Source organism: Sciurus vulgaris, assembly GCF_902686455.1.
Source record: "Sciurus vulgaris genome assembly, chromosome: 2".
Lineage (NCBI taxonomy): Eukaryota > Metazoa > Chordata > Mammalia > Rodentia > Sciuridae > Sciurus > Sciurus vulgaris.
The window spans coordinates 52738595-52882773 of record NC_136462.1 but is presented as its reverse complement, the minus strand read 5'-3'; the positions used below and the strand labels follow the sequence as shown (position 1 = coordinate 52882773).

Below are 144179 nucleotides of genomic sequence, written 5' to 3'. Positions count from 1 at the left end.
TGTACCAGGCATTTGTGTGAGGTGGTCCTTGCAATGTCACTAGTTATGTGAAAATATAAATATTGGAATTGACCAAATAAAATAAAGTTACAGCAGATGGACAGTATTTTTGCAATGCAACTTTGGACAGAAGATAAACTGAATCAAAATAACACAGAGAGGGGGCCCTATTGGTACTACACGGGTCTGTCTTGAAGAAGGTGCTGGGTGAGCAGGTGAACAGACTCCACCACATTGGGCATGGAATTCTCCTATGCAGTGCAAAGTGATAGGTCTCCTTGTACTGAGAAAGGGGATAAGGAAACAGCCAATGGGCATATTTCTCCTTAGCAAACCTGAGCTTAGTGGGTTTTTTAAATTTCCCCAATCTTCTCCTAAGCCAATTATCCAAATTCTTCCATGAAATAGTTACTTCATAAGTGAAGTACAACTCCTACTATAGGAGTTAACATGTTTTATCTCAATGTGTGTCTCCCTTCATAGGAGAGAAAACCAAATTCATAAACGTAAATTGTCCATGTCATTGTTGGCCTTGAAACTCAGGTTCAGCTGATTCCCAAACTCCAAAATATCAACTCTCAGATCAGAATAGGAGCCGAGGCTTCAGGATGGGGATTCAACAGATTCTGAATACTGTGAATCGTCAAGATATCTCATCTAAGCTATGAATTCATTTCAAATAACATCTTGATGAAGGAAAAAATATTGCAAAGCTCCTCAAATTCAATGTGTTTAATAAACTCACAACTTGACACTCCCAAGAAATTCTGTTCCTCCTACCCTCGCCTCTGTCAATGAATGGTAACCCACTCATCTAGTTCTGCCAGTCAAGGACATGGAAGTCATTCTGGACCTTTGCACTAACCCTGCCCCTCTTCCCCCATCAACACACATTCCACTCAGTCTACTGCTAAGTCAATTTTACCTTCAAGATATCTATTGGAAAGACACACTTCTATGTCTGTTGCTACCACTCCAAGCCATGACACAACACCTCCCTGGATTACTGTAGCACTGTCCCAACTTCTCTCCCAGCCCCTTGCATTCACATATTGTAGCCAGAGTATTCATTTTGATATGCAAACCTGATCAAGTCACATCCCCACCTCACAGCCCCTAAGATCAAATTAGGATGAAGGCCAAATCTTTAACATGGTCCCACGTGAACTGACCCTTACAGGCTCAATTCAAATTGTTCTCTTTGTGTCTTAGACCCTCATTTACCTTCCCTTCTGTCATAAGACTCTTACAGGAATGGGGAAGTCACCACAACATTGCTCTCCACTTTGAAGCAACTGGTAGTTCCTGTCCATCCTTCAAAGCTCAGATAAAATGTTGTACCCTCATAGAAGCATTCCCTAAATCCCCAAATTCACATACCCCCTTGTCACACATTCACATAGCATCCCATACCTTTCCTTTATGGCATTTATCATGGTTTCTATTTATACATAAACCTATGTGATTATTCAAGTCTCCCTTTCACTCAGTTGTAAACTCCTTGACAGCAGGGTCCGCTTCTGTATTCATTCCTGGATTAGGGAATACCAAAACAATTCCTGACATATAATAGGTGCTTAGTAAATATTTGTAGGTGACAGAAGAAAAGAAGGGAAGAAGGTAGGAGGGAAGAAACATGGTGAAAATGTAATATATATCCTAAGACTCAGGGCAGGCTTGGGACCTGGAGTGAAGTCAGCCAACCCAGCTGATAAGAGCAGGAAAAGATAAATGGTTATGAGGAAGGCTGACTACAGGTCTGTTCCATTCTCCCTGAAAATTCATTTCCTTGACCACCTTTGAGGCTGCCTTATGTAAACCAGAATCTCCCTGATGGGATTTCCTCTAGATTTGTCCTATTTTTATCTGAGGTAAAATCAGCAGGTAGGATCTGAAAAAAATATTAATAACTTGCATTGACGTAAAACTCTGACCACATTATATAAGCTTTCTCTGTCCAAGCAAGGTGACTACAAAGTTCTCATCAAGTTAGTGTTTGTTGTTTTTCCCCAGTGATCTGTCCTGCATTAGGATTTTCTGTGTTTGGGCACCACCAGATACAATGGTTTCACTACTGCTGTAGAATTTCTCCCTACGGTATTAACTGTCCTCTTCCCTATTTCCTTTGGAGTCTTCTGTGAGCTAAACTCATCAAGTTTCATCCTAACTCCCCAAGTTTCTTCCTAGTTTGTGCCTCTTCCTCTGCTGTGCTGTTGGCATCTGCTGTTGGGAGATGGTGGTGAGCTTAGATATGCTGACTTACATGCAGAGCATAACCAGCCGCCAGGACTGCCATGTCTGCACCACGTCAATCCTGCTTATGTGCTCAAAGGATTGTTACAGCAGGTTAGTCACAGTCCAAAAGCTGAAATCCTGTATTTGCAACAGACAGAAAGGAATGTCCTCATCACACTTTGGCATCAGCTGCCCCTGAGTGCTCTCTCCAGCCCACTTTAAAGGACCACTTGAAAAGCTATGCCAGTGGCTTCCCTGGCCAAGTAGAACCACATTTTAGACACTCAAAAAAGCCCACGCCACTGGCACAAAGAAAATCTGGGAAGCAAAGAACAAGAGGCTGCAATAATGCCGGCAGCTGGCACCCATGATCCTTCACTTATCTACTGATTGCAGAACAAATGAGGGCTTAAAAGAGAAGAATGCCTGCTGGAAAGCCTATTTGATCTACCCTTTAAAATGAAAATAAAGCCTCTTCACGTGGAGCAGACATTAAGCACATACCCCATAAGATTACAGCACCAAGCTCCCCATACCCATTAACACGACTTGGAGGTGGGTTACTGGAATTAACAGGCCACCTTCAAACTGAACTCCCAATTTAGAAGCAAAAGGGCATAACAGATGCCACAGTTAAAAAGAGTAAATTTTCTCCTGAACCAGAGACTTGAGTAATTTCATCAGAAAGAAACCTGGTGGGAGAACTCTCTGGTATGATTGGGATGGAAGCCCTGCTCAGCACTGGAGGTGAGGATGCCAGAATACAGAGACTGAGTAAATGTGTCCCCACTCTATGTCTAATTTGTGTTCTTGTGTTTGCTCCACATGGTTCCAAGGGTTAGGACTCATATGGAAGGGCAGAAGTTACAAAAGGACAGATCTGTGTTCAACATAAGCAGGAGCTGAATAGCAGGCTAAAAACAATGTGTGTCTTCTAGTGGCAATGAGTTCTCTGTCCATAGATGTCAAATAACTTCTCAGAGGCAAATGAGGAATCTCAAGGATTTTGCTCTGAACTGAATATTTGTGTCATCCCTCCCACCCTGCCCAGTTCATATGGTGAAAACCTGCTCCCTAAAGAAAAGGTATTGGGAGCCAGGGTCTTCAGTGGGTAATGAAGTTGAGATGATGTCATGAGAGTAGATCCTCCTTGATGAGATTAGTGCACTTGAAAGAAAAGAAAGGCCAGAGTTCCCTCTCTCTACCATGTGACAATACAGCAAGACAGTGCCATCTACAAGCCAGGTAGAGGGCCCTCATCAGCACACACCCATGCTGGCACCCTGGCCTCAAACTTCCCAGCCTCCAGACTGTGACAAATGAATGCATGTTGTTTGAGTGAGCTAGTCCACAACATTTTGTTATAGTAGCCTGAACTAAGATAGCTCCTCAGGTGACCAGCAGACTAAGACATAAATGTCACCTAGGAGCTTGAGGGTTGAAGTTGGGGGATGCCCTGGAGGTTTCAAATCAAGGCTAGACAACTCCATACTAAGTACTATAGAAGGGACTCAGACTTGGATAAATGATTAGACTATAACAGGAATTTTGACCCAGAGTTGCAAACCTCAATTATCTGTCATAATTTGTGAGTATGTACCCATGTACTTTTTTCTGAAGAGAGCTGATAGCTTTTATCTGATTCTAATCGTTTGCAATCCAGTGAGTTGGGTGTTCTGTCACTTGCAACCAAAAGAATTCTGACTAAAATAGCAGTTGGAAATGTAACATTAGAGTACGACAATAACTATTTAGACTCCCCATAAAATAAACCTCTACCAATTAATAGAACTTTTCCTATGAACACCTACATATGCACCTTTCTTCACAGACAGGTCCTTTTATCTGCTTTCTCCTAACTTGTATCTTTGCTTCCTCTTCCCTCTTCTGAAGTTCCTGCAAGATAACACAAATTCCCTTGAGGACTCATATTTCCATTTAAAACATGCTCTGAAATGCAATCAGCTCTTGAAATCATTTCACAGAAACCTTAACAAGACAAAGCAGCAAAGGGAATGTAAAATGTAATATGGCCACGGTTTTTGAACAGGGGTATTAAGGTATAATGAGGAAACAGACCTCCTTCCAGTTTCATTTATTCCAAGAAGCTGAAATCAGTGTGAAAGGTAATGTCACCTTTTTCACAGAAATAAATTATTTTTTTCATTGGGGGATAAAAAGAAAAACAGGCTTCAGACCCTAAACCATAATCTTCTGTTTGTAATTTGTAAATTGTAATTCAAATGGCAATTAGCAAGTGACCAGAAATCAAACCTTTATCTCAGAAGTCTTGAAGTCTATTTATAGCAGAAACCAAAATTATTGTAGGCACATAAACAACTCTTGGCTTGGTATGTTCAATGACCTCATGGGTATTCAGTAAGTCACTATTTAACACAGGTTTTTTTCAGTAATTATTTATACCATATGCAATATTATGGTGATGTCAGACACACAAAGCCACAGCTAATTTGAAATTAGGCAATCAATCAATCAATCAATCAAACTACTTGCCTAATAGGAAAAGTTTTTATTGTGAACAATTGAAATAACACAAAAGGCTTGGAACTGATATGTAGAATTCTGCATACTATTAAATTAAAAATAGGAAGAGGATTTATTTGATAAAGTGGCTGTAAAGACAAAAAGAAGTTTGAACAATATTTCTAAGACATCTTTAACCCAAACACAATAGTTCACGATAAAGTAAATATATGCAAACCACTATTTAAGAATTTGCCTCAGTTGGAGTATTATCCCCACCTAACCTATGTACTGTCATTCTAGGAGTTAACATAAATACATCATTTGAGTGGTTTCTCAGGTTTATCTAGAAGCCCTTATACAGAAGAAATAAAGAGTTCATTCATCCAAGTAAATTAAACTCAAATTTACACAAGTCTCTAAATTTCTTCAGTTCTACAGGTTTTCTCTTGTTCTCCACGTAGTTGCAGAACATATACCTCATAAAATTATCTCATGACCCTTTAACAGTTCAAAGGAATATGGGTCAGGCTCAACAGCTCAAAGATTTGGCAAATTGTGATATTAATTTTGCAATAGACTCCACTTTCCCCCATCTGGACTATTCTGAAGCATTCAAGTTGAATTGAAACCTATTTTGTCTTAAACTTTTTCCTGACAGCTTTTGGGGTACAGGACATTCTGATAAGAAGATCAACATGGACACAGTCCTCTCACAGCAACTCCAACTGTACTTCCATAAAGACATGTTGGGCTATATTGTTCTTGTGGCTGTGTTCTACCTACTTGAAGACTTGATGTCCTTTGAATCAGCTTAGTCAAAATATGATAACTGGAAATAATTACTTCGCATCTTTCAAAAGATGTTTAATTGTGGTCAGACTAAATACAAGAGCTTATGAAATATTAGACAAAAAAAGCAGATTTTTATATGGCTTGCAAATTTGTAGTCCCTAAAAAACTATAAAACTAACCATTTGTATTTTGATACAGCAATGGAAATGGGATTTTAGGAGAAAGGCAATGTAAATACATTCCCCAAATACTATAAGCATTTAAAACATAAAAATATACTAAAAACAAAAATCATATTTTATAAATATGCCTTCATAGCTAACATAAAATAGAATATGAGAAGGAATAAATTTGAAACCTAAAACACAGTTCATGTAAAAGTCTTTCATTTTTAAATGTATGTTTTCTTTGAGTAGCTTGGTCCATGTAATAACACTGAAAAGTGAAACCATTTTTCTGGGAAAGAGTAATAGCTAATTAAAGCTACCAATTTACACAGCTGGAGCATGAATTATTAGTGAGCTTAAGAGTTGGTAATAAGATAGTACAAGAGGCAGCTTAGCATTTTTTGGAAAATACCAAAAAAAAAAAAAAAAAAGGAAAATCAGGGGAAGGAAAACCAGTTCTCTCAAGGAAGAGAAACAAAGTCATCTTTATAAAATTGCATTTCAAATATTCATAAAGCAAGAAAACTAGAAACTCTTGGTAAAACTGATAACCAGCAATATAAAACTATTAATGAACACTATTGATGAGTTAACTCCTAGACTTTCTAATTACTCTGTCAGCACAATAGGTATCTATTTTTCTTTAAATTGGTGTGGTCCCCTACTCAATAAAAATGTATATTTGAAAGACTAATTTTCAAAGCATCATATAATGCTAAGCAGAAAGTGAACCAAAAATATTAAGGCTAGCTCTGAGTCATAATTATTAACCCCCAAATTCCCATTTGACATCCATTTAGAACACCAACACTTCCCCCAAAAGATATCTACCATTAGTACATGCCAAGCAGGGCAAGAGTATAGTTAAACAGAACAATTTGAAACCAATAGGGAAAAAACAGTTGTCTTTCATCGCTGTTCATCTTCCAGAAAGCTCTATTTGTATGGATTGGTCAGCAGTTCCCATTCATCAACTCAGCAGTGCAGAAGAAGCAAAATTCATCATCCAGGTTCTGACATCTACCCTGCTTCAAAGTATTCAACCATAGTGAGATTCTGTGGTTCCCTTGAAAAAAATGTGAATGTGAAAATTGGAATAACTATAGTTAGAAATTTCAAGCAGATAATTCACAAAGGTACAAGCAGGAAAAAAATAAAATAAAAGTCTAATTTGATTGCATTCCCACATTGTAATTCAGCCACTCTTCTTAAAGAATCTTGCTTGAGATCATTAGCTCAGTAAGTCAGTACTTAGTGTAACTCCATCTTTACCCCCACCACATACATTCTATGGGTGGTAAAATAAGGGATGTGCCTTCTGCACGTGTGTGTGTGTGTGTGTGTGTGTGTGTGTGTGTGTGTGTGTGTGTGTTTAACTTCTCTCCTGAGTAAAGGTCTTAAATTCCACAATATAAAGAATTAGAAAACTCAGGTATTCTTGAAAACCACAGCAATTGTTATCTGCCTATATGAAAGAAATAGTATGACTCAATTATAAATTATTTAACATTTATTTAGTGCCTATTATGCATCAGACACTGTGTTCACAGGAGACATAATAAATGAGCACAGAAACTCTAATCACAAGTGATTCTAAAACTTCACTTTGGTTGAGGGGTAACCTAATCACCAATGGACTTTCTTTCCAGGCCTGTCATTACTGGTGGGAGTCCTCACCTTTCCTTGCCTCTTCCATTTCTGTGCACAGGCAGTTAGAATAATTCAACATCAGAAAAAGGGAGGGAAGCAAAGTAGCAAGATTTCACAGATCACCAGCCATCATTTCTCCCTAGAAAAATCCTGTCTTGAACTTCATCCACTGGTGATAAATATTGTATTCAAGAAGGTCAGGTTAGCCTATGGTAAAACTCCCAAGATATAGGTTTGTTTTCAGAGCCATATGTATTTCTTTCAGCATCTCCTTTTATCTATAGAAGTGGTTGGTTCCATCCCAGAACATAGCACAGTATCTAACCCAGAAGAAGTGCTCAATGAATATGGGTGGCATCAGCTAATTTATTAACTAATTGACCGATTGTATTCCTGGACTCCTTGGCCACCATCAGCCAAGTTCTACACTGTCAATGCCAGTGCAACATGGTCCCTGTCCTTGAGAGCCCCATGATCTCTGCTGGAACAAAGGAAGAGGAGGTAATGGCTCCCACCCCTGGACCTGATCTTTATTTCTGCATATTTCCATTATGTCCCTCATTAGTACCAAATGAAACTGAAATAGATTTATTTCAAAACCATTCAAAAATACATCAAGAAGTCAATTCAAGTACAGTGAAAATAATTTTTTGTTTTTAAAATATATGCTAGTTACTAGAAACACACGACTAGGCTGGTTAGTCACACTGACTCTGGAAGCCCTGCTAGTTGTAACCTTGAACAAGTTGCATAATCAGTGTATGGCTTTTCTCATCTTTTAGAAGACAATAAGATACCTTTCTCAAAGAGTTGTTATGAGAGAGGAAAAAAAGAATTATTGTGAGGAAGAACAGTGCCTGGCACAAAATGAACACTAGATAAATAATAACTTCTGTAAATTTAAACTCAAGAAAACTAGACAGTAAGCAGGCAGGCTGTTGACCTCTTTGGGTTTTACAACATAATCACAAACCTGGGAATGAAAACAGGCACTGGCCTTTCAAACATGTGAGTCGAGACTTGATAGATGTGGTCTCAAATTAAAATGATAACAGAAGAATTCACATTTTTAAAGTGCTCAAACACTGTAAGGTAGTTTGATGATGATGATGAGTGATCAGAAGTATAAATTTAGATATCAACCATTAATATAGGAATTTTAAGAGGAAGTGTTGCTCTCAAAACCCTTAAAATGTATTGCAGAGTAAGTCAATCTTCACCCAGTTATGGCAATTAAGTATTAAAAAGCTTCCCTAGCAATTGGTAATAAGTTTTGCCTCATACACCTAAGCTGCCCTGATTTTACCTGCCCTCGATTCCCACTAGGAGTTCACAGAACTCCCCAAAGTCCAGCAGCAAAAGGCTAATCCTGGCACAGGCTCATCCAAGGGCTCCATGTCTTGATGAAGGGCCACAGCTGGTATGCCATATCAGCACACACCATTTGTTATGGCAATACACCAACGCCCAAACCTGTAGTTCCTCAAAATGAGATCTTATTTAGAAAGAGGACTTCTAAAGAGATGATGATATCAAATGAGTGCATTAGGCTGGGCCCTTATCTAATATGGCTGGTATCCTTATAAGAAGGGAAAATTTGGGTACAGAGACAAGTACACAGGGAGAACACTCTATGAAGGTGAAGGCAGAGATTGACATGATACATCTATAAACCAAAGAGTTCCAAGATTACCAGCAAACTATCAGCTAGGTAGGATGCATGGAACAGTTTCTTTCTCAGCCCTCAGAAGGAACCTACCCTGATGACACCTTGACCTTGGACATCTATCCTCCATGGCCACCAGAACTATGGGACAATAAATTTCTGTTCTCTAAGGCAGATGATTTGTGGTAATTTGTTATAGCAGCCATAGCAAACTAATACACTACCTCTAATTGTACCTTTCCATGAGGCAGTGTCTACCTCCTGTATTTTTCATAACATAAATATAGTTCCCTCAAATTTTAGGAAGATAAAATCAAGATTATTCTTCAGCCCTCTAATTCATTCTCATAATCCAATCGGGAGTCCAGAGCCTTTAAAAACTAGTGGGTATCTGAAAACCAAAGGCAAAAATAAAGAAACAATTCTGGATAACTATGGTACCTCAAAGCCTGGAACAGGTTAGATTTTCATGTTTCTGAAGGGAAGCTGGGTTTTCCTAACAAGGATGACTTTCAGCCCTGCTATTCTTCAACCCTGGTTAACAGCACATATTATACCTGAAAGGCATGACCAAGTTCCCTTGGAAACATATAAGGTTAAAATTATTTTGCCAGGCATGCTTGAAAAAGAATAATAAGACTACCTGCTTCTGAATATAAATTACATTTATACTCTTCATCTTCTTAAGACCTCCAGATGTAAATCAAGACACTTGTAGTAGAGATCCCAGGATACTATGAATTGATCTGGAATAGCTCACTTCAATTCTCTCCTTCTGATAGGCAACAAAGGAAAAATAGAGACCAAGAGTCAATCATGGGAGAGACCAAAACTAGACTCTTAACTGAAAATTTTCCACTAAACTACTCGATTCATTCAATTGTCACTAAATGGCAATTGTGTAATGAGGATACCAAGTCTGAGAGTAGTGAGAAGGGGTGAGGAATAGAGATATGGACTCCTAGAGAATAAAAGAGAGAATGTTAGTATGGTGTAACTTACAGTAACAACAGAAGGGAGTTAATACACAAAGGAGATGCCCTTTGAGCTAGACCTCTAAAAATAAGTCGCTGTTCACTAATTCATTGTGGAGGCTGGAAACGCCGAAAGGAAATCTGTTCCAACCAGAACAAAAAGAGAAAACTCCCTAAGCATGGAGAGTGGGGTGTCCCCAGCAGTTAATATCTGAAGAAGGACAGACCGGGCCTTGGATGTCAGAAGTTCAGGGCTTTATTTCCAAGCAGTGGGAGCTACCAAAGAGTTTAGACAGGACATGAACATTTGTGTGTTTCAGAAGGCTTACCTTGTTATGTTCGAAATAAACTAGACCTGGGATAGGCTGGACACAGGGAGCTTGTTAAAAGGTTATTTCAGGCGCTCAGGAAAAATAAAAGGTAGGAAATGATGAGTCATTACAGAGAACAGACGAACCTGGGTGGCCAGTTGAATGGAGAGAAGGAGAGAAAAGATGACTCTAGAGTTCAAAGGTTAAAAACCATCAGAGGCGACATTATTAACTGAGACAATAAAATCAGGAAGAGTTGTAATCCTTGGGGAACTTCCTGATTTTCCTTCATAGCTTCTTTCTGACATTAGCAGGATCATAAAGTTGTGTGGGATGGACATAAAATTCTGTGATAAAAAATAAAACCCTATCCATTAATTTAAGGTAAAGAAAAGAAACTTTTAGGTGTTCAGCATCAACAATATACACACTTCAAATACTTCCATGGGAAGCATCTGTATTTAACCTAATTGTAGCACAAATAATTTATTGAGCTTTGAAAGGCAATTCTCAAATAGGAGAAACTCCAAATATTTCTCCTTAGAGTATGTATTAGTAAAAGTATTAACAGGCCAAAACCAAATAACTGATTTTAATAATTCAAGATTAATATCTTAACACAAAGAAGTGCAATATAACTCCAAGTTGTATTTAGGCTGGGTGTGGATAGGTATTCATTCATTCAATGGGAGGACACATGAAGAGATTCAAAGATAAATATTATTCCCATTCTCAGAGAATCTATTCATGATTAGGGTAAAAAAAATACAGAATGTACATGAATTTGCATCCAATAGTACTTGTAAAAGTATATCAAGAGCTCTATAAGACCATATAGACTTTGAAACCATTCATTCTGCCTCCATTCATTTTCTGTTGTTAAAACAAAATGCTACAGACTGAAAGAAGTTTATTTTGGTTCATGGTTGTGGAGGCTAGAAAGTCCAAGGGCAAAGTGGCATCATCTGGCAAGGGCATCATAGCATGGCAGAAAATGAATGGGCAATAAGGCCTGTGCAGAAGAGACCATGTATGAGGCATACCCTGGCTCTATGACAATAGACTCTTGTGGTAACCAATCCTGAAATAGCAGCCTTAATCTCTCTTAACAACCTAATTACCTCTTAAAGGTGTAGGATAATAAATTTTTGTTGCTCTAAACCACTAAGTCAGTGGTGATTTGTTACAAAAGCATTAAGAAACTAGTATACCCTTCTGTGGCATACAATGTCATTCACACAGAAGGCCCTACCAGTCAAGTCATGCATCCCAGGGTTCCTTTTCTTCAGATAAACCATATATTTATTTTTGTACATTTCAATGTCTCTGTCCATGCAGGTTTATCTTTCTGTCTTCTCTACTCATCCTTTAAAATTCCACCTAAGCATCATCTCTTTTGAGAAACCTTCCTGGTCCTTGAGAGAGAGTCATTTGCCCCCAAGTGAGAAGTCCTTCAGGTCTCCTATGCCTAACTTGGCTTTGTTCTTAGCACAATCTACTATGTTGGCTGCTTTGTCTGCAACTTCTAGTAGACCAGGGGCTATTTTCAAGCAGACATTCTGTGCCAATTCACCTCTGCAGCCCCAGTATCTAACACAGTGCCTAAACTCACAAAGACAAACTGAGTACAAATAATAGTAAGAAGAAAAATAAGACTCAAAAGATCAAAAGAAAGCAAGGTTAAAAGGGGAGGAGGATGTGAAAATTTAATTTATTGTAGCTAAGTGGCAAAGGAACCACTGGAGGAAGGGGGCTTAAATGTGCAAGTGAAAAAGGGACACTAATTGTACCATCCTGGAAACAGAACAAATAAATGAGATTATTGGCAAGAGTAGAGGAACTATCTTTGTCAACAAGGATAGATGTCTTTAAGTAAGAAAAAAAAAGCAAAGAATTAGTGCACAGATATTAATTTGTTTAGAAAAATAATATGCAGAGGGTAAAAGGAAAAATGTATCCTTTCAGAGGGTTAAGACTTTATTTTAAGGTATTACATTTACTTGGTCCTGTCATATTACCTTTGGAAAGTTTTAGGATATCAGATTCTTTTTCAAAGTCAGAAATATATGGAAGTCAGATGCTTCCTTCCATGTAAGATAAATACCAGATTACCTCTAATCAATTCAAGTTCTGCTAACACAGCCCATAACCAATCACTGTCAGGCTGAGGTCAAAACCAGAGTTCCTACCCCTTGATCTCTAGATCACAATACCTCTACTGTAATCTCTTGAGTGTATTTTTCATGAGCAAACAGAAGTTTACTAGAAAATTCTGTCCCTACTAAAATTAGTGTTAAGGAGATGACATCAAAGTGCTGCATAAATAAATCTGAGAAGCCTTTACACAGCCCCCTGCCTCCAACAAGACCCATGAAAGGGGCACCACTGACACCGACTCACCAAGATATTGAGAGATTTGATGGAAATCGAAGAACTATTCCCTGAGCAGGCAGCACAGCTTCCCCCTGCAGGAAGCATGACCTGAATGAACAGCCTGGTGGAAAGGTTCCTCACTTCTGTCCCAGAGAGAGCTGTTCCATGACCTGCAGCAAATGCTGCTGCTAAGATGGCGGCTCTGGGTTCATCCAGAAATATTTGGTTGGTTTTCTCCAAAAATATTTACCAAAGGTTTGTTTTTTAGTCAAAGGAGGCTCATTCTTAAAACCTAATAAAAAGCCTGGCCAGCCTCCAGCCACAGGGCGAAGGAGCCAAGATTTTCAGTCCAGGTTTCTATTTGCCAGACAATACAACTCCCAATATGGCATTCTAACTTTTTTATGGAGAAACTCCTTACCAACTCACTTCACTCCCTAGTACCCCACTTAATTGGCAGTCACCATACTTGGCAGGCTTACCTATAAAGTTCACACCATTTCAGGCAGGTGCCATTTCTATGAACTTCTGTAAGAGGCTGTCTTGACTAACTCAATTTAAGAAAAAAAATACACAAAAGCAAAATGAAAGACCACATCTCACTCATTTATTCAATTGGTATTCTTTATACTCCTTTTATGCACAGAACAGGCCCCAGGCCTCCCAGAAAGGAAATCAAAGGTGTAAGGAAATTAACAACCACTATCCACTAGTGTCCAGACTCTATTGGTCCCTGGGTTGTCCATCATAATCAGTACAGATGTTTCCTGAATTGCTACTCTGTTCCTAGTGTTGTAGGGTTACAAAGTACCATACATGGCTCCTGCTCCCACAGAGTTTACACAGCTGAGCCAAAACATACAAAGGAAAGAAGGAGAAAAACAATAAGAGCCAAAGTAAAGAGCTTCTTCCAAGGAACGTAAGAGTTCATTAAAGGAAAGGGATATTTCAAGATCAGTGAAATCAAACAAGATACAGGAAGTCCAGAAGAGATGTCCTGGGCTGTTTTTCCTCTAGTATACTTAGGTTCGAGATCACATTAGAGGAAAAGGAAACACACAAGCAGAATGCTGAGCTGAGAGTTTGCATTGCATTTTGAAGGCTGCCCAGAACACATCCCATTTCAAGAAACTATGAAAGATATGCCCTTCAAACTAAAAATATCCTGGACAGGGGGTAAGGATATATGAAAACTATTCATGAGGCAATATTAATTTCCCTTAAAGGAGGGAAATACTGACATTATCAACACCCCTCATTCTATTATTTTAAAAACAGAAGTGTTTTGAACTTTTAATCCCTCTCTGTTCTCATAAAGAGAGAACATTCTCCCTCTTAATGAAAAAAATGCTATTTTTATTGGCTTTTACAAATTACATTATACATGAAAATGATGAGCCAAATAAGACATACAACTTGTACTGAACTAATCCAGTAAGAGAGACCAGAGATTAACCAAGGCACAAAACTCCATGCTTTGTGTTGTTCAAGTCTCCTTTTCATGATTTTATAAGACTTTATCATTTCTCAGAATATTACATAAGCTTCATAATTCACAAAATGTAAGCATCTCTGTCAAACCAACAGCAACTTCATTGCTTCATTTTCAGTAATATGCATCAAATTTGTATTTCCAACATTAAGAAATAGTTTGGGTAAAACAAATCAAGCATAAACATCTTAACAAAGAAAAGGGGAAAACAGGATTCATCACATCACATTGAAATGGTGTCTCCTGAGCTGAAAGAATTCCCAGCCTCAAATCATAGCACTTTACTAACTCATGAGAACCAAAGGCAGGGAAGGATCATTGAAGAAGTGAATAGGTCTGACATGCTATCAAAATAAGAACTACCCTTCTTCTTAGAGGTGCTGTTTTGCCCTTCACATTATTTTAGTGACCTTTTATTAATCTCCAAAAATGAGCTTTACCAATCTAGAAATAGCAAATGAGAAGTCCTCAAGGAAGATATTATATAAGGGGGAAAAAAATCTCATTTTTGACAATGATCTATTGGAAAAGCTAAATTATCTTATTCAGGATTTGATTCAAAATACTGAAAACAAATCTGTAAAGAAAAAGAAAAATGCCAGAAAAGAAAGCTTGGCACTTTCTTTCTGTTGAATAAGGAGAGTGCTTGGCAAGACTTGCTGTGTTTCTAAAAGAAAAGATCTGCATTGTTTAGCTAAAAGAGCTTTGTGTGTAGAAGGTGTTAAAAAATGCTTAGTAAAATAATTAATTTTGTAACTGTGAAATTTTATACTAAAAAATTGGCTAATCAGATGAGCTCTACCTATATAATAAAGATAGGTTTTTGTTTTCCAGCTTTATTGAGGTTTCGATGGACCAATTAAAATTGTATAAATTTAGGATGAACAATGTGATGTTTTGATATACATGCACATTATGTAATGATGACCACACTTTGGCTAATGAACATGTCACCCCACACACTTTTCTTTTTAGGAGTGGTAAGATGGAATTACTTTCCTCCGTCCTCCCCACCACCACCATCCATCCCCACTTTTTTTTTTTTTAATTTTTAATTTTAATTAAAAGTCATAAATGTACATAGGGCAATGTTGTTTGATTCATTTTGTTATTTTTTCCCTTCCCCCCTCCCACCCCTCTTTTCCCTCTATACATTCCTTTCTTCCTCATTCTTACCACCTTCCTTATCCCTAACCCTAAACCTAACCCTAACCCTAACACTAACCCCTCCTACCCCCCCCATGTCCTCATCCGCTTATCAGCGAGATCATTACCCATCCCCACTTTTAACCAGGTGTGCCAAGCAATCATCTTCCTCAGTAAATAGGACTGACACCTCATTATTCAATTACTTGCTATTGCTATTCTGCTAAAAACAAACACAAATTTTCCAACAAATATGGTGTTTGGCTTAGATTATTTTTCATGTTCTTCTACTTGGCAGAAACCTATGAAAAGCAGATGGAGAAATAGCGGTGATTAGAAACAAAAACAACACACTTATAGTCTTTTTATAAAATCTGAACAGTTCTGCATGCAAATATTTAATCTATCTTGGTAGACACAATGAATATTCAATAGGCACAGTTAAGAAAAAGACAAATTTGATATAGAAGAATATCAAGTGATATCTGTTACCCAACGAGCTATATGTTGAATACTGAAAATTCCCAGCCTCCAAGTAACATTTTTAGAAAATGAAGCTCATTGGGTCTTTTCAGGTTACACTTACACCTACGTTCCTCCTTGCTGGATCTCAAAGATAAAATTGAGGCTGTTATATTTTACAGAATTTCCCCATTTGCCTGGAAAGCAAAATAAGTGTCTGTTAAATTGTGATTTTTTTTCTGTTGAGCTACTATTATTTACTGAGACCCTCCTACAAAATTATATCTTCCTATAAATTGTTGAGAATAACAACTATCTCCTAGAATGTTTATCAAAGGCTCTTCTCGAGTCGCAAAATTCAGAACCATATCTTGTAAGAAAAATTTTAATCAAGAAGTTAGCTCATCACCATTACTACCATTATTATTTAAATGAGGCAAAGATTTTTTTAAACAGGCATATAAAATGATATTTGGTAACATAAATATCAAAAAAGTTAAGCATAGCTGCTTATTTCAGGAAAATTTCTGGATTTCTTGCTAATGAAATGTAATATTGTTTAATGGGGAGAGGGGTCCCTATAAACTCCAAGACTTAAGAAGAGAACAGTAGAGCCAAACACCTACTGAATTTATGTATTGAGAAACCCTAGACCACTCTATAGTAGGTAAAGCTTCAACTTTATTTTTGCTGATAGATAAAAATACCTGAAATTTATAAACTACATACACATATATACAGACTTATATATAATCAAGAACTGTGGAGGTTTTTGGGGTTTTACCTACTTGAAAACTAACAGGCTACCCTGCCATAGCTTCATGGATGTTGGCTGAAGAAAAGAAACTCACAGGTCAGAGATAATCATACTTTATTATTCACAGTAAAGCAAGCATGAGTTTCACATTTACATTGGTCCCTCTTGACCTCCATAGTCTGTGGGGACAGTGGATTTGCATCATAACGAAGGAACACAAAGCTAAAGGAAACCCAGTCTTTCACACTAGGCAATAAACAAGGCTATCAACTTTTACCTCAGAGGGAAATACTATCTTTATTATACTAGATGCTACAAAAATCTGTGTCTGTCTTCCAAGGCTATTCACTATTCAAACATCATTGAAAGGATCATCTTCAATAAAAGCCATCAGCACTTTTGCTCATACGAATGCAGAAATAAAAGGGACTTACGCAGAATTGTTTCCCAATATGTTAGTATTACGTATAACCCACATATTTGTATAATTTGTGATCTAGAAGTCCCACTTGCTTGGAAAGGCCCCATCTCTTTAAATGTTCCATTTTAACAGGACTTGGAAGTCCTATGTCTCTATTGTGAGAACGTCTTTCTTCCCCAGGCCAGTCTTCCTTAATAATTCTGAGAATCCCAGGGGCCTAGACAACACAAAAGCTAATCCTGTTTCCTCTCACATCTTCCCAGAATCTGGGACTCAATTTCATCCTATTAATGCTAAATGATTTTTTGCTCTCTTCTAGATACCAGGTGCTGTAGATTATCTTGGGTATTAGTTTTCTATTGCTGCTATAACACTTAGCAGTTAACCAGTATACATTTATCATCTTGTAATTTCTGTGGGTCAAAAGTCTGGGCACAAATAGTTCAAGTAGCTACTTGTCATCTCATAAGACCAAAATCAAACTGTCTGCAGGGTTGTATTCCATATTGTATGCTCTGGGAAAGAATTCACTTCAAGCTCATTCAAAATGTTGGCAGGACTACATTTCTCCTCATACTTTCCACATGGCTTTTCTGTCTTCAAGCCAGAAATGGTATATCAAGTCACTCTCACATATCAAATCTCTTCTCTGCCATTTTTAAGAGTCCACGTAATTACATTGAATTCATGTGCATAATCTAGGGTAATGTCTGTATTTTAAGGTCATTGGATTAGCACATTTGATTATATCTGCAAAGACCCTCTTGCAAGTAAGGTAACATACTTATAGTCCTAGGAATTAGGGCATGGGATATTCCTGGGAGTTTTAAATCTATTACGCCCTGCTACATGAAGTGATCCTTGGATCAGCAGCATCCATCAGAGAATTCGTTAGAAATGTAGAAGCTCACTCCACATACAGTGAATTAAAACTTGCATTTTAATAAGATCCTCAGATGATTTATACACACATCTAAGTCTCAAAAGCATGAACATCTATAGTGTAGAACATACAGCTAGGTAATGGTGCTACCTACCTCTGAGTAAGTTAGAGTCAAAACTTGGGTAGTCAGAAAATATCCCTCCATTTCTCTTGGTAATACCACATGTGAGAGAGTCAAAACCTAGAGAGACAGAGTTCATCTAGGGCTCACACTTTTGTCTTGGTCATTACTACCTGGTGTTAGTCTAGACATTGCCCAGGTAGCAAGTGTTCTCGAGCTACAGAAGGAGGCCATTCCTGAGGATTATAATCTTTCATTGCATACACATACAACTGGTTTTCTCAAGACATGTTTGTAGTAAGGTGAATTGGTTTTCTTTAAAAAAAAAAAAAAAAAAAAGCTTTACATTCTTAGTCTCACACCATACCAGAAAGTTTTCTTCCTCCTCAACCTCTAAGGACATGGTAGCAATCCCAGGGCACTAATCCAGAACTGCCTTTATATTGTAGTTTTTCCTTAGGAGTTGGCACCTTCTTAGAGCTTAGTTGGGACTTCTTCCATCATCAAAGATATTTTTAATAATTTGAATATCAAAAGAAATGTCCATAGTCCTTATGCAATTTTGCAAGACTAAATTTGATTCCACCAAATCTAGGACTCTGATTCATGCAACATCATCTTACTTACTATTGAATAATGGGAATAGAAACTGGAATTTAGAGTCAAGGCCCCATGTCACACTTAATTGGAATAAAAATTACTTCATGAAATAATAATATTATAATGCTACTAACTCTTTTAAACAGATGGATAGAAGATAATAAATAACACCATTAATTTGGCTATGCATAAATTTTACAAAGTATTTCCAAATCATTCCTAATGTGATCATCATACTAGCTATATAAGGTAAATAAGCAAATATATCATTATCCCCATTGCATGGATTAGAAAACTGAGATACAAATAAATTAGGCTATTTCTTTGCTTAAGGCAACTACTATGCATAGAGGCAGGACAAAAAGGGCCACAAATCTGAGATTCACATCACATAATTTATAGTGTATTCTCTGGTAAAGAAAAATATTTAATTTATGAAGTCAGATTTTTTAAATAATAGTTTCCCCAAGCAGAACATGTATGCCAAACTTCAATCTATAGTATAAGAGAAGAAGGGCTGTATTTATTAAAAGAGAAAAATATATTTAAGAAACAAAGCTAGGGTAGTGGCACACACCTATAATCCCAGGAGCTCAGGTGGCTGAAGCAGGAGTATTGCAGAATCAAAGCCAACCTCAGCAACTTAGTGAGGGCTCAGACCCTAAGCAACTTAGTGAGACCCTGTCTCAAAACAAAAAATAAAAAGGGCTGGGGATGTGTTCTGGTTAAGCACCCTTGGATGCAATCTCTATTACAAAAAAAAAAAAGAAAGAAAAAAGAATAATGTAGTTAACTTTCCATACATCCTAAATGCTAAAGAAATTCATATGTTTCCTTGCATAACATGAAATACTCTCCAGAGAATATGCATCTTTAAAATGTTCTGTGGTTTAAAATACATGGCAGTTAAGAAAAACTATTAGTCTGATACATTTCTGCTATAAGACATATAAAATTGTATTGTTGGTATAGATATGATCTGTAAAGTCAGTGAAATACCATTAACCTTTTAGTGAAAAGTGGTTGATATAGACAAATAAAGCAAAGTCTGAGCCTTTGTAGAAGAAATGCAGGCTTTATACACCCTATAAGGTAAATGTGATTTATTAACTATTAAAGCATATTAGATGCTTTGGGAAAAAACACCCTGTAAAGATACTTCAAAATGTCTCTAAAACAGTTCAAATTGTGTCTCACAAGATTCCTTAGCTTTACTCAACAATTACACATTGGAATAAGGGGAAAGCAAAGACTTCTAATGAAATAAAGAAAGTAAATCATTAATATCAGAGCTTTCTACAAATGGGCCACCAGCTGCTAAAAGTCATCCCATAAAATGTCATCTGGGCAGCCATCACTTATCCACACCTCACCGCCTTTCTGGGAGAACAGACATATTATCCTGTCTCTTCCCATCCTGACAGTGCTGTTTCACTCAGTTTTGTGTGGTTCAATTGGCAGGCAACATTTTTACTCAAAATTTAATTCCATGTCTCCAAATATAAGATAAAAGTTACCAAAATAATAATTACACCCTGCTATTTGAAATTGGCTTGTGTATGTCATGTAAAATGCTATTTCATGGTTGTGATGGACCTAAAAGATTACCTGGACTATCTTCAGGGAAGCGAGGAAATCTAAACTACTTCTGTCACCAATTATTTATTTTCACCTTGAATATTTCCAGGGAGATGTTCTCTAGAATCCTCAGCTAAGTACTAGTTACGATTTGTTGGTCAGATATAAAGTGACATGAACAGTACTAAGCTTTGAATTAGGTGGTTCATTTCTACCATCTCAAGCTTATAATAATCTTTGAAGGATAGATAGTCCACACTTTACAGATAAGAAAGCCAAACAACAAAAATCCAAGGCCACAGAGATAGGAAATGGCAGATCAGAATCCCACTGCACTGTGTCCTTCCAAAGTCTGGCTCTATAACCACAGCCTACATCCTCTTCTTCCAATAAATTCATTCTCTAAGAAACAGTTATAAAAATCACCATATGATATGCTGTTGGACTTTGTTAATCTGCACCTTCTAAATTCCAATTCACTTACTTCATCAGTTACATTGTTGTTTTTTCTTCATTTGCTATGTCAAACATTGTGTATAGACAGACCATTTATTGATTCATTTAATAAACATCTATCCCATGCCTACTGTGAGACCACCTCTCTTTGGTCAACAATGTGCCAAATCATTGATTCCATCCAGATTCAGGTAACTTTACTAAAAACAAAACTAGATTAGGTTCTGCTATATTTTTTTTATAAAGTAAAAGAATCATCTGAATGCACATTGTTTATCCCAGAACCTATTTGCTACAAGCAACCTCCCGCAAGCACACAGACCTCCCTTTCCACCTGGAGTAAACCATATGTTGATGTACTTTCCCAGCAGTTTTGCATTTTGCTTAAAAAAAAAAAAAAAAAGAGCGGAGAGAATGGAGTAAGAGCAGTTGAATAAGATTCTCTCCAAGCAGAGATAACCATTCATACACCAAACCACCTTCACAGGTACTAAGGAGCCAGGTGAGAGACCCTAGTGCCTGGGTTTCATCTAACAACAAGGCTGAAGAAGGCAGGAAGGAAGAGTTGCTCCTATAACCCCTCCCCTACTTCCAAATATTCCAGTATAGACAGAAGGAATTCAGTCCAGGCCTTCTACTTGAAACCCAGTACCAAGCTACCACAGTGAATCCCAGTGCTGGGCAGAGCCCCATGACCTTTTCCCAAGCCAATACCCACAGACAGAGCCTCTGCCACTGCATTAACCAGGCAACCAATGGACTACCTTCCACCATGCCTCGCCCTCCTTCAGGTGACAGAGATAGAAAGACACTGCCCACTGGGGACCAGGATAGCAAAAGCTACCATAAGACATTGCCATGGAACTCAAAACCAGCTGTTGCAGTTAAAACCAGAACCAGGCAGAAAAAAACAAAGGTTCCTATGTACCGAGGCCACAGGCCACAGAGATTCTAGACCTGCCTTGGCATCAGGCAAAGACCTGTGCCCCAGTGGGACAGACTTGAGTTTTGACCTGCAACACTGCCAGCTTTGCAGGGGCCTGGGGCACACCAGTGCTTCCCCATCCCCAGACTGTGCAGATGTCTGCAGCTGTGAGATTTGGGTCCAGTCCAGCTCAGCTACAGCCTTGGTAGCCACAGGTCTGTCTCCATCACTCATCCCCCAACCTTAGACAGCACAGCTATCAGTAGGCCAGTGCCAGCAGATAGAGCCTCTAGATCCATGTCCACGCCAGATGGAGAACTGCACCTTAGTAGGACAGACCTGTGTACCAATCAGAATCACTGCCAGATGTGGCATGGGCCTAGGTACACTCTTAAGACTGTGAAGGTCCTTGTGGCTGTGAGACTTGGGTAAAATCCAGTTTATTACTGAATTTGGTGGCCAAGGGACTGCCTTCATTAGTCCCACCCCAACCTCAGGCAGAACAGCATGCAACTCCATTCAGTTGGTGTAGGGCAAGGTAGTAAGCAGAGCACTCTGCCTTGGAAATCAGTGTCAGGCTGGTGAAACCTAACATAGGGGTTAACCTAATGATGACCCCCAACATCTGCAGGCCAGTGACCATGGACAGAACCTCTGGAATAGCTCCCAGGCAAAGACATATGCATCCAGTCTATTGGAATTGCATTCTAGCTGAGATCACCTGTGACTGTTCTGAAGCAATCTTGGACAATGAGTCCACCTCAGCAGGAGGAAACACATAGCAGTGTGGGTCATTGTCCTACCCCACTGCTGCACTAGTTTGGTAGACACTGGGCTCAGAGTGTGACACAGCATTGCACTATTGAAGGCCACAGGACTATGCACCCCATTCCTCCCCCAACTCCTCACAACACAACAACAATACAGAGAGAATAACTGCCTGCTTGAAGGGAAGAAAGGACGAGTGAGTACCCAGTCGTGGCTTAGAGACTGGGGTTGGTCCATCTATAGTCATTCTGCCAAAAGCTAAGAGATAGGATCCTGTAGTATCTAACCACAGGCCAGTGGTAGAGAACAAGTCATTTGGGCCTACTCCAGCCTCAGGGAGAGGCTAGTGGCAACCTTTTCTATCTTTTCTAGATACTCCCCCAGTTCATGCTGAACACAACACCTGGGCTAGGATTACCCTCTAGTGCTAAAACAGTGATAATACAACATTGAATGTGTAGCAAACCTGGACTTAGGGCACCATCTAGTGTATAAACTGCAGTAACTACAGGGCCATAGAATATAAGCAGCGTGTTTAGAATTTCTGGAATGGTAGACATAAACAAAGCCACATTACTAAGACTAGAATAAATGCCTAATTCTTCAATAGACAGATAACATCAAACACCAATTGTCAAGAACTTTCAGGGAACCATGACTTCACTTAACAGTCATAATAAAGCACCAAAGAGCAATTATAGTAACCTGTATGAGAAAACTCAGAAAATCTAAAACAGCTGTTTTAAAGAAACCCAAAGAATCTAAAGAAATAAAAATGATTCAATGACCTAACAAAGAAACTTAACAGGAAGATAAAAGCAATGTTAAAAAATCAAATGGAAATCCTTGAGCTGAAAAATACACTAAGGGAAATTTAAAACAATATAGAAGGCCATAGTAGCAGAACAGGTCAAAGAGAAGAAAGAATTCTTGAACTCAAAGACAGATTATTTGAAAATATACAGTCAGGGGAGAAAAAAATGAAGAGGTTGAAGAAAGCCCATGGGAAATTTGGAACAGTATCAAAAGAGGAAATATTTGGGTTATTGCTGTTCAAGAGGAACTTAAGAACACCAGACAAGCAGGAAGCTTATTTAAAGTAAAGACAGAAAACTCCCCAAACCTAAAGAAGGACACATAGATCAAGTGAGGGAAGGTCAAAGGTCACCATAACATTTAACTCAACCAAGCCTACCCCAAGACATTATAATCAAGCTCTTACAGGATACTCAGAAATCAAAGAAGAGAAGCAAATAACACATAAGATGCCCCAGTTTACCTGAGAGAAGACCTCTCAGCAGAAATGTTATTGGTTAAAAGAGATTGGCATGAGATGTTTATAGTACTGAAGGAAAAACACACTAGCAAAAAAAAAAAAAAAAAAACTATACCATTTCTATCTTTTAGAAATGAAGGAAAGATAAAGATATTCCTAGACAAACAAAAACTTAGAGAATATATTTCCACTAGACCATCCTATAACAAATACCAAAGGAAATTCTTCAAACCAGAAAAAAAAAAGGAACATTAATGAGTAGGGAAAAAACAGCAGGTATAATAGTAACTATACAGGCAAATTCAGAAAGCTCTGATACTGCAAACATGGTACGTAAGCCATTCATGTCTTTAGTAGATGATGATTTATAAAACAAAAAAAATTTAAAAGAATAAAAATAACATTCATATAAGAGAGACTATATAGAAAGACATAAAAAGGAAAATCTTTGAATTTTTTTCAAAAAGAAGGGAAGAATGGAATGCAAGGGTAATGTTTTTTAATTAGTGTAATTTCTCTCTCTCATTTCTATTCTTTGTGATCATGTTATGTAGCTATCATTTTAACATTGCTTGTTTTAATCAAAAGTTGATTTTTTTAGCCTATGGTTAACCACAAAGCAACCATCTATAATAGACAAACCAAAAATAATAAGCAAGGAATCAAAATACACTATTAGTGTAGTTTATTTAACTAGAAAAGAAGACTACAAGAAAGGGAAAAAGAAAGAAGGAACTACAACAAAATTATAAAACAAGTTACAAAATGATAATAAGACCTTCCTATCAACAATTACCTTGAATGTAAGTGGATTAAATTCATCAATTAAAAGATACATAGTTACTGAAGGGACTTAAAAATTTTTAAAAGACCTAACTGTATATTGCTTATAAGAAACTCACTTCACCTCTAAGTACACACATTAACTGAAAGTGACCAAATAAGATATTATAAGTAAATGGAATCCAGAAGAAAAACAGGAGTAGCCATACTTGCATTTATATCAGATAAAATGGACTTTAAATCAAAAGTAGGAAAAAAGAGACAAGGGAAATCATTCTTAAATAATAAATGAGTCAATTCAGCAAAAGGAAATAATAATTCTGAATATATATGCACCTAACCTCACAACACTCAAACATATACAGCAATTAAAGAGAGAGATAGACTTCCCCTCCAATAATAACTGGAAAGTTCAACACCCCCCTTTCAACAATGAGCAGATAATCCAGACAGAAAATCAACCAAAAAACAGGGTTAAATTATACCCTATATCAAATAGACCTAACCAACATCTACAGGACATTCCACAACTATAGCATAGGAGACATTCTACAGGATAGAGCGTATGGTAGCCAACAAAACAAGTCTCAACAATATTGTAAAAATTGAAATTATCTTGAATCTTTTCCAAACACAATGCAATAACTAGAAATCAATAATAAGAAAAAAAATTCAGAAACTATAAAGAAACATGGAAATTATACAAATAACTTGAACAACCAATGAATCAAGGAAGAAATCAAGAAGGAAATTTAAAAATTTCTCAGAACAAGTGAAAATGATGGCACAACATACCAAAACCTATAGCCAAAAGCAGTACTAAGAGGAAATTTCATAGCAATCAATGTCCACATTAAAAAGGTAGAAAGAACTCAACCTATTGCTGCATCTCAAGGAAAAACAAGAAGAAACTAAACCTAAAATTAGAATACCTGTGTTGAAATAATGAAATGGAGAGTAAAGAAATAAAGAGCTGGTTCTTTAAAGAGTGAAATAGACAAGCTCTTGGGTAACTAAGGAAGGAAGAGAGGGGACTGAAATAAAATCAGAGACGAAAAGGGAGAAATCACAAATAGCACCACAGAACTGCAGAGGATCATTTGAGATTATTATAAGCAATTTCACACCAATGAATTTGATAATCTTACAGAAAAATGAACAAATTTCTAGACTTATACACCTTCCCCAAACCGGAGCATGAAGAAATAGAAGGCCTGAACAAGCCAATGACAAGTAATTAGGTTGAACCAGTAACAAAAAGCCTCCCATTAAAGAGAAGTGCAAGACGAGATGACTTCACTGCTGAGTTCTATCAAACATTTAAAAAATGAATACCAATTCTTCTAAAGTTATTTCAAAAGAAAGAAGTGGAATTCTTCCAAACACATTCTACAAAACCAGATGAGGGCACGACTCTATCCTTGATAAACATAGATACAAAAATCTTCAACAAAATGCTAGCAATTCAAATCTAACAACACATTAAAAAGACTATTCACTAAACAGGAGGAAGACAGAGAAGAAGTGGATCAAAAGAAAGGCCAGAGGGGAAGGCATGAGGAAGTGTTGGGGAATAAAATCTACAAAATTATGCTATGTCCATGTACAAATATACCACAATGAATTCCACATACATATATAATTCTAATTCACTAATTACATTAATAATGACAATAGAAGGGAGATCAGTAGAGAAGAAGGAACACAAATTGAATAAAGGACACTCTTTTCAATAAATGGCTCTGGGAAATCGGATGCATACACATGCAGAAGAAAAAAGCTAGACCCCTGTCGCTCACCAGTTACAAACTTTAACTCTAGATAGATTAAAGACTTAAACACAAGACATGAAACTGAAATTTCTAGAGGAAAACGTAGGGGAAATGCTTCAGAAAATTGGAATGGGCAAGAATTTTTTGGACAAGACCCCAAAAGCACAAGAAACAAAAGCAAAAATAGACAATGGGACCACACCAAACTAAAAAGCTGCACAGTAAAAGAAATAAATAACAGAATGAAAAGACATCCTATGGAATGGGAGAAAATATTTGCAAATTACAAATCTGACAGTGGGTTCGTACCCAGAATGTATAAGGAACTCTTAAAAACACAATAGCAAAAAACCAAGGAACCCAATTTAAAAATGAACAATAGACCTAAAGACGTTGATCATGAAAAGACATTCAGATGACTAACTGGTATATGAAAAAATGCTCAACCTCATTAATCATCAGGGAAATTCAAATCAAAACTACAATATCACCTTACCCCAGAAAGAATGGCTATTATCAAAATGACTAAAGATAACAAGTGCTGGCAAGGATGTGGAGAAAAAGAAACCCTCATACACTGTTGGTGAGAATATAAATTAGCATAGTCATTATGGAAAACGGTATGAAATTTCCTCAAAAAAATTAAAATAGAAGTACCACATGATCCAGCAATGCCACTCCTGCAAATGTACCCAAAAGAAATAAATCAGTATGTTGAAGAAACATTTGCACTCCTATACTCATTCCAGTTTTAAGCAAAATAAACCAAAAAAATGGAAATAATCTAAGTGTCCATCAACTGATGAATGGATAAAGAAACTAGGGTACATATTTACTATGGAATCCTATTCAGCTATTAAAGAGATTGAAATCTTGTCATTTGTGATATGGATACAACTGGAGATAATTATGTTAAGTGGAAGAAGTCAGACAAAGAAATACAAATTGCACATGATCTCTCACTTGTAGAATCTAAAAAAATTAAAAATTAAAAAAAAATTGATCTCACACAAGTTGAGAGTGGAATGGTGGTTCCTAGGGGTGGATGAGGAAGAACTGATAGAAGGGTAGTAAGTTGCTTAGATGGAGTAAGAAGTTCTGGTGTGCTATTTCACAGGTGACTATAGAGAGCAATAATAAAATGTACATTTCAGAAAGCTAGAAGAACAGATTTTGAGTATTTTAACTATAAAAAATGATAAATGTTAGATGAAAAGATGTGTTTAACCTGGATTAAACACTACACAATGTATCAAAACATGTTACCCCATTAATATATACAATTTTTATGTACTCATGTATCAGTCAAAATAAATTAATTAAAAAAGAAGAGGAATGTACTCTCTTTTGAAAAAGCAAAAGAAGTCAAACAGGAAAAGGAGAAACTACAGAAAGAGGAATAGAGGGGTAGTTGAGATGGTTTTCTGTGACATCCCAAGATAAAAAGAAAGAATGTCAACAATTATAAATTTATACAGTGTTCAAGGTCACTGAGGTAAAAAAAGATTTTATAATCAAAGCTAGAAGGCTTTTGGGGACTATTGAGAGAGCATTTTCAATAAAATTTTGGATGGCCTCATTTCATAGGTAGACAGCAAGGTAATCAAAATCCTGGATTTTTGGAACATTCCCAATTAGGGATTCATTCTGCCCCATTATACACTGTGTGTTTTGATTTTCCACCCAGAACAGTGGTAACATTTAAAGATATGGAAACAATGCATGCAAAGATGTCCAGACGCTTGGTAATGAAGGGAAAGTGATCAGAAAGTACTTATAAGTGGAAGGAGAGGTGAGTCCTAAGCCCAGTTGTAAGCAATAGAGAAGTGACTAGCTAGTGAAGAAGGAGACTAAAGATTTGACCAACAAAAAGGAATTATTGATGGGACTAAGTTTCAGAGGAAGGCAGAAAAAGTTAGGATCAATAGCACAAATGGATGGAAAAAGGTGAAGGATTTTTTTTAAATAGCTGTAAGTAAAGGGCAGATGAAGATGGAGGCATTTTCAAGAAAAGAAAAGTGAGGAGTGGGGAATGCTGCTATAATATAAGGTCACTAAAATGTAAGCTGCAGTAGATCAGGATTATTTGATTACTCTGTTTGACTGGCTTTCAATAAATATCAGCAGAATGAATTCTGGGCACTCAGTCCTCCAGGTAAAGGAGCAAGCATTTGACCTTACAGAAGTAAGAGATAAGAAGCTGTCAAAGGTGACAGAGCCTTAAAGAAAGGGACCTGGCAAAGTCCTGTGACATCAAAATAAGATGCATAAGCAATCTATTCTTCCCTCCTTCAACTCTGTGCTCAAAAGTTACATTCTCCACATGGTCTTCCTGACCATTGCATCTAAAATCACACTCTTTGTCTACCTGCATTTACTGCTTATCACTGTCCCCTGCTTTATTATTTTTCTAAGTACTTCCCATTCTGCCCTGCTGTGTATTTTATTTATATTTCATTATCTGTATACTCCCACTATAATGTACATCAGGGCAGGAATATATTTTTCTCTTTGTTCACTACTTTCTCTAGTACCTAGAGTAAGGCTCTTTGAATGAATGGCTGCCTCTGTATGAGAGCTACCAAAGTTCAATACACTCCTCAACTGCAGTGAGTTATTTGGGGTGGAGGGAGAAGCAGAAGAAAAAAAGAAACAGGTGATAGAAGAGTTCTAGAGTGAATAGTGGCCAACATTCAAGGGAAAGAAGTTCTAGAATAACAATTAGTAGCAAGTAAGATCCTTAGGATCAGTGAGGAGAAATGAGGAAGCACAGGGTAATTATCAACATGTTGACAGTAGCCACAAATACCACCTCCCTCTTAAGGTGGCTGTGGCAGGGGGTGATGAGGTAGGGGACATCAAGCTACATAATCCATGAGAAAAACAGGATTGCCTGACATAGTTAAATGGTAATTGTTAATTGTTGTGAGGTTGTTTTTGTTTTTGTTTTTGTTTTTGTTTTTTTTCATTTTTCACATTGCTCTAGTTCAGAGTCACTAAGGGTAAAGCAACTTCATCTCTCCTAATTCCATATAACACTGGAATCAGGTCAGAGGGATGAGCCTAAGGTGAGAGGAAAACCCATCTCCTCAATGCTGGGGAGGTATCAAGTGCAGAAATACTTCTAACTGGAAAGTGTGGATTTGCCAGGCTTGTCAAGCTAATTAAATCATACCCATCTAACCTGTGCTGACTCACGCTATCATTATCATCATTATTCAGTGTCATAGTCAACATCTTCTTTATTCCAAGGAGTTATTAATGGTCTTTTAAACAGACCCCCTCTCTCCAGCCCATGCCTCCCACATATACACCAGCACACATGCACACCCCACTTTCTATTCGTATTTATATGTGATGTCAAATTATATGACTAAACCCAGACTAGATTCGCACTCTACAATGTGCCTGACTCATAGAAAGAGTGATGAAATGTCTCTGAGCCCTTTTGTATCACATCACTGCCGACATATTTGGATACCAGCCAACTCTCCCCCAAGACTATGTTCAACCTACTTAGGCTTTTTCTATGTCATGCTTATATTATTGAACCATTGGCCTATAATTGAAACTATGCCTTTCTTCATGTAGAATAACTTCATTTGGGGAGTAGGGTTTTAAACAGAATCATTTTTTCCAATTTGAAGGTAATTTAAAGTATCAAGACCTCTCTGTGTAAACTGGCTATAAGTACAGTGCATACATCAGCATCTCCACCATTCACTGAATTGTGAGAGTGAATGAATGGGAAAGGTGCAGCAGATGGACCTGCCAAGCATCACTAAAACTAAATCACTTGCCCAAGGTCTCATAACTTATAAACGGTGAAACCCAGGTTATTCTGACCCCAAAGCCAACATCACTGCTCAGGTTTAAGAGAGATGACTTCAGTGCCATTTTCCATTTCCGAGAAAGAGATTGCAGCATAATAAGCTCTCAAAAAAGGATTAAACACTCTTCCTTCAAGAAGCTAAGAGAAATCCTTTTCCAGGTTCATAAACAACATCTAACATCATTCAGTATTCTGTGTCCAAGTTTTGAAATATCTCATTTGTTAGTTTAAACAGATTTCTGCACTAGATATTTCTGACCAGGAGTTAATCCTCTTTAGGTAAGAATCATGTTTTCAACAAAATTTTAAGAATAAACACCAATAGATCTTGAAGCTATTTAATTCTGTTTTTGTACATGTCTTCAAGCTGTCTGTGTGTGATTTGAGTTTGAAAATAAGCTAGCTACTGCATGATTGTTATAGGTCATTCTCTCTCTCTCTCTCTCTCTCACACACACACACACACACACACACACACACACACAGACACACACACACAGAGTCATGTTTCTTCATTCCCCAGGTATGGCAAATCTTTATCTCCATAAATGAAACTGAATAGAAAAAGAGAAGGACATCTTGATGTGGAAACCACTTTTTGTCCTGAGTACTTTATCATAAAAATATAAAACTTGTCATCATCATTTATTAGCCATTGATAACATGCAGAATTCTAGGCATTGCAGGATATTATGAAAATATAATAATATAGTCTTCTATAAAAAGTAGAGAAAAAAGGAAATAAAAATATATATGAATAGATGTGTACTCTTCTGTTTGCTATCATTTAGTGTTGTTTGTCCCCCAAGGTCCATATGTTGGAAGCTTGGTCCCAAGACAGTGGTGTGCAGTGGTGGGCCTTTAAGAGGTAGAGCTTCATGAGAGGTCCTCAGGTCACTGGGGGCACACCCTTGGAAGCAATTGAGGGGCTCCAACTTTACTGTTTCATATTTTTCAAGATGTAATCTCCTCCACCCAAACATCATTATTTCCTATTTTTCAAGATGTCTTTTCCTCCCAAATGCTCTACTATTTGACACTATTCGCCAGGAGGTCTTCACCAGAATTGAGCCAATGCTGGTGATTTGCCCTGGAATCTCACTGTTATCCAACTAAATCTCTACTATTTATCAATTGACCTACCTCTGATGCTTTGTTTTAGTGAACTAAACACATTATCTGGGTAATTTTTATTTAATCTCATAGTTCACAGTTTTATTATTTGTGAGTAGCACATTCCCCTTATAGTAGTTATCTATTGCTGCATAACAAGTTCCCCCCAAATTTAGTGGCTGAAAACAACTAACATGTATTATCATAGCATTTTGTAGGTCAGGAGTACAGAGGCAGTATAGCTGGGCACTTCTAGCATAGGGTCTCACATGAGGTTACAAATAAAATGCTGGCAGGGACTATAGTTAGCTGACAGCTTCACTGGTGCTGGAGAATCCACTTCTAAGCTCATTGGTGTGTTCAGTAACAGAAGCCTCAGCTCTTCTTTGGCTATTGGCTGGAGGCCTCAGTCTTTTACCACCTGGGCCTCTCCACAGGGCTGCCCGAGTATCCTCAGGACATGGAAGGTAGTTTCCCCCAGGGTAAGTAAATAGGGAATGAGTGAATCACAGAAAGAGAATAAATAAATTCATAATGTCTTTTAAACCCACAGAGAGGGAAGTTAGGCTCCACATTTTGAAAGGAAGAGTAATAAAAATATGGGGGCATCTTTCCAAACTGCCATGTCCCCTAAACACTCATATTTTTCTGCCTTTTCCTCAGTCTTTTCCCAAACTCTTATAAATAATGAACTTACAGGATCAGCATTAACCATAGTTATATATAAATGTATTTATTTTAATATTCTCTGTGTTGGCTTCCATTCTGTACACATAAATCAATGCAATGAACAAAGTCCCTGCTGTTAAAAAGATAGTAGGGGGCTGGGGATATAGCTCAGTTGGTAGAGTGCTTGCCTTGCAAGCACAAGGCCCTGGGTTCAATCCCCAATGCCGCAAAAAAAAAAAAAGAAAAAAAATAGTAGGAGATTGGTGGTAAACAGATAAATACATAATATGGTTGTGATAAGTGCTAAATAAAAAATAAGATAAAACAGACTAAGAAGTTCAAATTATGAGTGCTTAAATACTATATATCAGCATATCACACATTATGTAGATATAATTCTCGGCCTTGATAATCCAAGTGACCTCAATATGCAAAAGCCATTATCTTTGCCCTTGACCATACATTTTCCTTTTTCATAACATTTATTCGGGATTCAGCAGCAAGACGTGCCTCTATGTCCTTTCTTCCAGCATTTCCAGGACTCCACTGTAAATGCCAAGTCTTTTAAAAACAGAAAAATAACAGAAATTCTCTCTCAGCTCTTCCTCAGGAAGCCTTTTCTTCTTTCTTTCATTTCTGGCTCTCCTCCATGAAGACTTGGCATGCAGTGCCTCTCCTTCTGGAAAGCCACAGGTGTACTGAAGCGAGAGTCTGCTGTCTTGTCTGCTCTCCACCTGAGCTACATCAATAACCAATCTTCCCTCCTCCACCAGGAACAGGAAACCCTTCTTTGTTGTGCTGGTAGTTGCCACAATTGTCCCATTATCAGTTTTATCTTTCTTGGCCCCACATCACAGGGTCCTAAAAGTTTACACCACCCAATCAGAACTCCAGCACCTCTTTCAGCAATGTACAATACAAACAAAGGCAAATCTCCCCAAACGCCCGATTATGTCATTGATCTTTACATCATGTAACTTAGAGGTGTTTTTTTGTCACCTTAGAGGCATTTGTTGTCACCTGTCTCTAGTGTTTACCACCATCTGTACTTCTAACAACTCATACTTGGTAAACCATGAGCTTAGAAAAGATTCAAATTTGGAGGAAACTAAAACTTGCAACTGCATATTTTAAATGTTGGACTACAATTGAAATTTTATTTCCAAATAAATTAGGTCATCGTCCTAAAAAGACCAAAACTTCTTGCCTATGTTTAATTTGCTTAGCTGTTTCTTTTTCCCCATTCCATCCATGCCATAGATGTTTATCTACCCAATAATAATACCCAAGTGATGGGGTGTTGATGTAGTATATTTAGAAAATCAATAGATCTCCCTTTAATCTGCCATATTACTCCAGATGGAAGCACACATTGGCATATCACATAAGCCTTCCTGGTTGCCTTCTGTTCACAGTGGCTGAGCCAGTGAGGAATATAAAAATTGGAACTTTCCACCAAAGGCAGACAATATAATTGAATTAAAGTGTTCCAAGTTTCCTGAATGGCATTGGGTTGTACTTTGCCATTTTACATTTTTCTGACTGGCCTGAATCTTCTATCCTAATGTCTTTATGTGAAAAAGGTACTCATTGCACATCTTCCAGTATGAAAACATGAAGATACGCTTCCTATGGGGTCATCAATTTTTGGTATTTCTCCAATTAAGTATATCCTAATCCTATTCTTATTGTGTTAGACTAGTTCTAAAGACTATTATGTTCCTTAAAATAATATTCTAAAGATGATAGAAATAAATTCATAAACATATGCCACCCACAATGTTCTAGTTTAATCACTAAAGAGAGGAAATTTAGTAATGAAATCACCACATTGTCTCCAAACACCTCTACCTAGTCCTCCTATCACAGGCTTTTATGATGACCTAAATGTACAGAGGGAGGGTGGGGGAGGAATTTGAGTGGGGCTCAATCTTTAAGGAGTACTACAACATTGCTAGAATAAATTGAAAATATTGTAGCAAGTTTCCACATACAGCTCCTTGTGTAATTAATGAAATGTAAATAGGCCTCACTCCTGTTGATATCATGTCTTAAGTGAAATTTCTTTTTTGATAAAATAATTTTTAAGAAAACAACTTCAAGCTGGGTACGGTGGTGCATACCTATAATCCCAGTGGCTCCAGAGATTGAGGCAGGAAGATCATGAGTTCAAAGCCAACCTTAGCAAAAGTGAGGTGCTAAGCAACTCAGTGAGACACTGTCTTTAAATAAATACAAAAAAATAGGCTGGGGATGTGGCTTAGTAGTCAAGTGTCCCTGAATTCAATCCCTGGCATCCCCCAAAAAAATAACTTCATATCAGTACCAATTGACCTCAACTGAGTACCTTTGCAAAATATCATATACAAGACTTCTGGTGAACCACAAGCCATGTCAGCAACCCTGAGACCTTCAAGCTGATAATTACTGCAGACCAATGCTTTCAATGAGCCAACACTCAGAAAACACTAAATGACATGGTATAGTTTCCTAAAAACCACATTACTTATTTTATCATCCAATTTTTAAATATTTTAATATGCCTTCCAATACATTTCCTGGTTTGGAAAATTACTCAGAAAAACCTGGAGGGTGGGAAAGAACTGCAGGAAAAAAATGGAAAAAAAAAAAAAAAAAAAAAAAAAAAACCTTCTGTCACTAAATCCAGAAATATACATCAGTTTTAAATTTTTCACTGATGGCAATATTGTGAAAATTATTAATGCTCTTTTTCTTCTGCCTTAGAATATAAAGCCAGCGCTTTAATTGGCATCTGACTGGGGGCAGTAAAGGACTTTTCACTGATAGAATGCAAAGAGAAAGAATGAGGTACCATGCAGCTTCTACTATGCAACAAAATCCTGCAGCAAGAAACAACCTCACATGTCAGACTGTCATTTTAAGCTCCAAGAGAACAGGTATGTTTTTTCATCTTATTCACTGCCGCATCTCCTGTGAACAAGTATGGTACATATTAGACATCCAAGAAATACTTAGTGAGTGAATGAAAGAATAAATGAATAAGAATTTTATAAATTCTTTTATCCCCTTCTTTAGCATAGCAGCAACCACTCCTGAGTGTCCAATTCAGCCTAGTTCTCAAACTTAAAGAATTCTCCCACAGGGCAGAAAGTACAACATTCTCTAATGATGAAGGCCTGTAGCTTGCTATTCTATCAAAGAAAGAGAATGATGCTGGAGGGCAACAGAGAGGTCCTACCATTGTCTTCCCCAAGAGCTTGTGGAAGGAGAAAAAAAGAGGAAGCAGGCCAACAGGAAGTGCATGCCCTGGTTTCTGTTCTTTAGAAAAATAAGGATAACACTAAAAACAGAAGAAACAACTTACATCATTTTCTGTTCAGAAAAGCATCGTCCCTTGTGTGGCCCTCAAGCCAACCTCGGGAGTTGCCACATTAATTTGTCAAGACAGTTTGGTCAGACAAAGAGAGATAGTGACTCTCCTGTGACACAGGTGAGACAACACAAGTAGATGAAGGACCAGTCAAGGAGATTGGCAGAAGGAGGCACTTTGGTGGAGGGCAGCAGAAGCACAAGGTCAGGTTCCAGCTGAATGAGGGTCAAAGCCAACTTCTGAATTGTAAGACTGCTAGTGAAAACACAGATCTTTCCAGGCAGGTTAGTTTTGCTGCACAACAGATGACCACAGATCTAGCAGCTTAAAGTACCACCCATTTTATATGTCACAGTTTCTGTGGTCAGGCATCCAGGCGCAGGTTAGCTGGGTGCTCTGCTCAGCGTCTCACAAGGCAGCCATCAAGGTGTTGGCAGGAGGCATTCCCACTGGGAGCCTTAAGAATCTGCTTCTGAGCTCAATAAAGTTACTAGCAGAATTAATTTTATTGCAGCGATAGGGATGAGTACCTTAAATTTTTTCCGACTGTTGGCTTGAGGTCAATTCTCTGCTTCTAGATACCCACCCCAATATCCCTTGCCACGTGGCTGTCCTCAACGTGACTGCTTACCCTTATCAGATCCACAAGAAGAATCTCTCCTGTTTAAAGTCTCTCATCTCTAGAAGGGTCAGGCCTCCTTTTAGTGCTTTCATCTGATTAAATCAGGACCACCAGAGTAATCTTCCTTTTGATTTATTCAAAACTGATCAGTTTTGGGTCTTGATTATATCAGCAAAAATCACTTCACCTTGACTTGTAAGGTGATTTAATCAGAAGCATGACCTCCTATTACCTTTGCCACATTCAACTGGTTAGAAGAAAATTCCAGGTCTCATTTCAACTCAAAGGGAGGGGATTATACAAAGGGGTGAACACTGAAATTATTAGGTCCCTTTACAGTCTGTTGCCCACATTGTGTTCTAACCAAAAAAAAAAAAAAAAAAGTGGGGTAAACAGCAACTGGGTAAAGACTGTATCATCATCCCAGAGACCATGGGAGCCATGTGACACCCCTCCACATCCAGACACAATTTCCAAAGGAGATTAAGGAAAGAGAAACAGACTCAAAGTCTGGGAGGTGGACCATTCTTACCTCTAGAGATTGAACTTTCCTAAACCACTTAATGCATGAGAGCAGAGTTTAAAAGCATCAAATAGAGTTAACAGTTAATCTTTTAACCCTTTTCTTAAAAGTTGGTTGGAGATCATGGGAGAGGTCAGATTAATCAGAGACAAAATAAAGGACACACATTTTTGCCCACACATCCCCAAGAGACAGGTAATGAAAAATCATTTCGCACATATTTTCATATAGATTTTATAACTAAATACCATAGAAAATAATTGATAATATCCCTTATAATTTAAAATTTAAAATAAGACGCTCTTAAATAAATATAAATCTTAAATAAATATAAAATATTGTATAATGTTCAGTATATAATATAAATAATAATTTATTTTGAACTTAAAGAACAAAGTATGTAACTTTTGCTAAGAGAAAAAGTTTTCCCTTTTCCTACCAAACAAAGTAAAGAATGCCCACTAAAACGGCTGTCCAAGTGGAAGCTGTTCAAGACATCTATGCACCTCAGTCTCATCTCACACAATGCTTATGACTACAGCTTACAACAAAAGTCCCTGTGAGTTGTTTGTTAGGATTTAGAATATATTTCCCCATGTTAACTACTATTTTAGTCATTCATTATATACTAGACATTATGCTTAGTGCTTTTTTATTTATAATCTCAGAAAATAATGGAAACATTATAAAGAAAATGTGATGCTCACTTTGTAAATGAGAGAACTAAGATGTTGGATAATGAGGTCACATAATGAGTAAGTGATCCTTCAATGACTTAAACTCTGATCTATGTGGTTCCAAAGGTCATGCTTGGAATCCCAATACTATACCTCTCAGACAGGTTTACAAAAGCTATTAAACCCAGAATGTAGCTGGACAATATATTGTAGCTGTACCTATAACTTTTAAAATGCTACAATGGGAAAATGGTTTCCAAGTTTCACTTTGGGGCAAAAGTCCTTCACCTCCTTCTACAGTCCTATAGGGGATAAGCACAAAGCCTCTCCCAGCACCTCATGGCTCCTACCTCCAGGACAGGAGACTCCTCTAGCTCCAAGTCTGTGCTGATTGTTGCCACCACAGGCTGAGGCAGGGCTAGCGATGGATGTATTCAGGACTCAGAGTAGGTGACCCTGGAGATCCATAGCTTCCTGCCACATGAAAACTCAAGTCACTTCTTCATCTGGGATAGTCCCTGTCACTCCCTTACTTTTCCTCCTCAGACGCCAAGGATTGATCTGTCTCCTTCCTTTCCACTACCACTATTTGTTGCTTCCAATCAAGGTTTTTCCCTGCTCTAACCTTCTGCAAAACATAAGCTAGTCTCTAGACTTCTGCATTTTAACCTTACCAGAGAAAGAGCAAATCAGAAGTTCTCCATTCATCCCACCCTTCCTATAAAACGTGGAAGTTCAAATTTGCATGTAATTTTCAGTGACCAGACTGAAAGATTCAGGTGAAAGGGAGGTGAATATAACCAGTTGCTATGACAACAGCGAGATAGAAAATGGCATAGCAATTCTTAGGACAAGCTTTTAAAATTACTTAAATTTGAATTATTACAAGAAACCATTCAAAGATACATATATAAAAATGACTGACCAATTGAAAGAATTAAGTATACCACACAAACAAACCACCTTGGATCAATCAGACAATTACAGATATATATACAATTCCAGTCCTCAAGAGATTATGAGAAAGTGATTACTCACCATTGGCACCTCCGTAAAGTTACCTGTCAATCAGTCTGATCCAGCTGCATTAGTGTAAAATGTTTCCATATCTACCACAGTGCTAAGAATTAAGTCAATCACAATTAAATTACATGACCAACAGCATAAAACAGAGTGCTGGCCTTTACCCCATGATGCTGTTGACTGTTTCCACTCCCTTAAAATTTTCTCTCCCTTGAATTATTAATGCTTCATTCATTTATAACCTTCCTTTCAGATTATTTCTCTCTTTTCTGGTTTTCCCAAGGTTTTATGGATGGTTACCTATTCCTCTTGTATCTAACCAAGTGTCCTCAGTCGTCACCTCTTGACTGACAACTCCCAAACCGTCTCCAGACATGCAGACCCTACATGACAACTGCATGAAGAAATCTCCACTGACACCTCCAGTGGGATATCAGAATCAGCCCTCCTGTATTCAGGATGAAGACGCCTGTTTCTCTTCCTGGAATCTCCAATGAGGTTAATGACACCAATATTTTCTAGAAATTCAGGCAAAAAAACTTTTTAGTCATTGTGTCCTTTTTCTCTCTCACATCCAGGCCCTAAGCCCTGTTGAGTCTACCTCTACAATAGCTGCAAAGTCTATCTGGTCCAGTACAATCAATACGGACCACACCAAGTCTGAACTGTCCACTGCCTCTCATATAAATGAAAGCAATGAGTACCCAGGGGCTCTTCTTGCTTTCACACCTTCCTTATTCCAGTGTTACCCGTTCAATCTTGATCCTAAGAATCACCTTGTTTTGTGTGTTTTAGTAGAGGTTTCTGTGCCTTGCCCTAGATCTACTAAATCATAGTCTACCGCAGGAGGGCTTGAGAACATCTATTTTTCTAATTATTCCCAGATGATTTCTGTAGTAGGACCAATATAGCCTATCCAGTGCTACCAGACGGACTTAATTCACAGCCATGAAAAACCAAAATTTTTCACGGTTCCCACTCCTGGTAAAATCAAGTCCAAATTCCTCACTTGACATTTAAAGGTGCTCCACCATCTAATCTATATGAATATCCTCCTGTCATCCTCCCCATTAATGCTTCTCGCATACCTTATGCCACAAATATACTGTCATTTCTAAAGATTTTCCTGAACTTGCCCACCCAAATGCTTTCATTCACATAGTACCCTTACTCTGGACTGCCATAGACTCATGTCTCAGTGTTCAAACCCCACCCATCCTTCAAAGCTCATCTGAGCTTCACTCGTGAGATTTTTCTTCAGCACCCTTATAGCAAGTAGATGTATCTATAGCTGTGCTTGTTAGACTGCTGTTTGTGTGTATCTGCCACCCCTCCATGACGTGAAAGCTCCCTCAGGAAGATGACTCTGCCATTACTCATCTTTGTATTCTCAGTGCTTCCAGTAAGTGGCACACAGTTGGTGCATAAAAATGTTCAGATGAAAAAGTAAGTGAAATCACAACAATAATGAAAACTGACTTTGGAACAAATGGGTCTGTCCATTATTATTCATGCCGCATTTTTCCACCTCCCTGGCATGACTCATATCATTACCCCTGCCTGAATGCCCTCCTCTGTCTCACCTTTACTAGTCAAGCTCTACACAGTCTTTAAGACAGTGACTCTCAAAATATAGGCCACCAGCCACTTGAATCAAAAGAATCTGGATCATTTGTCAAAATGCAGATTCCCAAGTTGTTCCCAGACCTGAATTGTAATCTTTGGGAGATTGAACCCAAGAATTTGCATTTCTGCCAGCACTCCCAAGTGATTCTTTTCCACAGGAATATGGAGGATATGTTTTTAAACTCTACTCCCCCGAGAAATCCAATAGTATGAGTCCTTACTAGGGACTGATGCTGCTGCTTTGAGACTTTAGTCACTTTTGTCTTATTTTTATTTCATTTTGTAAGCTATCAAATAATTATAATCAGTGTGAGCTTTGAGTACTTTGCAGCCTTATAAAGAAAAACTCACACAAGATACAGAACAAGAGTAAAGAATTTGACTCTCGAATCGGCCTGCCTCCATTCACATCCCCTCTCTAGAACTTAGGATCTTGGCCTAGTTGCTTAATCTCTCCACACCTCCACTTTCCCCTCTATAAAATGGAATCATAATGCTACTTACATTACAGACTATTTTGAGGACTACGTGAAACACTTCATAGGAAAGACAGAGTATTCTAAGAAATATTAGGCATAATTCATAGTTACTAATAATTCCAAAAAATGTCACATCATTTTAGTTGGACACATAAAACACAAAATGTAAAAAAGATTAACCATAAACTCTTCAGGGTTCTTTGGTTTTCTCATCTCCCTCATAGTACAGAGCTGCCCTGTACATGAAATAGCAGACCAAAAAAACAAAACAAAACAAAAAGTCCTATTAGACACATAGGAATGGGTTCCAAATTTAGAAGGATTCAATAGTGAACCATTGCACAAATCTTCAATAATCGGTGTCGTTCCAGGAAGCACAGTGTACCCTAGGGTTCTAGATCTAAAGTCCATGATGTAATTCCTGTCTAACCTATAACCAATGTCAAGAACTGAAATTCTACCTCTGTCTGAAGATTTTACTAGCTAATCCCAACATATGCTCTGTCATTGTCCCATCAGGGAAATATAATTTTTGATCTTGTAATTTCCACATGATGTATTTTGCCCAGTGCATCTTCTCAGAGGTCTAGACCCATCACCTCACCCAGTTCAATGCTTCCCTTCCCTCTCCTCACGTCAGCTATTATTCTACTGAAGAGAATGTTCAATGAGATAGGTGCTCTGATAGATGTAATTGATCTTTTTTGGACCTTTCATGCAACAGTTTGCTGAGGGTGATAACTCTTCCTTGTACACTTTTTGGAATTCATATGGAAAGATGAAAAAGATAAACAAATTCCAGTGTACTCTTAATTGGATCTTAAGTTTCCACTATTTCCTATAATCATTTCTCATTTTTTTTTTTTCCATTTAAAATGTGATTTCTGGATTGAGCTTCATTGTCCTGTCGTTTTTTTGGGTCATGGCTTATGCACTGGTTAAGATTCTCTGAGGACTAGAGTTTGTTGTATCATCTCTGAAGAATGCTACCCACAAGGCTCCATGTTTTAAAATTTAATTAAATAAAAATAAATAAAAGGCAACCAAAACCCAAGATGATGTTGTCATGTAATTCATTCACAAAGGCTATATTTTTTGCTTTTCTATACATCTGAAGGGCAAGATCTCTTTTCATAGAGCTTTTTTAAAAAATCTTTCTATTCCAACAATAGTTTTGAGATAAATTCATGTATAATAAAAGTCACCCTTGCACAGTGTACAAATCATTTTCTTACAGTTTTTTATTATATCATTCTAGTTATACATAGTAGTTGGGTTCATCTGACAAAATCATATATGCATGGAAATTGGTTCCAGTTCACAATCCCCTTTCTCCTCCCCACACCCCTGCCATTCTCCTTCCTCAACTCTACTAGACTTCCTTTCACTCATCTATTCATTTTTTATTTTTATTTTTTTGATTTTTTTTTATTTTTACAGACTGCATTTTGATTCATTGCACACAAATTGGGTACATCATTTCATTTCTATGACTGTGCATGATGTAGATTCATACCATTTGTGTAATCGTACATGTACATAGGGTAATGATGTCTGTTCACCATTTTTCATACCCCACCTCCCTCTCATTTCCCTCTACATAATCTAAAGTTCCTCCATTCTTCTCTCACCCTCAACCCCCTTACCCCCATTATATATTATCATCCATTTATTAGGGAAAACATTCGGCCTTTATCAAGAACACAAACAATAATAGATGTTGACGTTGATGTGGGGAAAAAGGCACACTTATACATTGCTGGTAGAGTTGCAAATTGGTGCAGCCACTCTGGAAAGCAGTGTGGAGAATCCTCAGAAAACTTGAAATGAACCAACCTTTCGACCCAGTTATCCCACTCCTCAGTTTATAGCCAAAGGACTTAAAATTAGCATACTACAGTAACACAGCCACATCAATGTTTATAGCAGCTCAATTCACAAAAGTTAGATTGTGGAACCAACCTAGATGCCTTTCAGCAGATGAATGGATAAATAAACTGTGATATATATGCACAATGGAATATTATTCTGCCACAAAGAAGAAGACTATTATGGCATTTGCAGATAAATGGATGGAATTGGAGAATATCATGCTAAGTGAAATAAGCCAATCCCAAAAAACCAAAGGCCGAATGTTTTCCTTGATAAGTGGATGATCATTGATTTTCGATTGTGTGTATACACCACAGTTTCTTCATCCATTCATTTATTGACGGGCATCTGGGTTGATTCCATAATTTAGCTATTGTGAATTGTGCCACTATAAACATTTAGATAGTTGTCATTCTGATATGCTGATTTTAGAACTTTTCAAAAAAGACCAAGGAGGGAGGTGGTTAGATCAAATGGTGATTATATTCCTAGATATTTTTAGGATTCTCCATACTGCTTTCCAGAGTGGTTATGCTAGCCTGCACTCCCGCCTGCAATGTATAAGTGCACCTTCCCCCGCACACCCACATCCTTGCTGACAATTATTATTCTTTGTATTCTTGATCTGTTCTGACTGGAGTGAGATGAAATCTTAGGGTAGTTTCGATCTGCATTTCTGTGATTGCTAAAGATGCTAAACATTTTTTTCAAACATTTGTTGGCCATTTGTGTTTCTCCTTTTAAGAAGTTTCTGTTTAGTTCTTGTGCCCATTTATTCATTAGGTTATCTGGTTTTTGTTTTTGTTTTTGTTTTTGTTTTTTTGGTGTTAAGATTTTTAGTTCATTATATATTTTGGATATTAATCCCCTATCAGAAGAGCAGACAGCAAATATTTTTCCCCACTCTGTAAGCTCTCTCTTCAAATTCTTTATCTTTGCTGTGCTGAAGCTTTTTAATTTGATGGCAACCCATTTATTGGTTCTTGGTTTAATTTCTTGCACTTTGGGTATCTTGTTAAGGAAGTCAGGGCTAGCACCAGCATTGTGGAATGTTGACCCTGTGTTTTCTTCTAGCAGTTGCAAGGTTTCTGGTTTAATTTTTAAGTCTGATTCATTTTGATTTAACTCTTGTGCAGAATGAGAGATAAGGATCTAGTTTCACTTTTTTTTATGTATAGTTATCCACTTTTCCCAGCTCCCTTTATTAAAGAGTCTGTCTTTTCTCAAAATATATTTTTGGCACCTTTGTCACATATCAGATGGCTATAAGCATGCGGGTTTGTCTCTGTGTCTTCTATTCTGTTCCATTGGTTTTCATGTCTGTTTTATGCGAATACCCTGCTAATTTTGTTACTATAGCTCTTTGATATGACTTCACATCAGGTATTATAATGCCTTCTGTTTCACTTTTCTTGCTTAGTGTTGCTATAGCTATTCTGGGTCTCATATTCTTCCAAATGAATTTAAAGATTTTTTTTTAAATTCTGTGAATAATGTCATTGGTATTTTGATGGGAATTGCATTGAATCTGTATATTGCTTTTTTTTTACATTATTGTGAATAGAATGATTTTTCTTATTTCCTCTTCAGTTGAATCGCCTTTGGAGTATGGGAAAGCTATTGACTATGGACGTTGATCTTGTATCCTGGTATTTTACTAAACTCATGTATAAGCTCTACAAGTCTTCTGGTAGAGTTTTTGAGTCTTCTAGATATAGGATCATGTCATTAACAGAGATATTTTGATGTCGAGGTAAGTTCCATCCATCCCTAGCTTCTCTAGCATTTTTAACATGAATGGGCACTAGATTTTATCAAAGCCTTTTTTTGCATCTATTGAGATGATCATGTGATTCTTGTCCTTAATTATGTTCAATTGGTGAATTATATTTATTGATTTGCATATGTTGAACCAACCTTGCAACTCTGGGATGATACTGACTTGATTATGGTGTTTTGTCTTCTTGACATGTGTTTAATGTAGTTTACTAATATTTTATTAAGAATTTTTGCATCTATGTTCATTAAGGATATTGGTCTGAAGTTTCATTTCCTTGATGTGTCTTTGTCTGTTTTTGGTATCAGGGTTATACTGGCTTCAAAGAATGAATTTGGGAGTGTTCCCTCACTTTAAATTTCATGGAATAATTTAAGAAAGATTTATGTTAGTTCTTTAAATGTCTGGTAGAACTCAGACAAGAATCAATCTGGTCTTGGACTTTTCTTTGTTGGAAGACTTTTAAATGCTGTTTCAATTCATTCCTTAATATTGGTCTGTTTAGGTTTTCTGTATCTTTCTGATTCAATTTGAGTGTGTCATGTGTGTCTAGGAATTTGTCAATGTCTTTAGATTTTCCAGTTTGATGTAGTATTAATTTTCAAAGTAGTTTTTAATAATCCTCTGTATTTCAGAAGTGTCTGTGGTGATATTTCCTTTTTCCTTTTTCATCTCCAATTTTGTTGATTTGGGTCTTATCTCTCATTCTTTTGATAAGTTCGTCTAAGAATTTATTGATCTTATTTACCTTTTCAAAGAATTATCTCTTCATGAATTGATCCTCTGTGGTTTTTATTTTCAATTTCATTGATTTCAGTTCTGACCTTGATTATTTCCTGTCTTCTATTAATTTTGAAATTAGTTTGTTCTTTTTCTAAGTCCTTGAGATGAAGCATAGGCTTATTATTTGGGATCTATTTTTTTTAATGAAGACACTCAATGCTATAAAATTTCATCTTAGAACAGTTTCCATACTGTCCCAGAGATTTTGGTATGCTGTACCTGTAGTCTCATTTGTTTCTAAGATTTTGAATTTTACTCTCATTTCTTCTTTAATCCAGTCTTCATTTAAAAGAGCATTTTCAATCTCAATGTATTTATATGGTTTTTATTACTTTTCTTACTGTTGATTTCTAGTTTAATCCCATTATGATCTGATAGGATACATGAGATTATATCAATTATTTTTGTATTTGCTAATATTTACATTGTGACCTAGAATATGGTCAATTTTGGAAAAATTTCCATGAGTTGCTAAGAAGGTTAATTCTGGCAGTGAAATATGTTGTTGATATGTTAGATTCATTGGATTTATAATTTTATTTAGGTTGGGAATATCATTATCGTTTTATGACCTGTTGGTGATAAGGGTGTGTTGAAATCACCCAGTATTATTGTGTAGGGGTCTATCTAAGATGTAATGTCAAGGAGTGTTTTTTTTTTTTTTTTTTTTAGTATAATTGGATGTACTAACATTTGGGCTGCAAATATTTATTATCATTATAGCTTCTTGTTGGATTATTTTCTTTACCAGAATGTAATGACCTTCTTTGTCTCTTCTGATTAATTTGCTTGAAATACACTTTGTCAGACCTGAGAATAGCTACTCCCACTTATTTTCAGATCCGTTGCATGGAATATTTTTTTCCATCCTTTAACCTTTGGTCTCTGAGTGTCTTTGCCTATGAGTGTTTTTGCCTCTCGTAAAAAGCATATCATTGGATCTTATTTTTTATCTATTCTATTATGTCTCTTATTTGGGGAGTCAAGACCATTAACATTCACTGTTGGTATGTATATGTGTTTGTGATTTACTGCCAAATCAATTTTTTGCTATATTTAATACTGTCTTGATTCTCGTTTAGTGGATTACTCCCCTATTGAGCTTGCTCTGAGAGCTTTGATTTGTTTCAGTGTTCCTTTGTGTGCAGTTTATCTTTGAGAATTCTTTGCAGTGCTGGCTTTGTGGTCAGAAATTCTTTTATTCTTTTCATGGAAAGTTTTTATGTCTCCCCTGAATTTGAAACTGAGCTTTGCTGGGTATACCAACCTTGGTTGGAAGTTGTTTTCTTTTTAGAGCTTGGAATATCCCATTTCAGACCCTTCCTGATTTTAGTGTCTGAATTGAAAAATCAGATTTGAGCCTTATTGGTTTGCCTTATAATGTGGCCTGATGTTTCTCTCTTTCCCCTTTCATTATTCTTTCATCACTTTCTATGTTAGGCATTTTGATTTTGATGTGTCTTGGAGAACTTCTCTTTTGATAAGGTCTTTTTGGAGTTCTGTATGCTTCCTGTATGTGATTGCCTATCTCATTTCTGATATGGGGAAAGTTTTCTATAATGTTCTTAATGCCTTTAACTTGTATCTCTATGTTCTTTTCTATCCCAGTGATTCTCAGGTTTTGTCTCTTGATATTGTCCCAGAGTTCTTGTATATTCAGATCATGTTTGGTCCTTTTTTATTCCTTTACTGTATTCTGTGTACTCAAGTTTATATACCCTATCTTCAAGGTCTTAAGTTCTATCTCCAAGGGCTGAAGTTCTATTTCCTATTCAGTCTGAACTGTTAGTGATGCTGTCGAGTGAATTTTTAATTTGATTGTGTCTTTTATTTCTAGGAGTTCTGATTGGTTTCTTTTCAATGTTTCTATTTCTTTATTAAAGTGGCCTTTCATTTTCTGTATTTGCTCTCTTAATTTATTCCTTAGATCTCCTTTTAGTTCATTAAATATTTTAATAATCAGTTTTTTATAATCATTCTCTAGGATGTCATCCATTTTCATATCAGTGGGATCCTTTGTTGGGGGACTGTGAATTGTGGGGGCTGGGGATGTTTGTCTGTTTTCTCATGTTTCTAGAGGCTATGAGTTTGTTCATCAGTTGAGATGGATTCCCCTTCCTCTTTTTCATGGTTCCTTTAATGTATAATTATCTTATTTGTTCTGGTATTTCTCACTGTTTTTGATGTATGAGTAGATGTCAAAGGGTGGGACCCGAGGTCCTATGATTATTCTTCCTTGTGTCTTGGTTGTTAATTTGGGGTTTTGTCTCCTCAATTCTTTGACTTTGAGTAATGTTAAGGCTTCGGTGGGGCTAGATTGTGTGTGGGGTTAGATTCACTGTTGCTTGGTTGAGATGTATTTCTCTGCAGTAGGATCTCTATTCTGTGATCTTGAAGTGTCCCAATCTCTTTCCAGTCCCTCTTAAAGGGAGGGAAGAGCCATGAAATGCACTAATGTCAGCAACAAATGTACAACCTTAAGATAAATGTCCAGTGTCTACTTTGACATCTATAACACTAATTGCCTCCTAAAGAGGAATGGTGGGGTCAGCATTTAACAACATTACCAAAATTAAAAAAAAAAAAAAAAAAAAGAAAACATGAACCAAATCAGACATTTGACATCAGGTGTCCATTATGTTGTCCATTATATTAATAATCACAACAACTTGCATGGGGCAGCAATTATATAAGTAATATAAGCTATATAATTCTTATTATTTAGTGAGATTACACTTTCTTAAGTAAAAGAAAATAGGGTAGGAAGAAAAGGGTTTGGAAAAGTAATCAGAGGAGAGGCAGGAGATAGCAGATGTGGCTCTAAAGAAGAGGGAATTTTAAAAATTAACTGAAAATAATGAAAAAAGAAAAGAGGAAGCAACAGGAAATTTTGGCTATTTCTGGGGAAGAGAGTGAAGAGGGAAGGTAGGAGGACCCAGAACCTACATATGAACAAACCAGCAAATTTAAGATCAAAACAACTTGAACATTTGTGTAATTATACCCCCACCTAAGTCTAATCAAGGCTAAATAATAAACAAGTGTGGTAGAGAGCTATTAGTGTGTAAAATTATATATTTTTCAAACCTATCCATGCAGTAAGAGCATATACCACAATACCTACACATGCACATACATACAAAAGCATGCATAATGAAAACAGTGAAAAATAATACAATGATATAATATTTGAAAAAAATTAAAATTTAAAAGGAGTTAAAATGGAAATATAGAGGGGGAAAGAAATAAGAAAAAATCTTAAGATAGCTTATTTCTGCTGCAGTGGACAAATCTGTTGGCAGGGATGGACTGGGATGGTGAGGATGCTGGCTCTGTATTTTTGACCATGGTCTTTGTGCTCCTGCCCTAGCTGCCAGCCAGGTGTAGTAGCTCTCAGCTTCCAATCTTCCGGTATTGGGTGGGTTAGACTGTGGAGTGCTGATGAATTGCTTAATCCTGTAGTAGGAGTGATACAGATTTCTAGATTGGAGTATCCAGTTGTTGGGGTTTGAACTTCTGAGTGTTGGTGGGTATTTGAGATTTGGTCCATGTCCTACATTGGTATGGAACAGCTGATCTCCACTGGACTTCTGGATCTCTGGGGCTTATGGTTAAATTCACTTTTAGGGCATTGAGACTAATACTTCACAAGTTTCACCTTCACCAGTATGAATGTGAACTACCAGGTAACCACCCCAGAATGCAGACATCATGCCTGTGTAGCCACAGTGAGCATCTTCACAAATAGCTCTCATAAGGTGCCAACAGTTATGGAAGTTTTCTCCCTTGGGATCCAGAGATTGAATGGTTCAGGTAAAATTTTCTTTGGGCTTCTTCAATCTTTCTGGTTCAGGCAACTTCTGAGAGTTTTTCCACCCACTTCTCGTAACTTCCTTAATGAGTTCCCAATCCCCCTTCTCTGTTTGCAGCTGCATAGGCTGGCAGGGACAACTTGCAGCACACACAGAATATTTTCCTCACCTACCCACATGTTTCCTTCCCACAAAGGGAGTTACATACCACACCACCAGAGGGTTTTCTGCATTGCACCCCTAGAGGGCTTTCCATCCCAGTGAAACAATTTGATCCCCATGGAATGCTTTAGATTTATTTTCACTAAGACGTTTCCCCTACCAATTCCGTGTTCATTAAAATCAACCTTCCTCTGTAAACAGAAGGTTTCCCCCAGCCAATTTTTCTTTATTTTTTAATTTGTTTTTATCCACTGACAACATGTCCTTTGTGTCTGCACTCCCTGCTACACTCTGCTGGTGGACAAAATTGGCATATCTCTACGGTATTATTTTTTTTTCTTTTCTTTTCTTTCTTTTTTTTTTTTTTTTTTTTTGCAGTGGTTTAGAGATTTATTTTGCAAACCATTAACCAATCCTTTTAATCACCTAATTAACCATGAATAAAATATTTAAAAAGTCAACAACTAGATGACCTAACATTAGAAAAAGAAGAAGAGATCAACGCCAAAAATAGTAGAAGACAGGAAATAATTAAAATCAGAGCTGAAATCAATGAAATTGAAACGAGAAACAATTCAAAAAATTGACAAAACAAAAAGTTGGTTCTTTAAAAAGTAAACAAAATTGATAAACCCTTAGTCACAATAACAAAGAGAAGGAGAGAAAAAACTCAAATTACTAGAATTCATGATAAAAAAGGAAAGATCACCATAGACACCACTGAAATAAATAACATAATTAGAAGCTACTTTGAAAATTTACACTCCAAAAAAATAGAAAATATCGAAGACATTGACAAATTTTTAGAGACATATGATCCTCCCAAACTGAATCAGGAAGATGTACACAATTTAAACAGATCAATTTTAAACACCAAAATAGAAGAAGCTATCAAAAGCCTACCAACCAAGAAAAGCCCAGGACCAGATGGATTCTCAGTCAAATTCTACAAGAACTTTAAAGAAGAATTAATACCAATACTCCTCAAAGTATTCCAGGAAACAGAAAAGGAGGGAACCCTTCCAAACTCATTCTCTGAAGCTAGTATCACTCTGATACCAACCCCAGACACAGACTCATCAAGGAAAGAAAACTTTAGACCAATATCCCTGATGAACATAGATGCAAAAATGCTTAACAAAATATTGGCAAATCACAGACAAAAACATATTAAAAAAGATAGTGCACTATGATCAAGTGGCGTTAATCCCAGAGATGCAAGGTTGGTTCAACATCGGGAAATCAATAAATGTAATTCATCACATCAATAGACTTAAAGTTAAGAATCACAAGATTATTTCAATAGATGCTGAGAAAACATTTGATAAAATACAGCACCCTTCATGCTTAAAACACTAGAAAAATAGGGATAGTAGGAACATACCTTGACATCATAAATGCTATCTATGCTAAGCCCACAGCCAACATCATTCTAAATAGAGAAAAACTGAAAGCATTCCCTCTAAAAACTGAAACAAGGCAGGGATGCCCTCTTTCACCACTTCTATTCAACATCGTCCTTGAAACTCTAGCCAGAGCAATTAGACAAACCAAAGAAATTAAAGGGATATGAATTGGAAAAGAAGAACTCAAACTATCCCTGTTCACTGATGATATGATTTTATATTTAGAGGAACCTAGAAATTCCACCAGAAAACTTTTAGAACTCATAAGTGAATTCAGTAAAGTAGCAGGTTACAAGATCAATGCTCATAAATCCAGTGCATTTTTATACATAAGTGATGAATCTTCAGAAAGAGAAATTAGGAAAACTACCCCATTCACAATAGCCTCAAAAAAAATAAAATACTTGGGAATCAATCTCACAAAAGAGGTGAAAGACCTCTACAATGAGAACTACAGAACACTAAAGAAAGAAATTAAAGAAAACCTTAGAAGATGGAAAGATCTCCCATGTTTTTGGATAGGCAGAGTTAACATTGTCAAAATGGCCATACTACCTAAAGTGCTATACAGATTCAATGCAATTCCAATTAAAATCCCAATGACATTCTTCATAGAAAGAGAGAAAGCAATCATGAATTTCATCTGGAAAAAAAAGAGACCTTGAGTAGCCTAAAAATTCCTGAGCAGAAAAAATGAAGCAGAAGGTATCACAATACCAGACCTTAAACTATACTACAGAGCAATAGTAACAAAAATGGCATGGTATTGGCATCAAAATAGACAGGCAGACCAATGGTACAGAATAGAAAACACAGAGAAAAACCCACATAAATACAGTTACCTCACACTAGACAAAGGAGCCAAAAACATACAATGGAGAAAAGAGAGCATATTCAACAAATGGTGCTGAGAAAACTGTAAATCCATATGCAGTAAATGAAATTAAACCTCTGTCTCTCACCTTGCACAAAACTCAACTCAAAATGGATCAACGACTTAGGAATTGGACCAGAGACACTGCACCAAATAGAAGACAAAGTAGGCCCAAATCTTCATCATTTTGGCTTAGGATCAGACTTCCTTAACAAAACTCCCAAAGCACAAGAAATCAAAGCAAGAATTAATAAATGGGATGCACTCAAACTAAAAAGCTTTTTCTCAGCAAAGGATATAATCAACAATGTGAAAAGGGAGCCTACACAGTGGGAGAAAATCTTTTCCACACACACTTCAGGTGGAGCACTAATCTCCGAAATTTATAAAGAACTTTCAAAACTTTACACCAAAAATACGAAGAACTCAATAAATAAGTGGGCCAAGGAACTGGACCGACACTTTACAGAAGCTATACAGGTGATTAATAAATATATGAAAAAGTGTTCAACATCTCTAGTAATTAGAGAAATGCAAATTAAAACAACTCTAAGATTTCATCTTACTCCAATTAGAATGGCTATTATCAAGAACACAAACAATAATAGATGTTAGCATGGATGTGGGGGAAAAGGCACACTTTTACATTGCTGATGGAGTTGCAAGTTGGTGCAGCCACTCTGGAAAGCAGTGTGGAGAATCCTCAGAAAACTTGGAATGGACCCACCTTTTGACCCAGTTATCCCACTCCTCAGTTTATACCCAAATGTATTATTTCTTATAATCAAGTTACGGACTTTCTGTAACTCTATGATTTTTTTTTACAAATCGGTATTAAATTTCAGTGAGATTCCTTAATTACTCACCTTGCTGAGGAGCAGTCTTCCCACTTTGTAAGCCTGGTGCTGAGGAGCTGCTGGGAAAAAGGAAAAGCTTCCTTTTTCCACTCTGCCATCTTCTCCAATCCAAGTCAATGTTTTTAATACATTCATAGAGTGGTGCAAAAATCACCACTAAGTAATTTTAGAATACTTTGATCACCCTAGAAAGAAAGTTTATACCAATTAACAGTCATGATGCATTCCTCACACCAAAGTCCAGAAACCACTAATCAAATTTCTGTGTATATGGATTTGCCTATTATAGAAAATTACTACGACTTAAAAATACACAATGTGACCCTTTATGACTAGTTTCTTTCACTTAGCATGTTCTTGAGGTTCACCCATGTTGTAGTATGAATCAGTAATTTCTTTTTTTTTTTAATATTTCATTGTATAGACATGTACTATCCATTTATTAGTGGATAGACATTTAGGTAGGTTCTACTTTTTGGCTATTATGAATAATGTTGCTATGAACATGGGTACACAAATTTTTGTTCTGGTTATATGCTTTCATTTTTCTTGCATATATGGTTAGGAATGGAAATGCTGGGTCATGCGGTAATTCTATACTTAACAATTGGAAGAACTACAAAAACTTTTGTCTAAATTAGGTTCAACACTTTAATTTCATCAACAATAAAGATTCTAATTTCTTCAAATCTTCACCAACACTTGTGGTTTTTGTTTGTTTGTTTGTTGTCTAACCATCCTCTGGAGATGAAAAGGTATCTCATCTTTGGAGAAACATCTCTTTGATCCTTGCATGTATTCTAATTGGATTGTCTTTTTAATGTTCAGCTGTAAGAGTTCCTTATATTTTCTGGGTATAAGTCCCTAATTGGATTAATTATTTGCAAATATTCTTTTCCAACTCTGCAAAACACTCTTTTCCAACTCTGCAGTTTATCTTTTTGCTTTCTTTATGGTTGTCCTTTGAAGCAAGAAAAAAAGAAAGAAAGAAAATTATTTTGATGAAGAACAATTTATTTATTTTTCTTTAATTATTTTTCATATCTAAGAAAACATTGCCCAACTCAGAGTTCTGATCATTTGCCCTTATGCTTTCTCCTAAGAGTTTATGCTTTTAGTGCTTACATTGAGGTCTATGATCCATTTTAATTTTTTCTACAGTATTATTAGGGTCCAGCCCCACTCTCATGCTTATGAAGACCAGTTGTTCCAAAACCACACATTAAAAAGATCATTCTTTACTCATTGAATGTTCTTAGCACAATTGTGAAAAATAAGTTCTCCCCATTAATAAAAGGTCAATTCCTGGACCCCTAATCCTATTTCATTTATCTATCTATCCCTGTGCCAGCATTACACTGCTTTGATATCTGTCGCTTAGTAATAAGCTTTTAAATAGGGAAGTGTGTCATCCAAAATTGCTCCTCTTTTTCATGATTATTTTGGCTATTGTGGGTGCCTTGCATTCCTGTATGGTGTTTAGAGATAGCTTGAGAACTTCTACAATAAAAGCAGCTAGATTTTGAAAGGGATTGTATTGAATCTGTAAGTCGATATGAGTACTGTTTCCATCATAACAAAATTAAATCTTCCTATCAGTGAACACAGGCTGTCATCCCATTTATTTAGGTCTTTACTTCCTTTTAATGATATTTTGTGGTTTTGTGTGTACCAGTCTCATACTTCCTTTGTTAAATTTGTTACTGGTATTTTATTTTCTTTTAGGTTATTGCTGATGAACTGGTTTTCTCAATTTTATTTTTGAGCTGTTCATTGCTAGTGAGTATAGCAGAAATATAGTTCACTTGTACATATTGTTCATGTATCCTGTAATCTTGTGGAACTCACTTTTTATTTTCAAAGTTTTAAGTTCACATTCCACAGGAATTTCTATGAAGGTTGAGTCAACTATGCCATCTGTCACTAGAGATAGTTTTTGTCTTTCTTTTCAAACTGAAATCTTTTGTTTATTTTACCTGCCTACTTGCCCTGATTAGAAACCCAGGTACAATGTGGAATAAAAGTGGGTGGAGATCCTTGAACTGTTCTCTCTCACCATTGACTATAACGTTATCTGTGAGTTGTTCATAGATTTCCTTAAACAAAGCCAAGGAAGGCACATCTGTTCTAGGTTTTTTTCAGTATTTTTAATCATAAAAGGGTGCTAGATTTCATCAAATGTATTGTCTGCATTTATTAGATGATATAGTAGTTTTGCCCCTTATTAATATCACATATGACTGATTGATTTTCATATGTCGAAAAGCTTTGCAATCCTGGAATAATTCCATTTTATCAGGGTATATTATCCTATTTTTTATGCTGGTGGATTTGGCTTGCTAATAGTTTATGGAGAATTTTTTCCAACTAAAATCATGATTTTGGGCTGGGGAGATAGCTCAGTTGGTAGAGTGCTTGCCTTACAAGCACAAGGCCCTGGGTTCAATCCCCAGCACCGCAAAAAAAAATAATAAATAAATAAATAAATAAAATAAAATAAAATCATGATTTTAGTGTCAGGGTAACACTGGCCTTAAAGATTGAGTTGAGAAGGAATCCTTCCTCTTCTATTTTCTGAAGTTTGCGAAAGATTGGTATTGATTCTTCTTTAACATTTGTATACTTCACCAGTAAAATCTTTGGGGACTTATTGAGGCATGTTTCATTACAAACTTATGGTCTATCCTGAAATACCTGATGCACTGGGGAAGAATTTGTGTTTTGCTGCTTTGGGCTGGGGAGTTGTGTGTGTCTTTTAGGTCTAGTTAGTTTGTGTCATTCAAGTCTTCAGGGACAATTTCTATTGATTGCTTTTTTCTGTGTATGATTCATAGTTTCCTATGCCTTATATGTCTCATAACTTTTGTTGAAAATTGAACCTTTTAGATTATATGTGGCAACTCTAGAGACATGATCCTTCCCCTCCCCAGGGTATGTTTGTGCTGTTTGTTGTTGCTGCTACTGTTTGTTTAGTAACTTTCCTGGACTAATTCTGTAAAGTCTGTGTTCTTTGTCAAGTCTCTGCTTGGCTAGCTCAGCAATCAACTGCTGATTGAACATTAATTTACTTGAGTTCCTTGAAGCAGTAAGTCTCCCAACTTTTCTGGAAGGGCTTTGTGTGTCTGTGGGGGCATGATTTAAACACTATGGCAATTTAACAATCTGCCTCAGCCTCACTTTCTGCTTGTGCAGAGCCTCAAGGTCATCCAGGGTGAGAGATCAGAATGTTCCCAGATCTCTCTCCAGTGCTTCACAACTCTGTACATCCACATAACCTTCTACAACTCCAGGAACCAGAGCTTTCCAAATCCCTCTATGTACATCTCATATCCCAGATTTGACTAATACGTTTTTTTCAACCTTTTGTACGCCACACTCATTATTATTGCCTTAAGCAGCTGGGCACTAAGCAATGCTACTATTATTTTTTATAGTTATACATAATAGTGGGGTTCATTTTGATATACTCATACATGCATGAAATATAATTTGCTCCATTATATTCCTACTACTTCCTCTTTCCCTTCCCTTTTTTTTTCTTTTATTCTACTGGTCTTCCCTCTATTTATTTATATTAATTGATGCATTATAATAAATATACCTAAAGGTCTCATTTTTTTGTTTTTGATAAACATCCAAGGGCCATAGTTTTTCTCACTAAAAGAGCTCTAAGTTAGGTCAAATACAGACAATACCTGTGAAACAGTCCTTCACAAGGAGCTGCCAAACAGGTCAAATAGTGACACTTCTCTGGGAATGACCTTTTCAGGGAAGATCAGATGTATTCTCCTTCTGTGTATGCTAAACACCTGGTTTCTCTAGCAATGAAGTGTGTAAGGGGGCTGGTTGTCAAGACTATTGCAGAGCTTGGGAAAGGGATGGAAGTCGGGCAAATTAAAATGCCACAAAGCTCACTGTTCTTATAGCGATTCAGTCATTTCTCTTAAATAAGTGCCCAATAGATCATTGCAAATCTTTGGTTAATTTTCAAAGTTCTTGTTATTTACAAGTTTTTCGAGTGCTCGTGTTACTATTATGGAAAAGAATGCTACTAAAAAGTCTTATTACACCATTCCCAAAGTGCTTCCCTCTAGAAGTCTTTTTAACACATGGTACTTGGAAGGACTTGTACCCTAAATATATAAAAAACTCTCACCACTCAATGATTTTTAAAATTGAATTTTTATAAGTGGGAAAAAATCAAATAGGAGATATGTGGAAGGCAAAAATAATACATGAAAAAAACATTCAACTTCTGTACTTATAAGAGAAATAAAAGTTTAAACCACACAACATATCAAGACACATCTACTAGAATAAATTTTTTAAAAAACCCTGACAATACCAAGTGCTAGTGAGGATGTAGAACAATTGAAACGCATATGCATTCAGTGATTGTACAAAATGGATCAAAATTTAGTGCAAACCAAAAGCTTCATAGTTTCTTTTTATAAATGCTGTTTAATAGTCAGATGAAGAAGTTTTCTTCTGCTGATAGTTTCTTATAAAGTTAAACATACCCTTTATCATACAGCCCAGCAATCTTATTCCTAAGTATTTATACAAGAAAAATAAAAACATATCTATACGAGGCCTGAATGTTATTGCTTATGACAACTTTATTCACAAACATCAAAAACCAGAAACAACCCATTGTTTATCATCTGATCAGTAAAATAGGAACAAATTTCTAATGCCAGCAGCAATACAGAAAATATTAAATGGATCACATCAATGAACCCAGACTCAAAAGGCTTCCATTTATGTGATATTCTGGAAGAAGCAGAACTATATAAAAAGAAAATAGATTAATAGTTGCCAAGATCTGGGGGATCAGGAGAGAGAATTGACTACAAAGAGGTCTGAGGGAACATTCAGGGGTGAAGGAAAGGTTCAGGAAGAAGTTGCCTGGCTATGTACATTTCTCCATGTTCACAGAGCCATAAAAAAAGTAATTTTTACTACTCTAAAAAAGTAATTTTTACTGTATGTGAATTACATTTACAACAAATTTAACCAAAAGTAAGAAAACTTTGCTCTATATATAATTTTTCTTGGTTAAATTAGTTTAATCTAAGACTACCTTTAGCAATTTTCTAATCACAATTTGTTTAGTAGACCAATCAGAGTTAAAATTATCCTTCCTGAGTTCTCTTCACACAAATATGTGAAAGAACTTGATAAGTAAAAACAAATATATTAATTTGACGATGTATCTAACTAAAAGAAGATTCAATTAGAGAAATAACAGCAGGATACAGTGGCACATGCCTGTAATCCCAGCAGCTTGCGAGGCTGAGGAAGGAGGATTGCCAAGTTCAAAGCCAGACTCAACACCTTAGTGAGGCTCTAAGCAACTTAGTGACACCCTGTCTCAAAATAAAAATAAAAAGACTGGGGTTGTAGCTCAGTGGCTTAGCACCTCTTGGTTCAATGCCCAGTACCAAACAAAATAAAAAAGGGAGAGAGAGAGAGAGAAATAACATAAATGTTGGTCAATAGTTGATTGGTTACATAAGTAATCATAAAACTGTATCATACAATTAGCCATTAAAATAATTATATAATTATAGGTCAATATTTACTAATATAACAAGGTATCTGTGGCTTTTTGTTAAGGTTAAAAACAAAGCAGTAGATAGTATCCTAGAACGAATGTTTTTGCATTAGAAGTGCCTGGGAAAATATCCCCCACAATGTAAATGCTGGATATCTCTTGGAGGGGTCATTGTAGGTAGTCTGTATTCTCTCTGTATCTTCCCCCTCCACCTTCATTCACTGAATTTGTAAGACTAGACATGGGCAGACTAAGACAACGCCTCATCTTAAGACCAGGTAGCCTGAGCTCTGGAGCTGTCTATACCTATCTTGTCCTGCAGCTCTCGGTTCAGGAAAACAGAAAGACCTATCCATGAAGGCCCATGGAGACAGGGTGATAAAAGAGCAGGGTGCTTCACTGAATCACACACAGATCTTCTGCACATTTTTTAACATCAAGATGGATGTGTCCCCAGCTCATATCCAAACTACAGGTACCTGAAGGACTCCTCTAATCTCATGTGGTTGGGACTGAGGGAAGATGTGAGCTTTCAGAAGCTTTGATGTAACCAGTCCCTCAGACTTTTCATCCAGAGTCTAAGAGTGTACCTGCTGATGAGGTTCTTTCAGGGTGACCTGCAAACTTGCAGCTCCATCTGTTATTGCTATGGCCTCTTTCTGTAACCTTTAGATAAAGCTCATTTGATTTACCCAAATGCAATCTGTGTCTGGTCATTCTGAATCTGCTATAATTGACATTTATTAATTCAGTCAATTTCCATTTGTTAAAAAAAGAAGAAAAAGTAAACCTATTTAGTGAATCTGTAATATCATTCATAACAAAATAAGAAGGAAAATCTTTTGGCTATAAGGTAGAAAGTCCACATTAAATTAAAATTGGCACTGCTCTTTGAGCTATGATTTCTGAGTTCTTTCAAAAGATATGCCTCAGGCTTATTACCTATCTGTTGAAGTGAATTATATTTTTCTATTGTAAAATTTACTAAGTTATACAAAGTTTGTTTAATAAAAAATAATTTTACTGTAAAGTACAATCTCTGGAGAAAACACTTTTTAAATAATATTCTTTCTAAGCCACCCTGAAGGTAAAGCATGATTTTAAAAGTAGATGTGGTAGACTGATTATAAAATAAACAACCCAAAAACTAATAAAAAGATCACATAAATCTGTTGAGAAACGGAAGGAACTACTTAATGGAAGTTACCTTTTTTTAGTGTCTGCTGACACACCAAGTATTGGGAGGAAAATTGAAAACACACAAACTTCCACATAAAAACACATACACCCAAACAAACACACAAAACCAAATTGCAGATGCCTACTCAATTACATTTCCTAGGGGGACTAAAGAGTAATCAGCTCGAACCAGATAAGTAAGAAGATAGGGCGTAAAACATGCCAAATTTATCTTGATCTCAGTTCCAGTACCTTTAGAAATGCAGTCATGATTATGCCTCATTTGCATATTATGACTCATATTCTGACTGTACACAAACCCTGGAAAACAGAGTGCTTACTTCAGCTTCAGAACATGCAGAGAAGGCAGCAAAGATATCTGATCCTTCTACCTGGACTTGGATTTGAAGAGTCTGCCTCAGTCAACAAGGCAATTCTGAAATTTTCTGTGCCTAGCCTTCATTCTACATACACTTGAGCAGGAACATGTCTTAAATTTTCAAAACGTGGTTTTACATATTTCACTGCTATGCCACCTGTCTTGCTTTTAAGATTGGAAAATACAGTCTTCCTTGTGATGGAGAACATTAAGGAGAGGCCTGTTGCCAGCAAGGAAGCTGCTGGGGAAGACCAGAAACACAAGGTTGAGCAGGATAAGCTAGCCAAAAGGTAAAAGTTAAGTGGCCCAGTACGCGGAAGCTGAGAGAATTATAATCATCCTGGCTTCAACGTAGTCAAGACTTCATAACATACATGTGATTTCTTCAATAGAAATAAGAATTGTGTATCTACTATCTTAATAACTTTAAGTAGATACAAAGGTTGAGACTCACCCTTGTAGTATTAATGTAAAAGAAACACAGAGGTGGTCTCCAATTTTTTTTTTTTTTTTTTTTTTTTTGGCATTTTATTTAAAGACAAGGTCTCCCTGAGTGGCTTAGGGCCTTGCTAAATTGCTGAGGCTGACTTTGAAATCATGATCCTCCTGCTTCTGCCTCCAGAGCTACTGGGATTACAGGTGTGCACCACCATGCCCAGCTCAAATTTTTAATCACACTCAACAAAATATGTGGAGCACTCATCCTGATATGTGTATCATTATTTATTAATAAATATATAAATCTAGTATTGTACTTAGATACTCTTATATAGCACAATATTTACTTTGAATGAGATTGATCATTAATAATTGTAGATTCATAGTTTGTTTTTTAAGTCTTCTTGATGATTTCATATTGTTTTGTGATTGTGACTGATAAAGGAGTATCAGCTTTGCAATTTCCTTGTAGTTCTTCGGCATTATTGGTTTATCTTGAAGCCAAAATTCTATAGTGGGTTCTTTTTAAACCACTTGTTAATTTTGTGAGGGTTGTGAATTAAATCTAGATTATAGGAGTTAGGTGTGTTGCTCAGTGGTAGAGCACTTTTCTAGCATACAGGAAGCCCTGAGTTCAATTTGCAGCATTGCAAAAAATAATAAATTTTAAAAATTTCATCAGAACTATAACTCCCAGACCTACTTATCCAGGTACACACAAACTAAAAATGTTGCAACACACAGAGGGAACATAAGCATAAGGGTGCTGAATTGTGGTGCCCCCACATCTCTCATCTCATCCATTTCTCAATATATAACATATGACATCTATACCAAGAAAAGATGCCAGTGCCCACCTACATGTTAAATATTAGTACAACATAATTTGCTTCTCGTATATAATGTATATGAAATACTAATATTGAGGGTTGTGTAAGGAAAAGGCAGTCACAAGATTACTTCAGATCAAAACAACAGAACAAGAACACCAAGTACATGAAAAACAACCTCCAAATGAGTTCAGTCCTAGAGTACATCATCCCATCTAATCTTTATACTTGCCAAAAGCAGTCCATAGAGAATACAGTAATGACCCATGATATTGTCCTCCATTACATCTCCCCATTTCTTATGTACATTTATTAATTACTATCCTTCCCAACTTATTTCATCCTCTTCTCAAAAAATGAATACTTAGAAAATCCATTTCTCAGCTAACAGAATCCCAGCTTAGTACACTTTGGGACACTCTCCAAGTTCACTCTAATAGACTCTGTCCAAGCTCTCCATTGGCCTATCCAATAGGTCCTTGGTCATCTGCTCTAGTACAAGGACCCTGTCCAAAGTAATCACCTATTACCATCTAAACTTAGATCCATCAAACTCCTCTGAATTGCCCCGTTCTTCTCATTCCCCCAATACTCTTCCGACAAGACATCTCAGGCAGGAAACCTCAATTTCTTAAACAAATTCAAAAAGACACAGAAAGCCACTCAGGCTTACCTTTGCTTCCCTTTCCAGTGCCCTAAGGGCATCACCACATGCCACTGGCCTCAGAAAGAATCATTTATTGTGCATCACTGTCTGCACACATTATGCAGGCAGAGCCCTGCCAGCGCCTGCAGTCATTAACTTGGAAACAGCTGAACCTTCGCTGCAGTCACCACCATTTCTTGTATGTGCTCTGAAACCTCCTTAAAGTCCCCACGGCTGCCGCACTTCAGTCAAGCCTTCTCAAAACTTCCTGCAAGCACTCCCACTTAAAATATATTATGGATAAATAAAACACGACCCCATCAAAAGGCATAATTGGCTCCTAACGAGCTTTTTAAATGTTTAATGGCTGAAAATAACAGCGTAAACAAATGTCGACATACACTAAACAAAATTTCTGCTTACTGCTTTTTTGTGTGTGAGAAACTCCCCCTCCCAAAAAAAAAAAAAAGTTGATTTTTAAAACACACCTGATATGGAATATGAAGTAATTAAGTGATGATTTTAATGTGTTGCTGTTTGGAAGAGACTTTCTGGAGCTTTATAAAACATCTCAGAGTAGTATGAAAACTGGAGCAAATCCATTTCCTATCCAGACTCCAGGAAGGTAAAGACTCCTCTCGCCAGTGAAGATCTGTAATTGCCTCTCTCTTAGTCCCTCAGCACAGAAGACTCTTGTTTTCCACAAAGAGAAAAAAGACCCCAGAGAGAAGGCAGACACAACACGCTGAACCTCAGCGAGCCGTTTTCATTAACAAGTGAAGTCGTTAGGGATCCCATGGCCTATTTGTGAGAAGCAAAAATCTTCCACATGAATCAATTAATAAGCAATTAATTCATGTTCAAGGAAAGTCAGGGACTTTAGGATAATTTCAGGTCCATAATATTAAGACTCTACAGACAGAGGTGAACAGGTGTATATTGTGGCCCAATACACAAGCAGTGGGACACAGGAAAGGGATATGAACAATGTGACAGAAACTGTCATTTTAACTGTACTGCTTTGGCTTATCATTACCACTTTATAAAAAAAAAAAAAAAAGGGAACAGGAAATTTATTTCAAAAACACTACCTAAACTTTACCATATCATTTGTAAATCTATGTAGTAAACACATTAGTTCAGTAGGATCTCTGCAAATGTTTAATCTATTGATTTAAAGAACCCCTCAGACATCGCCATCCTCAGAGTCTTGCAGGAGACAGGCCCTGACTACCAACTCTCAAAGCTGGGCAAGCCCAGCCAAGGAGAACTCTTCAGGAACACTGTTTGAACCAGGGAGATTTTGTCTGAATGTGCTACAACTTCCACTTCCAAAAACAACCTTCCGCAAAGTTAATTAGTAGCATTTTAAGAAGTCTTTTGACACTGACTTAAGGTGTTGGTAATATATGACAGAATTGTTATGTTTATACTCATCTTGGGGTGAAGATCTAAATGCTAATGAAATATGTGCTATCTCTGAACAGTGACTTCCTTCACCTCCAGGAAGTTACTGCCAAAAAAAAAACTTTGTTTTCAGATGTTATAAATTATATATTACATATCTTGATTTCAGTCAAACTGATGATGCTTCCTTGCTTCACTTGAAATGAAGACATCTTTTTAAATTTGATATCAGAGTCATTTTCTTTCAGAAGAAATAAAAATCAAGAAACAACCCTGACATTAATTCTCCATTAGTTACTGAAGGTCCTTATTTCTCTAAACCAAGACATCCCTGTCAGGGGAGCGAATCAATCTTACCTGCTAGGTCACAAAGACAGTTAGTCCAGGATTCTTAGGTGCAGAACTATAATCATTTCTGGAATTCTCTTCTCTAAGGCCATACTTAGACATCATTCTACCATCACAATCACAGGAATGCTAGAGTATCATTCATCCTGCCCATCCAAAATTCAATAAAAAGATTCAGAAAACAAAAACTTTCTCATTTTAAAAGAAAGGGGGGAGCCAGTCTGAACTCATGTAAACAGTAAGGCCACTCATGAAATTAGGCTTTATGTGAAACACATTTTTCATCTACACAAGTTGGCAGTGTATGCTCAACACCATGCCAAAATGTACACGAGACTATTTTCCATAACATACTCTGTTGAAGTGAGACACATGAGTACCAGAAATTATTCCCAAAGAAAGTTAAATTAGCAAGCCTTTTATAGCAATATATAGCAATTTTTTTTCTCTTTTTTTTTTTATTGTAAACAAATGGGATACATGTTGTTTCTCTGTTTGTACATGGCGTAAAGGCATACCATTTGTGTAATCATAAATTTACACACAGTAATGTTGTTTGATTCATTCTGTTATTTTTTCCCTTCCCCCCACCCCTCCCACCCCTCTTTACCCTCTATACAGTCCTTTCTTCCTCCATACTTGCCCCCCTCCCTAACCCTAACATTAACCCTTCCCTCCCCCCCATTATGTGTCATCCTCCACTTATTAGCGATATCATTCATCCCTTGGCTTTTTGAGATTGGCTTATCTCACTTAGCATGATATTCTCCAATTTCATCCATTTGCCTGCAAATGCCATAATTTTGTCATTCTTTATGGCTGAGTAATATTCCATTGTATATATATATATATATATACCACAGTTTCTTTATCCACTCATCAATTGAAGGGCATCTAGGTTGGTTCCATAGTCTGGCTATTGTGAATTGAGCAGCTATGAACATTGATGTGGCTGTATCTCTGTAGTATGCTGATTTTAAGTCCTTTGGGTATAGGCCAAGGAGTGGGATAGCTGGGTCAAATGGAGGGTCCATTCCAAGTTTTCTAAGGAATCGCCACACTGCTTTCCAGAGTGGCTGCACTAATTTGCAGCCCCACCAGCAATGTATGAGTGTACCTTTCTCCCCACATCCTCGCCAACACCTGTTGCTTGTATTTTTGATAATCGCCATTCTAATTGGGGTGAGATGGAATCTTAGGGTGGTTTTGATTTGCATTTCTCTTATTACTAGAGATGTTGAACATTTTTTCATATGTTTATTGATTGCTTGTACATCTTCTTCTGTGAAGTGTCTGTTCATTTCCTTAGCCCATTTGTCGATTGGATTATTTGTATTGTTGGTGTAGAGTTTTTTGAGTTCTTTATAGATTCTGGAGATTAGTGCTCTATCTGAAGTATGATTGGCAAAGATATTCTCCCACTCTGTAGGCTCTTTCTTCACATTACTGATAGTTTCCTTTGCTGAGAGAAAGATTTTAGTTTGAATCTATCCCAGTTATTGATTCTTCCTTTTATTTCTTGTGCTATGGGAGTCCTGTTGAGGAAGTCTGGTCCTAGGCCGACATGTTGAAGATCGGGACCTACTTTTTCTTCTATAATCTGCAGAGTCTCTGGTCTGATTCCAAGGTCCTTAATCCATTTTGAGTTGAGTTTTGTGCAGGGTGAGAGATATGGGTTTAGTTTCATTCTGTTGCATATGGATTTCCAATTCTCCCAGCACCATTTGTTGAAGAGGCTATCTTTTCTCCATTGCATATTTTTGGCGCCTTTGTCTAGTATTAGAAAATTGTATTTATTTGGGTTTGTGTCCGTGTCCTCTATTCTGTACCATTGATCTACCTGTCTATTTTGGTACCAGTACCATGCCGTTTTTGTTACTATTGCTTTGTAATAAAGTTGAAGTTCGGGTATTGCGATACTCCCTGCTTCATTTTTCCTGCGAAGGATTGCTTTAGCTATTCTGGGTTTCTTATTCTTCCAAATGAATTTCATGATTGCTTGCTCTATTTCTGTAAGGTACGTCATTGGGAGCAATTTTAAATATATTGTCAAATCTCTATTTTCCTCTGAAATAATTTTAGTCTGTTGATAATTCAGGGCTCTCTTTGTTGCAAGAGCAAAAGATAATTCAAACCAGGTTAAGTACCACAACTCATAAAATTCAGGATCATCTGATCAAACAGTTGGATATGCAGAAACTATACCATACCAGCTTGAACTCTTCTTTCATTGGGTCTGCCTGCCTATCTGTCTCTCTCTCTCTCTCTCTCTCTCTCTCTCTCTCTCTCTCTCTCTCTCTCTCTTTCCATCCTCTCCTTCCCTCCCTTCCTTTTTAATATTCTCTCACTTCCAGCAGTCCTTCCACACAGGGCATGTTCCAAACAGTAATCATGCTTTACATCTTATGCTTCCACCATCAGAGAGAGAGAGTTATCAACTCACCTTCCCAAGAAGGTCTATGTGGCCAAGGTCAGGTTTAGTTCAGAAGATTACGTCTAGTCAGGAATTTTGAAAGCACCTTACAGCCACCACATGAGTCTAGCCTAAGAAGAAAGGAAAGAGAGGTGACAAGAAGACTAAAAAAACATTTGTTAGGATCTCATTTCATTGTGGGTAAAGATCACAAAAGCTTTGAGAGATTCTTTTTCTCAATTTCATAATATTAAAAAAACTTTTATTTGCATCTACTATAACACAATATATTTTTAATTGTTTTATTTTAACTTCCTCAGCTGTGATTCCAACTCATTGACATCTCTTTGTCCTGAGTTGTATGGGTTTAATCTAATTAATGATTAACATTTTAAAATAGAGGTCATTATATTTTGACCTACTTGAAATCATAATTGCTGCTTTATTTGGGATATTAGAAAAATTGTTATTTCAAAGAGATAAAAAAGAATAAAACAAATATACTTCCAGAAACTGACATGTTTTATGCTTTTTAAATAAAGCAAAAGAAAAGCACAGTTAAAATACCTGGTTTTAAAAAAGTCAGTATCTTTCTATGGAATGTCATTATAAGGCAAAGTGGGTCAACAGATGCTCTAAAATCCCAGTCAACTAGCCCACAAATCAGTCGGTTCACATGCTTGCCCAAGTTCTTCTCTGTCTGATTTGCCCCTCACTCTCTTCTAAGACAGACCAAATATGCAAAGGAAAACCTCCACAACTGGAAGCTCCTGGTACCCTGTTCATGCCAATGATAATAACACTGAGATAATCCATTGGGACAAGTAAAATCTCTCTTTATTCACTTGTTAAATATACCCAAATTGGTTTTCTGTACCTTCAATTTTAGTAATTCCTTGCATACATTTCCACATATATTATATGGAATTGATTCTATATCACTAACAATAACTACATGATAGTAGAGACATTCTCCCCCACACTCAACTAACTCTTCATAGACCCTCCAAAAGGACACACACTTCAAAGCTTTAAAAGGTAAACATACACATGTGACTTCTAATATCTTGTCTTTGAACTAGTCATTTTAGAAGTTTGTAACAAGTCAGAAATTCTTACTTTCAATGAAGAAAATTCTCTTCTCTCTGAGGTCATTCTTATCTCCTAATGCTTTGGTTGAATGTCCTCACTTTAATTCCCATTGTGAAGTATTAAGAGGTGGGACCAGTTAGAACTTTAAGAGGTGATCAGTCATGAGGGCTCTGCTATCATGAACGAATTAATCTATTCATGCATTAGTGATTCATGGATTTATCTTGAGAGTGGGTCTGTTACCCAAGCCAGTTTGCCTCTGCCTGTAGTATGTGCCTCTCTAACCACGTAATATGCTGTGTTGTCTTGGAACCCTAGAATTCCAGTGAGAAGAACCTCACTAGAAACAGCCTCTCAACCTTGGACTCTGCAGCCTCCAGAACTGGGAACTGAATAAGTCTTTATTATTCACAAATAACCCAGTTTATAGTATGCAATTAATAATAGCAGCAGAAAATGGTTTGAAACAACTACCAACATCTCAACCCACAAAAAGTTGTATGGGCTTCCTCTCTGCCCAGTTCTGAAGCCAGAATTGGGAACAGGTAGTTAGTGTAGAAATAGGGGATCGGGTCAAATAGAGGAAATGGAGGCCATAAAATCATCTGCCTCTGGAAGTTGGAGACTGCCCCTGGAAGAATGAATGTCAAGGATCTCCGGAGCCCATTGATTACCAAATTTATCTGCCTTTATCAAGAACTGCAAGCCAGGGGCTGCTAATTAATGCCCCCTGGGCCCTTACCTGCCTGAATCACTCTGGCCCTCCCCCTGCCCATGGCTTTTCACTTAATGCAAAACCAGGCCTAGTCACGTAGGCAGGAAGGACAGATAAGGGGGGAGAGACTGGAGAACAAAAGAGAATTTAACCTATCAAAGATGTAGGGTGCGCTTACTTCTTGGGACTTTAGAACATCAGCCATGGCCCTCTTCTCCCTGCCGGGAGAAGTCTGTATTATTACCTTTAAATAAAACCTGCTTAATATGCTTGCCTTGGCGTGCTTCTCTAGTGTTCAATCTTCAACATTAGAAGGAGCAGAACTCGTCACCGGTAAACGGCGGTATCAGTTCTATGAAGCCCAGATCTGACAAGTATCACTAGACCCTGAAGTGTCTAAATTCCCCAGTGGCATTTATTTTCTTGAATCCCCAGTGACAGGTGGGATATGCAGTGAGGGGCTATAAGACCCTTCTTCAGTCTGTGACAGTTCAGATGGGTAGTGAGCCCAAGAAACCTGAATCTCTGTCCCATAAGTCACCTGGACACCACTCAGGAGACATGGACATGAGATTCCTCTGGAAAACAGCCCACCCAGTCAGAACAGTATCCACAAAGTTAAAAGTCACTCAAAGAGATTCTCATGAAAATTCAATGAGAGACCAAGAAGACCTGTAAAGTCTCTTTTGCATCATTTGAGACTCAGAAACCACACTAAGCATGATGATTACTGATGACCTTATGCTTACAATAGTCACGGAAGGGAAACAATTAGATTATCCCTGGATTTTGATCTCCCAAAGACTGAAAAAGCAGCCCTTGTAGTAAAGGGAACAAAAATGACTTTTTATGAACATGGTCAGAGTGAAAATTCCAGTATTAATGACAAGCCTAAACAGAGGTTGCTGGGCACAAACACAAAGCCAGATGAAACTCTGACACTTACAGTCTGATTTGCTTCTGTCATGCCAAGCAAAACCAGTCCAGGATGGTATGCAATGTCTAATGGTGTAATGAATCTAGTATAAATTCCTTGGACCATTTCTTTTTAAATTCATGAATGGTAGATAGCATCCATAGTGTTCAAACATATAAAATAACAAAACTTCAGTAACAAACAACTGGAAAATTGTGCTTTTTCCCTGCAATGTTCAAATTAAGTCAATTCACTGGACTGTCTCATTAAGAAAAAAAATATGTGGCAAATATGTTCAAAATAGATCACTAGCAGATGAAGCAAAAGCAAAAACAATAGGATCTGTTGAATAAATTTAAAGTATTTCTACAGAGATTTCACACTTTTAAGAGAAAATGAAACAGGTATTTCCAAATAACTTTTTAAAATCCAAACAATGGGGTGGGAGGCATTTGACGGGCAGTGTTTTTATCAGATGCCAAAACCATTACTACATGGTTTGTAGGAGAGGACATAGACTCAGAGGAGAAACTATTTCAAGGACAAACACCAACCCTTAGTTCTCACTTCCATACCAATTACATAGTTTTTAGACTTGTAAGTACAGAGATTCCTTGACAAGTGGGCACTATCACTGCACCAAGCGCAAAGTTTCCCCCCAGTCAGTGTTAAGGAGACTGCCAATTACAGGTCTTTCTCAAGCATCTCTGTGACCCCCAGAGAAAGTAACAACTGAGCAGAAAGGTGCAAGACAGAGAGATTGATGATCCTACAAGCCTTGTAGCTACATGCACTATAGAGAGAAAGGATGAGGTTACACTGTGACAATACAAAAGTTTTTAAATGAAGGTTTTTAATATTTCTCATTAATATTAGGAAACTTAAAAGCTTTGATGTTCAATTTCAGTTCAAAGTCATGCTCTACGAGAGCACTGACAACAAAAATATAATGCAAGCCACATATAAAATTTATACTTTCTAGAAGCCATGTTTAAAAAGATAAAAGGAAACAGGTGAAATTGATTTTAGTATTGCAGTTAACCCAATTAACCCAATATGTCCAACATATTATCATTTCAACATGAAGTAAATAGAAAAATTTATAATGAGATATTTTTGGGTTTCTTTTTTTCATACTAAGTCTGAAATCTTGTATTTTATACTTCCGGTACAGATCAGTTTGGACTAGTAATATTTCAAGTGCTCAGTGTCTACCATATTACACATTATAGCACCAAAGGGACCTCAAAAATATTTACTTAGTCATTCAACTAATATAAAACAAGTGCCTACTCTGTGCCACTGTGCAAGGCACTAAAAGTACTTTACTAAGCAGTGAAAAGAATTAATAGCATCTCTGCTGTAATAGAGTGTGGAGTTTGTCATTTTGATAGGAACACAGATATTAAGGAAATAATTATCTAAATGTTTATGACAAAGCATAATAAAGAAAATATATGCAATGCTGCAAGAATATACAACCCAGTCAACCTAACAGTAAGGGAGGAAGAGACCACAAAAGAAGGGACATTTATTCTGAGGTTGGCAGGATGAATAGAAGTTGTTCAAGCTTAGGAACTAGAAGAGGGGTGGGAACATGGAGAAAAGTAATTCAGGCACCCCTTGCAGACAGCATCCTGATAAGGACAAAGGACTGAAAGTTCCTAAGCTGAGAGCATATTATGCAAGGAGGAGAGTAGCCAAAAGATGAGATCAAAGAGATAGGCAGGAAGAATCCATCAAGAATTTGGACTTTTATCACAAAAGCAGAGGGCAGCTTGTAGAACATTATGGGGAGGTATGAAGTAACTGGATTGCATATTAAGAAGATAAATCTTGTTACTGAATGGAAAATGTATCTGAGATTATATTGAGTGAATGTTTAGAGACCAAATAGGAGATGACAGTAGTAGTTCAGAAGAAAGGTGGTGATTCTTTCCCACTATAGAGTCACAAAACAGAGTGACAGAGACACCTTCAATAAATATCTGGAGGTAGGCTACATAAGATATTGAGTCTACACCAATGACTCAGTTCAGTGTGAGCAGAAGGGGAGGAGTTGTCAAGGATGCCAGCCAAGTTTCTGACATCAGCAGCCAGGTAAATGGTGGAACCACTTGATGAGGAGATATAATGGAGAAGCAAGAAGAGTATGAATTCCACGTTGAACATGTTCATTTTGAGGTGACTGTCATACATCCAAGGAAGGTCATTTAGACAAAGACATGTCCCTGGAACTAAAAGAGAGGTTGGAGCTAAAATTTTAACTTCAGCGGCCATTAACAGAAGGAAATTTATCTGAAACTACAGGAACAGATGGAATCTCCTACGTCCAAATGTCAGGTGAAAAGAACAGAGAGAGGGCACAGGGCTGAGATTGAGAGTCTTCACTGTGAAAAGAATGATCTGTGAAGAACCATAATGTAGCTGAGAAGTGGCCAGGGAGTCAGGGACCAAAAATATAGACCAGTGATGAGGCAGGTACGTCAAGCAGAGTATTTTCTAATAAGAGAATATTAGTGAATGTGTTGAAAGCTCATAAAAAATTAAAGAAATTTAGAAACAAGATTGCAAACAGGACAACTCTGTAGAGCAGTTTCAATGGAATAGTAGCAGGTACTGAACCAGGAAGTGGAATAGCACATAAGGGCCATTCTGAAAATCTCATTATGGCAGGAAGGAAAAAATCAGAAAAGTAACCTCACCTCCATTCTCCACTCCCTGTTATCCTGCTTCTATCTGTCAATGTCTGACCCACCATAAAAATCAGCATTGACACACACACACAAATAATTGTAGCAAAAGGTAAGCAAATATAATACCCACAGAATGAATGGAGACTAAACACCACGAGGTGATTGAGGTGATTGTTGGTCATCAAAAGATGCTTCCTTTTTGAGGAAATCCCAAGAGAAAAAAAGAATAGTCACAGAGGTCAGGAGAGTTTCCTAAGACATCCTCCCATTATTAAGGAACTTCTAGTCCCCTCAATTGCCCTCATACTCTGCTCCTGGCTTGTAGCAATCTTTATTGTTCTCTGTCTTTCTACATTCAGAACCAATAGGTACAAAAACATCCATGGGCAGGCCAGTGAGATGCAGAAAATGGAGAAACAGAGATGTAATAAAACTGAATCACTAGGTTGAACCAAAGACCAACCCTGCCAATTCATTTCTAGTTTTTAAGATATTATGAGCAAAAAGATGCAGTTTTCAAGGGTTTCAAAGACCTCAAATGCCATTGTGGTGTGGGGGAAAGAAGCTAGATCTCAGACCTTTCTGGATTTAAATCTTGGTGTTCTTATTGATGCTTCTTCTTGAGCAAGTCACTTCTACAACCTAAGCCTTGGTTTCTTATTAAAAAATGAGAACATCTAATAATGTATCCCTTATAGTTTTGTGGTAGAAATTAAATAAGATAATGCTTAGGATGAAAAGTTCTCATTGGGCTATCTGGTATTTAATAAATTTTCACTTTCTCTCACAAGAGGCTTCTTATTCTTCTGACTCTTTGATCAATTAAATGTGCATTAAATGACATGAATAGGAGGTGTGTGCTAGCACTTAACACATCAGAAAAAAAATGTAAAAATTAGAAGAAATGCAGTAACCAAGCAAGTTAACATGTCAACACATTTTGAGTAAGAGTAATCCCAAAATCACCCTAGTGATTATTATCTGACAGATGAGTGAATGAAGCAGACAGCCCATGACACTATCATTCCAGTCTTCCCAAGAGAGGAGATATAATACCCTCCAGTCCAGTACCCTCCCAATATAGGAAGATTGTTTTGTCAATATCTTTCTTAACACAGGAAGAACCAAAGGGATTCTTCTACTTCTGCATGCCCCATTTTGTAAGCACAAGTTAAGTGACTAGTTGGGGGGAAAAAGGAATTAACATTATAGGAAACAATTTTTTATTTTTATTTGGTCTACTGATTCAGAGATTAGTAGGCCTGTATTCCACTTCTGTATCCATTATCCTAGATTTTGAGTTGCAGATCAGTTCTCTAAATCTCAGGGTCAGCTGAAATGCTCTGAAATAGAGCTCTCAGATATTTAAAGGAGCATTTCCTAAGGCATTTCTCATCTTCCTTTCTCCTGTAGCATGCAGTCAGCAATCGTCACTGACCTTTTCCAAGATTTTAGAAACTTCCCAACCTCCCCTCCACAGAGTTTATAAAATGCATTAATGAGAAGGACATTATTTCAGGGTTAAATGCTTAATGAAAGCTTGTGTACTTTTTTTACAGTAAATCAGTTAGTGCTTCTATATTTTTTACAAATTACTTTCACTTCCCTCACAACCAAGCCAATCTCAGTACCAAGAGCAAGCAGAGACTTGCCAATTTAAAGAGCCATTTTTGTCATGATCCTTACAAGTCAGAAATCTGGGCGACAACTACTAAATTAAGAACAAATTACATGTTGAAGTTCAGGTTTCCAATAATCTAGCCCATCTTATCTTCCACATCTCCCCCATATAAACATCAAACTCTAATTGACTTTAGCTACCAGCTATTTCCCTAATATACCTCTCTCAACTCCTCATCTTGCACTTTGCTAATAATGCTGTCACCTTTGGACAGACTGCTTTTCATCTTCATCTGCCCAGATCTTTATCCTTCCAGACCCAGTTGAAATACCCCCTCCTCTGAACTGTCCAGATCAACACAACCACTGAACAGCCATAGCACTCAGACTGTAGGCATCCCCTGGCACTCTGCACCACCTAAATTTAATCATACTTATGTAGAGCGATAATTATAATCTATCCTGCTGGCCTATAAGTTACTTGAAAGCAAAGATCTGCTTCAGATATTTTAATAATTCTTTACAAATAATAAGTGTTCGACAAATCATAATCTGTTTTTAAAAAGTCTTACCAAATGCTTGACAGAACATGTGTCTTCATTTGCATGTTGCCTGGCATTCAAGGGCTGCGTGAAAGGATGACAGAGCCAAGGACCTTTTAATTAGTTTCCCAACTTTTTTGCACCACTCACCACATTCTAGTTTGCCTTCCAGTCATCATGCTGCATTCGTTTTGGCTTTCACTCTAAACCCAGATGAGCCCCTCGGAGAAGCCAATCTTCCTTTGAAACTACACTTCATCATCAGGACTCACAATTGGAAGGGAAATTTGTTTTTCAGCCTCCAGGCGGGTCCCTTAGGTTTTGAAATTCTTTTTTACAACAATCTAGTAAACATTTGTATCCTGAGAAAATGCCATCCCTCCTACACAGCTGACATCCAGTCATACAGACTTGGCCTGCCAGCCACCTCTCATCAGATAGTCTATTATGTGGACAGTGGATGCTTTAGGTGACTGTATCTAAAGGAGGCACTCCTGGAAAACCTCCTGATGAGGAGGGCAGGGCTTTTAAAGTGCCAAGACGGATGCCATATGGAATCATTCCTTAATTTGAGCCCCCGTCACTCTTGCCCTGTAAGACATTTTTCTTCCTGAGACAGGCTTTCCCCTGTCACTTTTGAAGCTAAAGCTATGTATCCTTCACTGCCTTTATTTAGTTTTCTATGTATTCGTTTTGGTGATTTTAAGGGTAGATAGGACTCTGTTCCCTTCTATGGAAGAATTAAAGCCAATCAGATCATTTGGGATTCTTCTGACAACTTACCTTCTGCCACAGGGCCCCAGCTGCATGTGTGATGACAAAGATGTACAGAGGAAGACAGTTTGGACCCCTACTAAGGAGATATGTGGGGGGGGGGGGGGGACTACTGCTGGACAGATTTAAGGGAAGTGTTGTCAACTATTGAAAAGTCAAAGTTCAGGAAACAGCTATTTGATTTTCAATTAAATCTTACAATTTGGAAAATCTATGTTCCAATTAAAAAAAAACAGATGGCACACTAATAAGGGTAGACCTTAAAAGTGCATAAAATATTGACGAAGTGTTAGTAGCTTTCAGGTTCATATTTTAATCACAAATTGAACCTAATATGATTGTGTTTACTCTAAAGCATTATCCACACAGCATGTTAGTTACATTTCCATTTACCAATGACAAAGCAACCAATATCCAACACCAGGCTGGGTAGAAGATGGACCAGTGGAGAGAAGGCAGACTGTACAGAGATGACCATGCTCCTTCTTTCTGCCATTCTTCCTAAAGAGAACTTCAAAGAGTACAATTTAAAGTGTTACAAGGCATCACAACCACCTTTCAACATTTAGCTAGTACATTATTCTCCAATAAATTGAAAGAGGGCAGAGTTGAGGCAGGCTTTTATGCCCCGCAGCTCCAGAAGAATTCACAGAGCTTGACCAGAAAGCAATGTTGCTGCCTAAATGATAAAGGAATCATTCTAATTTAATTTAAAAGGGTAAGCCATTGGGGAGCTGAACACCTTGGGGCTTTTCCACAAGAGCTGAGGCCTTTTATTACTAGACTTATATATCCCCATACCACCCAGATCAAAAGTGAGTGAAAGTCATTTCCACATAATGACTCTCTGGTAGTCTATGGATAATGAGTTTGTTATCTCCATCCATCTCTCATTAGGAAGGGACTGATCCCTTATAAACACAGCACAGAGTGGCTAAACTTTAGAAAGCTTTTGTGAAGAAAGAGCTGGGTAGAATTTCCCAGATCATCAGGGAAAGCAGATTCTAACTTCACCTGCACTGGCTGGCTTTGGCAAATTTAACCTTGACACACTTCCATCTCTGTTGTTGTAAAATAGAAACCCCTTCACAACAAACCATTTTTCACAGAGAGTCTTTGTCAGGATTAATGATGTTGGTGTGTATTATAAGGACAATGCACAACAGAATCCAAAGCTGAATTTTTGTGTCATGCTAACAGTGGACACAGCCGTTCCTGATAGACAATGATTCCGTAGAAAAAAGAATGCAGAAGTTAGTTACCAGGGTTTAGCAATAAAATCCTTACACTGTAGGTAGCTGTGCATCCATCCTCATTATACCCAAAGTGACTAACACACAGCTCTGAGCTCTTCTGATCAGAATTTCCCATGGACCTGATCAAGATGCCTCTGAAGAGGAGCAGGTGGGGAGCTGGTGAACTATGTCCACTTGCTGTCTCCTAAACTGGAATATAGCTCTTGACTGCTTTTTGTTAGTTCTGCAGTAAAGGACAGCAAAAGTAAAAGCAAGCTTTAACATAGTCCAAGTTATCATTTTCACCAATCTTCAAACCAAATCATCGTCAAGCCTAGTTCGCCTAGTCAGGACAGTTTATACATTGCAAAAGCATGAAAATAACATTGTCAGACAAAAGTGGTTCTCAAAATTGGCTAAACACTAGGATCACCTGGAGAGCTCTTAAATTCCAGACACTGAGACAACATGCGAAGTCTGAACTTCTGGGTGTGTCGCTGCTTTTCAGTTATCCTTCGGTGATTCCAAAGTGTACCCAATGTTGAGAACAGTGCTGCAGAGTGTCTCCCTGTCCTAATAGATAAATTCAATGCTGGATGACCAGTCCATCCCAGTTTGTCCAGGACCTTCCCAGTTTCAGCACTGAAAGTCCAACATCCCAGGTATACCTTCAGTTCCACAGAAACTACAAAAACGAACTGGTCAGGCTGATGCTAAACTACAATTTTCAACAGCTACATATCAAACATCAACCCTATCAACTGGGAGGCTCTTGTTAATCATCTTACACTCTCCATGAACAAGGAATTCAAATCAAAATCTGCTATTTTTCACCTACACTATAAATGTTCTTTATTATGCATCTCATTCCCCATCCAAAGGATTCAGACCTGGGAGATATTAGCTCTTAAGCAAAGGAAACCTGAACACAGGTTTAAAATGATTTCAAGGAACATTGACCAAATGCCTATTAAATGCCATGCCCAACTGCAAATTCTATGAATCAAGACGAAATAAGAAGACAAGTCCACATTCAGAATGTTCACAATGTGCCAGGAAGGTAACAGCCAAGCAACCAAAAGGAGAGGACCTAGCAAAACAGCAGGAAAATGAAGGGATATATTAAAAAGTAGGCCAAGGGAACAAACTTGCAGATTCTATATAATAACCTTTAACCTTTATTGGAAAATATGGCACATATCTGCTTGAAATAAACATATTAATGGTAAGAATACAAAGACAAAAACTTCCACACACTTTTTTAGTTTTGTTTTTTTTTGTAATATTTTTATTTTTTTTTATTATTGTAAAAAAATGGGATACATGTTGTTTCTCTATTTGTACATGGAGTCAAGGCATACCATTTGTGTAATCATAAATTTACATAGGGTAATGTTGTTTGATTCATTCTGTTATTTTCTCCCTTCCCCCCACCCCTCCCACCCCTCTTTTCCCTCTATACAGTCCTTCCTTCCTCCATTCTTACCACCCTCCTTATCAGTGACCCTAAACCTAACCCTAACCCTAAAGCTAACCCCTCCCACACCCCATTATATGTCCTCATCCGCTTATCAGCGAGATCATTCGTCCGTTAGTTTTGTGAGATTGGCTGATCTCACTTAGCATGATATTCTCCATTTCATCCATTTGCCTGCAAATACCATAATTTTATCATTCTTCATGGTGGTGTAATATTCCATTGTATATATATGCCACAGTTTCTTTATCCATTCATCAATTGAAGGGCATCTAGATTGGTTTCACAATCTGGCTATGGTGAATTGAGCAGCTATGCACATTGATGTGGCTATATCTCTGTAGTATACTAATTTAAAGTCTTTGGGTATAGGCCAAGGAGTGGGATAGCTGGGTCAAATGGTGGTTCCATTCCAAGCTTTCTGAGGAATCTCCATACTGCTCTCCAGAGTGCCTGCACCAATTTGCAACCCCACCAGCAATGTATGAGTGTACCTTTCTCCCCACATCCTTGCCTTCACCTATTGTTGCTTGTGTTCTTGATAATCGCCATTCTAATTGGGGTGAGATGAAATCTTAGGGTAGTTTTGATTGCATTTCTCTTATTACTAGAGATGTTGACCATTTTTTCATATATCTGTTGATTGCTTGTAGATCTTCAACTGTGAAGTGACTGTTCATTTCCTTAGCCCATTTGTTGATTGGATTATTTATATTCTTGGTGTAGTGTTTTTTGAGTTCTTTATAGCTTCTGAAAATTAGCGCTCTATCTCAAGTATGAGTGGCAAAGATATTCTCCCACTCTGTAGGCTCTCTCTTCACATTACTGATAGTTTCCTTTGCTGAGAGAAAGCTTTTTAGTTTGAATCTATCCCAGTGGTTGATTCTAGCTTTTATTTCTTGTGCTATGGGAGTCCTGTTAAGGAAGTCTGATTCTAAGCCAACAAGTTGAAGGTTTGGACCTACTTTTCTTCTATAAGATGCAGGGTCTCTGGTCTGATTCCAAGGTCCTTGATCCATTTTGAGTTGAGTTTTGTGCATGATGAGAGATATGGGTTTAATATCATTCTGTTGCATATGGTTTTCCAGTTTTCCCAGCACCATTTGCTGAAGAGGCTATCTTTTCCCCATTGCATATTTTTGGCCCTTTTGTCTAGTATGAGAAAATTGTATTTATTTGGGTTTGTGTCCATGTCCTCTATTCTGTACCATTGATCTACCTGTCTATTTTGGTACCAATACCATGCCATTTTTGTTACTATTGCTTTGTAAAAGAGTTGAAGACCTGGTATTGAGATACCCCCTGCTTTGCTCTTTCTACTGAGGATTGCTTTAGCTATTCTGGGTTTTTTATTCTTCCAGATGAATTTCATAATTGCTTGCTCTATTTCTGTAAGGTACATCATTGGGATTTTAATTGGAATTGCATTGAATCTGTATAGCACTTTTGGTAGTATGGCCATTTTGACAATATTAATTCTGCCTATCCAAGAATATGGGAGATCTTTCCATCTCCTAAGGTTTTCTTTAATTTCTTTCTTTAGTGTTCTCTAGTTCTCGTTGTAGAGGTCTTTCACCTTTTTTGTGAGATTGATTCCCAAGTATTTTATTTTTTTCGATGCTATTGTGAATGGGGTAGTTTTCCTAATTTCTCTTTCTGAAGATTCATCACTTATGTATAAAAATGCATTGGATTTATGAGCATTGATCTTGTAACCTGCTACTTTACTGAATTCACTTAAGAGTTCTAAGAGTTTTCTGGTGGAATTTCCGGGTTCCTCTAAATATATAATCATGTCATCAACAAACAGGGATAGTTTGAGTTCCTCTTTTCCAATTCGTATCCCTCTAATTTCTTTGGTTTGTCTAATTGCTCTGGCTAGAGTCTCAAGAACAATATTGAATAGAAGTGGTGAAAGAGGGCTTCCCTGTCTTGTTCCAGTTTTTAGGGGGAATGCTTTCAGTTTTTCACCATTTAGAATGATATTGGCCATGGGCTTAGTGCAGATGGCCTTTACAATGTTAAGAAATGTTCCCACTACCCCAATTTTTTCTAGTGTTTTGAGCATAAAGGGATGCTTTATTTTATCAAATGCTTTTAATGCATCTGTTGAAATAATCATGTGATTCTTAACTTTTAGTCTGTTGATATGGTGAATGACATTTATGGATTTCCGGATGTTGAACCAAACTTGCATCCCTGGGATAAAACCCACTTGATTGTGGTGCGCTATCTTTTTAACATATTTTTGTATGCAATTTGCTAAAATTTTGTTGAGAATTTTTGCATCAATGTTCATTAAGGATATTGGTCTGAAATTTTCTTTCCTCGATGTGTCTCTGTCTGGTTTAGGTATCAGGGTGATATTGGCTTCATAGAATGAGTTTGGGAGGGTTCTTTCCTCTTCTATTTCATGGAATACTTTGAGGAGTATTGGAATGAGCTCTTCTTTAAAGGTTTTGTAGAACTCGGCTGAGAACCCATCTGGTCCCGGACTTTTCTTTGTTGGTAGGCTTTTGATAACCTCTTCTATTTCATTGCTTGAAATTGATTTATTTAAGTTGTGTATGTCCTCCTCGTTCAGTTTAGGTAATTCATATTTCTCTAGAAACTGTTGATGTCTTTGAAGTTTTCTGTTTTGTTGGAGTATAGATTTTCAAAATAGCTTTTAATTATGTTTTGTATTTCACTCGTGTCTGTTGTGATATTTCCTTGTTCATTCCGAATTTTAGTAATTTGAGTTTTCTCCCTCTTTCTCTTTGTTAGTGTGGCTAAGGGTTTATCAATTTTGTTTATTTTTTCAAAGAACCAACTCTTTATTTTGTTAATTTTTCTGATTGTTTCTTTTCTTTCAATTTTGTTGATTTTGATTCTGATTTTAACTATTTCCTGTCTTCTACTACTTTTGGTGTTGGTCTTCGCTTCTTGTTTTAGGGCTTTGAGCTGTAGTGTTAAGTCATTTATTTGTTGATTTCTACTTCTTTTGTTGAATGCGCCCCATGAAATAAATCTTCCTCTAAGTACTGCTTTCATAGTGTCCCAGAGATTTTGATATGATGTGTCTTTGTTCTCGTTTACTTCTAAGAATTTTTTTATTTCCCTCCTGATGTCTTCTGTTATCCATTCATCATATAATAGCGTATTATTTAATCTCCAGGTATTGGAGAAGTTTCTTTTTTTTATTCTGTCATTTATTTCTAATTTCAATCCATTATGATTTGATAGAGTACAAGGTAGTATCTCTATCTTCTTGTATTTGCTAACAGTAGCTTTGTGGCATAAAATATGGTCTATTTTAGAGACGGATCCATGTGCTGCTGAGAAGAATGTGTATTTGCTGCTTGTTGGATGGTATATTCTATATATGTCGGTTAAGTCTAAATTGTTGATTGTGTTATTGAGATCTATGGTTTCTTTATTCAATTGTGTTTGGAGGATCTGTCCAGTGGTGAGAGAGATGTGTTAAAATCGCCTAGTATTATTGTGTTGTGATCTATTTGATTTCTAGAATTGAGAAGGATTTGTTTGACCTACATGGATGAGCCAATGTTCAGGGCATAGATATTTATGATTGTTATGTCTTGCTGATTTATGCTTTCATTAAGCAGTATGTAATGTCCTTTTTTATCCCTTCTGACTAGTTTTGGCTTGAAGTCCACATTCTCTGAAATGAAGATGGATACTCCAGCTTTTTTGCTGTGTCCGTGTGCATGGTATGTTTTTCCCCATCCTTTCACCTTTAGTCTGTGGGTATCTCTTTCTATGAGATGAGTCTCTTGCAGGCAGCATATTGTTGGATTTTTCTTTTTAATCCAATCTGCCAGTCTATGTCTTTTGATTGATAAGTTCAGGCCATTAACATTCAGGGTTATTATTGTGATATGATTTGTATTCCCAGTCATTTGACTCATTTTTGTTTTTTGACATGATTTGGTTTCTCCTTTATTTGGCTATTCCTTTAAGCTAGTTCCTCCCTTTGCTGATTTGCATCGTTGTTTTTCATCTCTTCCTCATGGAATATTTTGCTGAGAATGTTCTGTAATGCCGGCTGTCTTTTTGTAAATTCTTTTAGCTTTTGTTTGTCATGGAAGGATTTTATTTCATCGTCAAATCTGAAAGTAAGTTTTGCTGGGTATAAGATTCTTGGTTGGCATCCGTTTTCTTTCAGGGCTTGGTAAATGTTGTTCCAGGCCCTTCTAGCTTTTAGAGTCTGATTGAAAAATCTGCTGATATTCTTATTGGTTTCCCCTGAATGTAATTTGATTCTTTTCTCTGTGGCCTTTAAAATTCTGTCTTTATTTTGTATGTTGGGTATTTTCATAATAATGTGCCCTGATGTGGGTCTGTTGTAATTTTGTATATTTGGAGTCCTATAAGCCTCTTGTACTTGGTTTTCCATTTCATTCTTCAGATTTGGGAAATTTTCTGATATTATTTCATTGAATAGATTGTTCATTCCTTTGGTTTGTTTCTCTAAGACTTCCTCAATCCCAATAATTCTTAAATTTGGCCTTTTCATGATATCCCATAGTTCATGTAGATTCTGTTCATGATTTCTTACCATCTTCTCTGTTTGGTCAACTTTGTTTTCAAGATTAAATATTTTGTCTTCAATGTCTGAGGTTCTGTCTTCCAGGTTTTCTATCCTATTGGTTAGGCTTTCTATTTTTTCCTTCATTTCAAGGATTTCTGTTTGGTTTTTTTCCAGTATCTCTAACTCTTTATTGAAATGATCTCTTGCTTCCCGTATTTACTCTTCTAACTGTTGATTGGTGCAGTCATTCAATGCCTGCATTTGCTCTTTCATCTCCTCCTTCAATGCCTGCATTTGCTCTTTCATCTCCTTGATGCTTCCCTGATTGTTTTAATTATGTACATTCTGAACTCTCTTTCTGACATTTCTTCTGCTTTGCTGTCATTGGGTTTTATTGATATAATATCTAGGTTTGTTTGGGACATTTTCTTCCCTTGTTTTCTCATATTGGTCAGATGTCAGTGGGTCTCTGGATATTAAAGATTTCCTCTATTGGCTTATAGTTTCCCTGTAGATTTCCAGTGTATCACCTCCCAGACTTCAGTAGCCTGAAGTCTTGTAGTAACTTGATAATGCAGTGCTTCCAAAGAAAGCTGCCCCTAGCCCGCTACTGGCTCCAAGGCTTGGAACTGGCTCTGTGTGGAAAGGCTCTCACTGGGGGGCCTGCTCCGAGAAGCTGGCCGTGTGGGAGTTGCCCATCACTGGAGTGAGCAGGGCTACCTGGGGAAGACTCTAGCTGCCCTGCCCTGCTCTGATAAGCCACCCCTATCTGTGCCTGCTGCCCAGGCCAAGCTTCACCGGGTGGGGGAGACTCACCCTGTGGCTCTATTCCAAGTCTCTCAATGCCTCCCCTTCTTGAATCCTGGGTTCTGGAGTGACTAGAGATGCAGTCACCCTCTAGTCCGCCATCTTGGATTGATCCCATGGAAAGAGCCTGTGGCCTGAGGGGGCAGGGCCGCCTGGAGAGGTCTCTGGCTGCCCTGCCCTGGTCCCAGAGTCTGCTTGTGGGTCGGAGCTCTCTGCTGGCTCTGGGACTTGTGGCTGGCTCTGTGTAGAAAGGCTCTCACTGGGCGGTCTGCTCCGAGAAGCTAGCTTTGAAAGGCGCCTCCTGCCGGAGGGAGCCGAGCTGCTTGAGGAAGTCCCTGGGTTGCCCTGTTCTGGTCCCTGAAGCTGTCTGTGGGCTGGAGATCACCACGCTGGCTCAGGGACTTGGAGCTGGTTCTGTGCAGAAAGGCTCTCACTGGGGGACCTGCTCCTGAAGCGGGAGAAGCTGGCCCTGTGGGAGGAGCCCACCACTGGAGTGTGCAGGGCTACCTGGAGAAGACTCTAGCTGCCCTGGCCTACTCTGATAAGCCACCTCTATCCGGGCCTGCCGCCCAGGCTGAGCTTCACCCGGTGGGGGAGACTCATCCCGTGGCTCTATTTTAGTCCGAGTCTCTCAATGCCTCCCCTTCTTGAATCCTGGGTTCTGGAGTGACTGGAGATGCAGTCACCCTCTAGTCCGCCATCTTGGATTGCCCCGTGGAAAGAGCCTGGGGCCTGAGGGGGCAGGGCCGCCTGGAGAAGTCTCTGGCTGCCCTGCCCTGGTCCCAGAGGCTGCTTGCGGGTCCCGCACACGTTTTTAAGAGCATATTTCTTCTTCTATCACCTCATAAAATGTTTTATTTTGAAAGTTTAGAAATCAGGACAGAGGAACTGATTCAGAACCACTTAATGCTCCCAGAAAATCCAAGGCCAATGAACATTATAAGGTCCAGAGTACATCTAAGCTAAAGGAAGCTATTTCTTTGATAATTTGCCTCCATTTTGGAATCTGTGCTTATTATATTATGAATAACTCTTTCTTGTATAAGTCACTTAACAAAAGCAAAACACGAGAATCACATACATGGTAGACTGATAGGTCAAGGAACATTAAATGAGACACAGAAACAGGAAGGAGAAAATGTTATCTCAGAACTTTTTAAGAGTTAAAATACAGTCCACACTTTTAATAAAATCAAACATCCAGAAAAAAAATGGAAGAAAATTCCAGCATTCATTCTAGAATATCTTCAGTCATCAGACAAATTTAATATGGTCAATTTGAAGTAGGTTTAAATATGGAATTATTATACTTCTCCAGAAAAGGTAATTACAGGCTCATTTCACAATGTTTAAATCTAATCAGAAAGTTGCCTACAATACCTCTCCCTTTTCCCCTATTTTCATTCCAGAAAACAACAGTATGGCTAATCACCATTTCAATCTTCAAGATGTCTGAGATTATTTAAGTTCAATTTCTTTTCCGTTCCCCTCTCTCTCCCCCTCTCTTTACTCTCCCCAGCCCCTCTCTCTCTTAGAAAAACAGAGTGAACTACTGTCATGTATATCTAAAAAGAATCTTAGAATCTTTAAAAAAATAGAAAAACACAGTGAAAGTGTTTACACTTTACAATTCTAAATGACCAATCACAAAGATTGTAATTCTTACATAATTGGTTAATTTCTAAAATTATCTTGGTTTAAACAGGAAGCATTTCTGGGTAAGAATAATTCCAGGGTTGAGGCTAATTATTGAATCTTGTGAACTGGTTGTGCCAAGATACTAGCTTGAAATTATCTGTGGTGGGTATTTACACCCCAAGAATTGGCAAGAACTATTAAAGAAAGCAGTGAAACTGGAGTTTGAGATGAAACCAGATTCTTTGTTTTTTGATGACGGGTAGGATCTATCTAAATCACAGGCTTCTGCAGCCAAGAAAGCCCATTTAGGTGCTAGCAGCTCTCAGTGGTAGATTATAACTGCCCCTGCCATTGAGGTAGACCCCAGCAGCTCACCATCAATTTCTTTCTGGGTTCTTGTCTCACAAACTTGAAGGAAAGAATTCATAGACAACAGAGGTAAGAGTGAAAGGAATAGGATTTCTTTAAGTAAGAAAAGCAGCAGATCTCTCTGGGTGAGAGGGGACCTGATAGAGGTTGCACTTAAGTATACTAGTCTAGGGGCTTATATAGCTACTGGGTAAGGGCACTCACTGATCAATACCTATACTAATCAGGTATTGGAAAAGTGTTATGGCTCCTGGTTCAACCCACAACATTCTGATTGGATGGTTAATCCTCGAATCTATAATCTTCACTTAGGTCTTTCTTGCCTCCCTTTTCCTGCACCAGGAAAAAAGGAGTAGGCAATGTTTGGAATGTTTCTACAGGTTAATTTTATGGAGTAGCCTATTCATTTAGAGAAGCTTCTTTGAGGAGGGGGAGCATTTTCTTAACTTTCTGATTGTTTTACTATATATCCTACCTTACTCAGCACAGCCTTTTTTAATTAAAAAGTAATAATTATATATTATATATATATTTATGGGATACAATATGATGTTTTGGTCTATGTATACATTATAAAACATAAATCAAGCAAATGGGCAGGCATATCCACCATCTAATATATTCATTGTTTGTATAACAGGTCTCAACAACTAGTTCCTCATCTCTAACTGAAATTTTGTACCCTTTGTACATTTCTCCATTTTCTGACACCCATCCCAAGGCAGTCATTCTATTCACTTATATGATTTTGACTTTTTAGATTTGACATATAAGTAACATCATGAACTATTTGTCTTTCTGGGCCTGGCTTATTTCACTTAAATACCCTCAGGTTTATACATGTTGTTACAAATGACAGGATCTCTTCCTTTGCTGTGGCCAAATAGTATGCTATTGTGCATCTTCTTTATACACCCATCTGTTGATGGATACTTAGGTTACTTCCACATCATGAATATTGTAAATAATACCACAATGTACATAGGAAGACAGATATCTCTTCAAAATATTGATTTCCTTTGGAGAAGGAAATATACCCAGAAGTAGGATTTCTAGATCATACGTAATTCTATTTTTACTTTTTTGAGGAATCTTCACACTGTTTTCCATAATAGTTATACAGATTTACATTCCCACCAACAGTGTACATTCTTCACCAACACTTTTTTTCCTCACCAACACTTATCGTTTTTTATCTTTATGGTAATACCCTCCTAACAGGTATGAGGTGATATCCCATTGCAGTTTTGAGTTGCATTTCCCTGATGATTAGTGATATTGAGCAATTTTTTTCATAAATGTACCTACTGGCCATTTGTATGTCCTCTTTTGAAAAACTTATATTCAGGTCTTCACACATTTTAATCAATTATTTTCTCGCTATTGAATTGCTTTAGTTCATTACCTATTTGCATATTAACCCCTATCAAATGTATGGTTCACAAATATTTTCATCCAATCCATGGATTGTCTTTTCACTCTTTTAATTTTTTCCTTTGCTATACAGAAGCTGATTATTAAACATTTACCAGAACCCCACCTGTGTGTTCTGGCTCACCAACCATCTTGAATGTATAAAAAGAATCAGATATGATTTTTAAATGAATTCTGAAGCAGAAAAACAGAAGCCTCTACAATAATCATCAGTGAAAAGAACACAGAGAACACAATTTTTTTCCTACCACATTGATAGACTATAAAGAAAAAGAAACTGCTCTGAATCTCAGTTCAAAGTAGATTCCCCTTTATAGAGGAAAAGCACAAATAAAGCTACAGTATGGAAAGAGGCAGGCACCCTGGAGGATTCCAGAGAAATTGCAGTGAGTGTGCAAGAGACCAGTCACCCTGTTCAGAGCCCCACCTACCACGTCGGGTTCCTAAGAGACCTGGCTCCTTTTATTTACCCACCTTCATAGACCAGAATTCTTTTCCTTCCCACATCCCCACAATGATGTCCTGCATGAAGTTTAAAGTACAAAATTTGGTTCCAAAGCCTTTCTTCTCTGTCATATCAAAGTCATGCTGAGGAGAGAAAGAAGGCAGTTGCTTATTTCTCATTCTGAAGGTGAAGTTCAAGGTAAGAGATTTTCTATTTCTGTTCATGCTTTGTAAGCATAAACACAAAATTACTGTGAGTCCTGACTGGTAGATTTCTGTTCATGTTTTTATCCAAACACGTTGAAATGCTGGTTTCCTGTTTCTCTCTCAGGAAGATGCTTTATGTGTCCAGTGCTTCCTTCCTAATCTTTCACATCCTTTTCTGTGACAGTCTAAAGTGAAGGTGCAGCAGGTCAAGCTTTCATTGATTTAGTAATGCTTCCCTTGGCTGGAGAGGGGAGAAATGTGTCCCATCCCTTATGAGGCATAAAGGTAGAAAATCAGGTTTCTCAAAAGGCAGTCACACACTGTTCAAGTGAATACTTTCCTTAGCCTGCCCAGACTCTGACACCCTGTGCTGACTGCTCATACCTGAACACCTTTCATAACCCATTCAGGCTCTGACACCCCGCATTGGGCTGCCCTGTCCTTCAATCCCCCTTCCCACCTAACTCAGGTTCAGCAGCCTCGGGTTCTTGAGTTCCTTTAAACTCTTCTTGTCTAAAACAGGTTATTTCTCCTTTTTTCCTTACACAATTTTCTATAAATGTTCCTATGCTCCATAAAAAGAAAATACAGGAGGGAAAAGAAGGAGGGAAGAAGGGAGGGAGGGAGAGAGAGAAGGAGGGAGGGAGAGAGGGAGGAAGGAAGGGAAGGAGCAAGGGAAGGGAGAGAGGAAATTTCCAGGAATATTTTCTAATCACACATGATGGACATAAAACTAAACCTTTTTCTTCTGCTGTCTCTTCATCTTCCTGAATTGCCAACATTGTTCAGCAGCGGCAACACCCATCAACACTAACCTCACACCATTTACAATTCCTCTACATCTTTTCAGTTTACTCTTCTCTCAAGATATTTGTATGAAACGGAAAAAGGGAGAGATTAAGAAAATTTTTGTTCTGCAGCAGCTTTGGGAATTTTTAAACTGGAAGGTGTGTTCACGCCATTAAACTAGCAAATAAACAAAAAATATTTTTTTTTTTTCTGAGACATCATTTTTTTAAAACGTGGGAGAGATATCACAGAATTACATGTCACTGAGTCGTACATTAGACTCCAACCGCTTTCCTTCCTAAGATGATAATGATAGCTTGATACCGAAAGTCAGGAAAGAACAGATGAACCCACCTGCTCCCCAGGAAATGGCATACCAAGTCTGGGAAAGTAAAAGGAGAGTCAATGCAGAGACTAGTGGGAAACAGGAATCATACAAAAAAACAACCTTATGGGAAGCCATCCTCATTGTGCCCAGCTATTAGAAAGCCCTGGTTACAGGGTCCTTTTTAGTCTGCTGTAGTTACTCATTTGCATTTGAAGGTAAGCAATGAGCAGCTAAAGGAGGTTTAATTAACTCTGCTTTTGATCACTACTGTGATATAATTAATTATCTCTATCCTCAAAAACTATATATATGTATATTTGTCTGATCTTTTGTTGGTAGGATCTTACAAACTATGGAACAGCAAGATTTTTTAACCCTTTGTGATTCATGAGGACTTTCAAGTCCCCAGTTGAAAATGCCAGCATTTAATACAGTAGCGTCCCACATTATAGTGGTCTCCCATTTGTGGAGTGCACAAACTCATAGATATGTGCCAGATGGTCCTTTGGAGTGTTGAAAAAATATTAAACATCTGTATTTATTTATATTTTAATCTATAAAGAGAAAGAAATCAAGCTCTATAAAGTATCTGATATGTGGGTCAGCCCTGGTGTCATGGCTCAGGGCACATGTGTGATGACCAGGCAGTCGGATGTCACCTATCTAGATACATCCTGCAGGGGAGGTAGGGAGCTGACAGCCCTGGACGTTGTTTGTTTTCAGCATTTTGCTCCATGGCATAATTTGAGTTCAACTAAGTAGTCCCACGGTTCATAAGATGTAGTTTTAATCAAGTTAATCCTCACAAAATGCTCTGAGGACTTGAAGATATTTCTGAAAAGAAACCAACATACTTAATAATGCAAATACAAATAAAAAAAAAAAAAAAAGAAAAAAAAACAAGAAAACAACAGTAACACTGACACTTCTTCTTCCAGTGCAAGCTTTGCCAGCTACACACTTAATCAGTCCCTTCAAGGTAAATTAGATGTTTTAACAATAAGCAAGAAAGCAACTTTGATTCAAAGAAAATCCATGTTATGGAAAGAGCATTGTGAAAATGAATGTTTGGAAATGTTTCCATCATTGTATGATTGTGTTGAAGAAAACACTGTAAGTATATCACTATAAACACGCCTATCTGAACACTATTTTTAAATCTTCCAAATGGAGAGTTGCAGCGGGTTTTGAATGCCTTTGTTAAAGACATTAAAATGCATTATCTTCAAATTAGTTTTGCAAGAACATCTGATTGAGATCACAGAAAATGGAAATTTGCTAGCCATATTTCAACAAAAACCACTGCAAGATGAATTTTAGATTACAAATCCACTTACATGTTAAGTGAAGTCCATGATACACTCCTTCAATTTTTGAGAAATAGTCTTCAACTACGATAATTGAAAACCATGTCTAAAAATAAACTTGAATTAGAAACATGTCTTCTAATTGCTTCAGTGCAAATTTTTAATCTAATAGTTGAAAAATTAATAAAGCACATTGTTCTTATTTAAAAGGTAATCATATTTTGATGAGAGCAAAAATATTTTATAACCACAAAATAAATTATCATTTTAAAGTATTTATATTTATGTCATCCTTTAATTTCTTTAAATGTATTTTTTATAATACACATATATGGCTATCATGGTACATTTATATTAAGTGATAAATATATGTAGATTATGGATACATGTTCAAAAATATTTTACTGATAAAAGGTACAAGATCCAAAAATTTGTTTAACAATGACTACAATGGTCTATGATGACTTCTGGTCTGGTAAGATCCTTCCAGCATCTTATGGTGTCTGCTAAAGCTCCCTTGGTGCAATGAAAACATATTCAGAGTAGTGCATCAGTAAAGCTTCAATTAAGAAAAATAGGATACACTAAAAGACCACAAAATATTGGTTTCTAAGTCTCACATTCATCTCAGAATCTCAAAATTACACCCATGTTGGTACCCTGCTTTAAATTCATTTAGTAATACTGGATTTGACCAAAGTATGCTTTTTGCTCAAAGGTTCTTAAAACTCAATAAACCATCTCCCACCTTTGAAAGAAATTTCATATTCACAGATGATATCAAACTTTCTGATAATCAAAACATAACTTTTAACATTGACAAAAAATTTTCCTAACTTTATATCATGTTTCTCCTATCTACAACATTCTCCAATGGACTTCATTTGTGAGCAAAAGTCCAAATTCTTGAAACTATCTACCAAGTCCTCTGATTTCACCCTTGCTACTCCTCTGGTCTCAACTCCTATCCCTTCCAGCCTGAGTCCCTTTGCTCTTATAGGACATTCCAGACCCTCCACCACCTCAAGCTGCTCTTGCCTTTCCCTGAACCTAGAGGAGATCTTTCTGCCTCAGCTTCCCTCTGATGTCACCTCAGCAGGAGGCCTTCCCTGAACTCTGTCCCCCAAACTCTGTCCCTCCCCCACCCCAGTTCATTTTATCTTCTTACATGCTTATTTTTTCCCCTCCCTTTATACTTAACTTTTTTAATTTTTTTTTTTTCCTGGCCATAAGAGAAATTTTGTGTTTATCCTCAGAACTTAGGATAGTACCTGACTCTAGTATTGAAAACATCTTTTGAATAAATATTCACCTTAGTGAGTTGTTCAACATCTTAAGAGTGTTTCAAAATGTTCAAAAGGACAAGAAGAAACCACTTGTATTAATCAACGTCTATTGCAAACTTACTATATGTACATAAGGCACTATTTTTGATCATTTGAAGAAATACAAAACTGAATCAAACTTCAAGAAGTTCAAGATTCATTATGAAATACAAACACAAATTATTCCAGTACCCTATAGGTATATGGAAGGTGCTGGCATAAGAAAGTGTTGGGGAGAGAGAATCCATTTCTGTCTGATTAAAGAGAGGAAGGGTAATGTCAGGGATGATCTCAGAGAAGAAAGTATTTGAATTAAATCTCAAAGATAAAATTTTGTTCATAATTTTAAGCAAGGCATGCATTACACAGTATATATTTTTCTGTAAATGTATTTTCAGTGTTTCCCTCTTCCCACTTTACAGATAGGTAAAGAAAATGAATTTATCAAAGTACTGACCCTTAAGGAGCTTACAGCTTCTTGTAAGTCTAGGAGTTACTATAATATGAACAAAGAGTCTTGAATTCCAAAACAGAAAAACTTGGCCCAGCATAACAGGGGTCATTGTCACATCAGAGGAGAATAAGTATGAGCCAATAGGATTGGGGTGCCCCTGGTCTGGATGAAGGAAAACAATGTTTTTGATTATTTTTAACACCAATGTTTGCTTTCAGCCAATGCCACATTCCTGGCTGGTTCATGTTTCTTATTATTCCATTTTATCACTTGAAGAGAATAACAGGAAAAATCAAAGTCCCAAGAATTTCTATTAATCTTTACTTCAAACGTCACCTTGAGGATCAGGACTTCAAACGTGACATCTTTCCAATTTTTTTCCCCTGAGTACTCAAGTCCTTTTATACCAAGTGGGAAGAAGAGATAGGCACCCAGGATGACCAGATGTATACTCACTAACATTTTTATCTCATTCTACTATATATGTCTGTGATATAGCACCTACTGGTTCAGAAGCACCAAAAAAGATCAGGTTCAAGAGCTCTATGACTGTTTGGTTGCTGGACTAAAATAGGTGTCTGGATAGAACAAATACTGCTTAAAAGAGTAGAGCAAAAATATCATTCACATTTAGAAATGCATAACCACCCAGCAACAGGAAGAGGTGGGCTGGCAACTCACAGGCGCTTTGAAGTCATAACTATGCCCTTCATTACTGATGGATAACACCAGTCAGAGCATCAAAAAAGGACTTCCCAGGAGCCCTCGCGGGATCATTTCTTTACAATAATATAAGTAATTGTCTCTAAGAATAGAGAACACCAGGATTACCTCCATGTGGACCAAAGAGATAGAAATGAATATTAGATTCCACACACAAGTATTTATAAATAAAATTTTGAAGTGGCATATGAATTTGAACAATTAAGGACACAAAACCCTTCCTTTTATTAAAAAAAAAATCACTACTTTTAATCAAGTATAAAATACTATCTCCTGCTTGAATGATTTTCTTAAGAAATTAAAATATGCAAATCAATGAAGAAAACTGTCTCAAGGTAATGCTTAGATTATATGACAAGGATCTTTATCAGCAGTTATGAATGTCACTTATCTACAAATATCCTTCAGAAGAAAAGGCAGAGATGTTTGCTGTATTGATCACCACAAAGCTCCAAAGAAATTAATTTCATTTGCTAACACTTCTTTTTGTATCCAGGCTCATATTTGTAATTTCTTGTTGATTGCCAATCATTGAATAGTTTTTTGCTCAGATCAGGATGTACTTTTGGACAAACTCATATTTCTAGAGCCAAAAAGCTAATTTGGGAGGTATTTTACATGACACTCAAGAGGTTAATTATTAAACAGGTAGTGTGCATTTCATTTCCAGGTGAAGATAGACATCTCTCCAACAGTCCATGAGAATAATGGAAGGCAAAAGAAAGATCTGATCTTCATTTCACTGTTGATGAAGTGAATATCCTTTATAGATATTCTGTGGCAGTCTAATGAGGCAACACTGCTCACAGCGGAAATTTGAAATATTCTGAGACACTGCAGAAGAAGAGATTCAAACCTGCTATTATTTTCTCATTTCTAAGAGTTTTTATGCCATTTTTCCAAATATGACAATGTTCCTCTCCTCTCCCTAACCACTCCTCTTTGTGTTTGTACATAGCAGTAATTCCAACCAGGAGCAGCCATTGTAGCTCCAAGTATCTGAATTTGGCTTCTGTGCACAGTGTCCATGGAAACGTGTTTCCACTCTTATGCTCTTTAAACTCTTGCCACCTCACAGAAATGGCTTTGACACACCCCAAGGCACAGACCACAGGCAGTGCAGTGGGCTGACCCAAGTGAGTTGTTCAGCATCTCTTGTATAATTCGTTCCACTTTGAAAGGCGAATTTCAGCCACAGCTTAGAATCCTATGTACAACACAGCTGTAATACAAGTAAAGTCTGTAGCTCAAGGAAACAATGCAATCAATTTTTATTGAAATACTTTATTAGCTAGAGACTAGCTTCTTTTAGGTTTAGGTTAATGTCTTTCAAGTTGTATAACCTATGAACCTTTGCCACTATTGTGACTTATCCACTTCACGGGTAAACAAAAATTTCTGACCCTCACAATTGTCAATCCAAAAATTTTCATCAGAAGCTTTTTGGAATTCCCAAAGTGTACCTGAAAAACAATGCAATGCTTGTATATAAGCAAATTCTTCCCTTTTATCACCCTATTTCTTACCCTTTCCCTATGCTAAAGTTAAACAGGTAGCTCAGACTAAATGTTAGGATCCTAAGAGAAAAAAAAAAAAAAAATACTCAATAAATCTCTATTGGCTAAGAAAACTAACACAAAATTTTCTTCCATAAGTGAAGGCACAGATAAAAAGAAACGTAAGCTTGAGCCAAAGAAAAGAGCCCACCCTTTATTTCATGTTTTTGATAAAGTGCATTCTTCATAAGTACCATATACCCTTGGTTCTCACCTGCTGCCAGAGAAGCACAAGGTATTTTAACCTTCAGTCCTGTATATTTTCCTTAAGAAATGATACCTGCTGACCAGAGAGAAGAATTAGTTATGAATAGGAATAAATAATACTTTGTGAATTTTAGGACCTCAAGGCGACTATAATTTTACCAATGAGCGAGCTTTTTAAACAGGATGAATGAGTGCATAGGTACATCAGAGATGCCATCCTGTGGTTATTACCTGTCTGTGCATCTCCCTCTGAGACACCAGGTGGCAAAACAAACTGCTGCCCTATAAGATGGGTCCTTAAATGATGAAAACTGGTTTTGAGTGCCACAGTGAGCTATGTCCTGTTTTATCCTACCCCTGAAGACCAATAGCATCTTCTTTTCCTTACTTTTCTTTCTAAGTCACTTCTCTCTGCGTCCCTACCTCTCATTCTTTCTGCCTTCACCTATGGAGGAAGTGAACTTGGGGAGAAGGACGAATTCTATCTTTTGCCTTCTGTCCCCTTCCCCTAGTCTCTCTCCCCGTGTCTATCCCTCAGCATCTCTTCCTCAGGTCTGCCACCCTCTCTCCTTCACCCCCTCTCTCCCTTTCTCACTTTGGTATTTCAAGTTGGGTTTCCTTGTTTTGCAAGGAACAATACTGATTTTACACTGCTGGAAATGAGAGAATACAGCTGGGCAAGAACTTCTCTGGGAGTGAATCACTATTGTTCCCAGTGGTTTTATTTGTCTTCTTTATAAGTCTCCCTGCTGCCCACAAAAGTGCCAAGCTCCTGATAAATGGGACAGCAAGGTGTCACATTTTTCCCCTCTAAATGCAGAGTAAACTTTCACAGCCTTGCTCCACTGCACTGAAAAATGAAACTATAACTACACGCTGGAAGGTCCTTAAAGAATTCCTTCCTAGGCATAGCCCCTGAGTGGCTTCCACATAGCTAAACAAGTGCTTCAGAGAAAGAATATTCATCCTTATAAAATGATTTCCCAGAAGACAACTTTGGCTCTGCAACTACCTTTTCCAAAAATCCTGGTTATACCACTGACATTAGAACCCACACCTGTCATATAAGCATATCAAGAGAAAAAGATAAGAAGCCCTTCTCAGGGAGGACTGAGCCCTACAGGCCTTCCTATTCCCCGTGGCTAGCACAGCATGAGCAATAAATGAATATTGGTAATGACGAGGCCTATGTTTTATGACCTAATGTCCTGTCAAGACTAGAATTCTGACCCATCCTTTCTCTTCTCAGAATTTTATTAGTTCTGAAAATAATAGATGTTTTCCGAGTTTGCAATAAGCCACCACTTTTGAGAACAAAAGCCTCCCTCCACAACTCTATTAATTCATACTTGTTGATCCTATTTCTCTGAGCCAGAGGCTGATAAACTATGGCTCACAGGCCTTACCCTACCCAGCATCTGCTATTGAAAAAGTGTTATTTTAACCCAGCCACACCTATTTGCTTGCGTATGGTGTACTACAACAGCAGCATTGAGTCGTTGCCACAGGGAATGATGACTCTACAGAAAGACAGATATACCTGCTAAGCAGCAGAAACACCTGACAAGTATGCCAATAAATGATATTACTCACTGAATATTTACCATGAGAGTCTTTTTTACATGGGTTAATTTTCACAACAATCATATGAGTTATGCATTTTCATTATTAATTACTATAGACTGAATGTTTGTGTCCCACTAAAATTTATGTGTTAAGATCTAATACCCTATGAGACAGTGTTAGGAAATGAAGCCTTTGGAAGATGATTAGGTGGAACACTTATGGACCAGATTAGTGCCTTTATTAAAAAAAAAAAAAAAAGGCCTCAGAGAGCACCATTGCCCCTGCTGCCACATGAAGACATTACAAGTAAATAGCTACCTGTAAATCAGGAGGCAAGCCTCACCCAATACCAAATATGCTGGCATGTTGATCTTGGACTTTCCAGTCTCAAGAACAGTGAGGTTAAAGTTGTGTTGTTTATAAGCCATTAAGTCTATAGTATTCTTTTATAGCGGCCTGAAAGGATTAAGAGAATCACCATTTTAAGAAAGAAACTAAGTGTCTTGTGAAGGGTTATGGAAATAGAATCCGCCAAGAGAGCCCCCTAGGGAGAACAGAAGGGCAGTGTGGCCCAGGAGGAGGGAGGGAACTAAAACAAGCATTGAACCTCTCCTAGTAAATCCTTTTCCAATAACAATGGATCCTGAAGGAAGGAGATGGATACTGAATGCTGGGCCCTACACTTTAACCTTCCCCCATTGTCAATTAGTCCTGGAAGGAGGAAACAGTAAATAGTGAAACTCTGGGAAACGTGAATCCCAGAGGAAGAAGAAAAGCAATGGGCGGGATCTGAGTTCCTATCTCATCCCAGTAACAATGAGTTTCAAACTTTTTACAACTGCTTTCCTGAGTTAAATTTTTAACCTGTACAACTAGCTCCCTGACTGTCTAATCAGCTAGTCCTTAATCTCCAATGATTAAATCGCCCACATTGTACTCTATAAAATTCAAACCCCCTCTATAACCGGAGGCCATTTTCTACCCAGAAAGTGAGCCCCTCTGTTGCCCAATTGTTTTCTCGAATAAATAAACAGCATTGGTGAATCTGTTGAGGTCTATACCCATCTCAGTTATTTGTACTTATATCTTGGAAGAAAAGCCAGAGTAAACCCAGACAGTCTGGCTTGAGAACCCATTCTGCTAATGGCTTTTCCAAACTGGCTCTAGATTTGGGGAAGCTAATAACCTGGCAGGAAAGAAATCGAACAACAGTAGGGCAGTGCAAAACAAAATAGAAAATGTCTTTTGTTTGTTTGTGTGTTTGTTTGTTTAAACTGGAGAAAACAGGACCCAAGAATGGCAAAGGATGGCGTTATCAACACAAGCTAAAACAGCAGGCTGTAAAACTTTACCCAAGTCAAACTTTTAAAACACTTTTCATAGATTCCTTACAGAAAAGACAAGAGAGAGAGAGCAACTAGCAGATACATAATAAATATTTGAGGAGAGATGGATGGATGGATGGATGGATGGATGGATGGATGGATGGATGGACAGATGAACAGATGAACATTAGCAAAGTGTGGAATGGCCAAGAAGTTGGAAGAATTGGGCCCAAGGTAAACCAATTCAACAAGAAAGTTTGGGATCCTATTTACAACCCATTATCATCAGTATGCCTCAAGCCCAGGAACGCTGCTTAAGTGTTTCCCTCCCAGATTTTGAATTCCAAGGAATCAAAATCATACTGGGCCACTGTGGTCTAGGCATACACATATCTCAAGGAGTGGTTTAACCCCTGATTGCGAGTTAGAGTCCCCTAGGAAGCTCTTAAATAATACCAACTCTTGAGCCTCCCTTAAAAACAACTGAAGCAATTTCTGGGGGTGAAGATTGGAGTGAACTTGGTAACTCAGTGATTGAGGCCATCTTATAAAGCACTGGAAACAGAGCAGAAAGAATCGCAGAACTAGAGCCCTCATGGAAACGTTTCAGGTGCAAGAACAATAAAATGCTCATTATTCTCTAAGTTAACCTGTATTGGGTCTTTTCTTACTTGCTAATTGTAGCACCCTAACTAAGAGATCCTCCAAAAATGAGGCATTCCCACTAATGAGTCATTGCCATGAAATGAGATCCAATTTGCTGAGTATCCACTCCATGCTCACACTGTCCTGGTACCATAGGGGATATGGATTGCAAAACCCCCTGTGTCCTCCAGAAACTTATGTTTTATATAAGAGTCTTATCTATACAACCTAGAAAAAGCATAACAGATTTGAACTGAGTTAGTATGCTAATAATATATTTTCTTTTTGTCTAGCTTCTATTTTAAAGGGATGGGGGTTTCAAAGATATCTAAACCACCCCCCCCAAACCACGTTTGGGGGGAATTTCTTAAGAATGATTCTCTTGGGCACTGACTTTTCAGCCTTCTGATATGGACAGAAAACTACATCATGTACAACCAGAAGAATAAGAAGTTACATTTCATTTTTGTATGATATGTCAAAATGCATTCTACTATCATGTATAACTAGTTAGAACAAATTTTGAAAACTAGTAATGTTCCAAGAACTATTTGCAGAGCAAACTTAAGGGCAATCAAAAGGACTAAATCTTACAAGATTCTCTATGGCTGCAAAGGCATGCTTTCTGAAGCATATCAAATTTTCAATGCAAAATATCATCTCCTTAAGGAAAGTAGTGCAACTTTGGTGGAGAGGCAGGGAGCAGGGACAAAGTGCTGATTTCAAAGGAGAGCTGCTTTCCAAATTCATCCAAATCTTCAGTGGCCACTTGCTTCTGCATGAACCACCTGGTCCTTGTGAAGAGAAATAAATCTTCTCCTCAGTGGTTTGACTGTTAGTCCCACTGAGAGTGCTTCGAAGATTCAAAAAGAAGGAAATTTAAATAATTGAGAATAAGACACTGCAGCATCATCTCCTTCAGCACAAAGAACTTAGTTTATTATAACATTTTCCCTGATTCTGAAGCACTCACATGGTGCACACTAAACGACAACAATTTAGAGCCAGATTCACGCTGTTCTGTCTCTACACAGATTCCCTACTATGATCCATCATGTCCTTTATGGTACAGTTGAATAGGGAGCTATGGGAGTTGGAACCAGGGTTTATCACTAGAGGATATTTGAAGTGTCCTCTCCAACATGTTAAGTGAGCCTAAAAACAAAAGCAAATTATGATAAAATTTATAAACAAAAGACAAACATGTTTTAATGGTCATGGTAACAATAAGTTGCCATTATAAAGTAATGCTCGTTCATTTTCCTTTGAAATTCAGAAGTGATTTTCTTTTTAGCTTTTATATTGCAAACTATTTCAGAGAGCAACCATGGCTATTACTTTGCAAAAGTATATTGTAGAATATTTGCTTTGGTTGCCAAATAGACATTCTTTCAATCTCAAGGAACATGACTGCTCAATTCAACAAAAAAGAAAATTCTTCAAAATAAGAATGGTATCTTTTAAAACTATGGAAATAAGAATATTGGCTCTGTTACTGGGACATGCTTATCAGGAAGACAGATAACTGGTCAACTAACTCCCTACTGCTCCAAAGGGGAGCAGCCTATAAGAGATCAGCTGTGACCTGTTCAGCAAAGTGGAGAGTCATTTTTGAAAAAAATCTTTTTGTGTTTGTAGTTGTATGGGCCATGCCTTAACACATTTCTTGTATAACTAACAAGAGGATTTCTGCAGCTTGGAACTCAGAGATAAAATTAATATATTGGTTGATACCCACAACAGCCTCTCAGGTGTCATCATTGAGAATTATTATTTTCAGCAGTTCATGGCTCATTTCTTTAAAATTAAAATTAGTGTTGTGGCACCCAAGGATAATTTTCCAGCTGTCTCTACAGAGAATAATATAAGCTTGGTGAGTTTAATGAATGGTAGTTTACTGCCATTCAGTGTCAATGCTGTGGATGAGTTTGGATTTAATGGAAACTGGAATCAGTCTTACCACTGCATCTTCATTAATATAAAATCCTAATATAGCCATGGTAGCTGATAAATTATGCCCAGCAACTCAATTACCTTATCAAAGAAAATCATTCCTAATGACCAAGGAGGGGGAAAGGAAGTGCAGAGAGAAATCAAGGCCAAATTAGTGGTGATGAAATTGAACTGTCTACAGATGGGCAGATCAGATCTGAGCTAGTGAGTAGGAAAGGTGTAGCCAAAAGTAGCTGGAAGACAAGAATGTAATGTAGAACACAAGAGTGAATAGGAACTAAAACACAAAGTCACAGGAGCCCAAGAGAGGTGACAGACTGCATCTTCCCCAAACTAGCAATCAAGACCACATGCAGCCATTTATATTGGGTCCACAAACACATAAAAACAAGCTTGCACATATTCCAGAGAGCAGGAAATGCTTAAGGACTTTCAGGAGGCCCTATGAGTGAGGACCATGTTGATTCTGTATACTAGACTCCTTTGCTCCTAAATTCTTCCCAGTCTTCCTCTGTAATGCAATCTTCCTTATCAGCTGCTTCTAACTGGATTCAACCAACAGGAACACTAAAAAGAAACTAGAAAGCTGGAGGAAGGGAGGTGCCAGAGGGTTTCTACCATTCTCCATCTGGGTTACACAGCAGCTGTAGCAGAGACTATTTACCCCAGTTCCCACTGAACAAACAGCACTGGGTGACCCCAACCCACGGCTCCAAAGATATCACCTCTCCCTTTGTCTCTCCAAGTAGGCAGCTGCTTCTTACTGTTTCCAGAACACCTACCCACCATCCTCTTTTTGACTACTCAGCTCTTCCTTGACCCAAAATGATTGTTCTCGTATTAAATTTACTCTATCCTAAATACTTTAAATACTTAGAATGATGCCTGTTTTCCCAGATGGACTTGGCATGTCCCCTGGGAGAGGCCATAACAAAGAGAACTCGGGCATCTGTATGACACTCTTCCTATCACTTTGGGAAAGGGGAAAGAATTATGAGAAAGTGCCTGCAGAGGTTTACATGAATTCGCTGCATTTTCTCCATCAAGTAACCTTGGAACTGAGGAAAACAAGGAGCAATACCTTACCCAGGCAAACCCTTGGTGGGGTAGGGCAGAGAAAAAGCTAAAAAAGCAGGGCCCTTCCCCTTTCCTTCCCTTCTGAGAGAGTATCCACCTGACAGAAAGAAAAGCAGGTAACAGAATCTCTTCTCCCCATTCAAAGCATCCCAGGATTTTCACACAATCTGAAGGAGATGAACCCAGTGCAGCACAAATAAAAAGAGAAAGCAGAGATTCCCAGCAGCAGCGTGGACACTTGGACCCTTCAGTCAAGCAACAGAAACGGGGGTGGGTGGGAGAGGCTTAATCAAGTTCATTTGCTATCTGTCTTCAAAGCTAACCAGGTGGTCTAGCCTGGGCCAGAAGTGCCTGAAAGGCAAAGTTACCTTGCTAGAGTTCAGGAATTGCTTGTGAAGGGAGGCTTTCCAGTCCCTTCCCCAGATGAGGAATCACCAGATCACCAGGAAAGGAAATAATCCCATCTTCCTCACCAAAGAACCAAGGCAATGCATTGAGATCAAGACCACACAATCAAACCAACTGGTGGGAGAACAGGGACAAATATTAAGTTTTAATATTTAAGAGCAAGTCTCCTGGCTCGCTGCTCCTCTCAGGGATCATTACCATATTGCTTTCCATAATCTCCTTAAAGTGAAATTAAAAGTCACCCTGCTCTTCATCTCCCTGCCTATTTGCTCAATGGAATGAAATCACTCTTCCTAATGCTGCAAATGAGTTGCCTACTTCAAAAACCCCTTAGACACTCCTGGCATTTTCTCAAGAAAGTCCTCTTCCAAACACCCTTAATTAAACCAAGGTGACAGGAGAGGCCCCCCCAGCCCCTTTCAGCCATTGCAGAGGGGGGGCCAGTGCTCCACTTCCCTCATTTTTATTTTCCGTGTTAGGCTCCCAGTCACACAGGCCAGCTGCAAAACAATTTGGCCCATGTGGAAATCACTCAGGCAGACACACTCAGAGGGCCTTTTCCCTGGGTGTTCTGAAGAACATCTGCATCAGCATTCTCTGCCTCTGGGGGACAGGGTGGTAAAGCTGTTTGAGAGCTGGCAAGAAGGGAGGAGGAAAGGGAGGCCTCCTCTCTGCAAGCACATGCACAACTCCACGGACAGCTTCCCCTGGGAGCCCCCAAGACTGGAAGCCAGGTCACTTCTGCCCATATCAGCCTGCCATAAGCATCTGACCCAATGAACCCACAAAGCTGCCTCCAGGCCCAGTGCAAAGAGACTCCAGAAGTAACTGCATTAGTGTAGGCTTGACCTTGAATGATTTTTCATCTCAGAGACTTTTGAGAATATTTAAAAGTAGAGCAATACTTCCAGAAATTAAGCCATTTCAAGGGAAGATAGTAAAATCAAGACTGCATTGGCAGTCAAAGTAGTCAGTATATGTAATTAAGCATTATAGGAGGGATTTCCATAAGCCCCCACCCCCTCCAAAAGGCCACATAGAATAGTGACCAAGAGTGGCCAGAGGACCTAAAGTTGATTCTGAGTTCCACCACACATTGGGACTATAGCAGGTTACTTCTCTGTATTTTTACTTTCCCATCTGTAAAATGGAAGTGGTGATTATAAAAGGGCCCACTTCAAGGACTCAAAAGTTCATCTATGTAAAAAGCTTTTGATCTGGGCAAAAGTAAAATTTGATATATTACTCTTCTGTCTCTGAAATGCCTAAACACTGGCTGCAATCTCAAGGATGAGAATATTGTTGTTTATTTGTTCTTAAGACAGCAACCCCTCTTCTACTAGCACCCCTACAAAGAGGCATATGCTAAGCCCATTTTCTACACATAAGAAGTCGGCTCAAAGTTTGGAGAACAGCTAAGTCTTGCCCATAACCAATCTCAGCACTCCAGCCACAGCACTTCTCAAACCGCTTTGTGCTTTTAAAAAAAAAAAAAAAAAAAAAAAAAAAAAAAAAAACCACTTTAAAAAGCATCTAGTCATATTGCATCTTATGATTCTGTAACTCTTGAGGGGCTTGAGGTTCTGAATTTCTGACACACTCCCAGGTGGTGCTAATGTTGCTAATCCATGGAACACACTTGAAGGATCAAGGCTCCTACGCATGTCAGATGCTAGTGCACTTTCACTTCCCAAAGCCAGCGCCTGTGTCTCTACCAGCAGACTACTCTCAGGCTGCAGGAGCACCTCTGCCATCACATGTTGAGAACTGGAAAGCATGAGGATTTACGCTTCTAGGGCAGCTCTTAATCAATGCTAGATGGCGCGGATATAAATACTTCAGTGACCTCACCCCTGATCTAGACAGCTCTGAAGTGTGATCAATGCTATCTCAAGAGCTCTTCTGTGAGACTCAGCCAAAGTTTGCCACAGTGGGACTTTGCTTTTGCACACTTATGTGGCTTTCCCTCCCTTCTCTGTCCAACTTTCAAACTATTTCACAGGGGTTTCTTGCCAAGACCACTTCTTAATACATTCTAATGAGTGATGTTTGCCATTTATTATTGACTGTTTCATTTAACAAATATTTACTGTTCTCCCTGACTCTTACATATGCCTGACAATAACCCAGATGCTGCAGATACAGAAATACATCTCAAGTCCTACCCTGATATTACTACATTCACAAATGACAAATTCCAAAAAGTTAGCTCTTGGAAAGAATAGAAGCCCATGGTGAAGTGGTAGCAACCACAGAATTGAAACCATCCTTCTAGGGGAATAGGCACAACTCTGAACCTGAATTCATCCCCTAGTGAATTTCCAAATAGTATCCCAAACAGAGAAACAACAAGACTAGAATTGGTTAGGACATCAGTTACTCTCTCTCCCACTCCTTCCCTCTCCAGGGAGCTCTGATGGCAGGACACCAATGGCAGTGGAGAGCCCTCAGCTGCCAGCAGCCTGGTGGATCTGGAGCCAGATTGGCTAAGCCCACCCTGTCTGCCCCACCTCATTGAGGGCCTCACCCCATCAAGAGCTGCAGGTGCAAGCTGGCTTTCCAGGGCACCAGCCCAATGCAGGAAGCATCAACGTGAGGAGAAAGCAGCTGCAGGGGGATTATGGCTAGTCACAGGACGACACACGCTGGACCTCCTCACTCCACCTTCCCTGCACCTTCAGGGGAATGATTGTTGTTTCTGAGGCACTCTCTCTTCCCCCTCCCCTGCTTCTGAAAGTCACTCAGAGGTCCTGCCAGGTGGGTGCTGTCCACAGTCAGGTGACTCTCGCTGGAATCTGAATGAGGGTCAAGTAGTATGAAATCTGCATCATGATGAAAGAAATGAGAAAAGTGCCTTTGGAAAAGTCTATAGATAAGGAGACCTGGTTGCCATGTGTAACCATCTCAAAGTATAAAGAGGTACAGAGAAAAGGCATTCTATCAATGAAAAATAATTTTAGGAATGTATTTAACCAGATTAGTTATAACAGCTAGCTGGTATTCTAGAAACTGCTCTGGGTCAATGGGGAGACTCAGAAGCTCAGAGGGCTAGAGTGTGGTGCCAGGAACCATCCTGGCTTAGGTGGGTCAGAGAGACTGCTGGGGGCTCTTGAAGGAAATAAAAGTGAATGCATTCAAATGCAGATGAAGCTGTGGAGAAGTCCAAGAGCAGGGGTAGATACTGGACCAAAGGCAGCTCAGGGAAAACATAGTACATGTCTGCTTGAAAGAAAGAAACAGGAGCAGAGGTGTAATGGGGACAAGGCAGTTTTGACTACTTGTGAGCACTGTGCTCAGCATTCCCAGTGTGGTGGCCATTTAATCCCCACAGTATCCCCAGGAGGCAGGTGGGATGGTCTCAAGTCCCTTAGAATTTTCTTCAACAATGAAATGAGGAAACCTTGACATAGCTTCCTGGGATTTAAAGAGAAATCACTAAAAATAACAATAACAATATATCTGTGTGTGTATATATATGTATGTAAATATATACATATGTAAAAATAAAGCACTTCATAATTGCCCAGAAACAGGCAAAAAAAAAAAAAAAAAAAATACAAGAATATTTTTCAGGAAGAGTTGTTTTAATATAAACATGTTTGGGGTTATATATTTTCATCACAATCACATGATACATAGTTCATTTGCATTCTTCAGATTGTCGGGAATAAAAATTTCTATCCCAGGAAAGACATTTAACACTTCTAAATGCTAAATGTTTGGAAAACAGTGTTGAGGGAACAAAATAGGAGTGAAATTTACCCAAGAGGAAAATTCAAAGACTTCAAAACATCTCTTTGGAAAAATAAATAAATAATAATATAATAAAGAGCATCACAGCTTAAAAGATGGGAGAATGGGGTAAAGATTTTAAAAATTAATGAACTGAGATCTTTTCTCCACAAATATCATTTCATATCATTTAATCAGACTTGAACTTCCTTAAATTGCCTTTGAAACAAGTTAATAAACAATGTGTGCCTGCCCTATTATGGAATTTTTTTTAACAAGTAAAATGTACTCTGAGATTTGTCCTTCAATAAATAAGAGAACAGCAGAGGTCCCTCTAGGCTTTATTTTAGGTCAGTGGTGAAGGATAAGCAGAGGCAAAGCTGGGAACTTGGTTAAAAGGCTCATTAAGAATGGAGGGGTAGAAAAATGTAAAGGAATAAAAGCATCTCAAAAGCATCCCCATCTTTTCCACAGTTTTACCAAAGGTTAAGTCTTAACATACCAGATAGAAATAAACAGACAAAATGGATGACTATCTTTTTAAGTTAAGGGTTAATGTCCCAAAGACCTCTCCCGACTTAGTATTCAGGTACACACCATAAAGAGCTAAGTGGGACTCTTAAAGTCACTAGAGATAAACCTAACATAAAACTGAAATCAGAATATTTTGTAATGTGCAGGCCAAAGAAAACCTCACAAATGTGCCTGCACTTTGATCCCCAGGAGAATTGTGAACAACTCTCTATGAATGATCAACAAACTACCTCAATCAGGGTCAAATTTTCAGAGAAACAAATAATTATTCAGCAGTTTGGGAAACAGAGTTTGTTTTTGTCAAAACTACCGTAGATTATGACCTTTCCTGTTTCTGGAAGAACTGAAAATACAGAAGGAACTGAGGTATGAAATTGAGAGACTAGATCACTGTGCAGTTTGTTGCAACTCTAAGCACTTAAATGTTGGCTGGAAATGTGCACAAAATATCCAAACAAGGTGAAAGGGAGGGCCAGAGATTTCCCAAAGGGAGAGAATGATACGAAAACTTGCTGCCTGTTTGTTGGAGAGCTCCTGTCAGAGACAAAACACTTTATTGAAATTTCATTGCCCAGCAATTTCAGATTCTTCTATATTAAGCAGGCACCAAACCATTCCAAACCAAGTGCTAAGACACATGAAATGTTCTAACAATTTTAAATTGCTCTTCTCCACTCATAAAATGACTCCCAATCAACCTCTCATTCCACAGCATATTAAGATGGCAGGAATTTTGTGAATATTAAATCACTGTGAATCATGCATGGTAATTTAAAACTATTGCAGACTAATGTTTGGTTGAGAACAGTATTCTAATTGGAAACATGATAGAAAAGTTAGCCTAGTTCAATGCTCCAAGACATATTGAAAGAAATTGTGCCTAAAAAACATTACCCAATCACACAATCATTCTTAGCTCTACATTCAGATTCTTGTTGAGAGAAAGGATCCATCCTTGGCCCTCTTCAAGGGGCATTAGCCAATCTAGAGGGATGTTACTGAGTGTAAGCTGTGCTGAAAGGGAGCATCCAGGAGGCAGGGGTAGACTACCCAAGCAGTCAAGGAAGGGAATGAAAGGAAAAACTAAAAGGGCCAAGGAGGGAAGATAGAGGCAAGGACCTAACTGGGCAGAAAAATAACCCAACAAAAGCCAGCAGCAAGGAGAGCAAATCAATAATTACAGTTTAAGATGGACCAAAGGAATGTATTTAAAACAAAGCTCAAGTGGGTCTTTGTGGCACACGCCAGTAATCAGTGACTCAGCAATTTAGCAAGACCTTCCGCAATTTTAAAAAATAAAATAGACATGGAGATGTAGATCAGTGGTAAAGAGCTCCTGGGTTCAAGCCACAGTGACAAAAAGATTAAAAAAAATAAAATAAAATTTAAAAAATAAAACAAAGCTCAGTAACCACACACTGCTACTTTCATTTGGTCCAACTATGGAATGAAGAAGTGAACTCACAGTAATCAGGCTCATCAGGTATTCACCCCAGATTGCTTAGACCAAGGGATGAAGTTCAGTACTGACCTGGGGTAATACTCCCAGGTCTGCCGAGTGCCTAGAATGCCAAAAAAAAAAAAAAAAAAAAAAAAAAAAAAAAAAAAAATACACAAAACCCAAATATAAGCATGGCACATGGAGTATCTTAAGAGTGCTGAAGTTGGTAACTTAAACACTATTTTCATTTTAAAACTATCAGAGAGCTGGGGTTGTGGCTCAGTGGTAGAGCACGCACCTAGCACATGTTTGGCACTGGGTTGGATCCTCAGCACCACAGAAAAATAAATACATAAAATAAAGGTATTGTGTCTGTCTACAACTTAAAAAACTATCAGATATACTATATAGTAGAATCAAAATTTTCCATAATTCCTAATTAAATGAGAAGCTTTTAAAACTGAAGCATCATCAGAGGACAGGTCTGTTTTGGATTCTATCCCAAAGATGGGGAAATCCCTGAAAGGCTACATGAGTGAATGAAGTTTGGACCATGGGGGTCACCTTTTCTCAGACAAATAAGACTCAAGTAAACAATTCTTCCTCTTCCGTGGTCTATTTTCTGCCTCCTAGCATATGCACATGCATCTTCTATTTAAAACCAAAGTTTGAAAAGTGGATTCTGGAGCCACAGAGCCTCAGACTCATGAGGTTCTCCAAAAGACTGTATCTGTAAGGATGTTCCCTTTACCACCAACAGTCCCTGTCTTTAATGGCCTATTGAAGCAGAATAGTGGCATTTCCTCAGGACAAACGTTTCTTTGGAACATCACACATAGCTCCCTGTTCATTTGAAATTTACAAAGTGTAATTATATAGGGATCTACAGCTAACATTGTGTGAAACTGCCAATTTTTACTTTTGTGGATTTTCTTAACCTGAAATAGTTACATATGTAAGTGGTTCTTGACATGAAATGGTTAAATTTTATGAAATAGCTACCTGTAATTAGCTAAGTTGAATCTGGCAATACTATGCAAGAAAATAATAACTGAAAATTAATTTCCTCAGCTAAACAAGATACAGAGAAAAGGGAGCTCCTCCCCAGAAACGAAGGGGAGGAGGACTAAAAGGATGATTCAGATGAACCCCTAAAACAGGCCATCTCTTTCATGTCTTTGAGCTTATTGGTGGAGGGTGGGGAGTACAGGAGGATAACCCAGAACTGTGACAGAAGAAAACAAGTTCTATTCTTTTTCTGTAAGTCAGTGAGAGTAGACACCTCAGATGTCATACTCCAGGAATCAAAAAGTAGCCACTTCCATATACCTAACTCAGGGACACTACAGAAAATTAATTCTCTGTACCCAGTTTGGAGAAATATGTAATCCCTAAATCTGCTTCCAGATTTCATGACCTATTGAGGTAGTAATATGAAGGATTTTGGTTCAGGTATTGCCTGAAGGAAATTACAGGCACTTCATGGTAACCCATAAGGAACACGAGAGCTCAGTCTGAATGAAGAAAGTCTGAAGACCTACACCTTGCTTCAGAGGTTCAAACCTGCTGGAGGGAAACCTCAGAGGAGACCTTTTTGCCAGGTTATGGTGAACCCACCCTCACACACAGACCTGCCCCTGAAAAACTCCATAGGGAACTTGCTAAGAGCTGTCCTCAGCTGGTGGTGCTGAAATATGAAAGCTGCCTGCCAAGATGCCAAGGTAATGTTGAAGGAAGTGGGGAACAATGAGGAGTAGCTGCTGTTATACTCCAGAGGTTTCCAAAAGGAGCTGCCATCAAAGAGTGCCACCACCACTCACCTCTGAGCTGCGGTCGCTGAGAACAAGGGCCAGTGAATCAGCAAACAGGACCCTCAGCAGGGAGCTCCCACAGAGAGAAGCAGCAGTTTCAGGTTAAGCAGCAAAGCTCATTCCTGAAGGATTTTTGCAGGCCTCTCTGCCACACCAATGCAATGACATTCTTGCAACATCCAAACAGAAACAAAAGATCATTGGTCTTCTGAGATGTATGTTCAAGGTCTTCTGATAAATTCACCTAAAGGAAAAGACAGTTTACATTGAATAATTTCACTAAGATTACAGACTGCAAAACTTTCTGCAGGACCTACTACATCTTGAATATATTAACCCAAGCCTTTGATTCCCTAGGTCTGAATGTGTGACAATGAAAAAGAACATTCTAGATAACAAGACTTGGTTAATGGACCATTGCTTTTCAAACTGCTCCAAACCTCACCTGTAAACTATTGGATAATAATAGCCTCTCATAGTTGTGAGGATTAAATTATTTTTAAAATATGTCTGATATATTCATTGGAAAACAGTAGGTGCTTTTTACAAAGAGAAGAACATATGAAGAAACCAGGAGTCAGAGAAATGGGTGATCTGCACTTTTTATATGCCTTTATTATGACACTTATCACAACATTTTACAATCATTATAATTGTCCATTTGTGTGTCTCCATGATGATAAAATCCATTTTTATTCAAATCCCTGTACTCTAATCCTAACATTGTTGAGTACTTATTATCCGATGAATTAAATTTATTTTTCCATTTTCTACTTCTGGACACGAGGAGTGGATAGTAGCAATGCAATTGTCAGGATGGTCTCCAATCTTCCTGTCAGTACCTAGAAACTTCCATGGATTATATCAGCAGCTACCCTTCACTATCTCCTATCTCCTTAAACATCTCTTTGGCGTTTGCAGGCAGCCAGATGAACCTGGTCCCTCATATCCTGTTTTACTACTCTCTACTCACAATGCTTCTAGGCCAATAGTTGAAAAATATGTTAGATATATACTTTTTGTATGGCCCACAAGTCAAAGAGCAGCAAGGGTTGGGGGGGAAATAAAGCAGGAAAAAAAGAAAAGAAAAGAAAAAGAATCTACTGCTTTTTGTTTGTTTTGTTTTGTTTTTTACTCTCACACCTGTGAGCACAGCTGTTGGTTACTTCAGCTACAATTTTTTTTCATTCCTGCACAATATTGATGGAAGACTGGAGGAACAATGTCAGAACTTTTCTATGGGTTTCCATATGTAGTATTTAAGGGTTTTAAAATATTTACTAATGAATTAATCCAAACCATACTCCAAAGTATAGCAGAGATGGGATGACATTTCCAGAATGTTACTCATTTTTTGAAAAATTAAAAATCCCACTAAGCCCAGGAATTGACTTTTTATTTCATCAATGTCTATTTTGCAATTCAACCTACTGTGTCTACAGTGACCCTGTATATACACTTCTTCCCTTTAATTCTGTTTCCTATACATAATTCCAGACTGACAGAAGGCCTGTAAACATGACACTAAATGGATTATTCATATCAGAAAGAATTCTCTTGCTATCTGCATATATATGACCAAATACATATACAGTTTCTATGCCCACACTTAAAACATGCTAATATACAGGAGTTGTGCAGCAATATAGGCCATATAATATAAGAGCCAATTCATTAGTATGCATTGCTATACTTGGGATCAAAAGATGCAGTATTTTATATAAGACCTGGACATAGCTTCATAGTACAATGTAGGTATTTAGGGTCTTTGATGCAGATAATGAAAGGGAGAAGGGTTTTGTGTTTGATCAGATCACCATGGCTATTCCATTAAATATCTTGGGGGAAAAAAACTCATTTTAAAGCAACATATAACCTACATTTGTTGCTAATTTCATTTGCTGTTGTACTAAGTTATGACTAAGCTATTGTAGAAAAGAAACGTAAAAAAGAAATTAGTCCCCACCTTAGTAAAAAACGAACAAATATTGAGAAAGAGCTCCACCTACTGGAATTTGTTTTGCTATATCCAGCTGAAAACAGGAACACAAACAAGAACCACAAAGGTGCCCTCCAACTTTTCTGAAGTTGTGTATAGGTCAGACAACTGGTAACATTCATTAAAGATGGTTGACTCTCTGATTTCAGGGTACACATACAGGAAGAGAATCTTTCAGAAAAGTCAAAGAATTTTTTTTTCAATTAATTGGTTTCTTTCTACTACTGATTCATAGAGTTGTATTGTAGCAACCATAATCAGTACTATATAGAAAAATAGGGAATACTTTACTGCATTTCTATTAGACCAAGTAAAGCTAGTTATATGTACTATCTGTGTAAATTTTCGTTCACAAAGCCCTTTCACATATACTATCATTTAACAGCAACAACCATTTCTATGGTTAATACCCATCCAGAACAGTATTACATATTTAAAGTATTTGTTCTAATTGCTGATTGCCTGTTCAATATCAGATGTTAGATATTTTTTAAATAGCTTATAACTATCATAACCGAATTCAAATACAACTGAATCAAAAAGAGAATATCTGAGTAAGTTTCAACCAAATGGATAAGCATTGTCTTAAATTTGCCCTCCTACCACCAGCTTCCACACACACCATGAATCAGTGTTTGAGCTGGGGTTGGGAAGTATGGGCTCTGCCCCTCAGTTCTAAGTTGCTCCTCCCTAGTCAGAGAGAAATATCTTCCACAGGATTTATACACGATTTCATTTTTTGGCATTTATTTTCCCTAACTCTGAAGAAACTTCAATGTCTTTGTTCAGTTGAGTACTGAACACTAGTGTACTAATTAAAGTTTCAGAAATACAAAGGAGACTGATAAAAAAGAAAATTGCCCCATACCACATGCAACTGGACTTTAACTGGATCAGTTACCTGAAAGCAAAAGGCAAAGCTATAAAGCTAAACAGAAGCTCATAGAAGGAAACCTAAGGATGGGAAAGGATTTCTTAAACTGAAAAAGCAGGAAAAAAAAAAAAAAAAAGCAAAACAATGACTGACGAGACTTCATCAAACTTTAGCTTTTCAGTTCAACGAAGGATAACATGGGCCAAATTAATAGAGCACCAACAGAGAATGGAGGAAGATTAACAAGGCCTTATCCATTCTAGATATTAATCTAACATCTAAATCCAAAGCAAAAAGACAGCAATCTCAAAAGAAAAATAGGAAAAGGATTACCAAATGCAATTGACAGTGAAGAAAACCCCAAAAGACTAAGGAGCATAGGAATAGACATTCAAATCCAAAGTAATTAGATAAAAATCAAGACAACAAGGAAATGTAACTTTGTAGTTAGGCTGCCAAAATTTAGAAAACTGAATAATGCAAAGCATTAGCTGTGATTAGATACCTTAAGAGCCAAAGAAGAAAAAAGGCAAGACCATTGCCACAATGATGACTAATAATATCACAGAAATGAAAAACACCTTTAAAAAAAATAAAACCTACATTTTTGAGCACCTACTCTAAGTCAATCCTTCTTAGTTGCCTTAACATGCCTTATCTTCTTTAACCTTCATAACAATAGTTACTCTTCCCACTTTATAACCAGGGTAGGAAACCAATGCTTAATCAAGGGCATGCCTTTGGTCACAAATGTCACATTTAAAAGAGCATTTAAACCAATATCTTCTAATTCAGAGACCAAGGTCTTTCCTACCATACCACTGAGTCCCCTCCCATTCTCTCTACATACTACCCACCGCCCCCCCTAGAAACACTCTAGTGGGCCCAGGGAAGAAAATTTGTTTTTAGAAATAAATTGCCACAATTGCTTCTCAAGTGGCTGCATAAGTTAACAATACGACCCCTTTGTTTGGACACTTTCATTAGAGATGTTTTCTGGTTTTGCAAAGGTAGGGTCCTCATTTGGAGTCCAGATTGGGAGGAATTTTAAGCTTTTCACTGGCAAGGTAAAAGGAATAAGAGGAAGTGAAGTGCCCAGATTTCAAGAATAAAAAGCAGGGAAAATTGGCATGGGATGAGAGAGAGGGCCATGGCCAGGGTCATAGCAGAGCCCAAGAAAGAACCTGCCAGAAAGAGCAGAGTGACAGTGACATGTTTAAAACAGACATTTGAAACCCATATGGGGCGACTTCCCATTCTGTGCTCTCTGGTATCAGTACCCCCAATCCTCCAGGAGTGTCTGCCATGTGTCAAAGGCAGACCTCAGTGGCATTTCTAACCCACTCCCCCTCTCCTGACAGATTCCCTACCAGTGGGCAGACATGAGAGGCAGCATGGCCACAGACATTCAGTTTACTGTCTAGACTGACCACAGCTAAGTCTGGTTAGATCCCTTTGTCCTGTTTATACAACAAATATTCTTTCCCTTGTGATTTCATCTGTCCTCTGCTCAACCCCCTCCAAGATCCTTCCCCAGGCTATACCTGTGGATAGAGCTAGCAAATGGGGATGGTTTGAGTATCCCTAAGGTTTCATGTGTTGAAATGTAATGCATTAAGAAGATGGAACCTTAGTCCAACTGCAGTGTTTCGAGGTGGGAACTTTAGAAAGTGATTAGAATCAGATAAAGTCATTGGAGTGAAAGCCCCACAATGAAAATCTGGTGGTTTTAAAAGGAGAGAGACCACACGTGGACATGCACACCCTCTCTCTCTTGCCATGTGATGCCTTGTGCTGCCTCTGCAATTTGCCAGCAAGAAGGCCATCATCAGGTAAGGGCCCTAGATCCTGCATTTGCATTTCCAGAACTGTAAACCAAAATAAACCTCTTGTCTTTATAAGTTTGTCTGCCTTAGGTTCTTTGTAATAATAATGAAATACTAACTAATACACTAAACTATAGGCTGTTCCTCTTCAATTACTATTTACTTGGGGCTTTTCTTCACCATGGTAGTGGGGAGATGGAGACCACATAGCCAAGGCAACCCAGAGGAGTGTATTTTCAGTTCAGACTCACTAGATATACTAGGTCATTTGGCCTGAAGAAAGGGGGAAACTAATATTGAAAGTTAAGTGCTAATTAGCAGGTAGAGGAAAGGGAGCAGAGGATCCAGACAGAAGGAAGAAGCAGAGGTACTGAAGGGGGAATGACAAGTGAGCATATGAGGTAAAAGGAATGTGAAGTGACAACCCATGAAGAATAGGGCAGGACTTGCCGGGACACAGGACTACAGAGGGCACTGAGCCACATGCACTATATCCTAAGAGTGAAGGATGGGATGCTGCTGAGAGTGTTAAAGAGTGACAAGATTTTACTTATGCTGTACTTAGCTTGATAAAGAATTAGCTGTTAGAAAGCTTGATAAGCATTTTTCCTAATTTCTTAATTAGTTGACATAAAAATATAGACATCTATAAAAATAAGTCATATTTAATCATTCTTTTTTCAAATCATTGATAACATCTCATCTTTTTTCAAATCATTGATAACATCTCAGAAAATATATGATCCAAGCACCATATTAATTTCAAGACTATCAGAATAGACAGATAGTTCTTAAGGAACATAGGATAAAACTTCACATAAAGAAAATAAGGTCACCATCTAGCAGAAATCCGGGAAGCCATTACATGATATTGAAGGCAGGATTCCAGTAGCAGGAGGAGGTCAGCAAGGTGGGCTGGTAAATGGCATCAAGGAGACCTAGCAAGTTGTGGCAGGTGGTCTCCAGCAGTTATGGCTTCCAGTGCCACAGGAACAACATAAGGAACTGAGCAGGGATTTTAGTATCTCAGAAAAGCTCTTTTCCCTACAATGTCCATTTATAGGGATAAGTGGAGGATCAGGGAATTTGGTTGCACAAACTAGATCTTGTAGGACTCTTGCCTACACCTAAAAGAATCCATTCAAAGTGGTTTTTATCTCCGTTCTTCATTCAGCATCACCAACTCCTCCACAAACTGGCTCACTTTTCAGTTGTACATGGTTAGCTAGGTGTTTAGTAATTTCCATATGAGTGGAAATCTTCCAGACACACACACACACACACACACACACACACACACACACACCAGCAACAATATACCTGAGTATTTGTCAAGTACGCCATCACCATCTCCACATTTCCCAGTTCCTACAGCCACGCTTGACTCCCAACCACTATTTTATCATCATAACCAATCAAGTACCTTAATATGGTGATTTTTTTTTAATGGTAAACCAGTTTCCAACCTCTCAGCAACATCAACTCAAGCACAAGCTCAGATGGTGAAACATAAAATGTTAAAAACACCCCACGACATCCTTCCTCTCTTATCCTGATGCATCCAACATCCCTTTCCCAAAAATGGCTTCCTCTTTCCCTTTACCACATCTTAACAACATTCACACAAACAGGTGGCTTCTGTAGCTGTGGTAAATAAAGGATGTAGGGAGATGAAATCAGGTGGTGAGTCCAGCCTTGGGGTGGTCTGACAGAAGGTTTTCGGGCCCAGTAACTACTGGGGTTGCAAAGCAGGACTATGACTCTTGGAAAATAGGATAAAAGCAAAGTAAAGCCAAAATAATTGATGAATTAAAGTGCTGAACCCATTATTAAAATAGGAAATCAAGTGCAAGGAAATGAGACAGGAGACTGGAAATGAAACCTTGGGTTACCAGGTCAGAGCAAGACTACCATCAAGTCGAACTTCATGTTGCATCTCCAAATTTCCTGAAATGCCAGGAACTTGGTGCTAGGTCAGCAAATCACCTGCCCTTGTAAGGGGAGTTCAAGTTCCCCAGTGTGAGGATCAGAGATTTTAGAAGCACAGAGATCAACAAGTAACCACAATGAGAGAAGCTGGTTAAACCAAAGAAACTCAAATCTCAGGTGGAGATAAATTAGGGACCAAACCACTGAACACATTTTTGGATATCAAAAAACTACCATCATAATCCTGGAAGGTTCACAGTGAATGCTCCAGGGAAGAAGTAGGCAAAATATTGTGCATTTTAGAGTGAAGGGAATAGGGAATAGAATCTTGTCTCACACACCTGCGCATTAGGCTAAGGATATTAATCACTGATAAAACTCTAAAACATATTAATAAACAGTTGGTTATAAACACTTAGAAAAGACACTGTTCTTGGGAGCCTGCCTGAGTTCACTAAGTCATATAAATCTCACCTTGCCCTATTTCTATGGCTATTAGGGTGATAGTGAAGCAGAGATTATCAGCTGTGGGTCTGATTTCTACAACACACTTATTAAAATCTCCTATAAAGCCTCATAGAAAAAATGGAGAAATGCATGCCAATTAAACATAATCTGGGCAGAATATTTTGTGGTTTTGTAGTACACGACAGTAGTAGCATCTTCCAACCCTCTCTGATCTAGACACAGCAGGAAAGCTCCTTTTCACTGTAACATCTTACCCCAAGCCTGTGGGCCTTATAAGTCCTTCATTTTCTTTCTTGGGGACTTCTCTTTCTTAAGGACATCTATTTCTTGAGGAAAGGAAGAGCTTTCATTTCTTCTTGGGATTGTATATACCAGTGGATATATGCTACATAGTTCCACCCTTACAGGCAATTCTAGGAGATACTCTGGTCACCTCTCCAGTCTCTTTAGAATAGAGCACTCAATGACTATTAAATATCACATGGCTTTTCTTCCTTTTCTGCCTCATTCTTCCCGCTCCTTCATTCTTAGAGTCACCTTCCAGACAAACCACCTACATGTCAATCCTTGAGCTGGCTCTCTTTACAGAAAAACAGACTCAGATATGATGAAGCTCTTGTCACTATCCTAAAGACATTTTTATCCAAAATTTGTAGATAGGACATGTTTGGTAAGTCTGTATGTGACAAAAAACAGGATGAAGTACCCAAAGTTTTAAAATGATTCAAAAAGATATTGATAAGTTAAAAACAATGGAATAAAACTAAAATAATGAAATTTTGTATTAATTCTTCATTCTAAACTTGTGTGAAACATCAAGTACACAGCTGCAGATGGAAAAGGCTTTTGATACAGGGGATCTAGTGAGCTACTGCAGGAACTGAAACTGGCCAACACTTTCTGGAGCTGTCCATATTCTGATATAAATTCCTACTGGGAACTTACCAAATCTGTATGCAAATGAGCATGAACAAAAATATTCATCACAGCATGTTTATTACAGAAAAAAAATTTGATGACTTTAGTCATCAATAGAAAATGGTTAAATAAACCATGGTATGTCCACACAGAGGAATATATTACACTAATAAAGTCATTTCATATTTAATAGCATGGAAATATTTTTTATGATGTAAAAATGTTGGAAAAGCAGACCATAAAGTATTATGTCCAATATCATTCACTTTTATAAAACATATAAGCAATATGTATGTGTGTTTTTAAGTAATGTGCCACATAATAATGTGTTGGTTGATGACAAATAATGTATGATTCCACACGATTTTATCACTTAGTGACATTGTATCTGCTGTAGTTTAAGGATCTTCTGACATTCACACAATGACAAAATCACCTAATTATGCATTTCTCAGAATATGTAGCCATAATTTACATGTGACTAGTACATACATTTTTAAATGGAACCAACCTAGATGTCCTTCAATTGATGAATGGATAAAGAAACTGTGATATATATATACAATGGAATATTACTCAGCTATAAAGAATAATAAAATTATGACATTTGCAGGCAAATGGATGAAATTTGGAGAATATCATGTTAAGTGAGATAAGCCAATCTCAAAAATCCAAAAGGCGAATGATCTCACTGATAAGCAGATGATGACACGTAATGGGAGGTGGGAGAGGGGCAAGAATGGAGGAAGGAGGGACTGTATAGAGGGAAAAGAAAGTTGGGAGGGGTGGGGGGAAGGAAAAAAGTAACAGAATTAATCAAACATCTTTACTCTATGTAAATGTATGAACATGCAAATGGTATGCTGTTACTCCATGTACAAACAGAAACAACATGTATCCCATTTGTTTACAATAAAAATAAATTTTAAAAAAATAATTTATCTAAGTGATCTTTTTCCATTTTCTTTTTTTAAATTTTTTTAATTTTTTTTCTTTTTGTATTATTTGTTCTAGTTGGTTATACATGACAGTGAAATGTATCTCAACTCATTGTACACAAATGGAGCACAGCTTTTCATTTCTCTGGGTATACATGATGCAGTCACACCATTTGTGCAATCACACACTTACATAGTAAGGTAATAATGTCTGTCTCATTGTACCATCTTCCAACCTCCATATCCCCTTCCCTCCCCTTCCTCCCCTCTGCTCTATTCGGGAGTTGGAGAATATCATGCTAAGCAAAGCCAATCTCAAAAAACCAAAGGCCGAGTGCTTTCTCTGATAAGTGAATGCTGATCCATAATGAGGGTTGGGAGGAAAGGAAGAATGAATTTTTTTCCGTTTTCTTATCTGTCTTTTCTAAAGTTTTTACAACAATATTCTACTCCTATTATAAGAAAAGAAGTTAAGAAAAAAGAATCATGAGTTTCAGTTGCCATTGTAGTCTGAATCAATAATATGATGTATGTGATATAAATATGAATTTGGTAGAATCATAGCATTTACTAGCTTTATTAAAAGTTAATAGAATTTTATCATTTAGGACTTGAGAAGCACAGTTTACTCTTCCCAATGCAGACCACATCCAGCCTCTTCCTTCCAGCCTGGATAAAACAATGTTAAACTAAAGCTCCTCAACGAAGTGTCACCAGAAGAGTAAAAGACCAAGACAACTGCTGTTGAGAAAGGGCTGATGACACTGAATGTCTGTCCCTGACACCACACCCTGGGGCTAGAAGGAGAGTTGGGGTCAATCACCAAAGGGCTCCTCTGTGGAAAAAGCTCTGGATCGTTTTATATAGTTTTTGGATAAAAAGATAAAAGTCAGATTTTAGTCAGAAGATAGAGAAAGAGGAAAAGAACCTTGTAATAATTCAAACTGCTTGCAAACTAAATAGGCCAACTAGCAAGTTAATTAACACATCATTGAAACTGCAAGATGAACATTCAAGTCCACCATCAGAAATAGTAGAGTGGGTCTTCTTTTTTCTTTCTTTTCTTTTTTTTTTTTTTTTTTTTTAGTTCTTTTTAGTTATGACAATACAATTTATTTTGACACAATTATAAATGCATAGAATATAATTTGTTCTGATGTCGTCCCCAGTACTTTACCTTCCCCTCCCTTCCTATCACCCTATTCCCTTCCCTCTACTCTACAATCTTTTCACTATTGTACTTTTTTTCTTTGTGTCTTGTGGATGTAGTGGGGCTTCATGTATTGGGACCTATCCCTAAAATTCTCTCCAGCTCCACAGTGTTATGAAAATTCACTTGTCCCCTTGCATCCTTCAATATACTATCTACAAAACAGATGACAGGAAATAAATCAAATGCTTGGGTTCAACAGCCCATGGAAATAAAGATAACTTAATTCCCTTGAGTGAAACATGACTCATTCAAAGCATTCATATTTCAGGAGTTTTTTTCTGTAGTTTGGAGAAATTGTTATGAAAATGCTAAGTGTACAAGAGGTGAATGTCACTTAAAGTTGGAATTGTCTCATACTTTCACATTGAAGTAGTAAAAGCTTCTTGTCCATGTTGCAGGGCTGGTTTATCAAAATTAACACTGGGGATTTGGGTAGCTAGATGATCCTTAAAATGAGAAGACTCATAGCTGTAATCCTTTCATAAAAAGTTTTCCTCACACAAAAAATCATCTCACTACTATGAACTTGTTTCATCTGCTAAAAATAATGAATAATAAAATAAAAATAATGAATAATACAATACAATAGGTAAGTACAATACTTGCCTATCTCATACAAATGTAAAGATGAATAATGCTAATTGTATGATTTATCTAAAATTTATATACGTTATAATAAAGTGCATTCAGTTAGCATAACAAATAACCTTAAAAGTAGGAAATATTATTGAAGACATTCACCACAGGAATCATACCTCAGAACTATAGTTGTTTCATGTAAATGTATAATTGTTATGTAATGGTTTCTCATGAAAGTGACCCATCCACACCTTTCAGCACCCCTGAGTGAAGTAGAATTTGGTCCATAGGAAGAGTTCTCAGTGTCCCTGAGTTCTTCTGAGCAGGGTTTGGAGGACAAGCAGGTGTACTGGCTCAGGGTCCAAGTTCCATGATCCCATCAGACAGAAGTACCAGCCTAGAGAGATTTGTATGCTCAATAAGAAAGACAGCAATTGTTTCCTGGAGTGTTGATCCTAAAGAGGTGATAAAAGTTAAAATCAAAGTGAAAAGCAGAGTTGGTCATCAGATTGATACCCCTCCCAAAGTGAGGTAAGAGTAGTCCATGAGGCTCTTCATGGTTTTATCCATGAAATCTAGAGTTAAAACTCAGACTGTGATATGGAAGCCCCAGAGATACCTGTCTCCCCAAGTCAGACCAAATCATTAAACCAAGTCTTGACTAATTAGCATTTATTGAGTGTTTATGATGCTACACTCTGTGAAAACCTTTACGTATTCACTGAATCCTCTCAACAACTCCATCACTCCATTTAGGGGGAACTACTATTTTCCCATTTTGCAAATGTAGTGATTGATATTTCTATAATTTTCACAAGGCCATGAGGCTAATCCAGGTCATCCTGACACCAAACTCAACACCAAATATCTTATCCTAAAGGTGAATGAGGAAAGTGTCTCACCATTTCAGAGCTAACTATACTTTGGTATTTGAATATTTAGAAGTGTATAAAATTGCCCTATCATCTCCATTCAGGTTCCTTGGGCTCAGCCAGCACCCTGAAATCTTCCTACACATTACATAACTCCAGATGCTTAACAAGTTAATCCACTTATAAGCATGAATTGAGAACCTTCTAAGTACAGGATGCCTAGTTAAGAACTAGGTGTGCACCATGCCCTGCAGTTGTGCATTACAGATTAGAAGGAAAAAGATAATCAGAAGAACTGAACAAGGTAAAAAGACACAGATAGCAAAAGAGAAACTGGAAAAGATAAGACTGTCTACAAACCCAGGAATAAGGAAATAAAAAGAAGAGAAAGGAAAATAAATAAATAAATAAATAAATAAATAAATAAATAAATAAATAAATAAATAAATAAATAAATAGAAAAGGAAAATAACATGACCCAAGACATGTTGGCATATTTACCAAAATAAAGATTTGGGTTTAAACGTTTAGTACATGAGCAAGTCATGAGAAATAGATTTCTAAAGGTAGATTTGGACCCAATCTTAAGGAACACAGTTGTTTTGTTGCTGTTGTTTTACATAAGAAATTGGGACATCATTCTGTAGGCCATGGCTGAGGAATCAACCAGAGGAACTAAACTTCTGGATCCCTAACCACATTCTATATATGTTAAAAAGAAAATATGGTGGGGGAGACGTTGATCAAAGGGTACAAAGTCTCAGCTAGACAAGTGAAATAAGTTCTGGAGATCTACTGTATATTGCATGTTAACCATAGTTAATAATAGCAATGTATCATATGCTTGCAAATTGGTAAAATAATATATCTGAAATGTTCTTAACACACTCTTAACACACATACATGCACAAAAAAGTGAGGTGATAGACATGTTAATTTGTTCTTGATTTTACATTTCATAGTGTATGCATATGTCAAACATCACATGGTATACCAGAAATACATACAATTTCTGTCAATTATATTTTAATAAACCTAAAGGGAAAGAACAAAAATGAAATAATAAAATAAAAAAGTAAAAATAATTGGGAAAGTAATTTACTTTAGTCAGGTTTACTTGAGTAACCTGCTGCTTTACCTCTATTATGAGCTTCTTGGAAGACTTCCTCCCCAGGTTTTATTTCTTTGGTTGGTTTGGGTTTTTTACTCCTTAATCAAGACTGCTTTTAAGGTAAATAAATACATGAATATTATGGATATAAAATAGATAGTTGATAAAAAAAATCTTTGCAAAAATATTTGCAAAGTTTGGACACACTAAACATAAACACGTGCTCAATAGCCTTCAATATCCCTGTAGGAGAATGTTTTTAAAATAGTTGACTATATTGATTCAGCTAACTAAAAGATTATAAAGCTTCAATTAGTAGAGATAAATAAGTTGACCTCAGGAAAATAACCAGGATTAGATTGACACAAAAGTGCTACTGTGAGAAAGCCATCTCCTTTGTCTTTCTCAGAAGGCAATCCATTGTGGCAGTAGGTCCTACCCACAACAACTTCAAGTACAGATTTAGACCAGGTCCATATGCCCAAGGCAACTGGAGGCTAGAATTGGAAGCACAGGGCCAAAATAAGAGCCATAGTAGAGTCTCAGCACAGATAATTTTAGCACTAGAGCCAAAAGGATATCAGGGTAAAAACAGTTTTCCAAATGTAACTGTATCCTCTATGATGTTGCTTTTGATTCTCTTTAGAAAAGTTCTGTATAAATAGTTGAGTCATATAGAATGTCAATGTAATTTTTCAACTGAACCATAAATCTATTTTCACTGCAAAACAGAAGCAGATATTATGTATTCAGCATCTACTGCTTTGGCATTTTCTGAGGTTTCAAGAGGTTTTAGTAAGTCTTCTCAATGGACGATAATCAGTGACTCAACCAACTGACCAATGCAATTAATTTATTTATTCAGAAAATTTAGTAAGTACCGATCATGGTCCAGGCAGTGGACCCTAAAGATAGAAGGATGAATAAGGCAGTTCCTTCTTGCAAAGCTAAAGTCTAGCAGGGAAAATGTTGTCAAGTACCTATTTTGAACTATGGCAAGCTGAAATTATGCATGTAATTAGTAGGGGTGGCAAAATCAAACACCATGATATCGTCCTATCCTCAAGATGTTTTCCATCTAGTTGGAGACACAAGACAAAATCAGCAAAAGTGAAGGATTAAAAACTTCAGAATTAAAATTTCTACTTCAAAGGGTGTCAAAGGGATCACACACACATGAGGTTTGAATTTCAGTATCATCTCACTAATGTGATGGTGGTTTTCCCTGTCAGTGAGGGAATTTGTCTGAAAAAGTCCTAATTAATGAGTCTTCCTCTGAAATCTGAGTTGAGATGCTAAGAGGGCTCTCCATGCTGGCACAAAGCAATTTGTACACATTTGAGAAATGATTCTGTAAGGAAAAGCTTCAAGAACATCATTACATTTGGAGTGCACCTGCTGGGGAGCCAATTGTGGGACATTATTAGATGATACCTCAGCAGCCGATAAGGTTTGAATGTGTAATTATTGTATTTGTATTCTTAAACTCTGCCAAAGTTCTGCATTGTAAAATACTGGCGTTTCCCATAGGGTTTTTTTTTTTTTTTTTTTTTGCCCTGCTCATTAGGCTGAGGTTCACTTGCTTTTCTAGTGCCAAAATGACTTTAGGAAGAAGATGGTGAAGCACAGGGTCTATTAATCCCCAGAAGATAAATAGAAGATGTGCCCACACCAATGCAAAACTCTTAAAAATGAAGATAAAAGGTTGCCTTTTATCATCACAGTTTGGGATAAAACAGACTCTTTTCACAATATAGAATTATAACTGTTATATCACAAATTCAAGTGTGAAAGGATATAACCAATGGTTTCTTGTTTTAAAATGAGTGTTCTTAAAGCAGGAGTCCTTTCTGACCCATTAGGAGAGCCACCCCCAGGCGATCCTGGAGCCTGCCCTACGCTCCCACCCTGGGAATCATTCGAAGGCCTCACATGTTCTGAGGACAGGAAGAACTTGCACATTGGAGGAGAGCCCTCTACCTTCAATCCACAGCAGCGACAAATGAGACTGCCAATTCTATGCCCACTTAGTTTGAGGTCAGCAGCTCTCTGCTTCTGCGCTTTGCCTGGGTTGCAGAAGTCTTTGTGAGCAGTTGAGAATTCTGGGCCTATGTCAGCTTCCCTGACGTTCTGTGGAACCGTTTTTCTTGAGGTCTGGCCACCTCCACAGGTGCAGCTGAAGGCAGTGATCCCTAGTGCTCTCAGATCTATCTTCCTTTCCTGCCTCCCCTGACCCTTAACTGGCATATTCCCCCTCAAAGAGCCGAGGCTTCCAGGGGAGCAAATGCCAGAAAGACAAATGGTTCGTTTTTTTCTTCCTAACATCAATAATTCTCCTCTATGGTGAGTAAGCAGAAGACCCCAGCTACTTGGAAGGAAAAGAAGGAAAATAAAAATTAAAAAAAAAAAAAAAAAAAAAAACCGGAGAACAAAATCACAATCAATATCTCAATATATCATTCTGCTACAACGAAACAACCTCATTCTACCTTTACCCCAGTCTGTCCACCAACCATTCAGCAACAGCCTCCAGGGAAATTTTGTCTTGGCTGATATGGAAGCCTCATGGAGCCAAGGTCCTATCTTTAAAATATGGGTATGAATGACACACCAGAAAGACATTTGTTCATCTTCCTACATAAATTATCCCAGTGGTTGGCACTCTTAGTTGGGGCTAAGTTGACATTGGTTGAATGAATGGATGATTGTGCGAATGAATAAGTAAATAGATGACTGCAAAGGCCCTTTGAATGAAAGGAGCTCCAGAGATTCTTTTCACCAAGAGCAAAGTACTGTCAGACAAGGATGAAGATGAAACAAAGACCCGAAAACTCAGCATCCTGCATGCATGTAAGGAGTTGGATAGTATACTTGGTAAAACTGGGAAGATTCTGGTGGATTTTTAGCAGCACGATGACTTGATTTGTGCTTTAACTCTGACTTCTGTATTTAGAATAGAACAAAGTGGCATATAAAAGACAAGGAGGATGCTAGAACAACAGTGCAGGAGAAAGATGATGGTGCTGTGGGCAAGAGTGGGGTTAGTAAAGGAAGAGACAGGCGGGTGGGTCCAAGACGTTTTAAGGCTAAATTTTGTTGTTAAGTTCAAGATACAAGTGAGGCATTTCTAAAGGGAGAAATGTCAAGAAGGCAGTGGGACATGAGTCCTGAGCCCAAAAGAAATATCTAACTAGAGATTAAAAACTCGAAATCATCAGCACAGATGTGGTACTTAAATCACAGAAACAAGCAGATAGGCAAAGGAAAGAGTGTGGCCCTGAGGAGGGTCCAGGTCCCAGCCTTGAGGAACTCCAAGATGAAGGGGTCCACTAGAGCAGGGAGGCGAGGAAGGCAGGAAATCAGGTGAGGACGGAGGTGTCACAACGTAGGAAAATGTTACAAGGAAGGAACAAATAGCTAGGCAGAGGTCCAGTAAGAAAAAAATAGAAAATGTTTCTCTGGATTCAGCAAGAGTAAGTCATTTTGACTGTGACGAGCTATTCTAACAGAAACCAAATTAGAACCGAAATGACCATAAGAAAATAGAGATTACATCGTAAACTACTCTTTCAATAAAATTTATACCTTCATTGTTTCCATAAATCCCATTTCATTCTAAAAAACATACAAAAACCATTTTACATGTGTCATGAAATTAACAAATTGAAAGAATTTCAGCCATTGGAAAGAATGAAGTCAATACAGATATAGATATAGATATATTTGGGCATGGACAGATAAATAAGGTATAAAGTCAAATGGGAAAGAAATTGAGAGATGAAAATAAGATAAAATGAAGAAAACTCAAAATTAACATATGCTGAAAAACAGCATTGAAAATTAACATTAGGTATTCTTCTGAAGTTATAAAAAAGAATAAAGGAATGTATAGCAAATTGATAATAGCAATTAACCATAAGCATGGGATTATGAAGTGTTATCAATACTAGCATTATGTCTTTGTACACTAAAAATTTTACACAGACATGAATTATTTTTACAATTAGAAAAAATAAGTTGGTCTGGGCATGGTGGCACATGCCTGTAATCCCAGCGGCTTGGGAGGCTGAGGCAGAAGTATCATTAGTTCTAAGCCAGTCACAGCAAAGGTGAGGCACTAAGCAACTCAATGAAACCCTGTGTCTAAATAAAGTACAAAACAGGGCTGGGGATGTGGCTCAGTGGTTGAGTGCCCCTGAGTTCAATCCCCAGTACCAAATAATAAAAATAATAATAAGTTGGTTTTATTTTTTAGTGAATACAAGAACCATCCAAAACATTGTACCAAGAAGAAAGGCTCTTAAGTCAATCATGACAGATGCTCACATTTACTATGTCTACAAAATGTGGCCTAAAGGGCTTAAACATTCAAACAGCTCTGCATAGGGAAAGACCCTTCATCTTTACCAGAGAATTAGGGCTCATCATAAAACACCCAGTAAGGAAAATCTTCCAAAATTCAATCATAAACTCCTAACTTCCCACCAAAGAAGTATTCTTTGGTACAAAGTAGACTCTGACTTGAGAAGAACCACAGATAGAAGGCTGTCTTCAAATCAAAGTTTAAAGTTCCTTCCGTGTCTGCTTTTATGGTGATCATTTGATTAGTTTGTTTTCTTAGTTCTAATGAATTACCAATAAGCAATTAGAGAAATGCAATGTTTTCAAAGCAGAGTCAGACAACTTGGGGTAGTTCTACAATAAATAACAAAGGTCTGATATCATGGTATGTCAAAGTCAATATTAGACATGTTTGTACATCCAATGTGTATTTCTACCCAACCGAACAAGGAAACACAGGAAAATTTTCTTTCCTAACCTCTAGGGCAACGGCTGGCTTCCAAGGAGGAAATTTCATTATTCCATGGTTTGTGTTAAACTACAGATTCTGCTTTGCTTATAAACTTGTCATTTTGTGTCTGGGTTCTATATCTGTGACTGAAATACAGGGGCAGTGAATCTATGAGCGGAGAACTCAGGAGGGAAAGAGGCTTCCCTTTGTCTGTTCTGACTCCCAATCCAATCAGTGCCGGGACCTGTGAGCTGAGGTGAGGGAACACAAAATGAAGAGAAAGATGATCTATTAGCTCTGTGCCCCTCACAGTCTTATATTTTCAGCCAGGTCACCCTTCAATTCATATCTATTCCCGGACACAAATTTTTTTCTGTTCCAGAACACTTTGTCTCTTTTACCTTTGCAATTGAAAATAGAAGGGGCTGCTTTTTTGTTTTATCAATTTGCAAAATGTCTCTAATTTGCTCCTGTCCATTTCCACCTTTCTCCTGCCTGCCAAACAGCTGTGCACTTCACATTTTTCTATAATTTGAATGTTCTATTCTAACATTTATATTATTTTCTAGTGCTCTTGAAAACAACAAAATCTCTTTGGAATCATTCATTCAATTGTTCACATACAAACCTATTATGACTCAGTCTGGGAGAAATATAAAGTATGATTTGGTTAATAATTAGAGTGACTTAGCACTCAAAATGTTTGACCCTTTAATTCTACAAATAAGGAAATGATGCCCAGTGATATATGGTGACCTGATAGAGCATACTAATAGTGGTTCAAACTCAGGACTGCAACCTGAGGAAGCACTGGAGAGTTTATTTACATGCATATGTCAGTAATAACAGTGCTAAAGGAAGCATCACATTGGCTTTACATTATAATCTTTTAGGACTATTTGTCTTTCCCCAGTAGAAAATGTCCTGAAGAGCAGGGACTATAGTATGTTCATTTTACTCTTAGCAGCTCATCCTGCACATAGCAGTGCCTAATAAATACTTGCCATCCTCAGTGTGTCTTCCACATTTGTACTTGACCTCATGGTAACACGATGGTTGCTGTGGAATTAACATCACTTACAATGTCATACAGAGAAGAACTGATTCCAGGTCAAGTGCATACCTCTGGACCAATTACTGTTAAAAGATGTAGAGTTATCATGTCTGATTTTATCAAGTCACCAACAACATCTATGTAAAACTACATATTAATCTGGAAGTTTGTTTATATGATAGACATGTAAATAAAAAGTGCAAACTGCAAAACTGTACCTACTTTACAACTCGACTTTGTAAAATGTTTACACATATGACCCCAAAAAAAGTGAAATATACACTTATTAAAATAGATTTGTTTGATAAGACAAAACTTTTTCTTCTGTTGTCAATTTCTTCCTTAACATTGTCAGATTGTTTTAGAATTTTGTATTAAAAAAAAAAGGAAATGAACTTTAATACTCACGTATGTAGAACAGTTTAGACAAAAGACTTTGACCTCTAGAAGAAGATGGAGACAAACAGTGAGCACTGACAGCAAGTTTATTTTTCCAATGTACAGTAAGAGTAAACTTAGGGTTGCTGAGATAAGTGGGGACACATGCTATTTGTGGAAAGTGGAAAAGGTAGTAGGATCAGGGAGAGGTCTTGGTCATCTTCCTAACCTTTCTATAGGCTCCTTAGAAGCTGACTTCCAAAGGAGAGCAGTGACACCCTGGAAGATGACATGGTAACTCACTTTCAGTGTGCTGTCGTATAATAAGGGCAGCAAGCTCAACACCCGTGGAGCAGGTCTAATCAACCAACCTGCTGGAACGCATTCATGGAGGGTGAAAGCAGAGGAAAAGTGACTGAAACAATGAAACGTGACAATATTGGCAATATTGATTTTCAGTGTGGGAGGTCAGAGTGTTTATTTTATAAAGCTTTTTTCTTATAGGTTGTGGCCAGGAAACTTGTTAATAAGAATATGATGCCCACCAGCCAGTAAATATAGCATAAGACAGAAATTTTCTGGGGCTTATGGATGGAACTTACCCAGTGTGAGCATTCCCAGAGACATGTGCCACAGGCTTCAGAACAGCGCCATCTATTGGTCATTCTCCTTAATGTCCTTCAGCAGGTACAGGGTACTGAGTATGAAATCTGAAGGACTAGTTTATTCTGTAATAAATGAATATTTTCATTTGGGCTTCTGGGTAAGAAAATTTTTTATTTTCTAAAAAAGTAATAAACATTACATACATAATCATTATAAGGGCAAATAAAAATTTTTGAACATTCCATGAGCCTGATAATCAAAGAAGTCCAAACTAAAACGATAGAGTATTTTTCATTTATTATGTTAGAAATGTACTTAACAATATTAAGTGCCACAGAAAGAGATAATGAAACCAAAACAAATGCTCTGGTGATAGTGACCATGTAAATTAACCCCCTTTTTTGGAGAGAAATTTGGTATAAAAACAAAATGATCAGCAAGCCCATTGCAGAAATATAATCCAAGATCATTCAAAATGCCAAAATATCTGTATGTCCAAAGAAGTTTGCCACAGTATTATTGATATTAGCCTCAACATAAAGAGTCATTAAACTAAATCAAAAAACACAACATCAAAGATCTATTGTGCCACTTATATAAACTATAGTTATGAAGGCTCTGCTAAATCACAGACAAAATATAATTTAACTCACACTTTGGTTTTCAAATATAGAAAACGATCCTTATTTTGTCCATAATTAATATAGTCATCCCACTAAGCCCCATTCATTAAATAGGGAAAAGACAACTTTTTCAGTTCTGTCCAGTTTGAGAGTTGGTCCAATTCAATAATTTAATAATAACAATCCCTTCAAGCTTCATTTAGGTTCTTGTGCATCCACTTGGCAGTCTGCTTCTCTTTGCAAGGAGATGCACAGGTACATGACAGCCTGGGGGAGAGCTGAGGGCACGCAGGCTCAGCCAGTGTTCAACCCAACTTAGCCCAACTTAGAGCTAATTGTTGGAATCCCCATCTAAAGTGCCTCACTAGGCATTTAAGATGAGTTTTGCAACTGTTATAATATTTGGTCTTGTCCCTCCTGTTGGGACACATTAGGACACATTAGGACTCCTGTCTTGCAAGGTTCTATGCAGAACTCAGAACCAGCCAGGTCCCCACCCAGTGCACAGACCTAGCATCCATCCCTGTCTCTGCCTTAAGTAGGCCTGCAGCAAGCCCACTGACTCATTTTAACATCTGTGCTGCATAGGAAGTATTCAAAATAAGTAAATAAATCTCAGCCCCCTGCCCTGTGTATGACCATCTTTACACCACTATTTTTCTAGCTGTGTCCAAAGAGAGAGTAGGTAATAATCCTCTTTCTGCTCAGTGATACCTCACCATTCTGAATGACAAAAGTTGGTTGAAAATATGCATTGATTACAACTAAAATTATGTTTTAAAATGTCACTTTAATAAAAAAAAAAACTACCAAAATAATAATAGTGATTGTGATGGGTCTTGGGACTGTTGGCAGTTCTCCAAGTTTTTTATAATATGAATAAATTTTTATGTAATTTTAAATTACAAAAAATCCCAAACTTCATTCTACTTTACAAGTTCTTTTAAATTTCTCATAATAATTATCCTCCAACATTCTTTATTTTAACATCATATAAAAGGAAATAACCTGTACAGCATTCCTGTATTCACCTTACATATAAGCACAAATATTCTCCGTAAACCAGATAATTAAATAAAATATCCCTCTGTCATAAATGCATGCTCACTCTGTCAAAACTCCTTTAAATACACTTCCTCATTAAATCTGGAGAGGATATTTCCACTATTTTTCCCATAGCCACTGTAAAATTCTAATGGGCTTTGTAATTGTTTCCTATTTTTCAAGGCACTTTCTAATTTGTACATTAGTGACACTGAAATACTTAAATTACTATTTTTGAGATAACACTGACCCCCTAAAGCACCTTTAAAGGGAATTCTTAATTCTACTCTCCTTTTATCTTCTAATTTCTCCAAGCCTAAGAGCCTGGCTTCCAGAGTAGTTAATATTTTGTTTGAAATATGCAGGAGTTTCTACCATTGTGCCAATTCCCCTTTGAGCAGAAGCTGATTCTGAATATAATGTGTTCATCTGTCCTGCACCCATCTCCCTACTACCCAGCCTGTTGCTTGCTGTTATCCTTGTCCCAATCTTCTATCCAGCCTCTATAACTTATTGTTATAGAAAACAGTGAACCAAGCAATGACTAATACACATTCAATCTTTTTTAAGTCCATTTGGGCTGCTTTAAGAAAATTCCACAGATCAGGTAGTTTAAAAACCACAGAAATTTATTTCTCACAGTTCTAGAGACTGGGAAATCCAAGATCAAGGTGCCAGTGGCTTTGGTGCCTGCTTTCTGGTTCATGGACAAAGACATCTAGCGGCATCTTCACATGATAGAAAGCAGGAGGCACTTCTCTGGGTCATCTTTTATAAGGGCAATCTTGAGAGCTCTGCCTTCACATGTCCCCAAAGCTTCTCTCCTAATACCATCACATTGGTGACTACTTTCAGCATATGGATTTTGGGGAAGCACAAACATTCAAGCCATACTGATTCTCCTCTTCCTCTCTACAATTCCAGAGTAGAAGAGATTTGAAGAGGTGGAAACAAAAGCTTTCTAACATAGTTTTGCTAATTTCTCCATTAGAAGACATCTTCATCATAAACTGAAACATCTTTTCAAAGCTGGTTTTTCTTTTCAATTAACCTTCTAGCCTAAGGTTGGTTTTTTCAAATAGCTCTTTTGATTTACTTCTTCCTCATCAGACTATATTACTTGCAAAACTATATACTCATTACTTCCCATTTCTCTGCTACCTTTTTTCCTTTTCTTTTTCTTCACCTAGAAATTACCACTAGGAGTTTCTCCTCTAAAATTCTTAAATTCTTTGTGTGTGTGTGTGTGTGTGGTGCTGGGCATTGAACCCAGGGTCTTGTGCTTGGGAGGCAAGCACTCTACCAACTGAGCTATATCCCCAGCCCTAAAATTCTTAAATTCTTAATGGGGTGCTATCCATATAAAAGTTGTTTCGTTTTTAAGTCAGGGCTATTACAGTTAATACCTCAAAGCAGTAAAATATCTTAAAAACTTTTTTGCTTCTTAGCCAAAATTATGTATTTCATATGAACTATTTTCAAAGAAAAAGCCTACTTCTCTAAAAAAGAAATAAAAATGTGCACAGTTCCTCACGAATATGATCTTTACTAAAAAAGTGAGGAAAGAAACATTCTTTTAATCGTACCATGTTTAATTGTGTACAGATAATAAGTTATGTTCACCTGTACAGACAAGAAATTTCCCTGTGGTTCATAAATATTGTATGTACATATTAATTTGGTAAATGTTAGAAAATGTCAATCAAAACATCATATGCTACTTCTTGGGTACTTCCCTCTGTGGAATGGAATACTGAAGAGAAATAAAACTCCTGCAACGGATATCGGTTGTACCAAAGGTGGTAAATTCTTTGCAAAACTGGTCACACTGATTCTCTTCCACCCCCATACTCTGATAGTCCCAACCCACACTGACTCAGTTTCACAGCTTGACTTACTCTGACCAGTGAGACATGATACAAGCAGAAACACCAAAAGCACCTGCCTTATTTGCTACTTTTAAGAATCCTCAATCATCACAATGTAAGAAACTCAGGCCATCTTGCAAATGAAGGAGACACTCAGCCAGGTTATCTCTACCACCAATTGACCCCAAGGCATGTGAGCGAGGCCATCGCACACTTTCAGCCCAGACTAGCCAGCCCAAATCAGAAATCATGAAAAATAATGTTCATGGCTTTAGACCACCAGGATTAGGGGGTGGTCTGCGACCAAGCAAAATCTAAGAAAGAAATAGTTTCCAGAATTAGAGTGCCAATAGAACAAAATTTAAAATAATTAGCATTGGCTCTAAGACCAAACAAATATCAATCAGAGCCTGCAAAAGCAGCAAAGAAAACATTAACCAACTCTGAAAAATGGCAAGAAAACAATTAGCAGATGTGGATAAGCAATGAGGAAGCTGCTGTAGCAGCCTGGAAAAATGACACCCCATATTATGAATAAGAAGAAACAACTGACAGAAGTGCCCTGGGGTGCAGAGTTAGCACCTACCACTGGTGAAGCAGCAGAGGGGAGCAGGTGCGGGTTCATTCCCTGCCAGGACCATGAGCTGTTAATCCAGGCATCTCAGTCTGGTACTAAATTTTTAAAACATGCATGGGAATGCAAGCTGGGGGCTTCTGGGGCTCTGCCAGTCCCCTAGCCGCTGTGCTGCCTGGAACAGACCATTCTGTGGACATTTTTGCCTGCGCTGAGGTCACTGGGGAGAGAGTATCCGGAGAAGTAGGCAGAGTGGCCGGGACATGGACTATCTGCAGACCAGGCAAGCCCAGCAGTGTGTGTTCCTGGTTCCAGAATATTTAAAATGTGCTTCAGAAACAATGAAAAGTGGCCTCATGTTTATAAAAATCAGTTAGCCCACTGTTATGGTTTAGATGTGAGATGTCCCCCAAAAGTTCATGTGTAAGACAATGAAAGAAGGTTTAGAGGAGAAATGATTATATTATAGCTTTAACCCAATCAATACATTAATCCCCTGATGGATTAACTCATTGGTAACTGAATGTGGGTAGGGTGTGGATGCAGGAGGTGGGCATCGGGGGCATGCCTTTAGGGTACATATTTTGTATCTGGTAAAAGGAATCTCTCTCTCTCTCTCTCTCTCTCTCTCTCTCTCTCTCTCTCTCTCTCTCTCTCTCTCCCCCCGCCCCCCTCTGCTTTCTGATCATCATGTGAGCTCTTTCCCTCAGCCATGCTCTTCCACCATGATGTTCTGCCTCACTTGGAGCCCTGAGGAATGGAACCTGCTGTCCATGAACTGAGACCTCTGAAACCATGAGCCCCCAAATAAACTTTTCCTCCTCTGAAATTATTCCTATCAGGTCTTTTTGTCACAGCAGAGAAAAAACTGACAAAAGCACCCACATTCCAGGGAAGGAATCATTTACTTATTCAATGAAGCTGTTTGAAATCAAAGTTCCCAAGGAAAACATCATTCTTGGCTGAGTTCAATCAGTGAGTTCAATCAGGAGGTCATCTCCATTCTGCCACTCCATGGAACTCTATTTCTACTCCTCCTCTACCTTCTAAAGGCCAGCAAAGAAGAGGTTCAGTCCTAGAGCAAGCAGCTTGTTGCTGAAACTTTCTGAACTAGATACATTATTTCCCCCATGTGACAGAGGAGGAAGAAATAGACACAAGAAATATTAAAAGTACAGCAAAGAGAAGACATTAAAGTGGTTGGGGGGGATCTAATCGTACTATGGCAGCATTAAAAAATAATGTAGGGCTTGGGAGATAGTTCAGTCAGTAGAGTGCTTGCCTTGCATGCACAAAGCCCTGGGTTCGATCCCCAGCACCGCAAAAAAGAAAAAAAAAAAAAAAAAAAAAAAGACACATAAAAATAATGTAAATGTTAGGGTCTGAGGGCAGTCAGATGCAGTAACAAGGAGGAAGACAAGGAGGAAGATTCTACTTATTATGCCCATGGTCTGATTACATCCCTAAAGAATTAACTAATGACTTATCTTAAAGCTGCCAGAACCTTCAGCTTCATTGCCAAACCCTCCATCAAAGAAACCAAAGTTAACAGATTAGCCAGTAGAAGCAAAAGAAGATTTCACTAAGTTAAACACTGAAGATCCAAAGACTCAAAACAAAGCTAGCAAAATGACCACAGCTCACAAGGCTTTCCCTCAAGTTGACCAGTGTGGAATGAAAAGTATTGATATCTTTTTTGATGCAAAAAAAAAAAAAAAAAATTCTGAAGAATGGAAAGATTGAAGATGAAAATAAAGTCTAATAACAAAGAAAAAAAAATTGACAAAACTATTGCTTCTGGCAAACTTGAAAGATAGAATATAATCTAATGAAACTGTGGGCCTTGGCAAGATGATTTCCAGGTAGGATGTTGAAAGTGTCAGTTGGCTTATTTTAGCTGATTATGATAAGGTAGGAAAAGAGAGGTGAGCTAGTAGAAGAGCTTTTCTGTTTGCAAGCAGAATTTAGGGGGTACTTTGAGGAGTCAGAACTTGCTAGATTGGATAATAAAACTGTTTCTCATCTCCAACCTTCTAAGCCAATAAAGAATTCTCAAAGGAAGAAACAGCCTCAGGATAAAGATCAAATCGAGTTGCCCTCCAAGCCAAATTAATACTTCGAAAGATTCAGGCAGTGAATAATAGGCCTCTCAACTATACCAGGGATTTTCATTAAGATTATTGTTCCAGCCAGGTGTAGTGGTACACTCATATAATCCCAGCTACTCAGGAGGCTGAGGCAGGAAGATCATAAGTTCTAGGCCAACACCAGCAACTTGGAAAGACCTTGCCCCTCAAATAAAAAATGAAAAGATCTGAGATGTAGTTCAGTGTTAAAGTGTCCCTGAGTTCAATTCCCACTGCCACAATTTGAAGAAGAAAAAAAAAAAAAAAAAACAAGATTATTGTTCTACGTGGCTCCCATAAAGAGCGGCCTGCGTGGAACTTCTATTAAGTGGAGTAGATCTGAATCGAATTCCTTGAGAAACACACAGAGATTTTAAGAGAGTTATGTTGATGAAAGAGTGCCAACTTGGGCTAAAATGAACTGAAACATTTAAAAATTAAAAGAAGACTCTGGACTCCCAGCTTTCTGTGAGATAGAAACAATCTGGGAAACTTTCTCAGCTACAAAGATCAAACACTTCTTATGGAAATCAAAGACATCTTAGAAAGTTAAGCTAAGAGCCCTGAAGAACAATAGACTGGGTGTCTACTCCCAGGGACTAGAACCCAGGCAGAGATCCCAAAGGGATCCCAAGGAACATTCCCCCCGGCAACATGTGTGAACTATTTCAGAATTGCTGTGGATTACTAAACCCTATGTGATTACTGAGGGGATTTTTTTCTTTTCCTTTTGGAACAGAAATGTCCTTTGTGGTTATCTGGTTCTATCTGACAGCCTGTCATACAACTGGCCATTTTAGTTCATGGGTCTTTGGGTCAAAATGATCCCTACCGAGAAGATTCATGTGGACCTGACACAGATCATTGATGCCAAATTAGGATGAGATTTTGGGTTTCCTGAGGTGGGAATATTTTGCATGTGGGAGGGATGCTAATAACTCATGGTTAGAAGGATACAGTTGATTGAAATAATGACCACAAATTCCTTTCATCCCAATATGCATGCTATTTTGTTACATAATTGCATAGCTACTTCCATGACGATGTATAATCTATTTTTTCACCCCTCCAGTCTGGGTTTGGCATGAGACTTGTTTTGGCAAATAGAACATTAGTAAGTGTGACGAAGCTAAGACTTGAAAGCACTTGTCATTGGAGCTCTCCCTCTTTCTTGCTGTGTTAGAATCCTGAAATTGCCATGTGATAACCTAAGTTAGACTTCTGGAGGATAAGAAGCCATGTGAGGGAGAACATAGTCAGCTTCCCTCAGCTGCTAGACTGCTGAACAGCAGACATATGAGCGAAGCTATCTTAGCACGCTTGGCACCAGACACCCCCCACCCCTGCTGACCCCACAAGAAGAACTGCCTAATTGGGCTCCACTCAGTCATTCGTATGCACCGTGAGTTGATAAATGTAGGTTTTAAAATCCCCTAATTTTAGAGGTCTATTATCCAACAAAATCTTTACCTATACGCCAAACAAGAAATGCTTACTGAGCATTTGCTACATGGAGGTCAACATGTTTACAGAAGGAAAGTGGAAAATATAAGATATAATCTCTATTTTCCAGAATTTAATACAACTTAAATTCAGAAATAAAAAATTTTTTCAAGAGAATTAAGAATGCATGAAATAGAAAGATATTCACAGTTGAAGAGGTATCAGATGGTTTAAGAAAATAGAAGGGAGATCAGGGGAGACTTCATAGAGGAGGTAAGGTTTAAGCAATTTGAACAGAAAGGCCTGGTGAACAGTGGACATGAGGTGAGGAAGGAGGAATGTGTCCTGCAGGTGAACAGCACAATAGGTGGGGCTCTAAGGGATCTAATCTCTGCTGCAACAGTCAGAACTCTGCACCTTTCTAAGGTACATTAAACACAGCTGGGATTTATCTGAGGACCCTGGCATATATGGTCCAGAAATTCCTTCTCAGGCCTTCTGAATTCCTCTCCTATCCACTTGCTGGTACCTGGCTTCAACTCTGACTCTGACATCTGCCCAGTCCCTCCTGCCCTGTATAATATCCACAGGCAGTTGTCTCAACAGATGTCCCAATAGGGCTTAGGCTTCCAGCTTCTGAACCTATTCTAAACCCCCTGATTTGACCTGATGTGAACTTACTCTAAGCCCCCTGATTTGGTCTGATGGCCAGATTGTCTTTCTATGGGACTCATAGTAGCTCCATTCCCTCCTCTACATGTGAATTCCGTTTAACCAATGACTATCAAACACTAACTTGGTGAGAAACCCTAGTTCTTGTGGTAGAGGATGATCAAGTGAAAGTTCCCTTTCTTAGCAGCTGAGGAACAAAGCCATACAGGTGCTATAGCAACTGTGGTAAATTATTTGCAAAAATGGCCACAGCAATTCCTCTCACACTGTAGGCATTGGAAGAAGATCTCTAGTACAAGACACACTTCTCTACTCTTGTATTTTGGCTGACCTGTGACTTACTTAGAAATGGTGTTGCATGACATCTGAGTCACAGTGTCAAGAGGACTTGCAGATTTTCTCCTTTCCCTTTTAGAAGGTATTCCTACCATGTGGGGAATCCCAGGCTGGACTGCTGGAGGACAAGTCCACATGCAAGAGAAAGAGGACTTCCAACTTATGCCCCAGATATCTACAGAGCCACAAGTGACCCTGAGCAAATCCAGCAGAAGCCCACCTGCCTGATACTAGTCCACCTGCTGACATACAGAATAATGTACATTATTTCATGCAAATGAAATGATTATTAGTTTTAAACCATTCAATTTTGGGTGGTTTGTTACACAGCAAGAGGTAACTAACACAGGAAGAAAAAGGTTAATTTTTCCAGTGAGAACATTACACTTTCTATGAATAGTTCTGTTTTTAACAGGTGTTTATTTACCCAAATGAGTCTCTGACTGATAGGATTCAGGCTGAATTACAAAGTGAAATAATGAGAAATAAAGAATCAACATGAAACAGCCAATCCTACCTGGGAGCTAGCCCAAGGAATAAAGAAGTGATCGCTTCCTCTAAAGTGCTTCTGGTTTTCACCCATCTACCCCCCAGTTCTGGACCCACAAATCATTTTTAAACACGGGTGTATTGACAATGGCTCCCACGTCAATCACAGCCAAGCAAAAAGAGGACAGGACTAAGATAAAGACTACCTGCATAGAATGTCCATTTTGTACCTAAAAGAGGCAGGCACTGCTTTAGGTAATAAGACTTGGAATTAAAACCGTATTTCCACTCATTTCTTTACTTTCAAAATAAAGGGGTATTTTTTTTTCCTGTTCTCTGCTGAAACTTTGTTTTCTATCTTAAGCACACAAAAGGAAGATGTCTGCCATTTCCATCAAACAAATACAAAATGAATATTTTAAAGTTCATGAAGTAAGGAAAAGTCATTATTCTAGTCTATTTTTATACCACAGTTTCAAACAATAAGCCCATTCTCCTCAAAAGTGACAGAAGAACTACCACTGAAGATAATTAACACTAGAAATAGTCTATGAAGAAAGTATAGAGTAAGATAAAACCTAAAAATAGGAGTCATACTCCCAAAATCTAGGAAGGCTATATCACTCTTTCTAACCAAAACTAACAGTAGCTGTGCCTCCCAGGAAGGGCGAGTCACAGTCTGGGGACAATGAATTTGGAAAAGTCACCTATAATTTTCCCAGAGCAAGAAAAGGTGGTACAATATAGAGTAGATTCTAGGCAAAAAGAAAATAAACTACCAACTACAGGCAATTCCCTTCTATGTTCTAAGAAGGGAGTTTTCTGTGGCTTTTCTGAGAAATTTGTATAAACTGAGAGGGGAAACTGAAATGACCAGGATAATGGAAAGACTGGATGTGGAACAGGAATAACAGGAGAAGTGAGGCAAGGCAGAGCTGGGAACAGAAGTTCAAATGGGATTTTAAGGCCAGGTGAATCCTATTCTGTCTCTCCTTAAAGCCTTCAGCAAACCTACCTTGCTTTCTGATGATATGAGGATTGGATTGGGGGTTTGGGGTTGAAGTGCTTCAATAAGGGCATGGGCAAAGGCACAGGCTGTCCAGAATGAACCAATTACATGGGGTTATACTAATTAGGGCATAACAGTACAAAACCCTCTCTAGTCTCCTGTAACCCTGGATTAGGACCTAGATCAGAAAGAAGGAGGTCCCAGTCACCAGGATACTACCAGGGCTTCCAAAGGCAGGGCAGTGAATTGAGCCTGCTCCTCCAGAGCATGGTCCCAAGAACAAAGGAGTCATTCAGACAGCAAGTAGACAGAAGAAGAACTTTAAACTTCACACCTTTCTTCTTCCCATTTATTTTGATGCCAACTTTATCAAAAGCCTAGTCTCCATATACCTGGATCTTCCTGGAACTCTCTGTGTTGTTCTGTTGGGTCTACTTCTCTGTTCTGGCACCAGAACCTTCCAGTTTTTGTTATCATGACATTGCAATAGTCTTTCACTTCTGATGGGGCATGCTTCCCTCCAAAGTTCCTCCTCTTTTAAAAGTTGATTCAGCTTTTCTTCAACTTTAAATCATACTTCCATATAAATTTATTCTAAAGTTGAATTTTTATTCTACTCTATTCCTGCATTTACGAAGCATTTGGTCTCCTAAGTAAGTGTTCTTTACGAAGGGGAATGTCCTGCGCAGAACAGTATCAACTATCAATTCAGGTAGGTAAAGCAGAATCCGGGAAGTTTGGCCACCACCAAAGAGGATAGCAATAAAGTGACATTCTGAACCTGAACATCCAATTCTAGAGCATGAGGAGTCCACAGAGATGCAGCAGCCCCAGGATATGTTTCCATGCACACCATTTCCCTTACCTGATTGGACTGCATTTCATGGTATTGTGAACTATAAACTCCTCAGGGCAATGGGAGAAGAAGGAGAGCTTAGTACCAGTCACCACCCAGCCAGTTCCACAGTGGTGGCGGTATTAATGGACCCTACTTGAGTACACTTCTTGGACTTAATTACCCACAGTCATAGAAGGGAGGTCCAAATGTGCTTAATCCAAAACATCTTATTTTGTGTTAGATGTACTGTAACTGCTTTTAGAGAAAAATTTTCCTTCCTAATTCTGTTTTGCTTAGGGTGATTTGAATTGTGTTTCTTTTTCAGAACACCCACCAGCAGGTTTATAGGAAAATATGACCTGGTCTCAAACACACCTAAGAATAAGATTCCCTTCAGACTTTCAGATTCAAGGTGGTATCTTGAGCCCACAGATTGACCTTGCACTCCCTAAATCCCATTAAAAAAGCTAAGGAAATCTAAAAATGAGGACTTCTCAGGCAGAGCTGAAATACAGGGAAGGATGCCAAACCAGAGTTAAAATGGCATTTCTGAAATATGAAGCAAGGTAGAATCAGATCGAAATAAAAATCCTTCAACACAGGACAGCCAACTCCTTAGACAGTAAAAAGGTCCCTGGGGAGAAATGAATCAATTTTTCCAACAAACCCTAATAGGGGCTTGGCAATAAAACAGAACCCACAGCTCCTGGGTCCTCCAACAGAACATTTCCCTCCTGTCTTCTCTGGCCCCTCTGTGCTCCCTCAAATACTATTGCCACTAATATGCAACTAATATTTGTTGAGGACCGCTTCTGAGCCAGGGACTGTTTCCGTCACTGAGGATACAGTGATGAACATGTAGACAAGGTCCAGGCTCTCACGGAGCAAATACGCTAATGGGTGTCGCTGGCTCTTTGTGGTACAAAATCCGTGGATATTTGTCACCGCTTGCAGCAACAACTTGCACAGGTCTTATGGGTGGTGGAGTGGAAACTGAGGCACTTCTGTCTTTCTCTTTAGTGCACTGCTTTCTTGCTTGTTTATAGAGGATAGAGGAAATGAGGTTTACTTGCCTTGAGAGGAGAGAGAGAGAGACTTTGCTTAAGAGAGACTTTGAGAGAAGGACAGGCTTTGCTTAGAGCTTAAAGGAAGAGAGACTTGCTACGTCTTAAAGTCCTGCATCCTGTGAACTAAGGGTACGTCTACCTAAGGTGTTTTAGTGATGCGTCTCAGTTCTCCGTTCTGCGATCTGCGATCTGCCTGGCGCTGCCCCTACTCGCTGCTGCCGCGCGTGTTTTTCCCTCTGGCTGCTGCCGCGCGTGTTCTTCTACTAGCTGCTGCCGTGTGTTTTCTTCTAGCTGCTTTTCTGCTAATGGCTGCTGTGTCTGTCTCGCTCCACCTACGCTTATATCACCTCCAGGAGGCGGAGAGCAGGGCCACCCCTCTTACACAAAGATCAGGCACAATTAGGAGTGTTTGAGAACACATGCGCATACATTGTGTGCGTGGACGATAAAATCACCTGAGTGCGCTTATGTCAATTAACCTCCTCGCTGCCGATGTGCTCAACATGGCACAGCCCCCAACAATGGGGAAACAAACCACAAAATTACAAAAAGCACCAGAAAATGATAATGTTCTGAAAAGAAAAATGACTTGGTAGAGATTGTCTCTGAAACTTCCTTAGTGTGGCTGACCAGCAAAGACCTCTCTGAGGAAGTGATCTTTAAACTGAATATTGCAAAGCCAGCTATGCAGAGGTTAGAGGGAACAGCATCCCATGCAGGGGAAACAGGTGATGAAAGGCCCCGTGTCACAAACCAGCCTGGGATGTCTGCAGTCTCAGCTTAGACATCACTTCCTCCGATGCACATTCCAAGCTCCCAGCTCTCTCACACACACGCACGCACACAGGAGCCTACGTTTTGTATTCTCAAAGGCTTACCATACTGCACTGTTCTTCCTTTACTACATACTCTCAATACTGCTTGCCAGCTTGCCTGTAACCTCCTCATGGACAAGTTACTCTCATGGACAAGACCCTGTTGTATTCTCAGCATCCAGCAATGTCTACAGAATATCATCAATATGAATTAGTGAATGACTACTCATCATTCAATGCATTTCTTCTGATTTCAAGTCCAGTGTTCTTTTCACTCTTAAACATTATCTCCCCAATAAATGAAGACTGTTATCAGAGTAGAGCCTTTTTTTTTTTTTTTTTTTCAGTACTGGGGATTGAACTCGGGGGCACTTAACCCCGCAGCCACATCCCCAGCCCTATTTTGTATTTTATATAGATACAGGGTCTCTCTGAGTTGCCTAATGCCTTGCTAAATTACTGAGTCTGGCTTTGAACTTTCCATCCTCCTGCCTCAGCCCCCCCAAGCCTGTGGGAGTACAGGTGTGTGCCACCACACCTGGCTGGAAGTTGAACTTTTTATTATTACTATTTTGTGTTTACTTCCATTTTGGAATTTCTATCAGTTCATATCAGGCTAATAATTAAATTTCTTTTTTCATTATTAAGTTCATATATTTGGGGGAATAATGAAAAGAAAGACATAACCCAACCTATTTCCATTTTTAAATTTTTTAAGAAATAACATCCCTAGCTATCTTAATATCATTTCCCCTATCGTCACCTCTATATACAGTAGCCCAAAATACCTCCAGACATTTGTTTCTACACACTAAATAGCATCATTCCCTAATGATTCTCCTTCTATTTTTTCTCTTCTTTTGATAAAGCCCAATTTCTGATTTTATCATGTTTAGTCTGGTTTTTAAATCCCCAATCACTTTCCTCAGATAATCATGCCTTTATCATTCCACTCTGCTAGCAGCAGCCTATATGTTGACTTTACCCTTGATACACTAAATTCAAACTCATTCCTCTGAAGTCCTCAGACCAAGTAATGCCACATTCAAACATAGCAGCCAGAGTGTTCCCAGGTGCCTGCTGCAATAAACACTGTAATCAAGTCATTTGATTTTACTTTCCCAGGTTCCTAAGTGGATAACTCTCTTCTGCATATACAAGAGTCTATAAAAGAGGGAAATTTACAATTCCTACAGCAGAGACACTAAGAAGTGAAAAAGGGTAGTTATCACTCAATAATCGCAGAGCCCACACTGTCCAGCGCTTTCTACATTCACACATCTCCACACACATCTCACTTATGTCTACAGCACTGTGTGATGTGTCTAAATGGCATCACTTGATCCCCATCTAAAAATGGAAAATACAATAGTATTTGGTGGAACTTCTTCAACAAACGTTCATTAACACCTGCTGTATGGAAGACTCTCATCTAAATGCTAAAGATAATTACATTGAACAAGACAAGCAATATTCCCACTGTCCTGAAACTCATATTCTAGTAGAGAAAGATAGGTTATTAAAAAGTAGTCCTCAATCAGCAAGATATTTTCACAAAATACTAAATGCTACAATTATTTTACACACAAACACACACACACACACACACACACAAGGATAGAGTGCCTAAAGAGAAGTTGTGGGGAGGTATTGCTAGTTGAGATCAGGTAGTCACAAAAGACCTCTTTGAGGAAGTGAGCTGAGAATTGAAGAACTAGCTGTGCAAAGATAAATGAGAAAAGAACTTCAGGCAGGGAGAACAAGTGCATAGGCCTGTTCTTGGGTGGAAAAGAGTTTGGCATTTAAGGAACAGAAATAAGAAACTGCTTCAGAGGTCCAGTAATTTTAGAATCAATGTCTCTTGTGAATCTCTGGGGTTTTTTTTTTTTTCATGGTCACAAGATGGCTGCAAGGGTTCCAGATATTATGACTCCATGGATGAAACAAAGGAGAAGGGTCAGTGCTAAGTACATTATCTCCTTTCAATAGGAAAGAGAAAACACTTTTTATAGAAACCCTCTAGCAAATTCTACTTGGCATTATTGGTCTAAAGTTATTCCTAAACGCCCCCATGCATCTGTCCAGCAGTGAATTAGACTGAGAAAGCAGGGTTTTGTCATAATTGACCATCTTTCCTAGTCAACAATTAAGACCAAATCAAAACAAATCAAATCAAAATGTGACCCAGCAAGAAAGTACTGTTTCTATCAAAAGAAAAGTTTCAATACCTTGAAGGAGCTTCCAGATATAGCCAACAGATTCCAGCCTGAGACTGGATCCAAAGGGAGCTTGATTTGGACAGATTGAAGAATAGAACATAAATTTGTAGCAGGGATACAGGGTTTAACATGCTTGCAAGGCTCAAGGAGGTAGATAAGTGTAAGCATGCCACTGAAATGTTAGAATTGCCATGGTGATTGATAGAGAAAGGTATCAGAAGACTGAAAGAAATTAAACAGGCTAGAGTGGATATCCCATTAAGGCCAGGAAATATATCAGCCAATGTTATGATTTGAGTATTAAGTGTCCCCCAAAAGCTCACGTGTGAGACAAGGCAAGAAAGTTTGGAGGTAAAATGATTGGGTTTTGTAAGCCTTAACCTAATTGGTGTGTTAATCTCCTGATAGGGATTAACTGAGTGGTGACTGTAGGTAGATAGGATGTGACTGGAAGAGGTGAGTCATTGGGAATATGCTTTTGGGGTATATATTTTGTCCTTGAGCAGAGCTCTCTCTTCTCTCTCCCCTGCCTCTTTCTCTGGTTCCTGGCACCATGTCCCCGGCTATTTTCCTCCATCACACACTTCCACCATGATATTCTACTTCACCTCAGGCCCTAAGCAATGTAGTTGGCCATCTATGGACTGAGACCTCTGAAACCATGAACCCCAAAGTAAGTTTTTCCCCCTCTTAAATTTTTCTTGGCATGTGTTTCAGTCGCAGCACTCAAAAAATTCACTAAAACACTCAATTATGCTCTACTTGAGTACCAAAAGAATAGTCAGTCTACTTAAAGCAATAAGGAAATCAGTAAAAATGCTGGTGAGAGAAAATCAGCATTACTGAGAAGATCAGTAATGGATGTCTTCCATAAACCAAGGGTAGCACAAAGGGAACCTGGCTCCCTAATATCATAGAGAATGATAGAATCCCAAGAATAACCAAGGCCAGGAGGCACCCTTCACAATCAGAAACCGAATGGAATCCAGAGGAACCTGATCCACTGAGAACAATGGAAATGGCTAATAGAACACTGAGTCCATAGCACAAGACAGATAAGCAGCTAGCAGAGCTATTCCTTAATCAGGAGGCAGTTATCAAGAAAGGCTAGTCAAGAGTATATGTGAAGTTGTCCTGTTATAAAGTTGTGGTCCCTTGTCTAATTCTGGATCTGAGCCTATTTCTTCAATCCCAGAACGCACTGATAGAAGAAGAGGGCAGGTCCCCAGTAGGAGCCTGAAACACCAAGACAAGTGAACATGGTAATATGTATTCCAGTTCTTTGCCAAAAGGGCCAATGGTTGTGTGTTCAGGAAATCATGCACTAGGTGAAGGGAAATAGCGAGGATTTTTAGGACTGCTGGAAACAGTCTCCAAGTTGCCCTTGATACTTGAAGACTTGAACTATTGCATTGGTCCTCCATTAGAGCAGTAATATAAAGGGGTCAGATATTCCAGATCCATCTCACAACGAGTACATTAGGTCCAGGGACCCACCAAGTTGTCATTTCCTGGGTTTCACCAAAACACAATAGTTTGCAGAATTACCTCACTGATTTCTTGGTCTCAAGAATAAGAGCTGTCATCATGTAGAAGACCAAAGGGGAGCTTCTGGGCAACCCCAACCCAAAATGGCAGGATTTTCTTTTGCTCTAGAGAGACCAGTCTTTTGTTCTATTTGGCCTTTGGCTTATTGATGAAGGCCACCCAGATCATGGAGGTCAAACTGTTTTACTCAAAGTCCCTAACTTAAATGTTAATCTCACCCCAAAGTATCCTCACAGAAACATACAGGATAATGTTAGACCAATTTCTTGGCACCATGAGGCAGACAACTGGACACAAAATTAACTATCACACCCTAATGAAGTATGTGCTTCCTATCCTTGGATCTCTGAGTTCCACGGGTTCAGAGAAAAAATATTTTCACCAGGAAACACAGAAAAAAGTCATATTAATCTTTAATTAATAGCTGCCACTCAGTTTCTTCAGTGGCTCATGCCAGAAGACCAGAAGGCAAGGGAAGAGTCATCATCCTGGCTGAGACACTTCAGCCTAATCAGTAGGACAAGTGTGAGGTACTATTAGATGAGAAAGACAGGAAAGAGTGTGTCCAACACTGGGAGATTTATGGGTATTCTGGTAACTCTGTAGCTTAATTTTAATGATGAATGGACAAGTATTGCCACTATACCCTAAGAAGGGCATGGTGGCCAGGGGTTCATACCCCTTAAGACTGAAGGTCTGAATTACCCTACCAGGTAAGCCACCTAGACCAGAAACATGCTGAGTGTGAGGGGACCTAGAGGAGGGAAAGCATGACCACCAGTGGCAGCCCTGAGAACAGCTGCAACAATAGATGAGATAATTTATGTCACTAGCCTTTCACTTACCCCCCAAAAAAGGAACCAAAGAGAATGAGGAAGTGCCATTCCCAGAAAGAGTAAATTCATACACAGCAAGTGGACCCAAGCAGCACAGGAAATGGAATTAGACATGTGCTCTGGTGTACCACCCACATATCCCCTCCCCAACCAAAGCACTCATTTTTCCAGATGATATATGCATGATGACTGATCACAGCAGGGTCCCCAAGAATTGCCCGTGCTGAAGGGGACTGCTTACTTCCCAAGTTATGCCATCATCAAAGTTCTGGTCAAGGCAAAGACCAGGCCCCCAGTCTGTTGAGCACACTCTGGGAAACCCTCCTAGCACTGGAGTTAGGCTGAGGTTTTCCTGAAAATTGCATAGTTTAACTTCTACCTTTGCAAGAACCTTCTTTCTTCTCACTCTCTTGGGAGTTGTACTCCAAAACAGTCCTCCATAAACTTTCCGTGTGCAAATCTTCATTTCATAGTTCGTCCCCGCAAGAAACCTCATCCCACCTCCTTCCCTCCTTCTGCCCCTCAAGAAACATTGACTCAGATCTTCACATTCCAAGTTGCCAAAGCTAACTTTTAAGCACGGGTAGCAGTGAATACACCGTAGGAAGAAACAGCAGTAGTCTTGAATTACTTTAGACTAAAAGATGAAGAGAAGCTATTTCATTCATGTTTCATGTGTAAGT

At 38.0% G+C, this 144179-nt stretch overlaps 1 long non-coding RNA gene across 4 annotated transcripts; it reads right to left on the bottom strand.

The window, feature by feature from the left end:
- Positions 1-64690: 64690 nt before the first annotated feature.
- On the bottom strand, positions 64691-126097 carry LOC306653167. 4 transcript variants are annotated; one of them, XR_013761654.1, is made up of 5 exons: positions 125986-126097; positions 117353-117631; positions 106442-106676; positions 104646-104742; positions 64691-64882 (listed from the first exon to the last, which is right to left on the bottom strand). It is a non-coding gene; the product is annotated as an uncharacterized lncRNA (long non-coding RNA). The 4 variants fall into 4 exon arrangements; XR_013761656.1 differs by lacking the exon at positions 64691-64882 and adding an exon at positions 69160-74585; XR_013761657.1 differs by lacking the exon at positions 64691-64882 and adding an exon at positions 69160-74585 and having other exon boundaries at positions 117353-117573.
- Positions 126098-144179: the final 18082 nt, after the last annotated feature.